The sequence below is a fragment of the Eleutherodactylus coqui genome, chromosome 2 (genome assembly GCF_035609145.1).
Source record: "Eleutherodactylus coqui strain aEleCoq1 chromosome 2, aEleCoq1.hap1, whole genome shotgun sequence".
NCBI classification, from domain to species: Eukaryota; Metazoa; Chordata; class Amphibia; order Anura; family Eleutherodactylidae; genus Eleutherodactylus; species Eleutherodactylus coqui.
Window position 1 is genome coordinate 263,815,574 of NC_089838.1, and position 144,179 is coordinate 263,959,752.

At 44.9% G+C, this 144,179-nt stretch overlaps 1 protein-coding gene across 1 annotated transcript; it reads left to right on the forward strand.

Annotated features, from left to right (window-relative positions):
- The first annotated feature begins 17,862 nt into the window (after positions 1-17,862).
- SMAD6 (SMAD family member 6) lies at positions 17,863-73,695 on the forward strand. The gene is made up of 4 exons (XM_066592926.1): positions 17,863-18,713; positions 40,990-41,046; positions 57,639-57,707; positions 72,305-73,695. The coding sequence occupies exons 1-4, from the start codon at positions 18,320-18,322 to the stop codon at positions 72,844-72,846; spliced, it is 1,062 nt and encodes a 353-aa protein (XP_066449023.1). The 5' UTR covers positions 17,863-18,319; the 3' UTR covers positions 72,847-73,695.
- Positions 73,696-144,179: the final 70,484 nt, after the last annotated feature.

Genomic DNA, 144,179 nt, shown 5'->3' on the forward strand with positions numbered 1-144,179 from the left:
TATGCATCTAATGTTGTTTCTCTGTGATTTGTTTGTAATGTTAGTGTAAGGACTCGCAAGACAACGGGGTCCCTTGACGTGGGTTGTGAGCAGTTATTGGTATTCATCCTATTTTTGCAGTAAGCAGTGTGGCTTTAACCCTTTGCAATCCAATTTTGGATTCAGGGTTTCCTAGGGGGTTTTCTCTTTCTGCCATTATACAATGGCTCCACCTGCTGGCTAGAGCCAGTACTGCAGTATTGAACATGCTGGATAGGCCCCCGACAACAGAGTAGCCAGTAGTATACAGTAAGAATACCCTGCCGGACGTCTTTCGAAATCGGAAGCTGAACAGCCTTTTAATCAGAATGTCTTTAGACACCAGACAGTGGATTGGAAAGGGTTAAAATGCTGGGGGGGCTGGGGTGGCAGTACTGGTGTGGTTCACCTTTGAGGTGCACCTTAGTCTGTAGGACTGGCACCCTTTCGATGCCTTATCTATGTGTCAGTAGAAGGCCAACTTCACATACAGCAGAAATGCTGCAGAATTTCTTGTTGCCAGAGACGCAGCAGAAACTCCACAACATTCAAAAACCGCTGCTAAGGCCAGCTTTACAAAAGCGCATGCGGATTTGCATGTGCATGAGCGTAACGTTTTTGCGGAATGAATAATGCTTTCGTGTACACGCATTGGCGTGTTTTACTGTACTTCTTGCGTCCATAAGGCATGTTGATTGGCGTGCGGCAAAAAAGATGCCCCTTTTGAAATGTCTAATTAGTCTTAATGTATTCTTTTTCCTGCACAATTATGCCGTGTTTCACGCAGGACCTTGCGTATTGCGCACACATTTGTGCACCACCCATTGACTTCTATGGGTGGTTGTTTATCAGTATTTTGCAATGCTGCTCCATATGGTAATTTTCCAGTCTGCATGCTGTTGGGAAGCGGGGTATACCTAGTACTTTGTATCAGTCAGCATGGTCGCTGGCAGTGATTTTTTGGTAAAGACTCCAGGTAAGGATGCTGCAGTAACACTGAGCTGCTTCTGCACGACCTTTACATTGCATCCACATTGCACTGTCCTCCACTTATAGCAGCTGCTAAGTTGGTTGGCAGTCCCCTATATCATTATACAAAAACTATATACAAAGTTCACTTTATTAAGGTGCTATAAAGTGCTCAGATCTGCCGCCCCCGCTCCTCCGGCTGCAGCATGTACTACTCCAGTGTTCTGCACATCGCAGACACATGTCTCTCTTTGACTGACAACTGCCCTTTTCTTCAGCAGCAGACCCAATCACAGGAGGGGCGTGGCCAGGATCACATCCACCCAATGATAGGTTTGGAAGTCTGAACTTTTGCCACCATGGACAAGTAAACACAGCGAGGAGGCGGGGCCAGTCATTCTGACTCCAGAGCTACCAGGGAGTTAACTCCTTCAGCCCTGCAAGGCAGCATGCACTGCCAAAGAAAGGCAACCTTCCTCTTCTGCATGAGCCTGCTCACGTTACATGGGAACGAACGAATATGGGGCAAATTCTTTTATTAATAAGCCGGACGCTATTAAGTGACAATCTCGTCTCATAAGGTGCTTTTATATGGAACGACTTTCTTTAAAAAAAAAAACGTTCAAATGAGCGAAAAGTTAATAATAACCGTTCGGTCTAAATGGGAACCAGAGCGGTAATCTTTACTACCTACATGGTATCTATTATATACACAAAATGTAGTGTTGCTCTCAGTAAGGGCTCACTCACATGGGTGTATGGGAGCTGCAAATTACACATGTTTTTTTTATGCATGTAATGCACAATAAACAGTTAAATACGAATGTCACATTTGTATTTACTGCATATTTTAGACCCCCATAGCCTATAATGGCCATATTACACACATATTATACACCAAAATAGGACATTCTTCATTTCTTTTCACAGTGTCATATGCGCAAGAAAAAACGCACATCTGAATGGCCCAAAATAAAGCAATGCGTATTATGCATGCGAAAAATAACAGCATACGCACATGTGAGTGAGCCCCAAGAGAAACAGAATAATCTTGTAGATATGATAACTTTAAGGGGGGGTTCACACAGGGCGGCCGCTAATCTCGGAATCAGCCAGCCATGTGGACGAGATTTCTCAGAAATCTCGTCCACACGGGACGGCGAATCCGCTGCGGTTAATCCGACCGAAACCGCGGCTGTGGCGCGGCTTTGCCGACCGCAGCATGTCCATTCTTTTTTCTTTCCGTTGCGGCCGCGCTCTCCTCTATGGGAGCGCTGGCCACAGCGGAAGAGCGAGCGGCCGGGCCGCTTCAAAGCCGCCGCGGGTTTTTCCGCGGCGCTTCTCCCGGCGGAAATGTCGCGGTTTTTGCTGCGGCCAAACCACAAGATTTTCGGCGGGAATCCGCCCAGTGGGAACCCAGCCTTATAGCTACCAAACAGAAACAATGTTGCAGCAAGTTTTCAAAGCTACTTTGACTTCTTCATCAGGCATTACACAAACACTTGCTAGCAGAGCGGAGTTTGTCATTTGGTACAATGGGCTGTGATATCACTATCCGTAGGGCCCCTGCTCAGGGGCGGATATTTGCTGCAGAATGCGTGGTTGGCGTCTGCACCTGGAATCTGCAGCGAATACCGCCCATTACTTATTATGGAGGTCCGCTGCTTCCTCCACATGAGCAGAAATTGTCATTTCCGCTTGTGGGGGAAAAAACCGCAGCATGCTCCATTTTTGTGCGAATTCCATACAGATGGTTTCCGAACATTGCGGACAGATTGCAGATTCCGCATCGTCGCCTAGCGACGGCACGGGAAGAGAAAAATTAGAAAAAAAAATCTGTACTGCGCATGTGCGATAGAGCAGGTACGTGCGGGCGCCACTGCTGCCAGAGCCGGATTCCACCGCGGGGTTATGCATGCAGAATCCGGCTCTGCAGTGTGCAGGAGGCCCTAATCAATGGGTTTACATAAGTGAGTTATCACAATGCACAAAAGAAGCAGGGAGATTAGAAATGTAGCTCTACCATATCTATAGGTAAAATATGATTTAGGGCCATATTATGAGTCCATACAGCTTCCTCTTTGTATTAATACATAGTATAAGTGTATTGGCCCCTACTGTAATATTGTATGCTTTAAAGGAGTTGTGCTAACAAGCAATGCAGGGCCAGGTAAACAGCTGATCGCCCGGAGTCCCATTCTCCGCACACCCAGTAAACAGCTGATTCTGCCAGGGAAGCCACGGCCAACTAAGCATTTCACAGGGAAAATATAGTATTAAAGTGTAAGGGACTCACCCCAATGTGTAATGTGGCCATAGAAATATAATGGAAGAAATGCACCAAAATTGTAGCATGTGCCAACATTTGCACCAAAATTTGCTACAAAGGAACTGAGCATGCTCACTGGACGCCAACTTATTTGGTTGATGCACTGATATGAAAAAGGGACAACTTCTACTGTGTAGTTAGATAAGTTGGCAAGTGCTGGACAAGCTGTAGACTGTGCTGCCTGAAACAGGGAAAGAGCATCGCTGTGGGCCTGGACTGGTGATGCCCAATGTTGATAGCAGGACACAGAAAGAGTGATTGAGGAATGGTCTTCCTACTCCTGGATAATACTGTGGACTAAAGGCCCATTTAGACGCAAGGATTATCGTTCAAAATTCGCTCAAAAGCCATCTTTTAAACGATAGTCATTGTCTCTAAATTTGCCCATCTTTCACTGTTTGGCCGAATGACAATTTTCAGTTCTGCTTAAAAACTGTTGCTCACCAAAACAGCTGATAAGCAAAGCCGCACGCTGTGTTTTGCCCGTGGAGAGCTGATTACAGCTGATGATATTGTTACAGCTGTTCTCAGTTCTCTGCCCCCTTGGCAGAACAGCTGATAAGCAGGACCGCATGCTGTGTCTGCTGTCCATAGTGCTGAATTCTCCACGGGGAGCTAGTGGCTGAACAATGGAGCTAATTACAGAGCTCCTCTGCTCCCAGAAGCTCATTTGCATGCACATGAAACTAATAAAATGCTAATAGCAATTAGTGCCTATTATTATTTTATGCAAAACGATCACTGATCTTTTAATCTTTTAAAAGATAGCTGTGTGTGTAAATGGAATCTAAAGGCCCATTTATACAGGATGAATGTCGGACAAACGATGCCTGACACTCGTCCTTGTGTTTCCTCGCTCCCGTGCTGTTATGCGAGAGGGGCGGGGGGAGCAAGAGGAGAGAAGTCTCCTGCACTGCCCCGCCATCCTGCTGGCCGCTCCGTGAACCAGCCTGCTCTGCTAGCTCCCGTGTAACAGCACTGGAGCGAGCAAACACAAGGACAAGTGTTAGGCATCGTTTGCCCGACATTCGTCCCGTGTAAATGTACTGTAACTCAGATCAACATCTGCTTGGACATGCAGTGCAACAAACTTTAAGTGAGGCCGGCCTCTGCGCATACTATAGGTGTGCACACCAATATGGATAGGTAATAATTACCCAGCAGGCCTGCTATATTGGTCACTAATTGCATTTGGAGAGGGACTGAATTGTAAGGGACACTTGGTGTTGATCGAGCTACTGAGAGTAGTTTGCACGTGTGGGGAGCATAGAAAACTTCCTATTTCAGGACTGAGATATTTCGCAGAGGGAAATAAAAAAAACTTCAGAAGTGAAAGAGCGTTAACCTCCAAAGAGGAACTGTGTGTTAGTGTCATGTCTGTCTTCTGAGATCTGTGGTACTATAGGTTCTCTGGAGCTTTCCTGCTCAGGTGTGGGGGTTGTGCTGGCTGGGTGTGTGTTGTGTCTCCAGTCAGCCAATCACTGTAGGTCAGTACACATAAAAGCTGTCTTCCCAGGTGTGGGTGTGATCAGCTTTCTCTGTTCTCATTTCTGTGTGTGGTGTAAGCAGGTTCTATGTATTGTGGCTGCAAGAAAGGTTTTAGTCTTGTGTTTTTGTTTGGTTGTGTCGCTGGACTCCTAGTTAGTGTAGGGACTAGCGGTATAGCCAGGAGCCCTGACGTGTCCCGCTAGCTTCCATATTTTGCCAAAATATCAACAAATACCTTGCACTTATAGCATTAACATCTTCTACTAGTGTTCGCGTATTGGCTGCTGTATGGTGTGATTATGGCTTTATGTGTCTTCTTATCCTGTCCAGTTGTCCCTGTCGGTGCTGGCATGTGTATGTGTCCTAGCCTGGGTGCGTGGGTTGATAGGGGCAGCAAGGGCCCAGATCTGAAGACCACTGGGCCGCCCCCCTATTAGGGCGATGTCCCCGCTTAGGTAGGTCTTTGGTCATCTTCCTTTGTAGAAGGTAGGGAGAGGTGTTAATCAGCAGTTGTTTCACCTAGTGTTCCCTATCCATGGTAACATTTGTGTGAGCCCAGTACACACTAGCCCACACGAATGTAACAGTTATGTTCCGTAATCTGTATTTTTGTAAGAGTCCTTTTAGAAGAGCCAATTTCTCATTTGACTGAGCGATTGACATCTCAGTTTGCTAGCTCGCTCATGCCGTGTGTTTATACAGGCAGATACATTGTTGGCTTGTTCAAACAAGAAATCATTCACTTATTCTCCTTCATTGTATTAGTGAATGAGAACGACTGAACAATTACTACCTAAACTGAATGATAAGTGAATGAGCCAACAATTATTTTTTTGCCCAGCATAAAATGAATGACGAACAAAAAGTGAATGATATCATTTGGTTGTTTGCTGTGTTTAGACTGAATCGTAGTAATATTAGTAACATATTACCATTACTCCAGAGAAATCAGTAGGGTATAGTTAGTATAATCCAATTGCTCACTAATGATTCTTTTACACGGGCGGAGAACCTCACAATTTTCGTTTGCCCGGCTGAACGAGCTGGTGACATGATCACCAGCTTGTTTGCCCTCGGGTAGCTCATTTAGACTGCATAACTTATACTCTTCGGACACTTATTGTTCAGACTTTCACATTGCTATGTAAAAAACCCTGAACGATCAGTGTTTAAACAGCACGATAAGTGCCCGAGCTGGCGCCGATGAACCTCCGATCGCAGAGGAAAAATCGCAGCATGCTCTATTTCAGTGCGGATTCCACATGGACAGCTTCCATTGAAGTCAATGGAAGCCGTCCAACCGGCGGCGGTCCCACCATGACATTGCGGAAAGGTGGCGGGTACCCACATCATCGCCTAGTGATGACGTGGGAAAAGCAGGGATTTGAAAAAGAAAACTGTAGTGCGCATGTCAGATGGCTCGCCGTGCGGAACATCCGCAGTACAGAAAAAGAAGAAGAAAGTCAGGTACACACAGACGCCGGCTGTGCACAGGGCCGGATTCTGCTGCGGGCTCCTGCATGCAGAATTCGACCCAGTCATGTGCAGCTGTCCTAAATGGGGCATAACATTCAATTGTTTACTTTTACTTCTGTGTTCTTAAATACATACTTCACATTTCGGTTACTCCATCTGCTGCATCGTATCCTGAACCTTATGACAACATACCTTGACTCGTGACAAAAGTACGGCCATTCCAGTCAATGGCTGTCCCATAATACCAGGATGGCACAAGGTGCTCTAGAACAGGAGGCACTTTTATTTTATAGCTCTCTGTTCTTGGTCATTGAGGAGAGTCCTAAGCGTGCAACCGTACTTTATGCCATTCATATGCCCTAATACGACATATGAACAGTGGTTGTGCTCTTGGCGCAACCTCTTTAATATGGAGATTTTCTGTTGGATTACTTATATATGGAGGTGTTGAATATGTCTGTATATGCAGAACCTGATGCAGCCTACACTGCAGCACATGGAGACGGTATAAATCTGTGTACTTCTATACAGGCTCAGTGCCATGTACATGGGCCCTAAGGCTTATATACAGACATATAGAAGAAGAGTTAACAAACTTTTTATTGACCCACAGTTTTAGCAGTTTAGCAGTTTTTCATTGAACCACAAGGGAAAGCGTCTTATAAATTATACATTTTCATAAAAGAATAGATTTGTATTGTTGTTTCCATTCTGTCTACTCATACATATGCAGAAGACAGAGAATGAGTATTAGTCCCAGGTATTGAACTATCTCAAAGTTTTTGGCAGAAGGGAAGGTAAAGCTGGCTACAGACATAGCAATTATTAATGTAAAAGACATTCTTTATTGAAAACTCTTATGTCTCCAACCAAATTAAATTTGTAGAGGATTTGTTTCAAGACAATAGGGCACAGGAATGTACAGAACAATATCTGCATCAGTGGGGATGAGTTTACCCTTAGAAAATCATTACATATACTGCAAATAGCTTTCAGCTTAATCTCCTTTACTAACTAGCATCCCCCAAAAAGTCGCCACTTACATTCTCTTGTATTATACTGTCTGTCTGTTTGTCTATCCACACACACGTAAGATGGCTTTACACAGAATAACTATCGTCCCAATAATCGTTCAGTCGAGCGAATGTGATAGTTGTAAACACGGCCAACACTGTGACAAGTAACATTTCATTCCCTAGTCGCTTTGTTTCAGCTCACCTAGAAATAGTCTCTAGTTGATTAATTATCATCTGGCGTAAACAGGCAATCATTTATCTTTCAATGACTAGCCAACAACTTTAGCTTTTGGTTTAAGGGCCCCTTCACACGGCCAGATAAATTGTAACGAGCACGCAACGAGTGGTGAAGTAGCGATCATATATCGTTCGCTTGGCATGCATTTACAATGAACAAAAATTGAGTAGTTTCGATCGTTCATCAGACAATGAGGGTAATCAATGAGACAGTGAGAGTGATCAATGAGTGGAACAGGTTACCACAGGAGATGGTGAGTTCTCCTTCAATGGAAGTCTTCAAACAAAGGCTGGACAAATATCTGTCTGGGATGATTTAGTGATCCTGCACTGAGCAGGGGGTTGGACCCGATGACCCTGGAAGCCCCTTCCAACTCTACCATTCTAGGATTCTATGATCATGGAAGTTAAGACATAAACAAGCATTGCAAAACCTTCTCAATTTACGGTAAACCACCTGCTGATGCCAATTTTTGGGATTCACAGTTGCACTGTTTGGCCTTAACCTTAGGGCTCTTTTACACAGGGACCTACGCACGTAAAAAAATCGCAAGCGTAAAAAGCTTGTGGCTACTAGAACCAATGGTTTCCTATGGGAACGTTCAGATGAAGGAATTTTAGACACAAAAAAAACATCTGAGCGGGTCCAAAACACAGAAGAAATGCAAATCTTTCTGTTACACTTTGTTTCTGTACGTACCACATCTGGTTTTGGCTTACAGAATACTGATGAAAAATACTGAGGTGTGAATAGCCCCTTAGGGCTCTTACCCGAGCATTGTTTTAATGCTCAGATAGCCGCGCTAAAACAGTTACCCGTTAAATTGGGTGAACGAATAGTAGCTGTGAGTCAAGTAGCCTATGGAAGCCGTCAACGCAGTGCTGTCAAAATATAGGACATGTTCTACCTTTTGGCAGAGAGGAATCTCGACGTCAAAAAACTGCACCTATTGCGTTATCTTTTGACGCAGGTTTTTTTCTGCGCGTCAAAAAATCTGTCATCTGAAAGAACCCATAGGAAACCATGGATTCTTTCAGATGCAATTTTTTGACGCACCTACTCAGCGTCAAAACGACGCTTGTGTGAAAGAGGCCTTAGGCTTTATTTACACAAACGTATATTGGCCGCCGTTTTTATGAACGGACGTTATACGCTCCCATCTGATGCATTAGATTCCAATGCATCAGATCACACTGGCATATTTCCTCGGCGTAAAAGCTCCCGGCCGCCCAATATAGCGCCAGGTGCTTTTTACGCCAGGCAGCAAAGATAGTCCTGGAACTATCTTTCTGCCCGCAATATGTCGGCCGCTGCATGGGCTGCTATGGGAGCCAATGACAGCGTCCGGAGAAGGTAGGTGGGAGGGAGTTTAGCAGCGTAACTGCTAAACTCACTCCCTCTTCTCTCTTCACCTCTGGCTGTTTGCAATGGGAGTGAGCGGATGCTTGGCTCAGCCCCTGTCCACTACCATTGGAAAGAGCCGAAGGGATGGAGAGAGGAGGTGAGCCGGCAAAGGGGAGGCAACGGCATTGCGGTCTCGGCGTAAATGTGCCGGGACCCGTGCCATCGGAACGGGCGCACAAACATTAGATTTGTGCACCTTTTCATGCTTTTTTACAGCCCCGGCAGTCACACACAAAAACGCCTACGCTCGTGGGGAAAAGCCCTTACACTGTGGCCCATTGAAATCAATTCAATAGATGATCCTGCTACACTTTAAGGCTTAACACATGGGCGTGTTTTTGTCCTGTTATGATAATCACGGCCGCATAACTGGTCAAAACTGATTTTGTTTTCAGTATTGGGATTCTCGCCCGTTAGTTGTATGGGTGGAAAAGATAGGACTTGCCCTATCTCCCCTGCATGTAGTGAATACTACTGAGGTATGGGGCCAAGAAATGGGAAAAAAAACTGTTCATGCGCAACTACGCTGTACAGCAGCGAGCATAGTCGCACATATTGCCGTCTGAAACCTCCCTAACTTCCCTACTTGAACTTGGAGTAAGATGGCCAATACGTTTCTTGGAAGTTGGTTTATAAGTTTCTTAAAATAGAGACTTTCCTAGAATTTAGGCAAAGTCCCTCCAAACTCAAAGTGTACTTTTAAAGGCCCGTTTATGTACAGCTGCTTCTGACCACACATCTGCATTAAACAATTGAGATATATTCACTCGCACGCGCCGTAAATTTGCATGGATGGGCGATTTTCCGCAATCAAGTTCCAGGCTTAATTTGCATTTTCCCGTTCATTCACATGGCCGGGTGCGAAAAAATAAGACGCAGCCCAGAAATCCCTCGCTTTGCATAAATCCTAGGAATGACTTCAAATGCCTAAATAGAGGCACCTGTAAGCTTTTTCCTTTGTTAGACGCTGCTAAACTGCCTCCCCCTCCATTTTTTCCAGCTTCCATAGGAGTCTGTGGGGCCGCTAGTATACATCGGTAAAAAGATGGAACCAGAAGTATCTTTTCATCCAGCGTATAATAGCAGGCGCGGATTACGGTCACATATGTTCGAAATAGATGACTAAAAAACAGACAATCCTTTTGATGCAGGATACGTGTGTGACACACAAGGCCTGCTTGTCGAATGTGGCCCACCGCCTCATTTTAGGTGGCCCATGGGCAATGCAGCATTCTACTAACCAGGTCTGGTCCAGCGGTGGCAGGTCTGGTCCAGCGGCGGCAGTGCAGTATGCCTGCTGACCTCTATCCCCCCCTCCATGTAATGTGCGCTAACCTGTATTCAGCGCAGGCGCTGTGGCGAGGGGTCAGCGGTCACAGGCGGCACTGCCATCACCAGACCAGACCTGCAGGCTGGGTAAGTAGAATGCCTGTAGGAATGCACCTAGCCCAATAGGCAAGCTGCTATTACTACTATCGGGCATATACCCTGCATATTTGCATGACCGAAAATTGCTTACACCCACCATGCTTCGGCATGTTTTTGTGTGCCCAAATTGTGCATGTAACACGCTGCGCAAATCTGCTTGCTTTATGTGCCCTTACTATATAGTCTTACAATCGGCAGTTTGAAAGCAGCTATAAGGCTGATGTGTCCCTCGCTGAAAATGGGTTTGATACCCCTTATGTAGGAGGAAAAAAATGCACATTTCCTTTTTCCAAATCATGTTTGAGGCATAATCTATAAATTCTGTATGTCTTCGCTTTTACAACCTTCGGGGGGAGAACAGACACTGATATTGGTCAGGGACATTGTCAGGGACATAAAATTCCAGAAGTAGGGACTGACCATGAAAGCAGACATAAGTCATAAACTAAAGTGGATGTCTCATGCTGTCACTAGATGAAAGCCAACACTCCCTCATTATCACAGCTGATCAGATAGCCGTATATTAGTGATTTGGGACATGTCATTTTTAGTCAGTTTGGTTAAATTGTGACTATGAATAAAAGTGGCATTCATGGCAATGACAAAACACAAATCTATGCATAAGGCATACGATCAGTTGGAACTTGGAGGCAGTGAATGTTGGTGAGATAATTGTAATAATGGCGCAGGCATATCAACCCCAATCTGTCATGAGATATAGCCGGTTTAGGAAATGTGACAATGACTACATTCCAGAAGCAACACATATGTGCCTGAAGGTGCATTTACATGCACAAAACTGAAATAGACCCTATTGTTTTTAATGGGTCTATTTAAATGTGCGATTTTTCTCTTGCTCCGAAATGCTGCAAAATACAAAGTTTGCAGAATGTTTTATTTTTTTTCTGTGAATCTGCAAAAATCTCACCCATTGTTTCCAATGGATGAGAAAAAATATCGCACTCACACCACCCTCGCATGTATATGTGAGTTTCATGTGAATATGCAAATAAGGGAGATGTAAAAATACCTCTTCAGTGCTACCTATTGGAATGCAGCATTCCTGCAAGTCAATATTAGACTCTTTATACAAGCATTGTAACAATGACTGGGAATTGTTACAAGGCTTGTATAAAGAGTCTAACATTGACTTGCAGGATGCTGCCTTCCAATAGGTAGCACTGAAGAGGTATTGTTACATCTCCCTTATTTGCATATTACCCAGAGGAGCATGAATGGCCTTATTAGTCTCCTCACTCACCTTCTAGGTGCTCTCCCTAAGGAGAAAAGATAGCGTTCCTGTTTCATTGTGGGTGATACGATTTTCAATTTTTCCTGTTGAAAATACGTGAGATTTTCATGATGTTCAGCAATGCGATTTTCTTACAAATCGCAACATAATTGCAGTGAACATCACAATTTTACAAGCACCATCGGTCCAAGAGTCTCAGGCATATAATGCGCTCACCCGTATGGATACACTCTTCGGTCGGTTCTCATACAATCTTTTGTATTACAAAAAGGGGCCAACCGTTGACAAAAGCTGGTCTATATGTGTCAAAAAAGCTGTTCTAGATGGGGAGGTTTGAGACATGGCATCTGATAGGTGACGTGACCCAGCCTGAAGGCCTGGGGACATCCCGTAAACCTGTCATATGGCTTTTCAATGTCGAAACGCCTAGGCAGGTTTACAGAACTTCAAGGATGACATCCCTGCTGGCATCCCATTGGCTGCAGCGGTCACATGGGTAAACAACCCACATGATTGCTGCCGCCAATGTAAACAGAGGACCCAAGCGGCGGGAGGTAAGTAGGTATGTTTCTTACTTTATTACATATTCTGTCCCTCAGTCCCACCAATTACATGCTGTTATGCTTGCAAGCTAGAATATCAATAAGGACTGATAGTATTGGTTACTTCTTAAGGAAATCAGCAACAAGTAATGTCTAAGTAGGTTTGTCCTCTGATGTTCCTCATGGGTCCTTTCATGGCTGCAGCCCATGCTTGTGTTAGAACCTGTGCTCTACACAAGATCCTCCGATGAGTCAACCCAAACTTGCCTATCCTCAAAGTTAGGCCATGTTCACATTGGCTTTGGACGTCACGTTTTGAGCAAATCTCTCTGTATTTGGCAATCATAAAGCTGTATACAATTCTTAAATAGCATTCCTTTCAGTAACTAAAAAGGTCTTCTGACATAGACATGGCCAGCAAATGCCGAAAGGACATTCTGCCGGGCCCAATAGGCTTCTATGGACCCAATCAGCAGGGGTATCAAAGTGAATACCCTGAACATGCACAGTGTAAATATAACCCCAGATCGGGTGTATTGAATATTTTTACACTATATATGTGCAGTGGAACCTTAGATTGTCAGCAGCAACGTCAACGAATAGAAATAGAGCAATATTGCACCACTATTACACAAAGCTGGAGTCACTTTTACAGTTTTCATCCAGAATCACCAAGTCTTTGGTTTGACAGCTGACAATAAATGACCAGCCATGTATATGAGCATGTGCAATGGTTTTCCTAGGACCAGAATGTCATCGCTGGCCAATGCGTTTCTTCTATAAGTTTACCCATCTGTAGTTGACTTTAGTGGCCAGTAACAGTGTGGTTGGATGCTCGGAGTTGTTGGCTCAACAACTGGATGTCCATGAAGGAGTCCAGAAAATTCTTGTATGGCTGGCATGAGGCCTGCAGTGTGATGGAAGATGGACGCATGCTGCCGATAAATGTTTCTCCACAATCAGCACTGTTTGCATGTCTCCATTACCACTAATAGATGCCAATAAAGGCAGGTTAGAAACAGCCCCCCCCATAATCGAAAAGCCTTTTATGCCCATTTACACCAGGGCTTACCTCTAATAATGTTCACTTTTAGTGGGATTGTAGTAAAAAGTTGTAGTTTGTAACTTTCCACTTGGTTCAATCTTAGATAAAATGGATTTTATATGTTCCTCTAAAACCACAGGAATGTTATTGAAGCACCATAGACTTCCAGTGACCTTAAAAGGGGTTTCTGAGATGTAAAAAAGAAATTGGAGTAAATGCAGGAAATGTGCTAAAATAACTCTCACATTCCGCTCTAGCCCTCCCCAGCGGGTGTTGTTTATATGTATATACAGTATTGATGCGCCCCTACACCCATGTGATCTCTGCAGCCAATTGCTGGCCTCAGTGGTATACAGCCATAAGACTGCTGAGGCCAGTGATTGGCTGCAGCGATCACTTAGAAGGGCACGTTACTGCTACAACCATGTAAGCAGCGGCAGAAAGGAAGGCCTGCGGCTGTCATCTATAATTAGGCTCTTTATACGTCACAGTAACGCCAGCTTCAAACAGACATATGTGCAATTGCGCACACCTTAGCGCAACGTTTTATGCTATGAACAAGACTATTTTTGTGCATGTAACGGTACACTGTATCATACTTTTTCTGGCGGCAGGGCATGCTTTTTTGTATGCAGGACACAAAGATGCAGCGTTTGAAATGGCTAATTAGTCTTAATGAGTTACAGATGAGTCCTTTTTCCAGCGGAACTACACAGTGTTTCACGCATTTCCTTGTGTATTGGGCGTGCATTCGTGCATCCACCCATTGATTTCTATGGGGACCTTTGGTGCACTAATAAGCAAAAAAATAGAAGTTTTTTTTTTGTGCTCGGCTGAAATGTGCACGCAAAATATGGAAATGTGTAGAACCCATTTAAATCAATACACGCACAAATATGCTCCTGTGAAGCCAGACTAAGGGTGCATTCAGACGAATGTATATCGGCTCAGTTTTCACACCGAGCCGATATACGTTGTCCTCGTGTGCAGGGGGGGAGGATGGAAGAGCCAGGAGCAGGAACTGAGCTCCCGCCCCCTCTCTGCTTCCTCTCCGCCCCTCTGCACTATTTGCAATGAAAGGAGCCGGGATGGGGGCGGGGCTATGGTCTGATAATTAGCTCCGCCTCTCAGCATTGCAAATAGTGCAGAGGGGCGGAGAGGAGGCAGAGAGGGGGCGTGAGCTCAGTTCCTGCTCCTGGCTCTTCCACCCCCCCCCTGCAGATGAGGACGATGTATATCGGCTCGGCGTGAAAACCGAGCCGATAAACATTCGTGTGAATGCAGCCTTAGAGATCTTTTTGCATAAATTACTAATGGGCACTAATGCCCATTAGCACTTTATCAGTTTTATTTGCATGCAAATGAGCCTCCTGTAGCTGCTTGCAGAACTCAGTAGGTGGTCTGAGCTCTGCAATCAGCTCCTTTGTTCTCGCATGGGCTGTCAGGGGCTGCCCGAATGAATACAATGTAATCAGCCACTCCCGTGCAGTCTGCATTGTGCGGTCTGTGTTATTTACTCTCCGGCTGAATGATGGATTGTAAACTCACCTTAAAATCATTGATCAGCTGAAGAGTAAACGATGGGAGCATTTACACGCAACGTGTATCTCTAATATGCCATCGTTTTAATGAATTTTGAGGAATAATCATTGCATGTAAATGGGCATTTACTTGCAGCTGTTCTTATCTGTTACCTGCGGGTTCTAGACTCCGTATTTAGCCAATGCAATCTTAAGACTACCTAATCCCCACAGTGCATTGATAAAATTAGGGCCCATTCATAGGGGCATATTTTCTGTCCATGTGCTGGTCATATATTTTACTGACGGAATACAGACAGCACAGGGACCCATTAAATTTGTGGATTCAGGTGTATATTTATGCGAACCAATGCTGTTTGTATCGCAGCATGTCCTATTTTAGTCTGTATTTATGAACCAAAAGTGCCCATGAAAATCTATGGGAGTATAAAAAGGCCTTTTTTCCGCACGTGTAAGGCTGCCTGTCCACGGGCGTTGTGGTATCCCTGGTTGAGCCACCGCCCGGGAGCAGGAGCTTGCAGGCGGATCTCCGTGGTCAGCCGCAGAGAATCGCTATGATTCTCCGCTCGTGGACAGGGGGGCTGCGCTTTCCATAACAACGCTATGAAAAGCATGCATTGCGTTCCCCGGATTATCGCCGCAGGGAACGCAATTCAATAACGCCTACTGGACAGGAGCTCTAAAACTAATGACACACGAATGTAAAGACATTCCATGCAACACGTGAAATTGGTCTGTTTCTCAAGGACTGAAATTTCTTATGCCTGTGTGAAGGAGCCCTTAGACTACCAATACACTATACCTGCTCTGTGATTGGCCAGAGCTGTTCACATGATCAACACTGGCCAATCAGAGAGCAGTGCACAATGTGCAATAAGTAGTTGGAAAATTGCTGAGGCCATTTTGGACAGCTGAAAACAGGGACAAGAATTGGCAGAGTGGCAACAGAGAACAACTGCAAAAACTCTTCGGTGGTATAACTAGTTTGTATTAGGAGGTACAGGTGCAACCAACCTAGTAAGTCCCTTTTAGATGGCACAATTACCATGCAAATTGCTTGTTAAATCGAGCGATTTGCATGCTAATTATGCGGTGTGAACGCATGCAGTGAAGAAACGATGAGCGGTAAATCACTGATTGGATCTTTCATGCAGACCCTAAGATCATCGCTGGTCTGCCGCCGCATCGTTCCCTGTAAACAGACCGTTGTGTATCTATGAATGATGGCCTGTTTACTGTGAATGGGGGCAGGAGGGCCGAAACAATCTCCAGCCGTCTCTGCCTCCAGTCACTGAATGATGGTTGCTCCATTGTAGGAGCACAGGGGCATCATCACTGGAACGGCTGTCGGGCACTGCCGTGCCCAACAGTTGTCCTGTGTATTACGGGCAATAAAAGCTGCTTCTATAGAGGTAGGCATATTAGCAATAGATCCATCGGAATGGAAAAGTACTGGGAATAACATTTACCCTAATTTTGTGCGGTTACAAAAACACAAATTCACAGGATAATCAGCCCGACGTCTCCATTTATTGGAAGTACCAGGATAACAGACGCGTTTCGAGGCAATAACGCCTCTTCCTCAGTATAACTGGGAACATACTACGTATAGTATAGAGATGAGCGAGCGTACTCGGAAAAGCACTGCTCGCTCGAGTAATTTGCTTTATCCGAGTATCGCTGTGCTCGTCCCTGAAGATTCGGGTGCCGGCACGGAGCGGGGAGCTGCAGGGGAGAGCGGGGAGGAACGGAGGGGAGATCTTTCTCTCCCTCTCTCCCGCCCGCTCTCCCCTGCTCCCCGCTGCGACTCACCTGTCAGCCGCAGCGGCACCCGAATCTTCAGGGACGAGCACAGCGATACTCGGATAAAGCAAATTACTCGAGCGAGTAGTGCTTTTCCGAGTACGCTCGCTCATCTCTAGTATAGTACAAATAATGGTTAAAAAAATGGAGGCATTGTACATGGAATCAAATGCCTAGATTTTTTACACTTATGTAGGCTGCCTGTCCACGGGCGTTGCGGCATCTTGCGGCGGGATACCGCTGCCTGGGAGCAGGTGCCAGCAGACGGATCTCCGCTGCCAGCCTATCTGACAGATAGGATGACTGCAGAGAATCGCAGTAAATACGCAGCATGCAGCGAAATGCCGCCCGCGAACGGAGAATCGCAATGATTCTCCACTCGTGGACTGGGGGGAAGCGCTCTCCATAGCAACGCTATGGAGAGCTTTCACTGCGTTCCCCGCGGCCGGATTATCGCTGCGGGGAACGCAATTCAAACCCGCCTGTGGACAGGCAGCCTTAGGCTTGTGAAAAGTTCATAAATAGAGAGGAGCGAGCGTACTCGCTAAGGCTAACTACTCGAGCGAGTAGTGCCTTATGCAAGTACCTGCCCGCTCGTCTCTAAAGATTCGGGTGGCGGCGGGGGAGAGTGGTGAGTTGCGGGAGTGAGCAGGGGGGAGGTGGGGGGGGGGGGAGAATGAGAGAGAGATCCCCCCCCTGTTCCTCCCCACTCTTCCCCGCCAGTACCCGAATCTTTAGAGACGAGCGGGCAGGTACTCGCATAAGGCACTACTCGCTTGAGTAGTTTGCCTTAGCGAGTACGCTCGCTCATCTCTTTTCATTAACCCTACAATCTCTGTTCCTATGTTGGAATCACACTAAACTAAGGGTCCTTTTGCACTGAATGATTTTTATTCAAATAACCGTTAAATCGTGCGAAAATGAACAGTAACCGTTTGGTGTAAAGACAGCCAACCAGCAAACAATGAATGATAATTCATTCATCGATCATCGTTCATCCCTGCAGTGATGCAAGACTGTTTTCACATGAAACTACCCCGCATCCATGGGGCTTCCATAGATGCCGAAAGACTGCATGAAAAATGTTCTGGACCAAAAAATGCCATATTGAATAGAAATAATTGTGAAAAAAACTCGTGAGAAGGCAGCTGCTTGCAGGATGTACAGCATGTGGCAGGCTACAGTAGCTCGGGCACTGGGCAGTCACTGCTGACGACTTGGGCTGCGGCTCCTTTAAGAGTTAAGAAACTTGAGATTTGTTTGCGCAACAGTCAGTGCAGCGGAGCCGCCAAAGTGTCTAGACTGTCACGTGACGGGGGGCAGCCAATAGCGGCGGCCGCTGCTGGGCCCGAGTGTGTGTGCGAGAGCTGGAACACAAAGAGCAGCGAGCACCGGAGCCGGAGGGACTTGTGCGGGCGGCGGAGCGCCGGGCGCGGCGAGGACTGGAAGCTGCACCACGTGACTGAGAAGCACCGAGCACGCCGGCAGGCGGACAGCACTGGCCGCCGGTGTGCTCTGCAGCATCCCTGTCAGTGCGGTCCCCAGGCAGGATGCTGCTTGTGCGCTGCCCGGAGCCGCATCCCCTGCCGCCAGCCATGTGACCTGCGGGGACTAGGAGATGTGAGCGGCCGTGCGTGGAGCCCATTCATAGAGGGTTACATTGTGCATCGCCCGGGCTGTGCCTCCTCCTCCGCGCAGCCCGGCACATGCCGCCTCGGCCGGCGCTGAGGCTCCAGTAAGACCCGGGCGCATCCCCGCCGGGGGCGTCGCATGTTCAAGTCCAGACGCACCGGGCTGGTTCGGCGCCTGTGGCGGAGCCGGGCGGGCGGTGATGGGGGAGTGTCTTGCTGCGGTCTGTCCGAGCCGCCCGGCGGCTCCCCGGAGCTGCGCTCTGCAGCATCAGCCGTACTGAAGCGACTGAAGGAGCCGGCGCTGTGCGCGCTGCTGGAGGCGGTGGAGTCGCGGGGCGCCGCGCCCGGAGCCTGTGTGCTGGTGACCCGGGCCGGGCCCCCTCCTCACCTGCTGCTCTGCAGACTGTTCCGCTGGCCCGAGCTGCAGCATCCCGGACAACTGAAGGCGCTGAGCGGGTGTCAGGGGGCCGGAGCAGCGGACAGCAACGGCGTGTGCTGCAACCCCTACCACTACAGCCGCCTATGTGGACCCGGTGAGTGCGGGATGCCTTGGTGCATTTACTAATCTGCATGATTTAATTAACCCTTTTTTGCATTTTCTAATGTGCTTCACTTCATTTACGATCTTGCATTAAACTTAATTTATAATGGCACCGCTTGCTGTCAGTGAATCGACTGCCAAGCCTGATGTCTCTTTTGATACAGTTATTAGGGTGCCTTCACATCTGCGGTGGGGGTTCCGTCCCAGAAGCAGGAAAGGGGAATCCCCTGGTGAACCGGGTCTGTCTTATGACGGAACGGCGCCGACCGGACACCAATGTCCGTTCGGTTTCCGCCTGGCATGCGTCGCCTTTTTTTTTTCTTCCGGTACTCTGTGCCGGGTCAGCGCAGATGTGAAGGTTACCAGTTAGGGCTCCGCGCTGATACATTGTAGCTCTTCTCATACAATATGTTACAAGAGAGTTGCTGCTGTTTATAGATGGTTGACAGCAATGTTCAATAAAAACTGATACATTGCGATCTGTCTTGGTTCTGTTTTTTTCCTTAAACTGGACATAAGTGCAGCTGTTTTTTTTTTTTTTTGTTCCAGTTTAAGAAAAAAATGGCAACAAGAATATTGCAAAACTGGTTGAAAATATAGGCGTTCAGTTTCAATGCATGTGTACGCGCGCAAACTGAAGCGTCTTCTTTCCATTTAACTGTTCCCGCAATGCAACTTGACAGAAACCCCCCAAAATACGCCAGTGTGGAAACCTGGCCTTAAAAAGTTTTACAAGTTTTCCTGAAACAATTACTTTTTTTTTTTATTTCCGCAAAATAACAAACCAACTCCTATTAGACCAATCCACACAAGCGTCATATAATCAATCCATAATCCGGATCCCTCATAGATGTCACTGCGGCCGTCTCTTATGGTTTCATCTATTTGCTGACATTGGTATCATTTTGTACTCAATAGAAAAGACTACCAATGAAGGCAGAAGTAGCGCACGCTGCATTGTTAAAGCACGACTGAGTAACCCGGCCATGTGAAGATACATCAGCTCCATATGACAGTCCACAAAACGCCAATCAAATGCAGCGTATCAATACGGTTATCTAGAAGTGGCCTTATTGGGGTGTCACAATCAGTCTGCTGAGAAGGTGCAGATCACACATGTTGGGTGTCACAAAACTGGTGTGGGCTATTTGGATGATGCGTATCATAGGGCATCAGAAGGTATGGTGGACCTTGGGTTTGACTGGTACATGCGACTTCTGTTGAATTTTAGGCATGACTCAAAGGGTTTGTTTGGTTGCTGGATGACTTTTTTTTTAGTATAGGCTCAAATGTGTTTAAAAAAAACAAAACGGGGGTACTTGCCCTTCCTGTGCTGCAGCCCGCCGTCCTCCTGGTCTTTATTGTGGAACCTATACCACCTGACTGCAGTCTAGTGTCGTTCTCTTAGAAGCATCATATAGATTCTTGGAGCCATGGTGCTAGAAGAATGGCACCTGACTGCTGCAGCGCCAGGTGGTATCTGTTCCACAACAAAGGCTGGGAGGAATGTGGGGCTGTAGAGTTGGATCTCCAGGGCAGAGGATGGGTTTTTGTTCTTTTAACACTTTGAAGCCTATATATTAAAAGAAATTGAAATATATATCTCATCCAGTAACTGGACAACCCCTTTAAGGAATGCAACAGTCACGTGCCATCAGGTTTCTGGTACCTTTCACTGTAGGTTCTGGTGGAGGTGCTTGTGATGCTGATATTCATGGCTGGCTGTCAGTGGTTTAGGATGGGTCTTACCCTGACTTGGATAAGGATCTGTTGTGCTCACCTTGTGATCCAGTAGGTCATGCTTGCTTCTCGCTGATTAGTTGGAGGGAGCACTTACCTGCTGTAAATCGCTATCGTGATCTTCTCCACCAATCGTCATGAGATGTCCTGTCCGTCGTTCAGCCCACAATCCTCCCATTCTTGCAAATGGCCTTGTAGAAAGTGGTCCTTCTGGTTACAGATCCTTCTTCTATTTGGTAGACTTGCTCATAAAAAGAATGTTTTGCCTGGTAATTAAAATTATGGACTTGTATCTAAGAAAAATATCCATAGCTGTCTTATCTGAAGCCCAATTTTTGGGAAGTCCAGATCTTTGTAAAGACATGGGAAGAATTGTTGCACCTGACTGTATTTAAAGGTCACTCTGCTCAGAAAGCCTATGAGGTGCATCTACATTTATCTGGAGAGAACATAAGGCGGACAATGTGTGTACCCTAGGGGTGTCAGACTCACAGCCCACGGGTCTAATATCACTTCTCTTCCACCTGTTCATGATATGACTGCTCCTTGAGTCATGGACAAAGGATATTATAGCCTCTATAATGTAGCAATAACCTCTTGCCATGTACAGGTGGAAGAAAAGACATACTCTGAGTTTGACACTTTCTGCTGATGAGACAAACTTCCATGAATTTGGTGTTGAAGGACTTATCTGACAAGGTAATGGTTTCCTGTGAACGTAGTCGTCATCCTTGTTGCATTAATGTATTGGCCTACATGGGGAATTTGTGGTCAGGCTTTTGTGTAATCCCGACCATTGAATGGAAAGCTATTGACTGATGATTTTTGCTCTAAAACTAGCATTTTAGGTTGAGCAATTTATCTTAGACGTTGTCAAGGATCAAAAAAAACCCAGGCTAACGGCAGTAAAATAGCTATAAAAGCAGAAAAAAAGCAAAGTGTTTAATCTAAGTGGTTCCTGCCAATATTTGCTCACTTCCCTGCAGCAATAACATGCTTTACATCTATGTGACCACTGCAGCCAATAACATGCTACACTGGTCTCGTGCCATGCATGGTAGCACCACCGCTGATGGCAATGATTGGCTGCAGTTGCCACATATATGTATGAATCGGCATAACTGCAGGAAAGTTAACCCCTTAACCGCCCATACACTTGTTTACGGCAGCCATTAAAGGACCTTATCCTGATGCATATGCATTTTTACAGAACTGCATCAGAAACATGGCACAGATTTCCCATGCCAAGGGCAGCGGGTGCTCTGCTGTCTGACATCCTTGCTTAAACAGCAGGGAACAGAGAAACCGCCAATCCCTGCTGTTTAACTGATTATATGCTGTGGTCAATGCGACCGTGGCATGTAAAGGCCTGATGAAGGGGGCTCCCTCTATCACCCACCGGATATCTTGACGTGCAATCACTGGGTCCTGATGGATTTCCATGGCACTCAGAGGCTTAGATTGCTTCTGGGTCTGCCATGTATGGTGGCTTATGAGGCTCAGCCTTTGGCTGAGCTTCACAGGTGGTATAATAGACTGATACACTGAAGTAAAGCACTGTGACACTAAAAAAAAAAAAATGTTGGGGGTCTCTGGCCAGCACTGGTCAACCCAAGCCGGTGTAGTGTCTTGGACTAATAATGCACAGTGTGCACTGGGTAGCTGGAGACGCCGTGCAGCCATCTTTGTAAATGTATAAATCCCAGACAAACCCTTTTAAATATTTTGCAGTCATATCTTGGTAACTAAGATGACCGTTAATAATTGACTAATGATGATTCCAAATTGTGATCAGTCATGACTATTAACCCCTGAATGACACTCCCATTTATGCCCTAATGACCAGCCGATCTTTCTTTTTTTTTTTTTTTTACATTGTTGCATTTCAAGAGCCATAATTTTTTAATTTTTCTCTTGACATAGCTGTTTGAGGGCTTGTTTTTTGCGGGACAGCTTGTATTTTTTTAATCACATCATTTTGGGGTGCATATAATGTATTTTTTATTTTTATTTTTTGCTAAGACATGCAGAATAAATAATGCGATAATATCATTCTGTAAATTTCAAGGTTTTTTTTCTATCTTTTTTGTACGCTAAAAACGTAAGAAAAAAAAAATGCGCCTTCGTGTCTGCATTCCAAGTGCCATAGCATTTTTATTTTTCTGTGGACATAGCCTGTGAGGGCTTGTTGTTTTGAGAGACTAGCTTTTTTTTTTTCCATAAATTTTATATATTTTTTTTTTCTTTCCATAAATTTTATATTTTTTTTTTTTTTTTTTTTTGAGGGATGATAAACAAAATCTGCATTTCTGACAGGATTTTTTTTTTGTAAATTGTGCAGTATAAGGCTGCCTGTCCACGGGCAAATTTTCGTTGCGTTGCTGTGGAAAGTGCAGCCCCCCCTGTCCACAAACTGTGAATCATAGCGATTTGCCACCATTCTCCGCGGTGAGCCTATCTGTCAAATTGGCTCAGTGCGGAGAACCGTCGGCTGTCTCCTGCTCCCCGGCAGCGGCAATGCGTCACGGGATATCATTGGCAATGGGGAGGGGAGGAGAATGTGAAAAAAAAATTGTACTGCGCATGTCTGACGGCGAGCTATGTGGACCATCCGCAGTACAGATGAAGACAAGAGGTACGCACGGTCGCCATTGCTGTCAGGCAACCTAGGTGTGCAGGTGGCCCAAGGGGGAAAAAGTGGGGTTTTGACCTTTTATTTTTACTTTATTTTGCATATGTTTTTGTGTAAAATGTATTTATTTCCTGGGCAGTAAGTTCTGAGAAGCGCAATAGTAAAAATCATGCTGCAATCACATGCAGATCAATGGAAGCATACAGAAAGCAATGTAGTGATCTGCAGAACAGTATGATAGATTGCCTTTAAATAACCATAAGATGAAGCGGAACCTATTTGTAGGACTGATTAGTACTGAAGCACCTATGCATCTAGAAGGACGTAGTGAAAGTCAGAGCTGGCCGAATCCCACGTATCCAATGTGCCGAGAAGTTTGCCAAACATGATTTTTTTTTTTTTCCTGTATTTTGTCTTGCTGTTTATGATGTTGGTTTGAGTCCCGGGGTAATGCTGGTCTACATGGTTAGGTCCTTCTCTGGTAAAAATTAGCGATTTATTGTGTAGTATCTAAAGTAGAGGGGCTTGTTGTGTAATAACTCTGTATGAGACCCATGGGCATTGGACACTGTATGTCCTATTCTCCGTGATATGGACAAAAATAGGACATTCTGCAATTTTTTTGCACAGACCGCAGGTCCGTGTGGAGGGATGGCATGTCTGAAAAATCCTATTAAAGTCAGTGGGTCTGTGTTTGGAGGCTGTTGCAAATGGGCTGCGCATGAACAAAATACAGATGTGTGAATAAGCCCTTGGTTTGAATGTCCATACTACTGATCAACATATGATGCAGCATAACTGAATTATCATGTCCTCTTAATCGGACTTGAAGCCCGTCCAACAGCACTGATTGTTAAGGTACCCTTTCCATGGTGATAATCGCCCCTTGTAAATCACCGGAAACAGCGGTGTTTTGTTTTTTTTGGGGTGGGGGGTGGGGTGGGGGGTTATTAGTCTGCCCGTATACACACAACCACCGGCAAAGGACTGAGCAAGAAATCCCCTTGGCTCCCCTAAAAACCAAGCGACTACTGGCTTATGTAAACAGGTAGTCGTTCATCTATGGATGACTGCCTGTTCACAGTGAATGGAGTCGGGTGGCCAGAAGAGATCTCCGGTGCACTCTACTTCCATTCACTCAACGAGTATTGCTCTTGCGTGAAAGCGTAGGAGGGATGGTCCCAGGGACGGCTGTTGGGTGTTCATGCGTCCGACAGTTGTCCAGTGGGTATTGTTGTATTATGTCGCCACTGGAAGATAGGGGTGGAGATGTAATACAGCAGTGTTGACATTTGTACACGCCCCTAGGTAGTGATTGCCTGTGGGCGCTGCCGTGTAATCTGAGTGTATCACCTCTCAAGTGCCGTCCGGACACTGCTGATGTCGGATCTCTGGCCAAGGTGATGTAGTCTCCTCTTCCGCCCAGGTCACACAGCAAGAAAGCCGCAGCAGTGTGTTCTCACGTGGCAGCACCCTTCCCTCCCTGCAGTCGTAGATGCTAGGACTGTCGGCGCTATGCTCCCCGGCGGACTGCTGGTTTAGTAGCTGCTGCTGTCCGCAGCGCTTTGCACCCCGCTGTTTCCGTCGCTGCTGCGCAGTTTTCCCTGACGGCGCTGTGCTGACGGCGCTGTGCTGCCCGCACTGCTTTGCTCCCCCTCGACGAAGTAGGTGGCTGCTGGGGACACAGTCTCCGGCCCTGGGGGGGTGACAGTGTTGGAGCACTAATGGCATATCGGTGCTGGCCGTCGGGAGGATGGGAACACAGACTTTGGGGCTGGGAGCGACAGTAAAGGGCCACTCGCCAGGGGGTCGGGGGCACAGACTCCAGGGCTGGGGGTGACCTTAAAGGACCGAGAAGGCAGAGGAGGAGACACTGGAGCAGGCAACGGAGATTGTGGAGAGCTGGCTGGCCAATCACACAGTCTCTGCAGCTGGGATTTGCACAATACTGGCTGACAATCAGAAGCTAGGGGCTTGACAGGGGGCGTTAACTCCTGCTAACTCAGGTCAGCTCCTAGCTTCTGGTGGCATCAAGCTACAATAGTGCCTGTCCAGTGTACAGGTACCGGTATTCGGACCGCCTTGGGGCTGTAGGTAGGGTTGCTAGCTGGGGTAGGTGGTGGATGCCAACCAGCCCCTCTGCCTTGGCCAAGGTGTATATATAAACACTGGTAGGGCAACAGACAGGCTTTCACTTACCCACAGCTAAAATCCAATCTCTAACTCAACCAAATTATGTCTTTACCTCATTTCTAATAGTAGTAACTGTTACTAGACCTGTGACAAGAAATATTGTTCACACGAGTAGTTTATACATTACGAGGATACTTCCAGTATTTGAAGAAAGCTCAAGCCATGGAGCTCACAGCTAATATGTAAGTAGTAAAGCTCCACTGGTCATTCAGATGCAAATTGGACACGTGGGGAAAGCAATCAGCATTTGGAAACGCGTGTGTCCTGGGGATGGCCTCAGCCCGCAGAAAACCCTGGTGATTTCATCAGTGTTTCATGAATGAAAGTGGTGATGTTGGTCTAGTAGCCTCCTTTATGATCTCTTCTACATTGTTGCATTACTGGTTAATAGACCTGAATGCCATCTAACGTTATACATACTAAACCTCTTTCTTACCTACATTTGCTGTTTGATTTAATACAGTCTATTGCTATCTGGAAGCACTTATTACAAGCTTTTGACAGGCTGACTGTAGTATTTGGCAGTAGGATTGCTGACAGAAGTAGCAAAAGTTCTCTCATCATCATTACTGTAATTCTCATATCTCCATTTCTGAGAATGTTTATAGACGTTCACTGAATGGCCACTTTATTAGAGACACTCATCGTCTAATAGGTGTTGAATAGTGGCCCATGTGGACAGGATATCTTTCACAGTTGCCCCAAATTAGATGGAGGCATTAACATGCTGTGAACAGCTGACAGGAAGGGTTCATCAATTCGTACTGCTGGCGCCAAATTCTGATCTTCCCATCAGCATGGTGCAAGAGAAATCTGGATTTATTTGACCAGGCGATGTTCACCGCTCAGTGATCCAATTTTTGCACTTTCTTGCACATCGGAGTCTTACATTTCTGTTTCTTATAGACTGCAATGGGGCTGGAACTAGTCATCTGCTGTTAGAGGATCAACAAATGTTTCCCATTGTTTTCAGTGGGAAACCCCGCATCGCACTCGCGTAAACATCACATGCCGTGTGATGCGTCTTACTGTCCCATTGAAAACAATGGGCAATGCATTCCAAGGAACGCGAAAATATTAAACATGCAGCGCTTTTTCTTCCGTCCAAAAGCTGGCCAGCTGAAAGGAAAGTGGAGGGTACCTCATTATAGTCAGTGGGGTCTGCCCGGCGCTATTCGGTTTAGTGCAGAGACGGAATCTTCGGCCGCGGGGATTCCCCTTTCTTGCTCCTTGAATGGAGCAGGAAAGCTGAATCCCCAGTGCTGATGTAAAAGCACTCCTACTGTGTTAGCCAATTTATATATACTGTGGTGCTAGCTACACCATGAATTAAAAGTAACATTCATCAGAGTGACCCTTTAAGGACCAAGCACGGTAAATTTACGGCACTTGGTCCTAGACCTAAATCCCAGCCAATAGCAGATGTACGGTGCGGGATTAAAGCTTCTACAATTAAGCAGAAGCTGGTATGGTCCTCGGCTGTTGGTCACAACTGAGGATCCAGAGGAGAAGGTAGAAGTGGTTTTTAACTGCTTCTGCATTCTCCTTTACAGGCTACATAGTGCTCAATGAGAGCTATGTACTAAAGAGAGAATCCCGGCGATCACGTGACCTCAGAGTGCTCCCTGGCACAGCAGAGCTCCAGAGTCCTTGGAGACCATGGTCAGCTTGGTTATTGACTACTGTCACTACACATTCCCCTGTAAGTAGGGCTCCTATCAATGCTACAGTGGAAGTGTGTGAAATTAAAGCAAAAACAAAATACAATGTGAATAACCTCACCCCCCCCCCCCCCCCGCCCAGAGGTGGTATGTGATGTCATAGGGGACATGGATGGTAAAAAAAAGTTACAAAATTGAGTTTAAAAAAGTATACATAAAAAAAATGCCCACTGCCGATACCAATGAAAACCGTCACCATGTGCGCCCTGTAATCCAAAACTATACAAATTATATATCAAAATGTGCAAAACTAAACGAGGTACCCATTTTTGTATTTTTAGTGTAAATATGCCAATTTTTAAAATAAACTAATACATTTAAAAAACTGGGGAAAAAGTCAGTGAAAAAAGATATAAAAAAATAGCCATAGAGGCTGAAAAAAAAGTCAGTGAAAAAAATGCAGCAAAAATAATTTTGGCAGCTGAAGAAAAAAACAAAATAGGGCAGTAAAATTCCTAAAAAGTATCTGGTCCTGTAGGATAAATACACCCTGGTGCGGCGTGTGACTTCTTTAAATGACTTGTAGTTGTCCTTTGAGGCTACTGATGGGCACAGACTACAGATTTCCATAAAAATAATTTCCCCAACATCTTTCCAATGCCAACTTGCATCATGATTCTGTAAATTCTAGCAGTTAGTATACTAGATATATAAATGCAGATATTTTGGTTTGTTGCAGTTTTTAGGGGTCTCCCTGGCTTTCAGTCCTTGATCTCCAGGGTACTGTTTGTTTTTTTTTTTGGTTTTTTTAAATTTCACTATTAATTTTGGGGTTTTAATGGCAAGGTCAAATCTGGATAAGTTGATGAACATGTAGATGGGCTAACTACTAATGACATTGCAGGTTTTTCATAGTATTTATGCCAATGGGGAAACCTGTTCTTCAACATCTGTTAATATAATTCTCCTGTTCAACAGCCTCCTTTCTTAAAAGGTCTCGTGCACATGCCGGAGCTATATACACAGCCGGTATGGCGGTACATGAAATCCCTATGGCTCCATATAAAGCCATCCAGTGGAGCGTTTCATGATTTTTATCTCAGCCGCTGTAGTTCAGATGCATACAGACTTGGAGTATTAACTCCTAGAATGGTACAATTGCGGTAAAATGTATGGAGGTAATGGGCCCTTAGGCTGGGATCACACGTGCAGTGGATCCAAAAAGTGGGCAAAATATAACGGGGAGACTTATTCTTCTCTTGTTTGTATTCACGTGTGTGTTTGGCTCACAAAACTGCCTTAGAAACTGTTATTGCAGCCTTGGGTCAGTGAGTTACAACGCTCAGCATCATCATGGGGCATCTGACATCCACACCAAGTTTCTTTCTATGTCCCAAATAAAGTAAACTTTTATGGCACTTTATAGGAGCCTGATTTAAGAAAATAAACATTGCCTTGAGTTTTCTCTGTGAAGAGTTGGCCTGGAATATTTATGTAAGGGTGGTGGCACATGGGCACATTCTCAGCTAATTATTTTTTCGGCTCAGCAAATGTTTCTTTAACTTTTAATCACTGGTCATTAATAGTGTTTAGGGCACGGCGGGTTTTTGTTTTTAGTTCATTTGAGTTCAGCTTAAAAAAAAAAAATGGCAAAAGTGTAAGATATGAAATCGCCTACAGAATGTCTTGGGATGCTTTTTACTTTTGTTTATGAAAACAGGCAAATACTCGTCTATTGAGCTTTATCGTTCTTCCTTTTTATTTCTTAGCGTTATCCTTATTTTAGCCCTTTTTTGATCTTTTGGTGTAAGATTCAGTGTTTTGTGAACCGCATATACACTTGGTTACTGGGGGGGGGGGGGGTCTAAAGGGCTTCTTAGGTAGATGATTGAGGACAACCGTTTGTCTACCCAATATACCTGTGTAAAGGTGTCACCGATCACCCAACATAAATAAGTAAATGTTAGTGTGTTGGGTGTTTGCATCTTTTTTGCGGCACCAGAAATCATTGGTTGTCAGTGCAGGCATTAAATCTTCATCCTAGACAGATGTCTGTCCAGCCTCTGTTTGAACACTTCCATTGAAGGAGAATTTGCCACTTTCTGTGGCAACCTGTTCCTCCCATTGATCACTCTCACTGTCAGGGAGGAGATAGATTAAATATTAGAAGAAAAAAAAACTCTTTTCAGTTTCATCCCATTGCTTCTAGTCTTTCCTTGTACAAATGAGAATAGGGCTGATCCGCCTGCACTGTGACAACCCTTCAGATATTTGTAGACCGCTATTAAGTCTCCTCTCGGCTGCCCTTTTTTTTTTTTTTTTTTTTTGCAAGCTAAACATCCCAGATCCTTTAACCGTTTCTCATAGGACATGAATTGCAGACCACTTACCATCTTGGTTACTCTTCTCTGAACTTGCTCCAGTTAAACATTTTTAAATTGAGGTGCCCAGAACTGGACACAGTATTCCAGATGAGGTCTGACTAAAGAAGAGTAGAGGGTAATAATTACCTCACATGATCTAGACTCTATGCTTCTCTTAATACATCCTAGAATTGTTTGCCTTTTTAGCTGCAGCGTCGCACTGTTGACTCATGTTCAGTCTGTGATCTATTAGTATACCCAAGTCTTTTTCACATGTGCTGCTGCTTAGCTCAATTCCTCCCATTCTGTATGTGCTTTTTTTCATTTTTCTTGCCCAGATGTAGGACAAGTATTTCTCCTTGTTAAATACCATTCTGTTAGTTCTGGCCTACTGTTCAAGCTTGTCCACATCTTTTTGAATCCTCTCTTCCCCAGTGTTGACTAATCCTTCTGGCTTTGCATCGTTGGCAAACTTGATCAGTTTCCCCTCAATTCTCTCCTCGAGATCCTTTATAAAAATGTGCTCCGAGTAGCTAGACTGGCTAAACCCAGCAATCATCTCACTCACAGCGATTCTTCACTCTCCCCAGAATGCAAATGCAATCTCTGGTCGTTGTTGTTGTGTTTTTTGTTTTTTTTTAATGTACTTTTAGGTGGAACTATCACAGTAAGCATTGTGACTATTGTCAGAATTTTAGCTTAGTTTAGTTGCTTGGTTGATAGATATCTCTCCCAACTCCCATCATAAATACAGATATCTCTCCCAACTCCCATCATAAATACAGTCTTTCAGTGGAGAGAGAAAATAAGGTGTCGCCAGGCATTTTGGATTTCATTAATGATTTTTTTTATTTTTTTTTACCCCTAGCGGGAACTTTCAGGTTGCCTCAATAAGCATCAGATGGTCAACTGGTTCAGTCAGTGTTTAACTAATATGCATGGCCAGAAAATAGACCCTTAATGACTGCTGCGAAAAGGGATATCTGCAACCATTAAAAGGTTAAAACCCCCAAATTTTGGATAATGGGGTCTGTTCGCGTTACGCTCAGCTGCCTGGGTTTTAGACAGAAGAAAAAGTGCTGCATGCTGCGTCTTATTTCTGATATTTTGTGCTGGATCCACAATGGAACCTTCTACTGGAGGTCCCAACGCAGATGTAAAACCGGCCTTTGTGTGATTAATCTCTCTAGTTCTGTTGAGGTAAGGTACATTTCTAAATGATACCTAAAGATATGCAAAATCGTTTCTAAGCTGCTAGCAAATTTCAGTTTTTGCAGCACTTGTAGGTACAGATGATAGGAATGTGGTGTTTGTCAAGGTGCTTTGTCATGGTCTGTCTTTAAACCGTCACAAAGATCAGAGGTGATTTACACCTCTGACATAAATCGGCAGTTGAAAGGTGTCCAGTTTAATATTACAGGGTAGACTTGCAAACACTGAAAGGCTGACGGCATAACTCCATTTACTAACTTTTCTCCTTTCTGGAGAGGCACCACTTGCATCAACACTTGTATTTCAGAACAATGATGGGCAACAGTTCAACTCCAGAGGCCACAAAGTCCATTATGGGCCTATGGAAGGAATGGTATGTGAGTGTTTAGTATGGCAGTTCCAGGCTTTTATATAGTTGCCACACAGTCTAAATTCCTGGGAAAGGGAACTGGGTCAATCGGGGCCACTGCAGTCCTTGTATGGAACATACATACATACATACATACATACATACATACATACATACATACATACATACATACATACATACATACATACATACATTGGCATCTAGGTATCCTAGGTACAAATGAGAAATTCTAAGAGTATCGTCAAGTTGGAATAACTCTAGCAGTAGCCCTAGGTTCCTATGAATTACAGTCTCTTATGTGACGGGACCTGATTTGGCTCGATTTCTCTTGCCCTAAGGCTGGGTTCACACAGGGCGGATTTGCCGCGGAAATTCCGTCTGTAATTTCACCGCTGCTAATCCCGGCATTGGCCAGCCATGTGTATGAGATTTTTCAGAAATCTCATCCACACGGGACGGCGAATCCGTTGCGGCAAGACCGCAGCATGTCCATTCTTTTTTGGGGGGGAGGGGAGGGGGTCTTTACTGTGCTTGTGCCCCCAACCCTATATGTAGTAACCCTAGATTTGCCCCCTCATAGGCTGCTATAGCCTCCTGTTCTTGCCAGCCCACCTGCACCTTCCATGTGGCTGCTATCACAATTGTGAGAAACCCAAACACTTTATTGCATCTAAGGACCCTACCAGTAGTCGCTGCAGCATGTGTTATCGCTTCTCAACACCTCCCTTCTATCAATGCAGCTTTCCTGAATGGTACTATGTGCAACTCTTACCCCTGTAGTATGGCAAATGCAAGCAGTCCTCCAGGCATTATTGCTCTTATCCTATTACTAAAAGCAGGAGGCAGCATACTAAACACTAGTCTGGCCACTTCTCTATTTCTTTGGTACAAACGCCACATTCGCCACCAAAAGCAATAAGGTCTGTTTCATATCTGCGCTGTAACTTCCGGTCGGAGGTTCCATCACAGATCCGACTCAAAATACCGGAAGAAAAAGTGCTACATGCGGAAAGCAGGCAACCCCTATTACTCAGGGTGGTTGGGTTCTGTCCAGAAACGGGACCGTTCAGTTGCAGGGATTCTCCTTTCCTCCTACCAGAACAGAGCGGGAAAGCAGAATCCCCAACGCAGATGTGAAACCACGCTAAGGCTCCCTGCACACGGGCGGATTTGAATTGCGGAATCTGCAATCTGCACTGAGCAGACGATCCGCTGTAAAGTCGACCATAGAAAAGCATGAGCTTCCGCAGCTCTGTGCACATGGGCAAGTTGGAATGGTGGATTACGTGAGGGGGAAATAAATCCCACCTTGTTCCATTTTGGGAGCAGATTCTGTGTGGACGGGCTCCATTGATCTCTATAGAAGTGTTTGATCCGCAATTACATTGCGGATTTGTAGGCAGCTACTTCTCAGGTTGCTTGGAGACCCAGGCAGGGAGGTGAGGGAAGGCACCACTGGGCATGCAGGTCCCCCCTCCATCCCCGCGGATGATCCGCTATACATCCGCGTGGTAAACTTTCTTGAATCCGTGAACGTACGCAAGCATTTTACATTAATTTCTGCAATGAATTGCAGGTCTTCTACGGCGGAAATCCTAAGACAATAAAAACAGTTCAACATACACACTACAAAGTAAAATATATAAACGTAAATGTCCTTTAACCTGCTTGCACTTCTTTACGCATACATCAGCAAGTTTTGCCAATAGTAAGCCTAACTTTTCCCATCAGTGGCAGAGATCATCAAAAGCGCTCTTCATAATGCTGCTACTTTCTTGACTGATCCTCAACTCTGTTGTCACATTAGGCTGTGCATGGTCATCTGAGCAAAGTCTGATAACTTGGAATTGCAGCTGTACTTACCTGAATGCTTGCAGATCACGGTCTTTTACCCACAATAGTTTTTTTTTTTTTTTTTTTTAATCAAAGATGAGTGGAAAAGCAAAATAAGAACTAAAGAAAAAATGCAGGTTCCCTGTTGACACAAGAAGGGGTTACTTGTTACCGGATTCCTTATCTTAGCAGTACTAGCTTTGCATTCCCTGCCTGGGGCCACTAGTGTAATTACACATAGAAACAGGTCTTTAGTGGAAAACATCACAGGCCTGTCATGAGTAAACAGTATGATAACCCTTTTTTTTTTTTTTTTTTGCTTGACGCTTTCCAGGCATGCGGGGACACATAATAGTACTTTTATGGTTTGGGCTTGCACTTCCCGCCTCCCCCCTCCACGACTTGTCCGGTTACTGCCACGAGGCTTTCATCCCATCCTTGTATAAAGGATATGACTAGGTTGGCCCCCTACTACATGGTGGGCACAAGTCTCACATCTACTTGTAATATAGTTTATGCAGGTTAACATCCCCTTCTGTCACGCCACAGTAATATGCAGGGCTACATGATCCAAAGTCGTCACACAGGCATGTTCACATTAAAGCTGTTTTCTGCAAGGATTGGCATTGGTTGCCCAGTTTTCTGTAGGAAATGTACATAGCCAGTTTGATGTGTAGAGGTGCCCATACGCCCTCCATGACTGTTGGCCAGCTATTGACTCTCTCATACACATGCACACTGGGCTTAGTGAGTGCACATGTGTTTTAAATGGGGAGAGGGGAATAAACCACTGCCAGAAACTTGTTAATAGTTTACCTCCTGTGGTTAACATCCGAAATGCTCGATATTACTTTCAACTGACATCTGCCATTTGGGGAGAGTCAGGACACTGCATACGCATGAAATAGTCAGCTGATCCCACCAAAATCTGAGGGGGGGGGGGGGTAAGGTGACTTTCTTCTTAGGTCTATGGGTAACTTTAAAGGAGTTGCCCGGTTGTAAACTACCAATTGCTTATTCTTAGGATAGGATATCAAGAGTAGATTGACTTGGGTTTTCTGGCTGGTGCCCCACTGATCAGCTGTTTCTTGGGCTGGTGCGCTCTGCTTAGAGACCTTTTCTGCAGGAAGCAGACCGCTCCGTTCCCACTGCAGTGGCCAGACTTGGCATTGCAAGCCATTCATTTCAATGAGAACTTTGCCTGTAATACCAAGGCTTGCTACTGCAGTAAGAACGGAGCTGCCTGCTTCCTGCAGAAAACTGCTCATTAAAGCAGGTCCTGAGCTGCGGGCCACTGCTGATCTGATTACATGTCCTATGGATAGGCCATCAATAGTTTACAAGAGGACAACCTTTCAAGAGCTACTTCCATAATGCACCGTGAAATGGAAAGTTCCACAATTTAGTGTGTGTGTGTGTGTGTGTGTACAGTTGGGGTCTGTAGCAGGATAAAGGTGCCATTAGTCCATGGGGAAAGAGACCACCTTCATTATATAGTCATGTGCTTGAGCCATAAGGCGAGGGCTATACCAGGACTTTAGCTCCACGGCTTCTGTGAAATAAATTAAAGGTACTTTTACACAGAGTGATTATTTCCCAAATTATCGCTTTAAACTGTGGATTCAGAAATGGTCATCCCATGTAGAAGCTTGCCTAAAAACCAAGCGACGGTCAGGCTGTGTAAACAGGAGTGTCTCAATCTGTTTAATGTGAATGGAGGTGGTTGGCTGGAGCCATCTCCAACTGCTTTGCCTTCATTCACTGAACTATCTCTCATGTGTAAAAGCACAGGAGCGATGGTCACTGGGATGGCTGTCGGGTGCTAATGTGCCTGACCATCTCATATAGGGACCCCAAGTAGCACTATTTGTGCAACTCAATGCTTCTGCAACAGGAGGATGTGCAGTAGCTGCATCTTGATGCAGTGTTGGTCCAAGCCCAGCTGTGCAACTATTGCACTTTATCTTCTATATATTTGTCAATGTCTGTTTGTTGGAGCCTCACTCACACGCAATATACGACTGATTGACACGACATTTTGCACGTAGTATAATCTCAACCCAGAGAAGCTTATAGGCTAAAGAAAATTCAGAAATTTTGTTGTCTTGGCAACCTTATTTGTAACCCTCAAACTTGCTTTCACCTATGGATTCTACGGACTTTATTTTGGTATTCCTGGTTATTTCCAACAATTCCTACTAGTCAGACTGAGCGTTGAAAATTTGTTTCAGGACTGCTTTTTAGCCCCAGTCTAACCCTGGTGGAGCCAATCATTGGCCTGTTTTTGTCCTTTTGTGTGGATAGCAGTTTGCAAAAATATATCCCCAGACAGGACTACATGGAGCAAATGTATGAACATCGGCCCTCATTTATCAAAGCTGTCTAACAGTAAATTAACAAACAGTAAAAAAAACAACTGTTTTTGGTGACCATAGCAACCAATCGCAGAGCAGCTTTTGTTTTACCTCAGCACTAAGAGATTAAATACTGTTGCCCATAGCAACCAATCAGAGCAGCTTTCATTTTATCTCCGCACTGAGGATTGAAAACTGTTGCCCATAGCAACCAATCACAGCACAGTTTCATTTTACCTCAGCAGAATAACAAAAGCTGAACTATGATTGGTTGCTATTGGCATCAAAAAATGCAAAATTTTACTCAAATTGGACCAGAAATGGGGATTTGTATACGACACGAACAAACAGATTTTGTGTTTTAGCTATAAGATGCCAAGCAAGCGAAGAACCTGTTTGGGCAGAAGGACAATAGCTGCACATAAAGTAGCAGCCGCTCAAGTAGCTGCAGCGCTGGAGCAAACTTAACGGCCGACTCGAGAATCAACGCACTCTACAAGCCACCGCTCGACTAGCCGAGATGCCATAGCAAACTAACGGCTGACTCGAGAATCAACTCGAGCAACAAGCAGCCGCTCGAATTGTAGAAACTGACGAAGCGAAGCATGCCCGACATTCTTAAGACCGATAGACACAATTTTGAGAAGAACAGCTTGGAAATTCTTGGAGGGGGAAGCTTTTAGATACAATACAAACAATAACTACAAGTGTCATCCCCAGCTTTCTATTGGCCGAATGAACACACAATGTTTATATTGCAATGCTCTAAAGTGGCCCCAGGAGACCCCTGGACTATGTTGCTATGGCGAGAAGGTTTTACTATCAACTAGAGATGAGCGAGTATACTCGCTAAGGCACATTACTTGAGTGAGTAGTGCCTTAGCTGAGTATCTCCCCGCTCGTCTCTAAAGATTCGGGAGCCGGCGGCGGGGGAGAGCTCACCGCTGCAACTCACCTGTCACCCGCGCCGGCAGCCGAATCTTTACAGACAAATGGGAGGATACTCTGCTAAGGCACTACTCGCTCGAGTAGTTAGCCTTAGCGAGTATACTCGCTTATCTCTACTATCAACGCTTAGAACTCCTAAACCACTATAGACTCTGACGTCAGGGGCATCTTCTGGATCTAAACACTTCCTGGAAAATATGAGAAAGAACAACTCCATGTTTTCAAATGACATCCTAAAATGCCACGTTTTGCATTGCACACGTTCTGCATCGGGTACCGGGCTAGTAGAAGTATATGGGAAAACTGCAATCGGGTAACTGTTGGGCATCTTTTCCTTATTTGCTTCACTTGTAGAAAGAGTAGGAAAATTAAGCATCACCCTCCAAACTGTCAAGAATCGTTCCTGCCACTGCTGTTGGTGTGAGTAAAGCCGTAGTGTAGCCCTAAAATTTGAAAGATTGCAATCTAGATCTGTATGAAAGGAAAAAAAAAGTGATAAAATTTAAAGACCCAATCTCCGTTCTTTTTTTATCTTCTGATTCTATTTCTGGGCTATCGGCATGCCACGGTGAGCGCACCGCAGCCGTTCGGGATTCTTTGTGCTCGTTACATCCAGCGCTAGCTCTGTTTCTTGCCTGAGCTGCACGGAAACTTCCATACAATTTCTAGACTCCTGGGATTCGGCGATGTAATTTTTGCCTTGTGGTGGTTGCTGAGGTTTTTGTAGCATTTTTAAGTCTGAGACAAACACAATAGAAACATTTGTCTTTCAGAATGCCAGTGTTCCTTTCAAATGCAATTATTTGTGTGTTCCTTCTAAAGAGGTCCACAAATGTCTTTTTGTCTGCTTTAACCCCACCAGTTGTGTAGTTTCAACTCTAGAAGTGGTAACCTTCGTTTTGGAGAACTCTCATGTAACAAACCTAGCAGTGGAATTTTATGTGAGTGCTGTGATGTTGTCCAGTAAAAGGCATTACCCCCTGTAAACTGCTGATGAAGTGTGATTTGGCAGGGGGAGGGTAGACGCTCAAAGTTATGAAGAATCGGAGTCTACAAAATATTTGGTTCTTTTCTGGGGGGGATCTTCGGGTCCTGAGAGCGGCATTTGTTGAATAGCAGGCGACCAACGATGCGTGTGGTGTGGGGGGGCGGTATGCTGGCAGGAGAAGGGGCATGATGATGCCTGTATCACTATTTGCTTAGTAACATAGCAGCATCAAGCTATCTGATCGCTCCATCCTTTTTGCGTAGTCCTCTAGCCTATAGAAGGCTTTTTAAAGTCAGCAAGAGTGTTAGTTGGCACTCTTCCCATATCCTACTTCCCGACTGCAGGACATTCTAAAGGGTGACGGGTACATGCACACAGCTGCAATCAGTGCCAGCATTACAATATATTATACGTACTCTATTTACTTGACTGTTCAGCACTCTTTTCCAGTGGCCGTGAAAATCGCGCAAGATTTGTGCGTTGCCAGTTGCACAAATCTTGCATTAATATGTAACGCAAAAATTGTGGGATGTCTCTAACTTTAGGCTCTCCCTCGAACGCATTGTCCATTGTTTTCAATGAGGCCAGAAAAAGAAACCTTGCATACCGTGCTATGTGCATGTGAGTGTGATGCGAGGTTTGCCACTGAAAACAATGGGAAGCACTTGCTGATCCTCAGTTCAGCTCAGTCGCAGCGGAGGATTGCAACTGTACTAAAGTGATGGGAGGCTTTTTTTTTCTTTTTTTTTTGCGAGGACATCGCACAGGGGTGATATGGGCCCAATATCGCACAGGGGTGATATGGGCCCAATATCGCACTCGTCCGTGTGTAGGAAGCTCTGTCAGAAAACTGTTAACAAGATATCAGGTGGAAGTTGGCATACGGTGCTCAAAATGTCTGGATCATTGCATGCCATATGGATCTGTACATCCCATCACAGTATATGGACGATAGTTGATCGACTTTCTCCTAAGCATTAATGGTTGTGATTCATTAGCTTTTTCTCTGCAAAATTTGAATATCAGGTCTTTGACTTTATGTTCAATGTAGCTTTCTTTCTGGAAAATAATTCTCTTTTGCAGTTCTCTTGCAGACTGCAGCATGCTTTCTCCTTTGCTTTTCACTGCATTCGTTTTGTCACCTATCTTCAGGAATCTTCCTTTTGCAGAGAATAGTCCACACCTAATGATACTATCCCTGTTTTCTTTTCATCAGCTGTTTAGTTTTCAATAACCAAGTGACTCCCAACAAGTGATTCTCACTCGCCTCTGTTGTGCCCCGTGTGTATATGGGACACCAGTTGCCCATGATTACTTTTAGCTTAAATGGGTGTAGAAGTAGCTGAAAGAAGGTCCTTTTCATGGGATGATGCTTGGGTGCGTAAAGGCCCAACAGTCTCCTGATGGCTATCACCTCTGTGTTTTCACATAGTCGTTCAGTGAATGGAGGTGACTAGTGACTAATGAGCAATTTCTTACTGAGTGCTTAGTTGTTGGGACCCAGCAATCACTTTTTTTTTTGGGGGGGGGGGGGCTGCTGCGCGAAAGTACCCTTACATAGGAACTTATGGGAAAAATAAGAATTTTCAGTGTAAAGAAAGTTTGTTTCAATGTTAAAAGGGTAACTTTAAACATTGGCATTTCCTCTTCTCTCTAATGTTTTCTGCACTTCTGAACTCTGCAGTGTATGCAAGTCCCTGGACAAATGCCCCTTTTATCGATGAAGCACATGTTAATCTATTTTGATGCTGTTGCAAATATTGATGCAGACAGAAAGGAATGAGGGGGGAATGACTCTCGGCTCTGTCTGTAGTAAGTAGAATTAGCTGCTCTGTGTTAGTTGTTGAATGCAGACAGTGAGATAAAGCCATTCTTCCCTGTAATGGTTTTATGAGGTCGAGTCCTCTCTAATGGGGAGTAGAAGAGTCCAGGAATCAGGGAGTTTGAAGTTTGTTATTTGGTCTGGCCTGCTTTCTCTTTGAAATCAGATCACTCTCAGCGCTGCTTTCCTGAGGAGGTCCCTCTGCTGTTGAGGAGTAGGAGTGGTGATAATACAGAGTTTGCTTTTTTGCTGGCGCCAGAATGACTGTTTATCTGGAGATCTCGCCAATTACAGCTGCTTTCTTAAAGCTGCAGTCACCACTACCCCCTTCCCCTCCCCTCCTGCTCTCATTCAGCCACTCTGTCCTAGGAAATGGCATCTCGTCTCTTTTAGAGAGAAAAAAAAAAGTATTCTGTAATGAGCTGGAGGAGACAGACCAAACCCTACCCCAACCTTCTCGCTCTTGTTTTTTTCCGTTTCTTCATACAGTGCATTCTGTCTCTTGTACATTTTGTAGAGCCCTCATTTTGCAATTTAAAAAGAATAATTATCCTGCAAATTCTGCCTTGTCTGGGATTTCCATTGACTTTTATAAGTCTGTGTAACAGTTGTGCAGTGGTACTTTTAGCACTAAAGTGCAATCTGCATTGTTACATTGGGACATACATATATGGTGAGTGACTGACTTAAAGATTAAAGATGAGCGAGCGTATTCGTTAAGGGAAATTACTCGAGCGAGTACGGGCATTTTTGAGTACATACCTGCTTGCCCGAAAAGATTCGGGGGCCTGTGGGGCCCCTGCTGGCCCCCCAATCTTTTCGGAGGAGCAGGCATGTACTCTAAAAAGAAGTTCTGGGTTCAAATCTGACCAAAGACCATATTTCTGTTTTAGTCTTCATACTGTGAACTTGGCCTGGATCTTGTCTGATTGGGCCACCTAGGAATAATGGTTCTTTTTACGTGATCACTGTTCCAAACATGTTTTAATAATCATAGGGCTTGCATGTATGTGATATAGCAACGATGAAGTGAATTATTGCTGATCATTCACTTGCTGCACAGTGATTGGGAAAGTTTAGCATCTAATGATTGGATAATTATCTTGGTCCTTTAGCCTTAGTTAGGTTACTTTAACACGGGCCAATGATCTGCTGAAAAGTCGCACAAACAAGTGAATTGGGACTGATGGTTGTCCGGTGTAAATACAGGACCTGACAGGATACTAAGTGAGAAATCGCCCATTGGTTGCTTTGTTTCCGCTCAGTATACACTCAGTTGATCTTTGAATGACTGCCTGTTCAGTGACTGGAGGCGGGTGGCCAGAAGAGATCTCCACCATGCTTTGCCTCCATTCACTGAACTACTACTGCCCCTGTGTGAAGGCACAGGAACAGTCGTTGAGATTGCTGTCGGGCGCTAATGTTCTGGGCAGTTTGTCTTGTCTGGAAAACCTTGTTCTTTTTGGTTTGCACTGTAGGTTCACTCAATACGTGGCCAGCTCAATCAGTCTAGGTCTGCACTACACCTGAGAGTTGAGTGTTAAAGAAAACCTGTCATCACCTATAAGCGCTAAGTTTATGGGTTTTGAAGACAGGGGGTCGAAAGAGTGCGGGGGTGCGGTTCGCTTTCTATACTTACCTGGCTCCCTGTTCCCTCACTATCAGTCGTGAAAACTGGTGCTCAGTTCATGCATCACACTTATTTCTGGGGTGTGTGGTTTGTGTGTGTTTTTTGTATATGTGTGTGCGTGTGGACTGCATAGAGGAGTCCGATGCACAGACCGAATGGCGGTTTCTAGGGCTGTCAACGAGGGAAGGGGGAGCCAGATAAGTATAAAAGGCACATTTCTGGACTCTTCGGCCCCCAGCTTAAAAACTCATAAAATTAATTTGTGCTTATAGGACAGGTTCCCTTTAAGAAAAAAAGATCTTCATTGTGCCAAGTAAGTGGCTATATCACTACAGGGTTTGCTATGTTTCCATTAAAAAGGCTGTTGGTGGCCACCTTCAGGCCACAGGTTGCTGCCTGCCAAAACCATTCTTAAGAAACTAGCCCATATCTGCTGCCAGAATGTACTGAATTGCAGAATTTTTATTGTGTAGGAACCTCTTTTTCTGTTTGATTGACAATTTGTTTCTCTCTTTTTTGTAGAATCTCCTCCACCTCCATATTCTCGTCTGTCTCCAAAATTTGAGCAAAAACCTCTGGGTGAGTGCATACAATTTAATTGTGGTTCTTTTATGTCATCGTACTTACGTCTTCAGCTTTGTGTTGCACCTTAGGACTACATTCACACGTAGCAGATTTTCCACCCTTGTTTGAAGAAGTGAGAGATGCTCTGAAAATCTGCCACATAAATTGACAGATTTAAAATCCTCACGACGAGTCAATTTACGCTGCAGATTCTGAAACTTCCCATTCACTTTGTTGCTATTGTAATACACTAAGGCTTCGTGCAGCCATTTCTGCAACAGAAAATCTATAGCATAACATTCATTTTTCTAGAAGAGTGGCGGCTTGTCTAGGACGCTACTGTGGCTAACTTGTCACTGGATAGAAAACGAGGGCTTTATACATTTTAACCTCAGTTGAAGGTTGTAGTTTTTCTATTTGTGTGAGGGTGGAAATGATTGGCCTTGTCCAGCAACCAAGGCTGTGAGATAATATAGGCTTGTGTGATGAGCAGTGCCGACCATTGTGTCACCATTGCTATCTTCTGTAACCTGCACCATTGCATGTACTGACATACTGGCCATACTTGTTTGATACATTTCAGCCACTTGCACCAATAAATTTAAGGTGTACGGGAGTTGCCCAACTAGCCCTCTAGTCCTTTGTTCCCCATTGGAAATTAACATTTCAATTGTCTTTTTGCACTGGGTTATGCCCTCTTTAAAACATGCATGCATGGCTAATTGAATAGTTTACATTGTATTCTGCTAATAAGAAGTATTGTGTATGGCTATGGATGTAGACGGGCCAAATGTTGGGCAAACAATGCCCGATAATCATCCCTGCATACACTTGCTCCCTTGCTATTGCACGGGAGCTAGTAGCGCTGGCTTGCTCACAGAGCGGCCAGCAAGGGGGCGGGAAGGCTGCAGGAGATTTCTCTCCTCGCGCTCCCCCGCCCCTCTCCATTGACTTAACTTAGCGGCCGTTTAACCCCTTCACGACCAATGACGTACATTTACGTCATGGAGCCGCGGGGTATGTATGAAGAGAGGTTGCGTGGCAACCTCTCTTCATACAGTGCGGGTGTCAGCTGTTTATAACAGCTGACACCCGCGGGCAATAGCCGCGAGCGGCCGCGCGGCTGATCGCAGATATTAACCATTTAAATGCAGCGGCATTTAAATCCCCCGAACATCACACGGCTTCTCCCCCCCCCCCCCCTCGCGGTGAGATCGGGGGAGCCGTGCAGGTGTCATGGCAGCCGGGGGCTTAATGAAAGGCCCCAGGGCTGCCTTAACAGACTGCCTATGAAGCCATCCCCGTGGGGTGGCTTGATAGACTGCCTGTCAAAAAGCAGTATGACGTAATGCTATAGCATTACGTCATACTGCAGGAGCGATCAAAGCATCGCATCTTAAAGTCCCCCAGGGGGGCTTCAAAGTAATGTAAAAATAAAGTTTTTTTTAATTGAAAAAAAAAAAACTTGTAAAAGTTTAAATCACCCCCCCTTTTGCCATATCTATTAAAAAATCTAAATAATAAAATAAAAATACATATTTGATATCGTCGCGTCCGTAAAAGTCCGAACTATCAAAGTAACGCATTATTTTTCCCGCACGGTGAACGTCGTCCAAAAAATAAAATAAAGAACGCCAGAAATGCATTTTTTTAGTTACCCTGTCTCCCAGAAAAAACGCAGTAAAAAGCGATCAAAAAGTCGTATACATTCCAAATTGATACTATAAGAAACTACAGGACATTACGCAAAAAATGAGACCTTGCTCAACTACGTCAACGGAAAAATAAAAAAGTTAACGCGCGCACAACATGACGGCAGAAAATAATTTAAAAAAATTTAATGTCTTTGAAAAAAAGAGTATAGTTAAAAAAAAAACAAACAAAGTTTGGTATCGTAGTAATCGTACCGACCCATAGAATAAAGTTATCATGTCGTTTTTGTTGCCATCCGTGCACTGTAGAAACAAGACGCACTAAAAGATGGTGAAATGTCATTTTTTTTTTTTTTCATTTTACTCCACTTAGAATTTTCTAAAAGTTTTTCAGTACATTATATGGTACTTTAAATAGCACCATTGAAAAATACAACTCGTCCCGCAAAAAACAAGCCCTCATACAGCGACGTCGATGAATAAATAAAGGAGTTACGATTTTTTTTAAAGGGGGGAGGAAAAAACGAAAATGGAAAAAGAAAAAGGGCCGCGTCATTAAGGGGTTAATACTGAACAGCTGCTATTTACAATGAACAATGATTCATTGCTGCATAAACGTTGGCCGAGGAGCTGAACGATGAGCGCTCAGTGTAAATGTAAATGGCAGCCGTTCAGTATTGAACAGCCGCTAAGTTAAGTCAATGGAGAGCGAGGAGAGAAATCTCCTCAAGCCTCCCCGCTGTGAGCCAGCGATAGTCGCTCCCATGCAGCAGCACAAGTGCTAGTAGATGCGGGGACGAGCGCCGGGCATCGTTTACCCAACATTTGTCCTGTGTAAATGGGCCTTAAATCCTGTTTAAGAAGAAATATTTTATTACAGATCTAGTTTTTATTTGGTGAGCAATGCAAAATACACTAATCTACTAGTGGCATTTCTATGGAGGTTTGTTTTTCCTTTTTGAAGAAGAATTTGGCTGTTATGCGGTTGTCCATCTTATGCTTGCTGACCCAGGGAATTGTACCTCCTGGTTTATGAAGCCCGCCAGGTTTTATGTTGGCTAACACCATTGTCATGATCTCTATACACACGGTGAATGATGCGTTGGCTAAGGCTCTTTTCACACTGTTCTTATAATCCAGTGCTGGTTCCATCCTGGTTTCAGTCTTCTCTGCAGAAACTGGCAGGACAGAAGCGGGACCCAACCATAGTGATCAGTGTGTGAGACATGGAGACAAAACAAGTCTGTCTCATAGTGTCTGTCCCTGTCAGTCTTTTATGGCTAGTAGCAAACAAGTGTGTTCAGTCTGTGTGCTGTCCGAGTAAAAGAAACAAATAGCACACAGACCCTTAATAGTCATTGTGGCAAGACTCGCCCTTTTTTTTTTTTTTTTTTTTTTTTTTTACCCGAACGCATGGCATGTAGTATTCTGATCTGATTTGTGAATGATACCAGTTTTTTCATGTCAATTTGGATGCAAAAAATAGAAGGCGATCAGATGCTTTGTTTTCATTACTCAATTAATACGAAGTGCATAAAAAAGAACTGGGCAAATTTTCTGTTTTTTTTTTTTTTTTTATTTTATATGTTTTTGTGGACGTGAAAAAGGATGATATACTGAAATAAAATCTAAAAAAAAAATGGACATGCAGACTGCATATAAAACTTAACACATGGGGGGAAAAAAAGAATCCAGCCTTAACAAGGATGAGGTTTTGTTCTCGTGCCTCTGGTCTAAACTGGATAGAAATGTGCCGTACTTTCTGTTTATTGAAGGTGACAGCCAGGTTTCTCTGTTAGAAATTCCAGCCTTGTGTCTTCTAGAGCCCATTAGCACGAATATATATTCCTTAAGTACATGGACACAGACCCATTATAGCCTATCAAGTGATTCAAGCAAGTGATCTTTCGCATGCAGCAATTATCCTTGCTAAAGAAATGGCAGCATGTCCTATTCTTGTCCCGTTGTCCATTTTCACAGACGAGAATGACCCATGCCATACCGGGCAGCTTGGACAGCACGTGGGCGGTGGTTGTGTGCTATCCGAAATGCCCGAGAATCTTTGGTACAACTCGCGCAGTCATCTGAATGCTGCCTCCTAAGGAATCGTATGCATGTAGTGCAAGTCTTTAGCATGCCAAGTTATTGAGTAGTGAACTGTTTTGGACCAAAATTGGATATAATTTCTAAAAGATGTGATCACCTGACAAATAGCTGTTTGTAGGCTGATTGCTGCCCCCTTCACACAGGGCAATAATCGGGTGAACGAACATTTTCACAAGCCTTCGTATCCGATTATGAGCCCATGTAAAGGGGCCTACACAACTATGATAAGTAATCTTCCCATCGTGTCACTAGGTAAAATGAGGTGACACTTCTCAGTTGCTGGTCACCTCGTTAGGAATGGCGGTCACTAATTTTTAGCTTCCTTTATGGAAATGCAAGAGGTTTGCCTATTCTCTTGTCATGGACATGTGTTAATGCTTTGCGCTGTTATGATAGCGTTTACCCATATGAATTTTCTTGCAGAATAGTTGACTTTGTTGTAAATGAGCCACGGATGTGGTCCTTCTGTATTTATGTCAGTAGAGATGGCTTCCAGCAGATGCACCTGCTGACATGTTTTAACTGGACCCTTTAACTTTAATGGGTCTGTCATTATGACAGATTCTCTTTTAAGAAATGTTTCGACTATACTTGTTGTACCTGCAAGCTGTTAGTGCAGTTAGAATGAGCAGTGAAGCCTACGTTATATCCCCCAAAAAAGGCCATGCCTGTTGGGGGAATACAGTGTACTTGGGGGGAAAATGGCGCAGTCTTGTGAAGAGTATTGATGCATATGGAGCTTGCGATAAATGCCATTGTTTCTAATGCTATTATGAATGTCAAAGTCTTTTACCCCGCTGCATCCCAAAAGGGGTGATACGTCACTTTCTTGTACGGAAAAATGACTGCCACCACCCTGACATCTCTGCGTCGTAGATTTTAGCTGATCCCTTGCTACTGAAGGATACTCCCTCCTAGAAGTCTCATCTAAATTGTGCTCCCAAATTAATGAAGTGGCATTCTTTTCCTAAACAGACCTGTGAGAGCGCACTCTTTTTATTCTCCTTAACAAACGTCTAATGTTCCGTTGTAAACGTTGTCCATTTGACAAAGGTCCAACCTCCCAAAATACCGTATTTACTCCTTGTGTAAATATTATTTCACTGAACTAATTGCGCTGTCTCCATTAGTCAAACAAATCAGCCAGAGGAAGGATGGCTGCTGGACTTGGAAAAGAGAGGTTGGGTGGATCGTCTCCGCTGGAGGTTAAAGTAGGCCTTCCTCTAATTACCCACCACTGAACAACTTTCAAATTGAATTAGTTAGGCCTCCTTCCCACGAACGGATTTCCGCTGCGTAATTCGCGGCGAAAATCCGCTGCGTTGCCCGCTGCTATTAGTTTCTATTGAACCTAACAGCTCAGGGCACATGGTGCGGAATTCCACCGCAGAATTCCGCACCGCGAAATCTCCCGTCCTCACCCGCGGCATGCTCTATTTGCCGCAGTCAATGGAAGCCGTCTGTTCACGCTATCTCCCGCTGTAACACAGCGGAAGATAGCGTGAAAACACTTTCCCGCCTACCGCCGCCGCGTCACATGACGCGGCCGGCCGCGTTGGTGGGTGTGTCATGTGACGCTGCGGCGGTGGGCGGGGAAGCGTCATGCGGGAGCGAAGACGCCGGATACGCTGGAAAGTATAAGGTCTCTGGGGGGCGCCGTGACGGGCTTCGGCCCGGAATATTCCGCGGCGGTGCCCGTCACGCTCGTGTGCAGCCGGCCTTATAAAGGTACTTTTTCTGTGCAACTGTTGTTCAAATGGTCGCTCGGAAAATTGGTTGATGCGTAGAAGCGACAGTCGTTTGTTTGCTTTTACACAGAATGATGATTGTTCACTTGGTTGCAAAGATATTGTTCATAGAGGGGATCTCCATACAAATTCCCTTGCAAGTCTTTCAGATAGGAACAACTATGACTTTACACCAAAGTGACTTTTGGTCAACCACCAACTATTTTATTGGTAAGCTGAAACAAAAGGACTGGTGACTTACCGCTTGTCACCCTGTTGGTGGTCATGTTTACGCTGAGCAAGATCACTTGCATTTGCTTTTTCAAATAATTTTTTTTGTCTGGTGAAGGTTCCCTTTTAGTTGAACTGTGTCATCCCTGGAAATATTTCGGTGTTATGTCAAGACGTCCTTTTACTGTGGCGCTATTTATTATGGCAGTGATTTTTTTTTTTTTTCCATGTTAGTGTTACATAATAATCCAAAAAAAGTTATCACCAACGGTAATATGAAACTTTCAGCCTTTATTAAAGTGTCACAGCTTCTCTTCTCTTGGTCTTGCGACCGAAACGTGTTCCTTTTTGTGACGAGAAGAAGAGTGCCACAGCTTCTCTTGTCACAAAGAGGGAACACGTTTCGGTCGCAAGACCTTGGTCACCCAAGACCAAGAGAAGAAAAGCTGTTAGACATATTACCGTTGGTGATAAGTTTTTTTTTTTTTGATTATTCTGCTGAATCTCGTGGTGGACTACACGAAACATCACTGAGTGAATACCCAGCCGGACTACAGAAGCAGGGCAGAGGATAAGAGGTGGTGAGGACAAACTAGTTTTTCTTTGGCTTAGTGTTACATAGTTTTAATTGATTTTTTTTGTATTTTTTATTGTAATATTTCTAGTGTGATCCTTTTAGGGGTGCTGTTACATAAGCACCACTAACCTTCACTATATGGCTCGAATTTCCTGGCTACGCCTAAACTTGCATGTTCAGCTTGGCAATTACCAGTAAAGCTCATATGATTTGAGCTTGTGTACTAAAGGAATTCTTCATTGGTCAGTCCATTAGTATATGTCCCATGTGTACAAGTGAACGGCTACTATCACTTCTTCAGCTGTGGTCCTGGAGATCAGAACTTGGGGACCATACTTTTATTAGTGATGTGTTATTTGAATGCTAACTCAAGGGCTTGTCTTGAATATTTAAAGGAGCTTCCCCAAACCACTGCATCCTCTGCTGGGAGCGCTCGGCTGTATGACAGTTGGACACTCTCAGCGGGCATCAGCTGGATGCAGAGAACAAGCGGCCCCCCCACTTGTTCTCTGCATCCTCTGGAGGTCAATGTTTGAGCGATCATCTTGCGATGTAAATGACACAACGATTATCGCTCAAAAGACAACTTTTGAGCGATAATCGTTGTGTCTAAATGGGCCTTTAGAAAAGGAGGGTTGATGTTCTGACACCCGCCAATCAACTGTCCATCGTGCACTGTTGCAGTGAACTGAACAAGAAGCAGATACCTTCTGCAGCGCCTATGGAAATACATGAGCACAGTGCATATAACACTACATGGGCCGCTTTACAACATGGAGAGCTGTTTCCTGCTTCATACACCATGACATTGGCTCAACAGACAGCTGACCTGTAGGGGCCTACCAGTCAGCTGTTGATGGCCTATCTGAGGATAGAATATATATATATATATATATATATATATATATATATATATATATATATATATATATATATATATATATATATATATATATATATATATAATAAAATTTTCAGACCTGGAAAACACCTTTAACCCTTTCCAATCCACTGTCTGACGTCTAAAGACATTCTGATTAAAGCCTGTACAGCTCTGATGTCGGAAGACATCCGGCAGGGTATTCTTACTGTATATTACTGGCTGCTATGTTCTTGAGGGCCTCTCCAGCATGTCCAATACCACAGTACTGGCTCTAGCCAGCAGATGGCGCAATTGTATAATGGCAGAAAGAAAAGACCCCCTAGGAAACCCTGAATTCAAAATTGGATTGCAAAGGGTTAAAGAGAATCTGACACCTAATTTTAGCCCTATAAACTTATTGGCTTAAAGTAGGTGACCCGCTGAGTCTGGGGATGTAAGTGTTCTACTTGCCCCCTGGTGTCAGCGCCAAATCCACTGCTCAGCACATTGTGCGGCGAACTTAAGTCTGCTTATTTTAATTTAATAATGGGTGGACTACTGAACAGCACTGCTCAATGCACTGAGCATCGGCTTCCATTGTTGATTCCGGGGAACGATGAGGGAGGCAAGTCTAACCCTTACATCCCCAGACTCTGTGGGTCACCTACTTTTAGCCCATAAGCTTAGCTAAAAGAAGGTGACAGTCTTTTCTTTTTTCTTTTTTGTTTTTTAATTGCTAAAATTTAAAGGGGTTGTCTCGCGGTAGCAAGTGGGGTTATACACTTCTGTATGGCTATATTAATGCACTTTGTAATGTACATCGTGCATTAAATATGAGCCATACAGAAGTTATTCACTTACCTGCTCTGTTGCTAGCGTCCCCGTCTCCATGGCTCCGTCTAATTTCGCTGGCTTCTTGCTTTTTTTAGATGCGCTTGCGCGGTCCGTGCTTCTGGCTGGTGAATGGGGCCGCTCGTGCTGGAGAGCTGGTCCCGCGTCATCGTAGCTCCGCCCCGTCACATGTGCCGATTCCAGCCAATCAGGAGGCTGGAATCGGCAATGGAACGCACAGAGCCCATGGTGCACCATGGGAGAAGACCCGGGGTGCACCATGGGAGAAAACCGCAGTGCATCCCTGGGAAAGGACCGACGGCCATCTTTGGGAGAAGATTTTTTAAACTCCTTATTTCGTCGGATCGGTGAGTAGCAAGCGGTTTAAAAACCGCTTCAATGTGCTATTTTATGCCAGGGGGATGACAGGGGGAATGGGGTAAGGTAAAATTTCAAGGTTTGCCGCGAGACAACCTCTTTAAGAATAAACGGAATTACCAGGACAAATTATATTACAATTCTATGTCTTTCACATGGTACCAGTAGCTGTTATCTGACTGACACCATGCACAATGGGGTTTATTGGCTATAGAAAACAAGTTTTCTGGTGAATTATTCCAAAAAACGTTTAAGCATGCTTTCCACCACATCTACTTTGTACATTAGACACTTACAGACAATCTTCTCTTTTTTTTTTTTTTTTTTTTCCAAAGGGGTGCCCTTTGACAGATTTAAAATCGGTAGACCCGCTGTCATAAATCTGGTGCATTTTAAGACTGTCTAGTCCAAGTTTACACTGTCTAACTAAATTAGGGCTCACTCACATGGACTCCTCTGTTGTTGTAATTAACAGGGCTAAAAGCCCATTAACTAATGGCTCATTTACATGTAACGATTATCACTCAATATTTGGTCAAATGAACAAATTTGAGCGATTAATCGTTGTGTGAATGCAAAAAAAAAAAATCGCTCACTTGCCGTTTGCTGTTTTGTTTAGCTGATTTTTTTTTTTTTTGTCAACTTAAAGAGAAAAATCCCTTGTTGGCTCACTGGCATCTCATTCTGTATAAATGCACTAAAGCAAGAAATGGACAAGAAGCCTGCGAGCTGGAGGCAAGTCTTTCAGTTTAAACACTCTGCATGAGCGCTAATGACCTTAGCATTGAAGTCAGCACTTCTGCAGCCGTTCGAAAAACTGTCGGCCCGTGTAAAGGGGCGATTACATAAAACAGAACGGTCCAGTTAGTCAATAAACCCCAATGTTTATCATTCAAATGTAGTGACGTAATGCCATGCGATCACACCAGCTCACTATGATGTGAGTGAAGCTATTCCACTTCCGGCTCTGACCCTATGCGGACGTCTAGCTCGGCTGCACAGACAGTGGGCCTGAGGATAGCTGATCGGCAGGAATCTCGAGCGCAGACCCTTGCCAATCGGCTATTGATTTCCTCAGGATAGATCAATAGTAAATGTCTGGAAAACCCCTCTTAAAGGGGTTGTCTCACGCCGAAACGTTTTTTTTTTTTTCCCATTCAATAGGCCCCCCATTGGCGCGAGACAAACCCAAGGGATGGGTTAAAAAAAAAAAGTTTATTACTTACCCGAATCCCCGCGCTGCAGCGACTTCTTTCTTTCTTTTACCAAGATGGCCGCCGGGATCTTCACCCACGATGCACCGCGGGTCTTCTCCCATGGTGCACCGTGGGCTCTGTGCGGTCCATTGCCGATTCCAGCCTCCTGATTGGCTGGAATCGGCACACGTGACGGGGAGGAGCTACGAGGACCAGCTCTCCGGCACGAGCGGCCCCATTCACCAGGGAGAAGACCGGACTGCGCAAGCACGTCTAAAAACGCCAGAAGACAGCGAATTTAGACGGATCCATGGCGACAGGGACGCTAGCAACGGAGCAGGTAAGTGAATAACCTCTATATGGCTCATAATTAATGCACGATGTATATTACAAAGTGCATTAATATGGCCATACAGAAGTGCTGAAACCCACTTGATTTCACGAGACAACCCCTTTAAGGGCTGATTCACACCATTGTGATTATGGGTTTTGCAGTAACTTTCCAAAATCATGGCAAAAGCGCAGCATTTTTGCAACCATTTTGGAAAAGCGTGATCTGACCGCAACATGTGAAGTAAGCTCTTACGGCCTGCAGATCCCGCTTGCTCACCTTTTACTAATTGCCATACAGCTGTACAAACTCCTTTTCGCTGACTTATGGTGTGCGTTCATTAAGAATATGATCCCCTAATTAATATTTACTCTGCGATCATCCGGTATTCGCCAGAGCTTCCCTTTACTGAACTTCGCTGGTAGTTTCCATAAGACACGGGAACTAAGAATTGGTAATGATCGTCTCTTAGATTTCCTGCTGACATTCATTTCAGACATTCGTAAGTCGTCTTATGCTCTGATACTCTTCTGAAGCTGAAGGATTTTCCTTTCTCTAATGCAGAAGGAACAATGTGGGTAACTTGTTAAAACAAAGTTTCTTGTGCTTCAGTAGCAGAGGGAGGAAGGAAGGAAACCTGCAGGAATAAACAACTTCAAGAATGTTAATGTGGGTAATTAAGTATGGTAACTATGAAGCATTTAAAGGCTTCGTGTAACCTTATCCTTCCAGCACCATGTTCCAGCCTGCTTTGTGGTCAGGGCAGTTGAAATTTTACATGCTACAGACAAAAGGAGGGGGTGGGTGTAACAGGAGGAGGGGATGTAGACCCTGCAGGCAGTGCCGCGCTCCCAGCAGGGATCCAGTGGGGACTTGGTGACATTGGGCTGAGCCACTGCAGTTACCTGCGTTACACATTCTGTCTTGAGGATTATTCTCCTTGATGCACTGGTTAGATATGTTAGGTTAGCTTGGAGTTTCCTACTTTTTTTTATTAAATGCATGGCAAATTTCACATCTTTCCTTTAAACTAGTATCACAGCTTTATATAGGCATCGTTGTATAACTAACAGTGCTGCAGTCACATACTTTACATGCCTGCAAATTCAAATGCCATTACTTATTTTCTTCACTTGTATAGCGCTGTAGAATATGGATATGCTATATATCACTTGATAGTAGGTTTTGTCCCTATTGGGGCTCACAATCTCTAAATTCATCTTAAGTATGTTTTTGGAGTGTGGGAGGAAACTGGAGTAGCCAGAAGAAACCCATTCAAACACAGGGAGAACGTACAAACTTCATGCAGATGTCAGACTTGAACCAAGGACCCCAGCACTGCAAGGCAGTAGTGCTAACCACTGAGCCACCATGCAGCTCACATTGACCTGTTCTTGGACTCCTGTCTTGTTCTATGGCATAAGACTATTTGGGATCACCCTTCAAAGGGTTTGTGCCATTTAAAGCAACCCCAATCCATATGCTGTGTTAGGGAATATGGACATCATGGTACCCCCTTCACTACTAACTGGAGTGGTCTGCCACTACAAACAGTGGTCATTCAGTGAATGTGTGTATACATGGTCATCCATTCATTTTAGAGTGGTTTTCCAGGGATAAGATATTGATCACCTGTCCACAGGATAGGTCATTAATATTGGATTGGTGGGGGGTCCACTGCTTGGGACCTCTACTGATCAGCTGTTTGAAGAGGCCATGGCACTCGGGTAAGCGTGCGACCACTTCAGACGGTGGGGGTCCTGGGTAGTGGATCCCCACCGATCAGATATTGCTGACCTATCCTAAGGACAGGTAATCAATCTTAGCCCCAGAAAAACCCTTTAATTAGATACCATGTAGAACCACATTTCACCTACAGTGGTGGCTCTTGCCCTTTCTCCTCAAAGTGTGCGTCAGACCAGCTGTATTTGGGGTGCTATAGCTGCAACTCTCCAAGCGATGACTGGCAGATGGAGACAATACAAGCAAGAAAGGTCTTGTTAAAAATGTTCCATACGATCAACTTATTAATCTTGGCCCTCAAAGAAGGTGAAAAGGAAGAGGCTCAGCACTGCTTTCCAGGAACATACAGGAATTAGAAGGTGCAGCGTCTCGGATAGGTGGTGCAAGAACACAATTTAATCCATCATATGGAAGGTTACATCATAGATGCACACAGGTGCAAATAGTGGCAACAAGCTTTTTCACATGAAATCAGCAAGGTGTTCCCTCAAGTTACAACGTTCCTCCCAGAACCAATTAATATTTGTAAGTTGAAAGCATTATAACTGGAGACCAAAACTTTATGGGAATCTAGTACAGGACTTGTTTTGTAATCCCTAAATTTGTCATTGCAAAATAAGGGGGGGGGGGGGGGGGGGGGGGGGAGTGAAGTTTAACAATAACTAATACAAATAGTTTTTACATGGAAGACAGATCTGCTGGAAGATGTAAATCACATCAGGGATCTCATGATTGTCTGCGGCATTTTGCTGCATGTTGAATGTAGCTTCAAATTACAATGGCATAGGAAAGCTCATTGTATGTTGAAAATATTGTAACTTGAGGAATCGCTGCATTGTGCCAGTTAACCCCTTTGTGACTCAGTATATTTAGGACCTAAGGACGTTTTGTGGATTTTCATCTCCACTTTTCGAAAAACCATAACCTTTTAATGTTTTTCTGTCGACACGGACAAATAAAGTTTTGTAAGGGGGGGGGGGGGGTACGTCTTTAATCATACAGCACAAATGGCTTGATACATTTTTTTCTTCTTCTGCAGGTGTGTACAGGTCCGACTATATATATATATATATATATATATATATATATATATATATATATAATTAGTAGTTTCCCACTTTTTGTACAGTAAATACTCGATAAAATTGCGCTGGCATGGACCCGGCTTTAAAAGGAGGAAAGTGTGGAAAAATTTAGTGTTTTTGCCTTTTTCTTTTACATTTGACTGGAACGTGCGATGCTATGATCTTACTGATAATACATTGCATTACTTCTGTACTGCAATGTATTATCACTTCTCATAATGATCACAGGCGACAGCAGACCTGGACGCTATTGTTTTGGCAACCCATCCGCGATTATATGACACCCTTTTTATGTGAAGCCTTTACATGCCACAATTAACATTGATCACAGCGTATAAGGAGTTAACAATAGAGATAGGTGTTCTTACTGTTCCCCAGTGTTGCAGTGGGAGACCGGCTGTCAGTCTCTAACTTTATTTGTATTCTATATAATCTGTATTCCCATGAAGTACAAGGCGACAGAGTGAAAGTAGTAGCTTTTAGGGTGATTTGGATATAGTAAAAGCTGCATGCAAAAAAGTAGATCTAGTGAAGCTGTGTCACAAGCACATACGCCTTTTTCTATGTGGCTCTTGATACAGTTTTTACCGTATCCAAAAAGGTGTCTTGTATGTCCTATAAGTTGTATTTTTAGTTTTGTTTTTTTTTTTCTTTTGATGAATGATTTCGAGTAGTAAGGCCATCAGCTGGGACCCTTAACCAGTACAAATAACAAATAGATCTAGACCTCTATGCAAGAACTTCCACATACATCAATGGGATTTTTGAAAACCTCTTGCTTATTGAAAAACCTCTTTAAGGAGCTATCCTATGAAAACTATTAATTCTAGTAAACCCCAGCTTATAATTAACCCCCCCCCCCACCCCCTTTTTTTGTTGTTTTTGCTCTCACACTTATTAAATTTTTTTTTTTTTTTACTGTCCCCAGTTATTTTAGGACTGATGGTAGAGTAGCTTCACCTGCTCTTTCTATTCTGTGTCCACCTCCAGTAAATGTTCCAGGGTGGTCGCACATGCTCGGTCTTGCGCTTCTCTGGGTATGTGGAGGGATCCCTGGTGTGGTGAGCGGCTGCTTCTGAAGTTGCTGCGTCTTCTCTAATATCAGAAGAGCTGCTAAGCAAGTGATAAGAGTGAGACAAGCAATACCGAAGAGAAGAAAGACTGAGTAGGTGTGAGCACTTTGGAACAATTACTGTAGTGGACTGTACACAAAGGCGCTTTTATAGCAAGTGTCTCTATTTTGATATTTAGTCCTGGAATATCCAGGGATAGAAGCATTTTATTTAATAAGTGTAAACTACGTTTTAACATTGCGGGCTGAATTTAACTATAAAAAAATAAATATTTTAGTGGGACAACGCCTTTAGGCCTCTTTCACACTGGGACCTATCTGTGCAAAAATCACGCATGTAAAAAAAACTTGCGGCTATTAGTGCCAATGGTTTCCTATGGGAACTTTATGATGTTGCGCAGAAACCATTGGTTTTAATAACCAAAGTTTTTTACGTGAGCATAGGTCCCCGTGTGAAAGAGGCCTTAGGATGTTGTAGGTGCACACCTATATGACTGAAATAGTTGGTGCCAGTAATTAGTCATTGATAACAATTTCCTGCTAATGAAATAGATTTGTCAACCTTCGCTATTGGAAATGGATACAAGCCAATCACAGTGATGTCTGACGGATTCCCGATTGGAAGCCTCATAAATTGTAGGGAAGTCCAGTAAGTCTACTTGGATGAGACAGCACTGGGTACTTGGTTTAATGAAATGTACCATTTTATTAGGCTTTAAATATTGTAGACGGGCCCCTGTTTCTCAGATGGTCTTTGAAGCTTTGTTATAATGTAATCTATCATTTTATTGGTCCTGCCTATACACTTTCACCTACTTTAATGATGCTGTATAAAGGCTCTGGCCGCTTCCCTCGCCTGTAAGCGTTCCGACTTGTTCTCTGCATCTGAATATTTTTAATTATGTGCATGTATTCCAAGGTTTGAGGAGATCCGAAATTGAGTTTGCTTGAGAAACGCATTATGGCGATGGTCTCCATGGATCTGTTACTTAGGGTGGCTTTACACAGAACGACTGTCTCCCAAAGCAATCGCTCATTCGAGTGAATGGAACTGATAGTTGTTTCTTGTAGACGTGGTCACCAACAGGGTAATGAGCCATAATCCGTAGTCGCTAGTCTGTCATTTCAGCTCACCTATAAATAGTGGCTGGTTGATTATAGTTTGGTGTAAACCTGCCAATGTTTGTCTTTCATTGACTATCTAATAAACTTTGGGAGGTGTGCTCTTCAGCAACCCAAATGTGAACAAGTGCTGTGTGTAAAAGCACACCAACAACTCTGTCCAATAACTATTTGAACAATACTTGTCCCTCAATACTTGTGCGACCACTGCTCTGTGCAAATGGGGGTACACGGGAGCCCTGTTTTCATGATTGTTGTGGGTTCCAGTGATCAGACCCCCAGCGACTGAACACTTATCTCCAATCTGAAGGTTGGTGGTGAAGATTTTAAACCTGACACAATCCCTCTAAACCTCCCAACTGCTCCATCAGGAGCTCCTCAATTTGACAGTAGAAGCCGGTTCACAGAGGCGCAAGCACATTTTCAGCTGTATTTATGCGACCGAAAATCATTTACACCCACAAATTTTGCTCTTGCGTGTTTGTGTGCGCAGATACACTTCGTAATTGCGTATGCAAAAAAAGGCACACAAAATTGCATGGATTCAGTGTACATACGCAGCGAGTTTGCCCAGTTTCCTGCATGCATTCACGCACACCCATTAATTTCAATGGGCTTTCATGATGCGTCTATGCGCCAAGATCAGACTTGCCATGTATGTTTTCGCACAAGCACATGGGTAAATGAGAATAAACACATTGAAAATAAATGGGTTCTATTCACAGCGTATTACACATGCAAATATTGCTCGGGTAATACACAGTGCAAATACGCTCATGTGAACGAGCCCAAAGACTGCGTTTGCACACTTGAGGTGTGTTGAGGAGGATTCTGAAGCTGCACTGATATGGAGATAGGTGTGATTTTCACATTGGCTGTAAGTTACCGACTTATGTAGCTATAAGGCCTCATGTCCATGGCCGTTACCGATTAAACCGCTGCAAGTGTTCCCGAGGTGGTTAGTAAATTCCTCGCTCTGTTTCATAGCAGGGTGGCATATGAAGTCGCTGCCCATATGCAATGTATTACATATGGACAGCATTTGCATACTCTGCCTATACAAAAGTATATGGCTCGTGCTACGCAGAGAAATGGAGCATGTTATGGTCTATTTCTTGTGTGTATCTACGCACACGTGCATGGCTCAATGAAAGTCAATTGACTCCACTCACCGCATATCACGCAGCCGTGCAACATCGGTGAAATATGCAGTGATGAACACCAGTGGACATGAGCCCTAACAGTGATTTCGCGCACAGCAGAATTTTTTTTTGCACAATTTTGGCTGTGGAATGCGTGCCAAAACTCCACAGCAAAGTACAGTACAATGGAAGTAAATGGGGTCTTAACAAATCCTGTTCACTCACGGCGGAAGAAATTCCTAGTAGAAAATTGTCATGCTTAGCTATTTTCAAATCCTCAGCATCTTCTATCTATTGTGGAGGAGTGACTGATGTCCTCCACGGATGTCATGCATCGCAATGTAATGAGTGAAATTCTCACCAAAATTTGCAACAGTCCTGCAGATTTTGGTGTGGAAAATTTCCACTGCATGCGCTCGTACTTCACGCAGATTGTCCCACTGCAATTAGCAATACAACAACTTTTGTTTTTTATTTATTTTTTTCCAGTCTTCATTTTCTGACCTAGAAATAGTATATAGGTTAATTACATTTTCTGCTTCTCTTTTCCAGATCTCTCGGATTCATACACTGAAATGGATGCTTCAGGGTCACTGTGTATTACTGCTGGGGATGTCTCAGGTATGTACAATATCTGACACTTGTATCACACCCAGAAAGGCTATGGCATGGTTTTTGGTTTGATTGTTCACTGTATGCCAAGAAGCTTAGTCTGACTGTGCAGGTAGGGGGGCAATGTCACAGGTATAATGCCAGGTTCACTCATCACCAGTTATGCTTTACTGCGCTTATTTAAAGTCTATGGACACCTGTAGATAAAAATGTATTTTAATACATGTATTTTAAGCTAAAAATCATCTTTTTGTAATATTTTATTAAAAATGTGGCACTGTTTGACTTTTGTAGTCTACATGTATTCCTAAATTGAGCTTTGATTAGTTTGCAAACTGGCTTAAAAGATAATTCAGTAGAGTCGGGGGGGGGGGGGGGGGGGGGGGCTGGGGACCAAGCCATTAGACAGCCTGCCGGAGATGATAGTAAACTGCATTCTGCGCCTCTTGTGTATTGTGTAGAAGACAAACCGCTAAACCTAAGGGCGGATAGACTTTTTTTTTTTTTTTTGTTGCTCACATACAACCAAATGTGCTGTTTTGGTTGTTTATATTTGAGTGTATTGCTTAGACCTAGGCATGGATATCGGACAACTGAAAGAAGCTGTGCAAAACTGAAAAAACATGGAGGGAGCTCTCCTTTAGGGTTGCCGAAGGTCATGAACGACGAAACTGCTAACAACATTGCTCAGACTAGGTTCACATTGCCATCGCTGGTTTTGTTTGGCTCTGTCTTTGGCGCCAAATAGAAAAACTTGAAGTGCCAGATCCGGCATATGCTGACCCAGACGGCATTGAATTCCCCCTATCATTAAAGGGGTTGTGCAGTTGTAAACTATTGCTGGTCAAGCCTCAGGATAGGTCATCAATAGTAGATTGGGGATCCTTTATCCAGGACCTTCATTAATCAGCTGTTTGCCTGGCTGATGTGCTCATGTGCTGAGCTAATTTCTACTAGAAGCAGACAGCTCCTTTCCCACTGTAGTGGTCACACTTGGTATTAAAGGCAAAGTTACTATTCACTACTGTAACGGTAATACCATGCCTGGCCTCTGCAGTGGGAACGGAGCTGTTTGCTTCCTGCAGAAATTTAGTCAGAGAACAGCTACGGGTAAGCCATCAATAGTTTGCAACTAGACAACCCCTTTAACTATAATGGGGTTTGTCTGGCTACCAACAGGCTGGGAGAAGCTTTTACTGGATAGCACTATTTCCTCTGGAACTTCATGTCAGACCTGTGTCGGAGGCTCCAATGCACATGTGAACCTAGCCGCAGATGTTATATAGTTCCTTTAACAAATTATCACTTTTTTTTTTTTCTTCTCTTTATATTTACATTTTTGGCTCGTGTTCTGAATCCTTTTTCTATCCCTAAACGGACGTCCTATATATGGAAGCGTTGTCCACGACATGTTGTAGTTACTGGTGTATTATATTTTAATAGAAAGTACTGAAAGCCCCATTATCTAGCACATCAGTCATGACATTAATAGAGCTTTTAATAGAATCACAAAGAAATGCCTGAGCCTATCCCTGTTCTTTATGGGGACAGGTCCAGACAGCATGAAGTCATTAGAGGAATGGGAGGAAGACTCTGCGTCTGACAAGGGATGAGGCAGGATCAGAGTTGTGAGTGGCAAGACTCAGCATTTCATTACCCTCTCTGCCTTTAATGCAGAGTTTACTGCAATCCTTTCTGCCAGATGAAATCTTTGGCATGGGTTGCATATTTTTAGTTTTTTTTTTTTTTTTTTTTTTAAATAATGGAGTCCCAATTTGGTTTGTGCAAGGTATTGTCTTCATTAACTGAATTCTACTAAAAGTACATTTACGTGGGGCGATTATTGCCCTAATAATCTCTGGAAACTGCACATTTAGGCGCTGATGATCTCGTGTCCATACGGCCACCGACAGATCGCTCACTAGTCCGATTTGCTTGCTTTTTTTAGCTCCCCTAAGAACCAAGCGACTATCGGCCCATGTAAATAGGCAGTTGTTGATCTATGGAGGACTGCCTGTTTGCAGTGAGTGGCCTTGGGCAGGTGGCAGCGAGACGGAGCGCTTGGCCTCCATTCTCTGAAATATAATTTCTGTGTGAATGCAGAAGTACCTTTTAGGAAGAAATGCGCGATAATCGTTATGTCTAAATGCAAAGCCATCGTTTACTATTTGTTTACCTTTTGTTGGTCGCTCACTTTCAACCAGCATAACAATCCCTGCTGGTTCGCTCATTTTAGCGCTCCCCACTCAGCGGTGATCTGCCTGAACGAGGCATAAGATACAATAGCTTCCTTATAAACACGGATCCCCCTGTCTGCATAACATAATAAACAGTTCGTACTCAGCGCTACCTGCTCGTCCTCTGCCAGCGGCTGTGGGTGACCCTTTTATAAACAGGCTGCTGCAGCCAATGACTGAGCTCAGCAATTGTAACGGGGCATCCTTTTTTTTTTTTATAAAGTCTGTATCTTGGCCTAACCCTTTTGTTTTAGACCTTTTTGGACCAAGTCTACATGGCCATAGGAGGATCATGATGATCTGTCACCGTGGCACAAGCTGTAGGAATACATAAGCTTTTATCTGCAGGACTTGGTATATTCTGCTCCCACTAAGAATACTAGATTCTGTTCATAGCTTTAGGCCACCTGCAGACGGCCGGGTCGGATCCCGCTGCGAGAATTCTTGCAGCGGACCCGACCTGAGCCCCTGCAGAGAGCAGCGCGTCACTCACCTGCTCCCGCGGCCCCCGGATCTTTCATGTGCCGGCTGCCGGGCAGCCGGCACATGCGCAGACCAAAGCCGGCGGACAGAATTAGAGCATGCCGCGATTTTGTTTTCTGCGTGGGATTTCGCGCAGACAAATCGCGGCTGTCTGCATAGGATTGCGTATTGTAATGCAATCCTATGCAGGCGTGTACGGGCGGAAATTCTGCGGGGAATCCCGCCGCAGAATTTCCGCCCGTGTGCAGGGGGCCTTACGTGTGTTTAACATGGTATGTAAGGCCGAAAAAAAGACACACATCCATCCAGTTCAGCCTATTAGTCCCCAATGTTGATCCTGACTTTTTTTGTGCAGTCCATACAAATGGCAGTCCCATTTGCTAAGATATGGGTTTATTGCTAATGATATATATTCCTATTAAGTTGTCCATTTAATTCAATGTGTACGTTGAATCTGTTGAGATGCGCATGAAAAGGGCACATATTGGACACTGACATCACTGATTTATCAACTTTTGCGTTCTGCTGTTTCTGACTTTTTTTGCAGTGTTCAATATGTAAACCAGAGGTACATTAAAAGGGAAATGGGCACACTGGCAGCGCTCGTAAGCAGTAGTTTTCTTGGTGGGTCCCGGTGCTTTTTGTGTGCTCAGGAGTTGTTTATTGCTTTTGCTTGGTAAAGTCAACTACATGCTTTATGTGTGTTAAATGTCATGTCAGGCATTTCTTCACACGGTGTAAATGCTTTTTAAGGACAGGCCCCCTGGTTCTCGTCTATTATTGTCTTGGAAGTTTTGAGCCCTGAGAAACAGGAAGCCCATTGTCCTGCAGAGTGCAGGGAATATCCCCAGTCGCCAGCAATCCTAATAGCCTTTCCTATAGCGTGAATTCTCTCTTGGGGGGAGGAATACTAGAAATAGATCACGTGCGTCCAAATTGACATTGAATCCACTTCTGTCATTCATTAATAAAGTCCTAACATGCTACCTGGTTTCTTCAGCTGTCTTTGAACTGATGTTGTAACCATTTTTTTTCCACCCCCTACCTTCCCAAAAAATGAAGGAGTGGATTACAGTAGAGCTGGCAATGAACTTCCCAGCATCAATAATTAAATTGTAAAGGGAGAGGGAGCTGTTAATAAGAACTGTTGCAGCCAATATTGTAGTTCAAAGAAAGGTGTATGCACATTTCCGTTAGTATGTGCCAAATAAGTCTAGTGCTAGGTGTATATTATAAGGCGGTGTTCACACATGCAATACCTGTTGGAACACTTATTTGTATGTCACAGCTCCTTCTTGTTTTATTGCAGTCATTTATATCCTATACGCAGGGATGTGATGTTTTGCTGTATGTATATTATACATAAAATTAATGAGTGCCTCAAATTTGCATACATCTGTGGGTGATCTCTGTAAACCTCTGCCATGTTCCTAGCACAATGGCACAATGCGAAGTCTGATAAATCAATCTAAGGCTGCGTTCACTTGTAGCAGATTTGGTGCAGAGTTTCCGCAGCAGAAAATTTGCATCAAAATCCGCACAGTTGATGCGGATCTAGAGCAGGATTCACCTCTTCAGCTGAAAGCTAAAATCTTCCGTGGATTCGTGTCAACATCTGCACCAAATCGCTTGCATCCACGCCAAAATCTGCTATGTGTGAAGTATCCTATAGATGCAGTGGGAGAACTTTGCGATCCTGTGCCGCGGCAGGGATTCCCTTCATCCTCAAAGGGAGGTGAAGCTGTTTTCACATGAAAACGGCTTGCGTCCTCTTGGCTTTCACATTGTGAGGAGCACGATATGGAGGTGGGATTCATGGCCCCATATTGCGCTCGCCAGGGTGAAGTTCGCCTAAGGCTACTATTACACAGCAGTGTAATACCGAACCAGAAGTGCATACAATCAATGTTCATTGTCAATAATGTAAAACGCGCACAGCTTTCAGAAACTCGCACGTTGCTACATAGGGTTTTTCTTAAAAACTCACAAAAGAACACCTTGAAAAATACAAGTGCTCCCCTGAAGGCTGTTTTCTCAAGTACGAGAAAATGACGTGAAATTTGTGCATTTGTGAGGCACATGAATATGAACCCCATTCTTTTTTGGGGTCATACACAAGCGATTTCCCCAATCCACACCCCACCCCCTCCGCATCACATCTTACCGGGATATGGGAGCTAAAAGCGCGGCACGTCCTAACTTTAAACGTGCGGTGCGAGGTTTCCCCATTGAAAACAATGAGAGAAACTTCCCCAAAGTAACCCGAGGCGGGTTTGAGATAAACAGCTCACATCTGTGAGTAAATCGCATGTTGGTGAGCGTAATATAGGCCGTGTGATGTTAGCCTTAACGAGAAAAGATCCCCTTCCAGAGCCATGTCTGTAGGCCTCTCGCTAGCCAAGCCAGAAACCTACTGCACACTGATGAGGTTGAAAAAAAACCCAAAAAACTGCTGTGTATGGTTATTCTGTCTTGGTTTTCAATTACCAATTATTGTCTAAAGAGTTTAACATTGACTTGCAGGAATGCTGTCTTCCAATAGGTGGCGCTGCAGAGGTATTGTTCCATCTTCCCTATTTGCATATTTCCCAGAGGTTTCTCCTTAAGGAGAAACCATACCCTTCCCCACCATGTGTTTTTAAACAGACCTACACACTTTCATGTAATAGCAGCAGTTTCTATAAGCAAGCCGCCCATGTTATTGGCCAGATTTTGCATTCATTCACAGCAGCCTATATAAACTGAGAAGGAATGTGTATGGCAGTCAGAATATGGAATCTAATGCTCACTGAGACTTGACCAATGGGAGGCCTTACCATGATAGATCAAAAGAGCAACACTAGACTCCTTTACCAAGTGTTCAGTACGTCCGTTCTTTCTATACCCGAACACGGTTTCTCTGCCCCCCCCTATTTATACTTTTTGCCTACTCTTAGCTTTTCTGACCCACCTTTCAAGCAGTCATTTCTTCCACTCCCCCACCCAACATTCCTCATCCTTGCTCTAGCTAAATTCCTCTTTTTACTTTTCTCCCTTGCTACATTGATGTACTCCTCCCCTCCTATACATTCCTCCGCTTTCCCCCCAGATCTCTCAAGCCCTTGTTTCTCTAGAAGACGTGCCCTGCTCAGCACAGGCAGGATATGGAAGCAATGCAGAATGGAGCCAGCAATTTCACACTGCTCAGCCTGTGCTTGGGATGAGGCTGCTGCGGGATGTTTATTTGAGGGCAGGGTAACCTCAGACAAACATCCTGCTTTTATCCTGCTTTTAAACCAAAACCTCTGCACAGACGAGACCGCAGGATCCTGACCGTGTAAGGAGGGGAGTACGAGCGTATGCCTGTAGGGCTTCTGCCTGTGTGTACAGTACGGCTATGTACGCACCACTATTCATATACCTGCACCTTCATGGACTCTAAAGTTGGCCATACATACAGGGATACTTTGTTGCTCTCACAAAATCGCTTCCTGCTGCTGTACCACTACCTGAACTTCTAAACCTGGCCTGAGTATGTCTGTTAAAACATCTTATTGGCAATTCCTAAAAAGCTCGGTTTTGATGCTATCTGAATGTTAACAAAATATCACGCCAATATTGCCACAGCTGCTCAGCATATTTCAGTGTAGCCAAAGCAGTGGATACAAATTGGGTATAAACAGTGGTGTTCCATACAATGTAGCTATTAAAGAGGCATATTCACTTCTCCTAACATGTTGCTTCCTGGGGACAACTCATTACTGAAACTGTAACAATGCTGGAACACCTTTTCTTAGAGTTCTACATTGTGACGTTCCTTTGTTGTTCCTCCTAGAAATGTATTCGTAAATTTCAGTGACCCCCCCCCCTCCCCTTCCCAGTAATGTTGCTTCTTGGCGACCCCTCCTAGTAATGTTGCCCCCTCCCCCACCCCATCATCACAGTAATAGTGCCTCTCAGTGACTTTCACAGGACTAGCACACCTGTAAATGGTCAGATGCCAGCGGTACGCAGTAATGGCGATTTACAGTGCAGTTACCTCCAGTGAGCAAGGTTGATATCTCCTCTTATTGGTGATGTCTGGGTCCAGACTGCCATGACCAGTCACAGCTCTGCACATTCTTCCCATGCTGCCACTACCACCAGTGAATCTCTCAGTAGCCCACCTATAGTAGTAGTGTCTATTCTGTGGCCCAACAAAGTAATGACCTAGCTGTGACCCCACTTAATTGTTCTTCCTCTATACTGGCCTTACTTAGTAGCCCCAGTTAGTGCCCCTATTCTGTGGCCCCACTGGTACTGGTGCATCTTGTCTCCACTGGAACTAGGGGTGGAGACGTGCATTGGCTGGCTACAGTAGTAGGAAAGGTCCAGGCTGACAGCTGTACACGCCCCTCTGGCATGTATGCTCCTCAACAGACTACAATCTCCACTCCTGGCGCCTGCTGCGTCACTCTTCTCCATGCCGAGGTGCTATCTCCGCATGTGCCCCCCCCCCCCCCCTCCCCCGACTTTCCCTGCTGGTCTCTGTTATTCTCTTGCCGGCTGCAACTCTTCCAGGAGGTCTCCCTTTTTCCCTGTTGCCTCCGTCGCTGTGACTCTCCCCGACGGCCTACCATGTGTGCTGCAATCTGTAATGCCTCGCTAAAGCAGACACCCCCCCCCCCCCCCCCTCATATTGCTATATGGATGAAGGCGCCGGCCGCTGTCACTCCTCCATGCGGCGCTCTGCTGCTGCCTCCTCGCTCAAATGCTGCTGTTCTGGACCCTGCTGTGATGTCTCCTCCATGCAGATAGGTTTTGTAGTGGAGCTGAGATGGCAGCCCGGCGCGCAGCCACAACGACTGCGACGCTAGCAACAGCAGGGCTAGCAGCAGCCAAAGGAGCCCCACGGGCAGCTTACATGGCAGAAGGCTGACAGCACCACTAGCAAGCATGCCACTTGCAGCAGAAAAAGGAGGGGAGCTTTCATGCCAGAACGACAAGAGCGGAAAAAGCGGCGAGCCGAGACATGAGCCCAACCTCTCAGCAGCTGTGGGTGTACCCTATACCTCCCAGGTCACCACCCATTTTTCTGGTGGAGACAAGATGCACCAGTACTGGCCACACTTAGTTATAGTGTTGCCATCCTGTAGCCCCAGTTATAGTAGTGTATGTCTCCCCATCAAACCCCCCACCCCACTCAGTCTGCAGTCCCTCTAGCTTCATTCTTCTCATCGGACTCAGCAGCTCACACAGCAATACATAGGCTTCTCTCATCCCCGCCCTCTCCTGTTCTGAGCACAATGTGCCCAGAGCTGGAGTGAGTAACCTCTGTACGGAGGGATCAAGACAGAAGATGTCTTGGCAGGACAGCCACTGAACTGGATCCGGGATGTTTGGGGGGTATGATATAGATAGCACAGGATGGTCACATCTAACCTCCTTACCCCTACATGCACAGATCATAGAGCATGCCCACAATCAACTCCCATAAGACAGGAGAAGACTCATTGACTTCAATGTCTATGGTCCACGTGACTGCCACCATAATCGTGTACAGAGTATCCTTTTAAAAAAGTTTACAATCTGAAAATAAAACCAGATATGAAAAATGAACTATGCTTTGCATAAAGCCGACGTGATACATTGCCCTAATAGTGTTCTGTGCATTATATTGACAGCACTTTTTGTGTCTGCCAGCATTTTGGTGCAGTTGACTGGGCCAGGTCGGATCATTACAGAGGGCAGCTGGTTTTTAATTGCGGATAAGGCTTGGTATGAAAAGATCAGTGATATCATGGATGTTGATAGGAAGCCACAGACGGAGTAACAGTCTTTGTGGGATGCTATTCCTTTTACGGAGTTAGAGCATTAGTGTTATATCATACAGAGGAAGATAGGTTTTGACTTCACAATCTTCAAGTGACATTGTGGTATTAACTGCGGCTTGTTTCTATCGATGAAGTATGTCTCACATACCTAGTGCTACACGCCGGACCTTTATTCTGCGTCCAGATTAATACTTGTAGTAAAGCGTAGTGTTTTTTTAATAGCGTTGTCAGTAAAGTAGCCGATTCACACTGAGATCTAACCATCCGCTGGTGGTACGTAAGCGGTCTGCCTTCTATTAAGACATCAGCCCCAAAAGCATTTGATACATTCTGGATTACCAGAAGTTGAATCCATACATTTTGCTGTTTGAAAGAATAGAGAATATGAAGAAAGCACAGACTTTAGTCTATTAGCTAGAATAGAGGACCGCTACACGGAGTGGGGCACACTTCCTAATACCGTGTAATACATGTGTCTGGTTTGTCAGTGACTTCTGCTGGGTGGTAAATCCGGCACATCTTTTAGACTGTCTAGGTGGAGTTTACACCAACTACTAGTTGCTGTAAAATCTGTTGCAAAAGCCAAGATTGTAGTGGTAAAATTTAGGCCATGCCCCACTTCCTCAAAGCCACACCCTTTCTTTGGATTTGGCCAAAAATATTTTTTATATATTTACAATTTTTAAAATTTTTTTTTTTTTTTTTAATAGCTGAAATCACATTACAAACCAACATTTCCTCATTTGTTGGGTGTTCTGCAGCACTTTCATTTGGTTCAGTTATCAGGCATCCGATCGTTCGGGCTCTTAAATGGACCTGTGTAAAAGGACCTGAAATGAATGTTGCCAGGTTCCTCCATCGATTATAGCTGCTGGTACTGAGGCCCAGCAGTGGGCTGCCTGTGACCCGCTTATCAGGGCACCCTGCTAATAAAATTGTCCAAAGTAGAAAACCCTTTAAAGGAATACTAAGGCTGGATTGACACAGGGCGGATTTGCGGCCGCTAATCTCGGGATTAGCCAGCCATGTGGACGAGATTTCTCAGAAATGTCGTCCACACGGGACGGCCGATCCGCTGCGGTAAGTCCAGCAGAAACCGCGGCTGCGGCAGCCGCGGTTTCAAAAGAAGCAGCATGTCTATTTATTGTTTACTTTCGTCGCGGCCGCGCTCTCCTCTATGGGAGCGCCGGCCGCAATGGAAAAGCGAGCGGCCGGGCTGCTTCAAAGCCGCCGTGGGTTTTTCTGCGGTGGTTCTCCCGGCGGAAATCTCGCGGTTTTTGCTGCGGCCAAACCGCGGGATTTCCGGCAGGAATCCGCCCTGTGTGAACCCAGCCTAAACATAGAAAATTCCTAAAAAATAGAAATAAAAATGGACATCAGCAATCTCTTAGGCCTCCCTCACACAGGCATTTGCAGAAACGCTGCGTTTTTTTGCAGATTCATCCCGTTTCAGCAGCGCTGGCATGCGTTTACTACACACGGGCGAACGCGATATGGGGCCATGAATCACGGCCCCACTACATGAATTCCCCGTGGATGCGATGCGTTTTATGTCAAAACAGCCCCGCATCACTTCAGGGAAGTAGGAATTGTTTTCAATGGGAGACCCGTATCGCCTGAGCCTAGCACCTGATGTGATGCTGCCGCCGGGCCCTCTTGAGAGCAATGAGGCTGCGATGCAAGAGCACGCAGAAAGATAGAACATGCCACGTTTTGATTCCTGCATTGCATCATATTGCGGTGCCATGCAGGAAAAAAACCGCTCATGTGTATGACCCCATTCAAATAGGGTTCATATTTGTGCGTTTCACACAAATCTTGTGTGATTTTTCTCACTCGTGTGGAGGCAGCCTAAGTGTCACTGCTGATGTCCAGAACTTTAAGGAAAGATGACTTGTCCCGAGGACAGGTCATCAATAGTTGATCAGCGGAGGTCGACCTGACGGGATTCACGCTGATCACCAGGTCCGCTATCAGTGCCAACTTCACTGGAATAAGATAGTGCTGTCAACATTGCAGCAGTCTGGTTTGGTATTTCAGACACCGCTTACATTGAAATCAATTGGAACAATGTCGGCCGTACCAAAGCAGGCCACTGCAATATGGACAGCACTATCTGCTTCCAGCCCTGTTCACACTGACAGCAGGCCTGATGATCGGCCAGGGTCTCGAGTGGTGGATCCCCACCAATCAATGATTGATGACCTGTCCTGAGGATAGTTCATTAATTGGTAATGGTTATTTTAAACAAATTTTTTTGAACAATCGTTCCAATTAGCGACAGTAAACGCAATAGTTTGGTCTAAACGTGAACCAATGACCAAATGACAAACGGTAATCGTTTGATTTTCACTCATCCGTTTTATGCAGGCGTAAAAATGATCGTTGGCTCGTTCACTTGTCATTCGGGTTAAATTGTGCTCATTTTAGCCTCTCTGTCACTTATACAGCGAATGTGAAATACTGAACGGTTCCTCGTTTGAACGAGCCAACAATGAATTTGCCTGTCAAAACAGAGCGAACGAGCTAGCAATGACATCAGTTGCATGTTCAAACGATAAATCTGCTTGTCTAAGAGTCCCAGACAATCCCTTCTAAATGACGTCCTATGAAATAGGTGGCGCTGTGAAAGTATTGTTCCATCTTCCTATTTGCATATTTCCCAGAAGAGAATGCATGATATAGAAGTCCCCTTCACACCTTGTAGGTGCTCTCCTTAAGGAGAAATGATACCCTTCAAAACCAGCGTTGTATCTTTCAGGTTAGGAAGAGGGACAAAAACTGCAAATGGCTAATGCCCTCAACACTTAAAGGGGCAATCCCTTTAGACCATAATGGAAATGAACTACCAAACACCTGATTGAGGCCCGTCTAGGCCTCCCACCTCCTTCCCAGGAGAGCAGCTTTTGACTGTTCGCATTCACCCGACTCAGGTGTGACCTATTAAGGTTGTGTAACGGGCAGTATATTTATGTGACCGAAATACACACACATTTCTGCTTTCCTGCACATGTAGATACAGTGATCACTGCTTTTTTTTTTACATGCGCTAAAAGATGCAGAAAGGTGAAGGAGATTCCTCCTTCATTCCTGCATAAATACACACGTGTCGTGTATTTTTACCCTTCCCATAGACTTCCATGGGCTATTTCAATCCGTAATATAGCCAAAATAAGACATGCTTCAGTTTGTTTTTTTTCACACGTGTTAAAAAAACCGCAGCTCCGAATGCCCCAATTCAAGCCTATGGGGGATTCAGTACTGTGTATAACGCACGTATAAATTATGCACAAAACACGCAGCTGAATGTTAGTACATATAATATGTAAAAAGAAGAAAAATAAGCACTTTGTGTATAAACGCTGAACGTGAGTCACTGGTGCATCACTTAAGATGTACCTCGCTGGGTGAAAATGCCTCTGGTTATTATGGCATTACATAAGTCCCTGGCAGGGGAGGTTATGTCCTGCCCTCCTTGCTGATTTTTGCCAGGAAGACTGAGAAGATTTAGGATGTGCGCACTCTACAGGAGCCGTCTCCTTTCAGACCACAGAGCCCTTTGATGTCCTTTCCAAACTGCTGTCACAGACTTTCCATTTAGGCAGGAACAGCCAGGCCTAAAAGTAAAATCATATGGCTCTCTCCTGAGGGGGGTGTCCCCAAGGGCGGTCTTGAGATCAGAGATGTGAGTGGGTCCGAAGGCACTTGGAAGGAGATCAGGGATTGTCCTGGAGATGCTCAATGAATGAGAACAGTGTCACTTAGTTTTTGAAGGTAATGCCAGGATGCCCTGAGAAGATCGTAGACGCTCCAAGTGATTGCTTCATTGTTTCAGCTAGAACACTACTTCATAGCCAAGCCCTGTTTATTTTAGGGTGACCTCTCCCCTACGTCTAAATGTATGTCTCTTACAAGCTTTGCGTTGATCCCTTCCCCTTGCCCTACTTTTCCACTCAATGGCCGCAGGACGAGGCAGCTTCCTGTGCGAGGGGCCCAGGGCAGGGTATGAGGTCTGGCATGTTGGAGTAACCCTAATCAGGCTCTGCTATCCTTCTCCTGAACATTTTGCTTATGTCTTATCTCCTTCCTCTTCCCTCCCTTGTGCAGCTTATCACTTCAGTTAATTGAAAACTAGCTAGCTGCCTCTACAGAAAGGGGATTGCATATTCTTAAAGGGGCAGTGCACAAGTTTTTAAATCGGGCAAGTTTTTTTTTTTCTTTTGCAACTTTGTCATCTGACTTGCACGGTTACCATAAGGAGTCGCAGAAATGCCAAAATTTTTGTTCTTCAAGAAATGTACATGTAAAATGCTGTGTAGGTTCATGTGTTTTTTTTTTTGTTTTTTTTTTTTTTTTTTTTTAAACTAGCTAGTTGACGTTTTTATACAAGGTAGCAGCACTGGTCAAAAAATCTATCAGTTGTCATAATGATGGTTAATATGATGGGAAATAGCTTGTAGTAGATTGGACTCGACTTGCATAGGTGTATTTTTTATGTTAAAAAAAAAAAAACACAGCTTGCGCTACTTTTTGTCTGGTTTTATATATGCCCATTCGGCCTCATGTCCATGGCCTTTCCGGTAACACGTTGCTGGGTCCCCCCCCCCGCATGGTTTTACCGTTGTTTGTAAATAATGGCTATGCTGGCAGAGACCGCGCTGGGCAACAAGTGTACTGTGCGTGCCTGCGTATCACATGAACGCGGTCATGCACAGTGCAACTCTGAAACAGAGTAAGGAATTTGCTTAAACCTAGTGGGTTGCATATGAAATCACTGCCCATATGCAATGTATTACGCATGGACAGTGTTTGCCTACACTGTCTATACAAAAGTTCACGCTCCGTGGTATGCAGAAAAATGGAGCATGCTGCCATCTATTCTTGGCGCTTATCTACACACACGTGCATGGACCAATGAAAGTGTATGGACTCCATTCACGTGGCAGTGCATCGCACACGTAGTATGTGGTGAAAAAAACACCCGTGGACATAAGCCCTAGTAATCTATGGAAAGCGATTTTTAAACTATAGGGTGCTTCCATTATGCCAACCGTATGTATTTGCCTTCAATGGTGTTCTTTTCAATTGGTCAAATATAAATCTATATTTGCCAAGTAGGAAATAAAAGCAGTGACTGCAAATACAGAGACTGATACTGAAGGCGTATATTGGGAATTTAATGCAGTTGCAAATGAGTGCAATCCATGCTGAAATCCACAGCAAACAATTCACAGGTTGCAGATTTGAAATCCAATGTATGTCGGCTCTGCTGCAGATTCCATGCAGATTTTATCTACAATGTGTAGCTGAGATTTGTTTCAAATCTAATCTACTATGTTTACCTGAAAATAAGACCCTGTCTCTTATAAATTTTTGCCCCAAAAGAGACACGAAGTCTTATTTTCAGGGAATGTCTTATTTTACTTAGCAGGCTCGTTGCAGCTCCCTCCTACTGGTCTTCAGAGGTCCAGCTCACTTCCCGCAGTCCTCAGCCAATCGTACATCATCACTTCCTGGTGACGGGATTCTTCATAAATCCCGCCTCTAGGAAGCGATGGTTGTGATTGGTTCTTCAGCCGTTGCTCAACCAGTCAACGCAGCTCTCAATGAACCAATGCAATGCCTGTGACTGGTTCATCGAGCACCAATCTCAATCATCGCTTCCTGGAGGCAGGATTTATGAATCCCGTAACCAGGAAGTGGTGATGTATGATTGGCTGAGGACTGGGGGAAGCACGTTGGGACCTGGACAGAGTCTGCTAGGTAATGTATTCGTTCCCCCCCCCCCCCCCCCCCCCCCCCCGTATGTAGCGTAATTATGGCTTATTTTCAGAGTAGGGCTGATATTTCAAGTGAAATGATAAAGAAGCGTTTGCTTTCTGTCAGCTGATTGAGCGTTGCCCCATGTAAAAAGAGCCATTCAGCCAATCATATTCCCATGTAAGAGGACCCTAAAGCACAATACAGCTGCAAAGTGTGTGTGTATAATGTGTATATAATGTGTTGATTTTAGCTCAATAACTTTTTTGGTTTGTTTTGTGTCCAATTGGCACAACTTCTCTCTAAAACCAGTGTATTTTCCCTCTTTCCACAGTAGACACCAGCCTGTCTCTCGACTCCAGTAAACAAGGCCATTGGTGCAGCGTAGCGTACTGGGAGCACAGGACCCGCGTGGGCCGTCTTTATGCTGTGTGTCAGCCTTCGGTCAGCATCTTCTATGATCTACCTCAAGGGAGCGGCTTCTGTCTGGGCCAGTTGAATCTGGAAAATCGGAGCGAGGCTGCTTCCAGGACACGAGGGAAGATTGGACTGGGGATTGTGCTGAGCAAGGAGCTGGATGGGGTGTGGGCCTATAACCGCAGCGACCACCCCATTTTCGTTAACTCCCCGACGCTTGATTCACCCACCTGCCGTTCCCTTGTTGTGCGGAAGGTGATGCCTGGTTATTCCCTCAAAGTATTTGACTACAAAAAGTCGTGCATCCTTCAGCATCTCCCTGCACCCCCGGAATATACAGATGGACCGTATGACCCTAACAGTATACGCATCAGTTTTGCTAAGGGCTGGGGACCATGCTACTCCCGCCAGATGATCACTTCTTGCCCGTGCTGGCTGGAGGTCTTGTTAGGACGGTAGCAACCAGTCCACTTTTATTTTTGTTTGTTTTTTCCTCCATTCAATTGGTGCATTAGCAAGGAAGGATCCATGCCACGTCCAGTGGACAGATTACAGGAAGACCTGTGGTTAATCCGTGTTCTGTTGTTGAGGCATGCACTACATTGTTTCTAGTGTGCAGAGCAACACTCACATTAATAACAATGTATATCATGCCTCGTTGCCAGAAAATGGGATTTCCAACATCAATACACTGATGTCAACTATGGAACTGAACAGCCATTTCCTTCTTTGGATTTAACCTTTGATTAGCCTTGTTTCCTCATGCCGTTGGCTGCCGCTGCCACTTTTTATCCTGCATGTTTCAAGAACACGGCTGTGAACACCTTGGTGCTGCACAACTATGCACATGGTTACAAGACGACACCTCTCCGCTCACACAATGGAGCTGCAAAATGTCACATTAACCTTTCAGGTGCCATAAGGATTAACCTTTTCTTGCCGCAAGGGCCTGGACTACCTTGCTTGCCGCCTTTTTATTTTTTTGTAATTTTTTTTGCTTTGCAATGTACTGCAGGCCCCTGGCACTGAAACGGTTAATTCCCTTTTGAATGAGGGATCCACACTACTACACACACTCCTCACACAAAAAAGGACTCTCCCAAATACCATGCCCTAGATTTAATATAAAAATGTTTATATATTATATGGAAATATATATTATACTTGTAAATATGGAGTCATTTTTACAATGTCATTATTTATGTATGGTGCAATGTGTATATGAACCTAAATACAAATAAAATGCACTTTGGCTTTTACAGTTCTTCCAGCACAAAATCAATAAACAGAAAATCAGTATAGTGAAAATGCATGTGAAATGTATGTTATTGGGCTTAGAAGGTGTATACTGCTTGGTTCATGTGATCGGAGAAAAGGAGTTACACGTCATATCCAAAATGTATTCCTTACACACAGACGCATTGCAAACAAAAATTGAGTTTAGGAAAGGGAACACAACTCCACTAGTTGAGGTGGGTCCAACACCACTGCGCAGCAACGTATGCATTGCTTACATTGGTCACAATCCACAATTGTGGTGCATTGCGGAATTGCTGCAGGAGCAGTAAGATGATACATTGTGAATTGGTGGGATTTTAACGAACCCCATTCACTTAGGACGCCTTCGCACACAGCAAAAATGCTGCGGAATTTCTGCTGCTGGAATTGCATTTAGACTTTATTTACGCGGGTGTTGCGATTTTCGTCCGCCCACGTCGTGCCCGAAAATAGCATGGACAAGAGAAAGCGGTGACCAAGTCACAGCTAAATCTAGCGTTTTCTCACTCATTCACGCGGTCTGTTGTGGCGTGTATACGCTGCTGCCCAAAATTCCATCGGCAGGGGAGAGTGTTTACTAATGCTTAGCTGTCTCCACTTTCCTTTGCTGGCTGATGGTGGCAATAGAAGCTCCCATAAAGGCCTATGCGAGCTCCTGGCAAATGGAGGGGGGAGGTAGCAGCTGCTGAAGTCCCTCCCCTTGCCAGCAGCTCCCATTGGCTACTATTAGAAATGCTGGCTGATCTTGGCCAAAAGATAGGGCAAGACCTCTCTTTTCTGGCCACACATAAAAGCGGCCCGGCGTAACCGGCAACATATGCTTTTTTTGGCCACCTAGACTATTTTGCGTTCCGGGAAATTGCCCTTTTGAACAAATGCATTGGAATCCAATGCTTCAGATGGCCGCAATTTTCGGCTGACGTTCTATTTTGGCAAAATAGCCGCGATAAAATGTTTGTGTGAATAAAGCCTAAGGCTGCCTTCACATTGGCCATATCCACTGCTGGCTTTCCACATCTAAAAACCTGCAGGAAAACTGCATCAGATCCGCCTAAAAAAGTGGCCAAATCCATGTATTTCAAGGGTTGAATCTGCAGCAGTTGACAAGCGCTGACCATTACCCCAGCGGTCAGTGTAGCAGCTTCCACTCTATACCCAGTCTATAGTGGCAATGACAGCAGGGTCATGAGCGATGGACCCCAGCCGAACATTAAAGGGGTTGTCCCGCAGCAGCAAGTGGGTCTATACACTTCTGTATGGCCATAATAATGCACTTTGTAATGTACATTGTGCATTAATTATGAGCCATACAGAAGTTATAAAAAGTTTTTCACTTACCTGCTCCGCTGCTGGCGTCCTCGTCTCCATGGAGCCCGCCTAATTTTCGCCGTCTAAAATGGTCGAATGGCCAAATTAGACGCGCTTGCGCAGTCCGGGTATTCTTCTTTCTTCAATGGGGCTCCGTGTAGCGCCGCCCCGTCACGTGCCGATTCCAGCCAATCAGGAGGCTGGAATCGGCAATGGACCGCACAGAAGAGCTGCGGTCCACGGAGGAAGAGGATCCCTGCGGCCATCTTCAGCCGGTAAGTATAGAAGTCACCGGAGCGCGGGGATTAAGGTAAGCGCTGAGCGGGTTTTTTTTTTACGTCCCTGCATCGGGGTTGTCTCGCGCCGAACCGGGGGGGGGGGGGGGGGGGGGGGGTTGAAAAAAAAAAAAAAACCCGTTTCGGTGCGGGACAACCCCTTTAATATTATATTCTTGGAAAACCCCTCCAACACAGACAGCTTTATTGTCATACCCAATTATTAACCCTTTCCAATCCAATTTGTATCCTGGTTTTCCTAGGGGGCTTACTCTTTTTCTGCCGTTATACAATGGCGCTATATGCTGGGTAAAGCCAGTACTGCATGAGGCGACACGTTGGATAGGCTCCGACAGCAGAGAGGCTGGCAATATACAGTAAGAGAACCCTGACGGACGTCTTCCAACATCTGAGCCTTAAATCATAATGTCTTCAGACGTCAAGACAGTGAATTGAAAAGGGTTAAATGTATGGATATTTTACTTACTAAAATAAAGTATACATATTCTGCTATCCCTTACATCAGTCCCTGTTCCCCATTGGAGATCAGTCTAAATTCCAAATTAAATACTTGAAGTTTTTTTGAGTGAGGTAGTAAAGCCACACAGGAGCAACAGGCAATCTTCATGCAAATGTTTTCCTCCAGGCCCCCAGCCCCACAAGGCAATAGTGCTTACTAGACTGCCCAGATCACATCTGTAAGCACAGTGCCTTACCCATACTTGCATTGAGGTCTAGCTGCACCATGTGGCACCCTAATGCAAACCACATTGACAAGCTGTCAGAACTGGGCCGGAGAAGGGGGTTTGTGTAAGTATTTGGCCTGCCTGGGCAATTCCTCTTAAGTAGCCAGTTCCAAAAAAAATGTGTAGTGATTGCATAAATGAGGGGCAACAGTAAGAGGAATACCGCACTTCTGGCATTGAAGCGCAACTCAGGCCCTGGCGCGTTGCAGGCTGTCCAGGTATGTGCAGTACAAATGAAAGAAGCCATGTCCTGACACCTTGTCACCCGGGCACAGAATGCATGTGCACCCCAAGTGCCAACAGCACAACATGTAACCAGGGCTTATCATTACTCATATTGCCTTATAATTGATCCCAGATGTCAAATTACCACGACTCGAATTAACAGTGCTCCATGATGCAATTTTACAAGTTACATGAAGTGACACGTGCAAAGGAAATTATGTTGGTGACTGTACATAGAAAAGTCAGCTAGTTCAATAAACCTAAATGCTAGGAAATTCTGTGTATTAGATAAAAACACCAGTGCATAAGTGATATCAGCTAATTAGTGCATAGTAAGCTGGCTGCACTACATAGGGGCGGTATGGGGGATTGAGAAAAGGTATATGGGTTTCCAATATATTTTCTATAGAAATTCCTCAGGGTCTCTGCTTGCTGTAGCTGAATGCAGACTTTTTGTTCAATTACATTGGATAAAAAAAAATCGGTGCTAGTTATGTACTACACATACAAGTGTAAGGCCCAATGTCCACGTGCAGATTTCAATGATAAAAAAATCTGTGCAGATCTCACGTGCGGGAGATCCAAGATCCAGAAGCCCATAGGGATGCATGCATGCATTAGCATCCGCAGGCAAATAAATGCACGCAGCTGTTTGTGGGGGGGGTTTTTTCTTTCTTTCCTGGCATGCGGGTCAAAATTGCAGCATTCTCCATTTTCCTGCAGATCTACCGCACGGACAGCTCCTACGGCTTCCATTGAAGTCAATGGAAGCCATTTGGATCCACGGCACACCCACAGCTGCTTTTGTGCAGTGCCGTGGGAAAGCAGGAGATAAAATAAAAATGCAGAAAGGAGATCCGGCCATGAAGGAGGGGAGATCCACAGCGTCCGGACAGGTGAGTATGCTGTCATTTTTGGCCTGATGGCTGCGGGCATGGGGCGAAACCGCTGTGGGATTCCACCATGCGTGCCCATGGACTGAACAGGCCAGATTCTATCCTCCCAAGGTAAACAATGAAGGGCTTTAGGGTGCTTTCACACACGAGAATATTGTACAGTGTGACAAAATCTGCAGCTAATGGGCTATGTGGGAACACACCCTTAGGCCTTATTCACACGATTGTATGTATGCAGCTATTTTAGCTGCGTTCAAAAATCGCATATCTGCGACCAAAAGCAGTGATCGATTTTTATATGGCGCATGAAAAGATAGGTGTTGCCCTATCTTTTCCCGAGATGCCCTGGAAGCTCCCATAGACTTATGTGGGAGCTGGGGGGAAAAAAAGGGGGGGGGGGGTAGTTTTCTGGCGTCCAATGCTTGAAACCTTTACAGCTGGCTCTATTTTAACAGAGATTTCTGCAGTGCAGCACATTTTCTCGCTGATGCGCCGCCTGTGTGAATGGACGAGAAACCACTAATTATGATCGAGGCTATTTTTTCTCTCACGATTTTACGATGCGATCTGGTGAACATAAAAACGCATACGGTTGTGTCAAAGAGGCCTTAGGGTCCTTTTACAAGAGTAGCTCATCTGGCAAAGTAATCGAGCACTGACTGACAATGGGCATGTCGGTCAGCACTCGGTAATATCGGTCACACGGACAAAGGATCTGCAGAATGGGTGCAAACAATCAATGACTAGCTAGGCAAACGAACGTTTACTTGTTCATTGACTGACGCTTCTTTTACACAACCCAACGATTGGGCAACACTCAGGCGAACGTTCTTGCCCGATAATTGGGCCATGGTAAAATCCTTTAAGAACCTTCAGAATCTTTTGCGTGTGATCATGGCATACGGAGGATTTGGGGATTAGCATTCCCTTTTAAATGGATCTAATTGGTTCCATGCACTTGTCCTGTTGACCTATAGGGGTTTCGTCACATGTATCACGTAGGGGAAGTGGAGTGCACTGGATGTGTGTGTTGTCCTATCACACGACCAATAACAGGATACATTACTACTTTGACCATCCTGTGGATGTTTAAATTGGACAATTAGACAGTTCAGTAATCTGTTGCATTGGGGGAGTGATCTGTCAACAGACGACCACGCAAACCCGTTCTGACAATAAGAGTTCCAAAAATGATCTCATCTGTTTGGTTGAGTTTAATGTACAAGCCATAAATTTCCTGTTTTTATATTGGATGAGTGTCCTGACTCTTGTTCAATATCACATTGCATATCTGATCAGGACATTCATACTCTGAGGTTTTTCCACAAACTGAATTCGTTTCCAATGAACAACATAATTTTTGCTTTTTCACATATTTATTACTTTTCATATTCATACTTTGCAAAATGCTATGATACAATTATGTGACCGCTGGCCCAGAATTGTTAAGTATGGCTAACTCATTTTTGGATGGATTTCTGTCCACATTGACCACTCCTATGCCTAACATTATAACTGCTCTATACATATACAGCACCCTTACAAGGGGCCGAGAAAAAAGTAAACAGTTGGTAAAGATAGTTCAAAGGGGCTGGACCAGTGCAGTTGATAGATTTATTGATTCTACATACTGTGTTGTAGGCCTGATACCTTCATCAGGTCTACAAACTCATTGACATACAGGGTTTTAAGCACTAAGCATAGTAAATTTACAGTCCTTCGTCCTCAGGTTTAATCCCGGCCAATGGTAAAAATATGGCGCAGGATTTAGGCCGCCTGCAGCCGGGCGGAAATTCCGCGGCGGGATTTCCCATGGAATTTCCGCCCTTGGAAGCTGCCATAAGATTGCATTAGCAAACACAATCCTAGGCAGACGGCCCCTGTTTGTCTGTGCGAAATCTCGTGCGGCAAACAAACCGCGGCATGCCTGGCCGCCGGCTCCGGTCTGCGCATGCGGTGGCTGCAAGGCAAGCTGGCACATCAAACAGCCGGAGCTGCGGGCGAGTCCGCACCGCTCTCTGCAGGCGCTCGGGTCGGGTCCTGCGGCGAGAATCCTCGCAGCCGGATCCGACCCGCCCGTCTGCAGGCGGCCTAAAGCTCCTGCTCCTGCAATGTAGGAGGAGAAGGCAGAAGCAGTTTTTAACCGCTTCTCCTTTACAGGCTACATAGCGCTCAATGAAAACTATGTAGTGCACAGAGAAAGTAGAAATGCTACTTTCGCTGTTCGACCCAGCAATCGCGTGACAGCCGAGTGCCCCCTGCCACAAAGAGCTGCAGGGTCCTAACAGGTCCAGATCACCTCTGGTATGGATATCTTCCCCTGTAACTGGGGCTCCTTTGGATGCCTCAGCTACAATGGAAAGGGGCTTTTTTTTTTTTTAACTTCACAATGTGAATGACCCCATGAGATCTCATATGACATCATGGGGGACATAGATGATAAAAAAAATGATTACAGAACTAAGTAAAAAAGAATTACAAAACAAAATGTATGTAAAAAAAAAAAGGAAATGACCCAACACCAAGCAAAACAGTTGCCATTTGCGCCCTGTAATCTGAGACTGTATAAAGTACATATCAAAACAAAAGGAGGAGCCCATTCCTGTACTTTATTTTAGCCTAAATATACTAATTTTAAAAATAAACAATTATAACTAAAAAAAAAGTGTTGTTTTTTTTTAGCTTTTTACGCCTGTTGCAAATTTCATACGGGCAAGTGCAAAATGGGGTCGTGCAAGTCGGCCCGATAACGCATGTGCGATGTCTCCATAGACTCGAGGTGTTTTTGTGTTGAAAATGATGCGGGGGAAAAAAACGCTCATGTATGTGACCCCCATTCGAAAGAATGTCTCGCAAATTCTCGGACGTGATAAAGCGGCCTAATAAAACGGAGGGGAGTCAGTTAGAAGAAGATATTAAAAGTAGCCCTATAAATCACGGGAAAAAATGCAGCAAAATAATTTTGGTAGCTGAAGAAGAAAAAAAGAGCAGTAAAACCGCCACATGGGTAAAATCCGTAAAATTGTCTGGTCCTTTCTCTCTCATCTAGCACTTAAGCAAGGTACTGTGGCACAGGGAGTATCTTCCTGCTCCATAATCTGGAGTCTCAGGGGGCTCTGGGTGCTTCCATATAGCCTCCTGCACGCAGCTCTGCAGTATGCATTTGCCTTAATGACATGCGATTTATAATGCAAGTTAGTAGTTTACTCTTTCTTAAAAGGATTCTAGGGGCTGCACTATTACCAGAATGGCTCTTGGTCTGTAGGAGAACAATTCGGATTTTACATATATCTGTTTATTCTCCAATAGACAATTGTAAATTCAGTAAAGGTGAATCTCAGACTTGTAAACCTCATGCACAGCAGCATGGCACCTTCAGATCCACAGTGGAAGGTCTACATCATGCACTTCCTATTACTACAGGACCCACACGGGTAGCAAATTCATATTTTGTGGTGGTGTTCATGGTAACCAAACCCATAAATTGCGTAGGCCTGTGGATTTCATTAGCAGTAAATTTAATTTACCCCAAAACACTCTTTTAGAGAACGATCAGCTTGAGAATTCTCCAAGTTATGACAATTAAAGCTTTCTCCTTACATACCTCTCGTTGTATGACTGTGCCATTTAGCTGAAACTCAGTAAATATATTGCACAATAAGCCACAAAGACTTCATGGATCTAATTAAACTGTTTGAGAAAATGATAGCTCTCCTACAAGATCTGTCTCCCTGCCTGCATATGCACGGTCTGGTGTATAACAAATATGGCACTGACACCTAGATGCAGTAAATAGGATTCTTCGGAGATGCTGTAAAATGTATTTTATGGTTTTTTGGCCCTTTTATGTGGTGTTCTTAAATCTTCGAATATGATCTGGAAAGCCTGGCAGGGGGGTTTCTGGATAAAAGATTCTTTAAAAAAACTTTTGCAAAGTTTCAGAAACTTTTTAGATGTGTAAAGGACTCCTGTCTGTAATCCACATTGACCATGATGGTTGTCTTTTTTTCATTACACCATCTAATATAGAATCTTCATAGAGGTGATTTTTGATTAGCTCTCTGCTCTGGCAGACAGAGGGGTCCTTAACAGACGACCCATCTGGCTGTCCACTAAAAATATGTCTGACAATGCCAACGTTCAAGTTTGCACCCCGCTTCCTAGACCCCTTCCAGACCCTGAAGCAAATTAACTCTGCCATCTAAAAAGTTCATCTGCCGTATTCTTGGAGGATCCCAAATTCTTTCCATGTCTCCCTCCGTAAATCACTGATTCTTAACCGCTATTCTTCATCCTCTGTATCTTCAACACCCTCTGTTGAGTCCGAAGGAGAATATGAAGTTAAAGCAATCCTTGATGTCAAGAAGATAAAAGGCAAACTCTTCTTGGTGGATTGGAAAGACTATGGTCTGTAGGAAAGATCGTGATAGCCTCAAGCGAACCTTAACATGTTAGAAATAAGAAGTTCTATTCCCTAAGGAGGGGCCTACGGAAGGGAATGTTTCGGCACCCTCCTATTGTGGTGTGGTGAAGCGCTGCCATGCCTCTCTGCTTACACTCCAGGCTCTGTTCACTCCACACTCTGCGTCCACTCCCTGGTCTCACCCCCTTTCTTAAAGGGCCAGCACATGCTACCTAATTCTGGTTCAAGCCAATCGTAGGGCGTATGTGTGCCAACACCCCTTTCTTAAAGGGTCAGTGCGCACACTCTAATTTTTGTCCCCAACCAATCACATTTCACCTTTGGCTATTCTAGGAATCCTTACCCATGTAGGATGCCTAAACAATCAGACCGCATTAGCCATTGTGACCAAGTCCTGTCTGTACATTCCGGTTTATGACTCCTGCTCTGATTCCTGACTATTCTGACCACTGTGTTTCCTGACCTAGGAGGGCTCAAGGGTAAAAAACAGGGTTCCCCAGGTGCTGCCTCCACTGATCTCCGAAAGCCAAGTTAGCGTATGGCAAGACAGGTTTACATCCGCCTGCCTGGCACCATCCTTATAACATGAATATTCCCTAAGAGGCCATGTGGAAAGCTGTTGTCTTTAAGGCAAAAGTTGGTTGCATCCTTGAAAGAGCAAAGGCCCATTTATACGTAGCGGTTATCGCTCAAAATAAGGTCAAACACCTCGGACTTTACACCTGAATGTAATGCTGTAAGTCTTGATTGATATGTTCTGACCACCACAAAATCAATAAATATATTTTGTTAACCAAAATATATTCAAACGAACGAATTTGAGCAATAATTGTTCAGTGTGAAGCGAAAAAAATCGCTCACTTGTCGTTTGTGGGTGTTTAAGCTGACTTTTCAGTTAGCTTAAAAAACCTTGTTGGCTCGCTTGCTTCTCGTCCTTTGTAAATGCCCCCCGCTCAGCGCTTCCCATAGTAGGTGAAGTGCTGAGCGAGAAGCGGACGAGAATCCCGCGATCCAGTGGCAAGACTTTTAGTTTAAATGCTCTGCACGAGCGGTGATAACCTTAGGGGTAACGGCAGCACTCGTGCAGTTGTTTAAAAAACTGTTGGCCCGTGTGAAAAGGCTTTAAATGAATTATCGAGAATTTGTGGCAAATGATTTAAAACACATATATGTCTTTTAATAATTTGGGGACATTTTGAACTGATAACCAGAAAACAAAACCTAAGCCAGTTATTAGCAAGTGAATGGGACTGAGCTACAGTTCCACGCAAAGTCGCTATACAATGTATGGTGCTGTGCCTAGTATGGGCTAACGTGACAGCAGTGCCCACCCGAGCTCCATTATCAGCTGATAAGCAGGGATCCTAGGTGCCAGATAGGTCATCATCAGCTTAGTGCAGGAAAATGCCTTTGACCTCTTCCCTTCCAATAACGTATGATTATGTCATAGTAAACAGGTAATTCCTGCGAACTCATGAAGTAGAACATCACAGTGATGGCACAACAATCAAGGCGCTCCAACGGCTGGGATTGGAAATGTTGATTTCTGCCACCCTATCAATGCAAACCCTCCAGGTTTAGAAGCAGGTTTGTATCAATGCATATATGATCACGCACGCACGCACGCACGCACGCATGCACACACACACACACACACACACACGAAATTCATGATCATATTTGCATTGATGCAAACCTGCTTCTTTAACCCGCTGCCATGGGGCCAGAGGGTTTCATATTTGAAAGGCGAATAGAACCTGGTGAACCTATTTATTGTAAGAACTCTCATCACCAGGTATTTTTAGGCAACTAGGTGACGAGGCTCCATAAATGTAAAGCATATGAATCGCCAGTTTGTTCTGCCTGTAGAGGCTGCTTGATAATATCTATGGCCATGGGTGAAATGGAGAGAGAGGAGAGATAAAAAAGAAAGGGGAGACATACAGTAAGAGGAAAGAAAGTGAGAGGGGGGAGATGAAGGGACAATCTTCTCCTCACAGAGCGCTGCCTGAAATTCTTTGGGAAACATGACTCAGGCGTCAGACCTCAACATTTTTAACCTCCTCCCTGCTAGCAGTGCTGTAGCTGAAGAATGAGCCTCACAATATTCTGGGATTTCGCTGCAAGATTGAACCAATTGCAACTTTCCATCACTGTGCTATGGATCTATATTGCACAAAAGGGAGAAAGAATGCTCCCAATATGCGGAGATGCATGAAAAATGCACAAGGATATAACCAGGAATCATAGGGTCTTATAGCAAAACTTGCAAATCCCACTCCCCTAACTTGTGCCTAACCTGGGAGTCTTGCACAAGGGGCAGAAATATCACAGTGGTGCCAGCTATAAGCAGTGTTTTTTACATCGTCTTATGTGTAGGTTGCTTTTTAAACAAATAGATAGATATGAAGTGCATTAGGGTGTATGGGGTGTGAGGCATACAGAATTAGATTAAGGAATGTCATAGGCCTCCATAAAAAGATGTCTTTTTAGGGCACGCTTAAGGCTAGGACTACATGACAACTTTGGCCCTGATGGGTGGTTGCGTAACCGGAGGTCACTGTGTAGCACTGCAACATTGCACTGCCATTGAACTCAATGGAGTTGAAAAAAATCCTACTTGATTGGATATTTTGCAATGTTGTGGTCGCAGCAATCTGTGACTTTCACTGCATCAAGTAGCAAATTTTGGTAATTAACCTTATTGTCTAGGGTAGTGCATTCCAGAGAACAGGTGCAGCTTGAGACAAGTCTTAGAGTGGGAGGTTTTGATTATGTAGGAACGTAGTGTAATGTCATAAGCAGAATGGAGAGCACAGGTGGGGTGGTAGACAGAGATATAGGGCGGTGCAGCACTGTGGAGAGCTTTAAGGATGAGAGTGATGAGTTTAAATTGTACAAAGAACAGAATGAAAAACAGCTTCCACTCTGCATATGATTCTGTATAAAGTTTTAATCCACAGATGCGAGGTTTCAAAACCTTTTTGAAGCATGCTATAAATCACAATAATGCAGTCATATACCCTAACATGACAAATGGTGCCACACGGAGACAACCGCAGACCGGTGGGTGTATATAGTGCCTATGGCATAAGACCTTAATGGTAGGCAAGGTATGCTGAACTAACTATATGGAAATTTTAAAAGCATGGCATTGGCTACCAGTTTTTAATTAGGACATACCTGTACAATACGTTTTGGATAGGTTACCTGGATTACTTCAGTAGCTTTAGGGAGCATCGGTAATTCTGCTGTTTTTGTTAAAGCCATGAATTACTGCATAAATACGTGTTTCTCAAATTTTCAGTCACTTCATGCAATCCCACGTCTGGTTTTCAATACGTGGGTGCTGTGTTCTGTCTGCACACAGTGATTTGGGTAATTTGTAGGCCCCTTCATTGCTATAGCCATGGTGACATTTCATGTGGGCACAAGCCCTGCCTAGTTTATTTCTGTGCAAAGTACAGATGGAGAAAGATTGGAAATGGTAAAATTACTGAGAAGCCAAGGCAATTTTTTTTATTTTGCTTTGGAAAACAAAACCAAAGCAGCAAAGGACAGAGACAAAAATCACATAAACACTCAGAGTACCTAGGGGGTTAGGCAATTAAGAAACTTTTAACTCCCCTCTTTAGATCATCAGAGACACAGCAATCTCTAATAACTTTGGTGGGATTAAAAGTAGTCCATGGGATTGGGAGGATGAAATGATAATGGAGCGGTAGAAAAATAAAACATACGGTGGAGGGGTAGGGGAGATTTAAAGGGGTTGTCCCGCGCCGAAACGGGTTGTTTTTTTTTCAACAGCCCCCCCGTTCGGCGCGAGACAAACCCGATGCAGGGACCTAAAAAAAAATCCGCACAGCGCTTACCTGAATCCCCGCGCTCCGGTGACTTCTTACTTACTGGTTGAAGATGGCCGCCGGGATCTTCTCCCTCGGTGGACCGCAGCTCTTCTGTGCGGTCCATTGCCGATTCCAGCCTCCTGATTGGCTGGAATCGGCACGTGACGGGGCGGAGCTACACGGAGCCGCTCTCCGGCACGAGCGGCCCCATTCAGAAAAGAAGAAGACCCGGACTGCGCAAGCGCGTCTAATCTAGCGATTAGACGCTGAAAATTAAACGGCACCATGGAGACGAGGACGCTAGCAACGGAACAGGTAAGTGAATAATTTCTGATAACTTCTGTATGGCTCATAATTAATGCACAATGTACATTACAAAGTGCATTAATATGGCCATACAGAAGTGTATAGACCCACTTGCTTTCGCGGGACAACCCCTTTAAGATTACAGTCCATATGTAGTATGAACTCTACTTGGTCTCCACTAAAATTCCTAGAAATACTTACAAGTAGGCTGGAGGTACCCTTACACAGGACAACTATCGACGAATAATCGTTAGAAAGAGAGAATTCAAGCAATAGTCGTTTAGTGTAAAAATGTCCATTAATAGTGACAAGTAGAGATGAGCGAACGTACTCGTCCGAGCTTGATGCTCGTTCGAGTATTAGCGTGTTCGAGATGCTCGTTACTCGAGACGAGTACCACGCGATGTTCGAGTTACTTTCACTTTCATCTCTGAGACGTTAGCGTGCTTTTCTGGCCAATAGAAAGACTGGGAAGGCATTACAACTTCCCCCTGCAACGTTCAAGCCCTATACCACCCCCCTGCAGTGAGTGGCTGGGGAGATCAGGTGTCACCTGAGTATATAAATCGGCCCCTCCCGCGGCTCGCCACAGATGCATTCTGACATTGTTCAGGGAAAGTGCTGTCTTGCTGGAGTTGCTATAGGGAGAGTGTTAGAAGTTATTTTAGGCTTCAAGAACCCCAACGGTCTTTCTTAGGGCCACATCTAACCGTGTGCAGTAGTGTGGAGGCTGCTTTTTGCAGTGTTGCACTTTTTTTTTTTTGTATATCGGCCGTGCAGAGCATTGCGTCCTGCAGTAATTTTACATTGTCCAGGGCCAGTAGTGGTGAGGCAGGGACAGAAGACATATTTAGTGTATATAGGCAGTGGGCCTTTCCAAAAACATTTGGGAAAAAAAATCTATTTGGGCTGCCTGTGACCGTCCTCAGTGTACTGGGTCTCTGCTGGTGGTAGTTGTCCTAATTCATACACAGCCAGCTAAGTGTTACAGCAGGCTTGCGCAAAATTCTTTCCTGGCTCGATGTTGCCTGTTACATCACCGCTGTATTCCTGTCCACAGTGAAACAGTCTGCAGTAATTTTACATTGTCCAGGGCCAGTAGTGGTGAGGCAGGGACAGAAGACATATTTAGTGTATATAGGCAGTGGGCCTTTCCAAAAACATTTGGGAAAAAAAATCTATTTGGGCTGCCTGTGACCGTCCTCAGTGTACTGGGTCTCTGCTGGGGTAGTTGTCCTAATTCATATGCAGCCAGCTAAGTGTTACAGCAGGCTTGCGCAAAATTCTTTCCTGGCTCTGCTGTGCGTTCCGTAAGCGAAGTCAGCCTCCAACCACAGGCCAATAAGCGGCACATTTAATTACAGCGTTCTGTTTCTGCACTACTGGTAATACACCATGCTGAGGGGTAGGGGTAGGCCTAGAGGACGTGGACGCCGCCGAGGACGCGGAGGCCCAAGTCAGGGTGTGGGCACAGGCCGAGCTCCTGATCCAGGTGTATCGCAGCCGACTGATGCGGGATTAGGAGAGAGGCACATTTCTGGCATCCCCACATTCATCTCACAATTAATGGGTCCACGCGGTAGACCTTTATTAGAAAATGAGCAGTGTGAGCAGGTCCTGTCGTGGATGGCAGAAAGTGCATCCAGCAATCTATCGACCACCCAGAGTTCTGCGCCGTCCACTGCTGCAACTCTGAATCCTCTGGCTGCTGCTCCTCCTTCCTCCCAGCCTCCTCACTCCATTACAATGGCACATTCTGAGGAGCAGGCAGACTCCCAGGAACTGTTCTCGGGCCCCTGCCCAGAATGGGCAGCAATGGTTCCGAATCCTCTCCCACTGGAGGAGTTTGTCGTGACCGATGCCCAACCTTTGGAAAGTTCCCGGGGTCCGGGGGATGAGGCTGGGGACTTCCGGCAACTGTCTCAAGAGCTTTCAGTGGGTGAGGAGGACGATGACGATGAGACACAGTTGTCTATCAGTGAGGTAGTAGTAAGGGCAGTAAGTCCGAGGGCGGAGCGCACAGAGGATTCGGAGGAAGAGCAGCAGGAGGATGAGGTGACTGACCCCACCTGGTTTGCTACGCCTACTGAGGACAGGTCTTCAGAGGGGGAGGCAAGGGCAGCAGCAGGGCAGGTTGGAAGAGGCAGTGCGGTGGCCAGGGGTAGAGGCAGGGCCAGACCGAATAATCCACCAACTGTTTCCCAAAGCGAGCGCCCCCTCGCGCCACGCCACCCTGCAGAGGCCGAGGTGCTCAAAGGTCTGGCAGTTTTTCACTGAGAGTGCAGACGACCGACGAACAGTGGTGTGCAACCTGTGTTGTGCCAAGATCAGCCGGGGAGCCACCACCACCAGCCTCACCACCACCAGCATGCGCAGACATATGATGGCCAAGCACCCCACAAGGTGGGACGAAGGTCGTTCACCGCCTCCGGTTTGCACCGCTGCCTCTCCCCCTGTGCCCCAACCTGCCACTAAGATCCAACCCCCCTCTCAGGACACAGGCACTACCGTCTCCTGGCCTGCACCCACACCCTCACCTTCGCTGTGCTCGGCCCCATCCACCAATGTCTGTCAGCGCACCGTCCAGCCGTCGCTAGCGCAAGTGTTGGAGCGCAAGCGCAAGTACGCCACCACACACCCGCACGCTCAAGCGTTAAACGTGCACATAGCCAAATTTATCAGCCTGGAGATGCTGCCGTATAGGGTTGTGGAAACGGAGGCTTTCAAAGGTATGATGGCGGCGGCGGCCCCGCGCTACTCAGTTCCCAGTCGCCACTACTTTTCCCGATGTGCCGTCCCAGCCCTGCACGACCACGTCTCCCGCAACATTGTACGCGCCCTCACCAACGCGGTTACTGCCAAGGTCCACTTAACAACGGACACGTGGAAAAAGCACAGGCGGGCAGGGCCACTATATCTCCCTGATGGCACATTGGGTGAATTTAGTGGAGGCTGGGACAGAGTCAGAGCCTGGGACCGCTCACGTCCTACCCACCCCCAGAATTGCGGGCCACAGCTCGGTGGTGGTATCTGCGGCGGTGTATGCTTCCTGAGCGCCGCTGACCCTCCAACCGGGCATGGTCGTGTGTGACAACGGCCGTAACCTGGTGGCGGCTCTGCAGCTCGGCAGCCTCACGCACGTGCCATGCCTGGCCCACGTCTTTAATTTGGTGGTTCAGCGCTTTCTGAAAAGCTACCCACGCTTGTCAGACCTGCTCGGAAAGGTGCGCCGGCTCTGCGCACATTTCCGCAAGTCCCACACGGACGCTGCCACCCTGCGCACCCTGCAACATCGGTTTAATCTGCCAGTGTACCGACTGCTGTGCGACGTGCCCACACGGTGGAACTCTACGCTCCACATGTTGGCCAGGCTCTATGAGCAGCGTAGAGCTATAGTGGAATACCAACTCCAACATGGGCGGCGCAGTGGGAGTCAGCCTCCTCAATTCTTTACAGAAGAGTGGGCCTGGTTGGCAGACATCTGCCAGGTCCTTGGAAACTTTGAGGAGTCTACCCAGATGGTGAGCGGTGATGCTGCAATCATTAGCGTCACCATTCCTCTGCTATGCCTCTTGAGAAGTTCCCTGCAAAGCATAAAGGCAGACGCTTTGCGCTCGGAAACAGAGCCGGGGGAAGACAGTATGTCGCTGGATAGTCAGAGCACCCTCCTGTCTATATCTCAGCGCGTTGAGGAGGAAGAGGAGGAGCATGAGGAGGATGAGGAGGAGGGGGAAGAGACAGCTTGGCCCACTGCTGAGGGTACCCATGCTGCTTGCCTGTCATCCTTTCAGCGTGTATGACCGGAGGAGGAGGATCCTGAAAGTGATCTTCCTAGTGAGGACAGCCATGTGTTGCATACAGGTACCCTGGCACACATGGCGGACTTCATGTTAGGATGCCTTTCTCGTGACCCTCCCGTTACACGCATTCTGGCCACTACGGATTACTGGGTGTACACACTGCTCGACCCACGGTATAAGGAGAACCTTTCCACTCTGATACCCAAAGAGGAAAGGGGTTCGAGAGTGATGCTATACCACAGGACCCTGGCGGACAAACTGATGGTAACATTCCCATCCGACAGCGCTAGTGGCAGAAGGTGCAGTTCCGAGGGCCAGGTAGCAGGGGAGGCGCAGAGATCTGGCAGCATGTACAGCGCAGGCAGGGGAACATTCTCCAAGGCCTTTGCCAGCTTTATGGCTCCCCAGCAAGACTGTGTCACCGCTCCCCAGTCAAGGCTGAGTTGGCGGGAGCACTGTAAAAGGATGGTGAGGGAGTACGTAGCCGATCGCACGACCGTCCTCGGTGACGCCTCTGCCCCCTACAACTACTGGGTGTCGAAGATGGACACGTGGCCTGAACTCGCACTGTATGCCCTGGAGGTGCTTGCTTGTCCTGCAGCTAGCGTCTTGTCAGAGAGGGTGTTTAGTGCGGCTGGGGGAATCATCACGGATAAGCGTACCCGCCTGTCAACCGACAGTGCCGACAGGCTTACACTCATCAAGATGAACAAAGCCTGGATTTCCCCAGACTTCTCTTCTCCACCAGCGGACAGCAGCGATACCTAAGCAATACATAGGCTGCACCCGCGGATGGAAGCATCGTTCTCTATCACCACCATCAAAAACGGGGACCTTTTTGCTTCATCAATCTGTGTATTCTATTCATCCTCCTCCTCCTGCTCCTCCTCCTGAAACCTCACGTAATCACGCCGAACGGGCAATTTTTCTTAGGCCCACAAGGCTCAGTCATATAATTTTTGTAAACAGTTTTTATACGTTTCAATGCTCATTAAAGCGTTGAAACTTTCACCTGAACCAATTTTTATTTTAACTGGGCTGCCTCCAGGCCTAGTTACCAATTAAGCCACATTAACCAAAGCGATTAATGGGTTTCACCTGCCCTCTTGGTTGGGCATGGGCAATTTTTCTGAGGTACATTAGTACTGTTGGTACACCAATTTTTTGGGGCCCTCGCCTACAGTGTAATCCAATTAATTTTTTGCCCACCTGCATTAAAGCTGACGTTACATCAGCTGTGATGGGCAATGCAATGGGATATATTTATGTACCGCCAGTGGCTTCCTGGCACCCACCCATGCTGTCGCTCCACACGGAGTTGTAACTCCATGTGTACACTTCTAAAGAACCCCAGTCTGACTGGGGCATGCAGTGTGGGCCGAAGCCCACCTGCATTTAATCGGACGTTACCTCAGCTGTGATGGGCACTGCAATGGGATACATTTATGTACAGCCGGTGGGTTCCAGGGAGCCACCCATGCTGTGGGTCCACAGGGAGTTGTAACTGCATGTGTCCACTTCTAAAGAACCCCAGTCTGACTGGGGCATGCAGTGTGGGCCGAAGCCCACCTGCATTAAACATGACATTACCTCAGCTGTGATGGGCAATGCAATGGGATATATTTATGTACCGCCGGTGGCTTCCTGGCACCCACCCATGCTGTGGGTCCACACGGAGTTGTAACTCCATGTGTCCACTTCTAAAGAACCCCAGTCTGACTGGGGCATGCAGTGTGGGCCGAAGCCCACCTGCATTAAACATGACATTACCTCAGCTGTGATGGGCAATGCAATGGGATATATTTATGTACCGCCGGTGGCTTCCTGGCACCCACCCATGCTGTGGGTCCACACGGAGTTGTAACTCCATGTGTCCACTTCTAAAGAACCCCAGTCTGACTGGGGCATGCAGTGTGGGCCGAAGCCCACCTGCATTTAATCGGACGTTACCTCAGCTGTGATGGGCACTGCAATGGGATACATTTATGTACAGCCGGTGGGTTCCAGGGAGCCACCCATGCTGTGGGTGCACATGGAATTCTCATTGCGGAGTTCTACCTGCCTGTGACTATTTATAAAAAACCGCGGTCTGACTGGGGCATGCAGACACCTTGACAGAATGAATAGTGTGTGGCACATAGGTTCCCCATTGCTATGCCCACGTGTGCAGCTCCTGATGGCGGTGGCACAGGATTATATTTCTCATTGCTTCTGTACAGCATTGTGGGCTATCGCCCCGCCCCTTTTAAAGAGGGTCGCTGCCTAGCCGTGCCAACCCTCTGCAGTGTGTGCCTGCGGTTCCTCCTCATGGCAGACGCACTTATAAATAGACATGAGGGTGGTGTGGCATGAGGGCAGCTGAAGGCTGCGCAGGGACACTTTGGTGTGCGCTGTGGACACTGCGTCGTGCGGGGGTGGGGTGGGGGGGGTGGCAGCATGTAACTCAGGAGAAGAGGCAGCGGAGTGTCATGCAGGCAGTGATTGTGCTTTGTTGGAGGTAGTGTGGTGCTTAGCTAAGCTATGCATTGCTAATGAGGGCTTTTCAGAAGTAAAAGTTGTTGGGGGGGGGCACTCTTGCCGCTATTGTGGCTTAATAGTGGGACCTGGGAACTTGAGATACAGCCCAACATGTAGCCCCTCGCCTGCCCTATCCGTTGCTGTGTCGTTAGCATCACTTTCTTGAATTGCCCAGATTTTCACAAATGGAGACCTTAGCGAGCATCGGCGATATACAAAAATGCTCGAGTCGCCCATGGACTTCAATGGGGTTCGTTACTCGAAACGAACCCTCGAGCATCGCTATAATTTCGTCCCGAGTAACGAGCACCCGAGCATTTTGGTGCTCGCTCATCTCTCGTGACAAGCGATAGGTCGTTACTGCCTTTCATTTCGGCTTAATAAAAAAATAGTCACTGGTTGATCAAAAGTCATCTGGTGTAAAGTCACAATAGTTTGTAGTCCAACCACTTGAGAATGAATTGGCATGGAGATTGCCTCTATGAGCCATATCTGGGCAAACAACTATTGAACGATCATCACTTTATGCAAAAGCAAACAAATGAACATCGTTTGTACGCTTCAGCCGCGACGGAGGATCGTGGTGTTTCTCCCATTATCTTCAATGGGGAACCTCACATCTCACCTAGCACATGGTGTGCTGCTGCCAGCGGCCCCATTGAAATCAATGGGTGATGCCCTGTAAGAGCACGCAGCAAGATAGAACATGCCGCAATTTGGTTTCCACATCTCAGTGCCATGCAGGAAAACATTGCTCATGTGAATGGCCCCATTTAAAGGAATGGAGTTTCTATTTGTGCGTCACTCAATGTACAAATCTTGCACGATTTTCTCACCCGTGTAAAGCCAGCCTTAGGAGGTTAAGACATAAACCATTTTTTCTGCCTTAATACTCATGTTTGTTTATGCTCACCTGCACAGGCAGCACTTCCAAGTTGCTACCTCAAACTCTTTCTCCAGTCGTTATGGCCTCTTCACAATTTTCAGGGCCATAGACATCACTATAAGGTTGCTCCACCTATTTCTGTTTCTGCAATTATCTTAAACTGGCTTTCTTATAGGGAACTTTTACACTTTCGAGTGATTGCCCGAAGGAATGGTTATAGGTGACTGTTGTACCAAGTGAACATGTGACCAGTCAAGTGAGTGAGATTCGTTTGATTTTCAGCTCACCTAAGGACCAAGCAGCTGTCGGCCTGTGTAAACAGGCTTTCGTTCATCTATGATAGTGGTTCTCAACCTTTTTCAGCCCAGCACCCCCTTTAGGTATTGGAATGGTGGTCAGCATCCCCAAGCCTTACTAGTTTAAACCCAGTCAAAGTTTACCTTTTTTACAAAGTTAAAAGTGCAAATTAAAATATTGAATACTTTTTTTGGAAAGTTTGATAGTGTTTTACGGATTAGCATTAATTGTGAAAATATGTCTCTAAAAATTACCAAAGAAGTATTTCAGTCAGCTAAATTTTATAAAATGTAGGTGCAAAATATTAAAAATAGGTTAATTGTGGATACAATAATAAATAGGTTTTATTGCAGAAGATAAGTTTTGGGGGAAGCAAGCAACAATACTATCTTTAATTATCATTCAATAGAAACGTACAACATATAAAGAAAATGCAAGATACACCTTAAAGGGGTTGTCCTGCGCCGAAACGGGTTTTGTTTTTTTTCAATAGCCCCCCCGTTCGGTGCGAGACAAACCCGATGCAGGGATAAAAAAAAAAACGGGTAGTACTTACCCGAATCCCCGCGCTCCGGTGACTTCTTACTTACCTTGTGAAGATGGCCGCCGGGATCTTCACCCTCGGTGGACCGCAGGTCTTCTGTGCGGTCCATTGCCAATTCCAGCCTCCTGATTGGCTGGAATCGGCACACGTGACGGGGCGGAGCTACGAGGAGCCGCTCTCTGGCACGAGCGGCCCCATTCAGAAGACAGAAGACAGGACTGCGCAAGCGCGTCTTATCGGGCGATTAGACGCTGAAATTAGACGGCTCCATGGAGACGAGGACGCCAGCAACGGAACAGGTAAGTGAATAACTTCTGTATGGCTCATAATTAATGCACAAAGTGCATTAATATGGCCATACAGAAGTGTATACCCCCACTTGCTTTCGCGGGACAACCCCTTTAATCCTTAATGGTCAGAAGACTAATTAAAATGCAAGAACAATGAAATTCGACTAATAATAATGTTTGCCACAATCAATCTGTGTCATTAATGGCTGCCTTGGGCCTGACAAGTGGATGCCAATTTTGCGATATCTGGTTCTATCTTCGGCAACTGCAGTCTCAAATCACCCCTTACACATATTTGAAGTTTCTTTCTTTTTTTTTTGTCAGGAGCTGCTGAACTGCGCTGAAGCCCCTCTCCACTAAGTACGTAGATGGAAAAGCTAACACAAGCAACTTAACTTCCTGCCACTGGATAGGATAGGAATTCTTCACTTTCACCCAAAAACATTCATAGCCACATTGTTAGAAAAGGCCTTGGGCTTTGCTATCGTGTTTCAAGTCAATCAACTATTCTTGTAATTTGGGATGAAATTCTCCTGCGTCTGCTGAAAATGGATTGAGTACCCACGTTGGTATTTCAAGAGTACATAGATCATGAAGCCTAGTTTGCATGTCTTCTTTGCCTGGTTTGAGGTGTAAGCAAAAAGCATCTAAGTCTACATCTTGAAGTTTGTCTCCATCTTCGCTTGCAATTTCTTGAAGACTCAGAAACTGACAGAGCTTGCGTCAACTCAGGCTATTGGTATGAAGGTCCAGTATGGCAATGAAGTAGCTTTGTGTTGACCTCATTGAGTTTGTCAAATATGTCTGCTAGATAGGCAACGTCAAGATGTCGAAGCTCAATTGCACCACAAAGGCTTGGGTCAATCGGCCAAAGAAACTCAACTACTGTGTTAAAAGGTTTGTAGTAGCACCGTAAGCACTTTCCTCTTGACAGCCACCTCACTTTGGTGTGTAGGAGTAGACATTCAAATTGTTCATCATGGTCTTGACAGAGCTTAGGGAAAATACATTCGTTTAAAGAGTGCACTTTTATTTTGTTAACAGCATTAATTACATGCAATCTCTTACACAAATGTTTAGCAACAAGGTGCTGCCGATGGATCACACAGTGGATGGCCATTATACCAGGTATAGCAGATTTTAAATGGGCTATAGTTCTGCGATATCGACCAATCATGTATGCAGCTCCGTCGGTTGCACAAGCAAGTACATTATTTGTTTCAAATAGTTTTATTGATTTTTCTCAAATTATTACAATATAGTAACTATAGATATACCCCTCGCAGGGGAAATTTAAGATGAAAATGTTTAGAAAATAAAACATAACATAAACAAGCTCAGTCAAATTTTCAGGCAACACCTTCTGCAGACCGTGTAGTGTGGTTTTGGGGTTAGTTCTTCTGCTATCTATGCTTTCTGCAGGGTTATTTTATAACTCTCTCCCCTCTCCAACTTATCGCTGAAGGGCCTCAGTGAGACCTGGAACTCCTAAGTAGTCGGACCACGGCTGCCATGTTTTCAAGAACAACTCCATCCTGTCTTCTCTGATGGCTGATATCTTCTCGTATGCCATTATCCCGAAATTCTCGCTTTGATCGGGCCTATCTGCAATACGGGCAATAACCATTGTGAGGCTATATATACTCTAGTCGCCCTACAGATGTTTTGGGCTAGTTTAGGCTGTTGGTTGTTGAAGCCTAGTTGTTTATCCGCCAGCAGACACGTCACTGGGGATCGGTCAAAGGGCTTGCCAATCACTGATGATACTAGGCCAAGCAAGTACATTTTTAAAGGGATGTTTTTTCTTGGAAAAACTCTTATACTCTTTTGTATATAGAGGAGCCTTTTGTGTCGGTGGTTAAATTTCTGGTAAACAACAGTTCTTCCACTACATCTTCATTCCAATTAATGAAATGAACGTAAGTTAGCAGCAATGCTTCATTGTCTGTAACCATTGACTCATCAATTCTGTGTTCTTTAACATGTCCAAAAGCGTTTCTTCCACATCAGCAGCCATCTCATCAATTCTTCTTGAAACGGTGTCATTACTCAAAGGAACCAATTTCACCATGGCACACGCGTCAGGCCCCAGCATAGTACTGACAATCTCTTTAACTGCGGGTAACATAAGTGTTTACCCAATAGTATGTGATTTTCCCCATTGCACTATTAATAAAAAGACTCTATAGAAAGCAAGGGGGCCTTTGTCAGCATTGAGTGCAGATTCCCCAAATAGCTTGCCTACAGTGCTGCGGTTCTCACAATTTGACTTTAAACCTTGGGAAAATAAAATGGGCTTACCCACTTCGTCTGAATGTATTTTTGCAAGGTGATCACTTCATAGCTTCATTCAAAAATGCCTTTTCACAAATGAGGCACAAGGGAAGCTGTCTGTTTGTATGAGAAGGGATGAATACGTATTTCAAATATTCATTTGAATATTGACGGCATTTCTTCTTCTCAGCCATTTTTATAAAGTATGCTTCAAGAATGCACTGCTTATGTCGCTTTATCATATAATGATGTATGACTTTTATAACTCCATGACTCCGCTACAGATCAATTACATTGGATAACCTAAAGAACAACCTAGCCCGCTGTATTCCATAATGCCAATGATTGGCTGGAACTTTTATTTGCATGGGTCTCTGGGAGTTGTAGTTTATATCCGTGTTCTGAAAAGACACTTGGGGTCCACTAAGACTAAAACAAAAATCAACAAAGCAAACACAGAACTCCCTTTTTATGTTCCAATGCCCCCCTTCCGCCCCTTTTCGTTCCACCGCCCCCTTGAGAAGTAAAATTGCCCAGCAGGGGGCAATAACGCCCCTTTTGAGAACTACTGATCTATGACTGCTTGTTGACTATGAATAGAGGTGGGCCTGAAGAGATCTCTTGTGCATTCTGTCTCATTCAGTGAGCAATTATCGTTGGGACTTAAGCATCTAATAGATGTCCCATGTAAAAGTACCTTTACGGTGACAGCTCCTTCTTGCCTTCTTGTACTGATGCTAAATATACATGTACTTTGGCATATGGAAAGTAATTGACTTGAGACAACCCCTTTAAACTTTTTGTAGTTCAAGGCTGTGTTTTATGCCCAGCTCGTCATCACATAAGCTGTCTTTCTCTGTTCCTTCTCCCTTTTATAAAGATTAGATTTGGACAGTAATCTTTATTGCTGGTTAATATTAACTTTTTGACCCTGAGCCATACTGTCCAGAAAGCTTGTATTATATTATTTTTCTAGTATGACTTCAGATATGATATGATATTTACACTACATGAGCTTAATACTTATTGATACTGGTGCCACATTTCAAGATCCGCTGGAGTACTAAAGCAGCGTGTGTAGTATTTCCCAACACACAAACCAGCAATGAGTGGCACCAGGTAGTATGGGACTTTGTTTACCATGCCTTATCAGTCCCATGTTATAAAAAAACTACATTAGTACAACAGAGGAGTTCTCTGGGACCGAAGCATCGATGGCCTATCTCTAGCATAGTCCACTGATTTTTGATTCATCGTAATCAGATTTTTGTGACATACAGTACTATGAAGGGGCAGCAGTACTCAAGTGTGCCCCCCTTAGTTGTCTACGTAGGATAAACCCCTAGGGGTTACTCATTTTATATTGTTTTATGCTGTATCGTGTACTGTTTTTTTAATGCTCAGGAAGGTCACGTGAGGAAAGAACAGGAAGTGGCGCATTAGCCATGTAAAGGAACCCAAGAAAAAGAGGACGATGGTGTGGAATGACTTGAACTCCTACGGAGCGGATCTACGTTATGAGGAAATCATGAGTGATAGAAGCTTTTGGCCAGAAAGGAACTGGTATAGAGATAAATGCCAGCAATACCCTAAAGGACTGTACTACTGATTGATCTCCTGCATTTGCTGCCTCCCTGGTGTGACCTTCTTCCCTCGCACGGTGTTGCTGAGCAAGCACTGGAGCAAACTAAGTTGTACCACCGGACATGCCTAGGTTGAGTTTCTGAAGCTTCCAACATACAGGCTCAGTGTGGAATTCATTCCTCCGATGAATACAGTTGTGCTGATGAGTATAGAAAACTAAGGCGTCAGGTAGCCCTCAGTTGTTCCAGACCTCATGTGGCGACCGGTAGGTCCTTGATTAGCTCCCTCCACAACTGTAAGCCCAGGACTCTCGATAATACTGTCCCCACAGGCCCAATGATTACACCCAACTTCAGACCGGGCCTCATGGCTACATAGCACCTCATCAGTATAATCATCATTGCCTGCTATTCCAGGTCCCCTACTGACCATATATATTGATGGCATATAATAACTACAGGCCATCAATGTTATAGTCCTCTAGAAGCCCTTTAAAGCTTTCTTTTTTAGTAGATGTGACTTAGATATTATCTATGGAGACCTCAAAAATAGTCCCTCAAATAAGTACAAAATGATTATGCAAAAGGTTTGGTGAACACTATAGAGGCAATTTCCTCCTAGCTAAAAGCTCACACAATATATGTTTTACGTCGCCTCATAGAATTTGTAGATTGGGCACTATGTAAAATAATCATACCTCATATGTTTTAAATCGCAGTCCTTTTTCAACTTATCATAGTCCTATTTACCCCCATGATATGTTCTGCACCTCTACAGCAATATAATATATACAGAAGGATAGAGAAGTTGTAGTATCCAACTTGCAGGGTATAAACGATGTAGGGGGAAAGTATCGTAATGGGTATTTAAAGACGTAAGTTGCTTTCTGGAACATCTGTGGGCAAAACGGTATAAAACTTTAACATTTAGGAACAGAGGAGACATAAAGGTTCAGGCTGCTTCTATACCACCATCTAATGTTGGAGGTTATTTCCTTCACTGGTCTGCCACATACTGGTGAAAGGAAGGATAACAAGCGTAACACTCCCAACTATATCAAAAGTCGAATAACTTTAATAAAAAGTAATTGTAGCAAAGCAAAAACTACTCTTAAGTCATCCACGTACATCCAAGTTTTCCTTCTTTCTCAAAGTTACTGTGGCTCAGTGGAAACTGTGGACTTCCTTCTGCTTCCAGAAGCAATTAATATGACAATAGTTTCCATACCTCTTGGCAGTTCATATGGCTACAAGGCCAACACTTTTGCATGCCCTAAATATTGGCGGTCATAATATGCTAGAACGTATGCTACTTTAACGAATGCAGCTGCACTGTATATCCCATTAGGTTATGAGGCACTTCCATGGCTAAGTATTTGCATTTTTGCTGCACTTCCCCAACCTCCTGCCTCATGTGATGTTGGGTAGCAGCAGGAGATGCGTGCAGGTCACGGCTGGAATTCACAGCTGCCCTTGCTTTCATGAGGTCACTTTCTTTTCCTCATTAGTGGCTGACACAGCCTGAAGTGCTGGTGACAAGTGTGACTAGCTGCTGGGCTCGGCCCTAACCCCCTGTGCTTGCCATCCTCAGGTTTCCTATTGTGTTGTGTCTTAATTATGGTTATGCCTTGAGCCAGACATCCCCACCTCGTGTCTCTCTGTGGGGTCACCTCAATCAGCTCAGGCTGTTTATGTGGGACACAGTAGTGGGGGTTGGAAAAGGATCAGCAGGTCCCATCAGGTCCTTTCCTCTGCCTCAAATTGGGAGGACGTGGCTGCCCGCCAAATCTCCAATCAAGAATTAACTCTGAAATACTCTGTGTCACATTTCTAGCTCCCCTCAAGGGGAAGGGAGAGGGGGACATTGGGAAAGGCAATGGGGAATAAAGGAAGAGATGAACGGAACTTTGCAAAGGCTTCTGTTCCCATGCTGAGTGATATAATAACCTGCAGAGTAATACAGTGACACTCTGAGTGATACAATAACCTGTAGCGAAATACAGCGGAACACAAGTGATATAACTTTCATATCATAATACAATGTATCTTGGGAATAATGGTCTGCAGAACAGGTGAATGCCTCTATATTATAGAAGTAGTCACCTGATGGAGAGAAACGTGTCCTGTTGATGTATTTATGACATAGATGGTTCATATGGGTTTTTTTCAGTCTCTGGCTACATAGTATCTAAAAAGATCTCAAGGAAAGGTAAAGTGATACGCGGTGAATGGAGTCAATGAAAGTCAATGAACTTTCCTTAATCCATTTACATGTGCATGTAGACACTGCGTGTAGATATGCACGAGAAATAGATCGCAGCTTGCTCCATTTCTCAGCGTACCAGGCAGCGCGAGTCCTATACATTTGTATAGGCAGCGTATGCAATGCTGTCCATGCGCAATACATTGTATATGGGCAGTGTTTTCATACGCAACCCCGCTATGTGACAGAACAGGGAGTTCTTTAAAAAAAAGAAACAGTCACACTGCGCATGACCGTGTGTGTGATACGCGGGAATGCGCAATACGCTTACAGCCATATGTGACAGACCCGCTTTTTACAAATACCGTTAAAATGCTGCGGGGGGACCTGTGTTTTAATAGTATGGCCGTGGATATAAGGCCTTACTGATGCAGAGATAAAAATAAAATGCAGTCATTACATAATAGCCAGATACTAGCTGTACATTGTGATAATGCGGTTACCTCCAGTGATCACAGGTGGCATCCCCCCTGATTGGAGTCACATGTATTCATTTATGTGGGCACAAAAAGAGGCATTAATACTAGGGGGGCTGGTGTAGAGATGAGTCACAGCTGAAAGGACTATTTATGGTGCAACCAGACAGCAACCCAGACCACCATAAATAGTTCTTTAGCTGGGACTCATCTCTGCATTAGCCCCCCTAGTATTAGTGCCTCTTTTTTGTGCCCACATAGTACTATGGCCACTTTTTCTGTCCCACAAAGTAATTGTGCCCCCACACAGTAATAATTCTCCAATAGTGCCCACTACAAGAAATAATGCTTCCTTTGTGCCCCATAGTATTACTATCACCTTATGCCCCCACATATTAATAATTGGGTTTTTTCAACCTCACAAGGTAATTATGCCCCCTTTGTGACCCCCATAATGTAATTGTACCTCTTCTGTGAACCCCTATATATTGTTTCACTTTGCGGCCCCAGCAAAGCATCTGTGCCTCCTCTACAGTTATCCTACAAAGTATCTGGTCCTGCTCTGTGACCCCCTCACAAAGTACCTCCTCTGTGATCCCCCACAAAGTAATTATGGCCCCTCTGTGGCCCTTTCACAATCTAACTGTAGCCCCTCTTTAGCCCTTCTTTGGTCCCACATTAGTACTTGTGGCTCCTCTGTGGCTCTCACAGGTTGGGTATATTAGGCTGGGTCCATATCATGTTTTTAGGATGTGTCAGAAGAGCTTTCAATCTGAATTTTTACATGCATTTGTTTTTATGCCTCTCCCTATTTAAAGGGGTTGTCCCGCGCCGAAACGGGGTTTTTTTTTTTTCAATAGCCCCCCCGTTCGGCGCGAGACAAACCCGATGCAGGGGTTTAAAAAAAAAACCGGATAGTACTTACCCGAATCCCCGCGCTCCGGTGACTTCTTACTTACCTTGCGAAGATGGCCGCCGGGATCTTCACCCACGGTGGACCGCAGGTCTTCTCCCATGGTGCACCGTGGGCTCTGTGCGTTCCATTGCCGATTCCAGCCTCCTGATTGGCTGGAATCGGCACACGTGACGAGGCGGAGCTATGAGGAGCAGCTTTCCGGCACGAGCGGCCCCATTCAGAAGGGAGAAGACCGGACTGCGCAAGCGCGTCTAATCGGGCGATTAGACGCTGAAATTAGACGGCTCCATGGAGACGAGGACGCTAGCAACGGAACAGGTAAGTGAATAACTTCTGTATGGCTCATATTTAATGCACGATGTATATTACAAAGTGCATTAATATGGCCATACAGAAGTGTATACCCCAACTTTGTTTCGCGGGACAACCCCTTTAAGTCAATAGTAAAAATCCCCACTACGGTAAGGGCTCCTGCAAACGGGCGGATTTGATTTGCAGAATCCGCATCCACACTCACTATACGCTGTCTCAGGCTCCCATAGAAAAGAATGAGCTTCTGCAGTTCCGTGGACACCTGCAAATTTGATTTGCGGATTCTGCGATGCATAAATAACATGCAGCAAGCTCCATTTTAGTGTGGATTCTGCACTCACACACTCCATGCATCTATATGGGTGCGTGAGATCCGCAGTGCATCCACAAATACATTTAATACAATACGCAGGTATTCCGCAGCAGAAATACGCTTCCAGAATCCGCGACTGCAGGAGGCCTATGACAGATATGGTATGCTGTAACTAAAAGAGAAAAACAGAATAAGGCCTCATGCCCACGGCAGGGTCGGATTCCGACTGCGGAATCAGACCCAGCGCCCCCCAGAGACCCTATACTCACCTGTCCCGATCCGCCGCAAGTGGCTCGAGCTGGCGCACATGCGCAGAGCAGCGCATGACGCGGCTTCCCACGATACTTCTGCAATGCTCACAGCGGCAGTATCGCAGGACGGACAGCATGTGATTTTTCTGCACAAAATAGATCATGCTGCAATTCTCGCAGTTAATTTCTGCTCGTGGGCATAGGAGAATCGTTTAACACAGCATATCTATGGATGGACATTGCTGCAGAATTCGTGGCGGGTGTCTGACTGCAAATTCTGCAGCGATAATCTGTCTGTGGGCATTTGGCCTGAAGGCTAATGCCCACGAATGGATTTCTGCCGCTTTCCCTGTGGCATGATCTATTTCACCGCGTTTTTCCGCAGTGGAAGTCTCCATTAATGTAGTATTAATGGAGACAGTAGAAAAACACACATTTTTCCGCAATCACCAGCAGGGACTTTTTGTGTACCACCGCAGTACTCCCGCTGTGTAAATCCGTGGGCATGAACCCTTAGGTTTCAATCACAATGTAGCCCATTTTGGTACGGATCCACACCAAAATCTGCTGCATTTGTGTGGATTTTAGAACGGATCTGCAGCAGACTTCACCCCTGCAATTGCGGTGAATGAAGCAGAGCTGCCACACCACACCGATCTGCAGACAAGTGTGGCGCGGTTTTCCTTATTCTGTGCACTCCTTTTATAAATTTTATCAAATATCCTAGTATATTAAATAACCTAATATAACTGATTAAAACACTCGGACTGTAAGTACAGCAAACCATTTGGCTGTAAGCAGATTTAGAAGCAACTACATGGAGGTGCAGATGTTATGTGACAAAGTGAAACTACTAAGCCACGGCCATCCCTTTAATTCTGCTGGCCTCATACCATGTATGGGTATCCAGTGACAAATATGCACCATCCAAAAAACTAATCTATGAACATGTAAGGTTAGATGATAAGCATGCGGCTTCCTTTTCCATTACCTGCTGTGTGATCATGGCACATGCCACCAGCAGCAGCCAATAGAATCGCAGCATTTGGATTCAAACCGCAAAGGAAAACGTCAGTTGGTGCCAGTCAGCGATTTCTCTTAGGCCTCGGTCAGACGACCGTTTTTTGCTGCGATTTGCGGATCGCATGACGGATATAAGCCCTTCCCTGAAAATCATTCTAAAATGTGTAAAAATAAAAAAAATATATATACTCACCTTGTCCCTGCAGCCGAAGTTCAGCCGCGGCCGGCCGGCAGTTCTCCTGAACTGCTCTGTGTAGAATTCAGCAGCCGGGGATTTAAAATCCCCGCATGCTGAATGGGCTGCCTCTGATTGGTCACAGCCCTCACCAATCAGAGGCAGCTCTCACTTACCCAGTCATGAATTCATGAATGGGTGAGTGAGTGCTGCTTCTGATTGGCTCAGCGCAGGGACCAATCAGGGGCAGCTCTCAGCTGTCATTCAATAGCTGAGAGCTGCCCCTGATTGGTCCTTGCGCTGAGCCAATCAGAGGCAGCACTCACTCACCCATTCATGAATTCATGAATGGGTGAGTGAGAGCTGCCTCTGCTTGGTGAGGGCTGTGACCAATCAGAGGCAGCCCATTCAGCAGGCGGGGATTTTAAATCCCCGCCTGCTGAATACTACACAGAGCAGTTCAGGAGAACTGCCGGCCGGCCGCGGCTGAACTCCGGCTGCAGGGACAAGGTGAGTATATTTTTTTTTTACACATTTTAGGATGATTTTCAGGGAAGGGCTTATATTTTTAAGCCCTTCCTGAAAATTCGTCCCGCGCTCGCCGGCAGCCCATTGCTTTCAATGGAGCCGGCTGTATTGCCGGCTCCATTAAATTCAATGGGCGAACATCATTCTTCTCTGCCACAGCTGTTACAGCTGTGGCAGAGGAGAATGATCTTTGTAGTATATGTTCTCAATGGGGTTGGCACTGCTGCCGCCAGCCCCATTGAGCGCATATATAGAACACAAGGAATCGCAGATAGGCGCGATCTGTGATTCCTGGTGTCCTATAACTTATCCGACATCCGCATAAAAAGCGGTCATGTGACCGATCCCATTGCGAAGCAATGGTTCTATATATGTGCAGATCGCATGTGCATGCGCAAATCGCGCGAAGAAACGCCTGTCTGACCGAGGCCTCATAGAGAAAAGACCGGCTCCCCTTTACTCTCACAGCCATTTACAAAACTTCTATTTTCGATTGAGACGCGGATCATCATCAGCAAGAAGGAAGATTTACCGCCAAGCCAAGTAAGGTAAGAAGCCAAAATGGGACAAATGTTATTACTGCTTTATGTATAGTCCTGGAACTATCTTTTGGGCCCGAATACGTCGGCCGTTGCATGGGCTCCTATGGGAGCCCATGTAGTGGCACAGGTGGGAGGGAGTTCAGCAGTGTAGCTGCTAAACTCTCTCCCTCTTCTCTCCTCCCCCTCCCTGGCTGATTGCAAAGGGAAGGGGCGGGAGGTGGTGAAGCTAAGTACCGCCCTGTCCCACCTCCTCCCATTGCTGGCTGCGGACAAGGGCCGCCCTTTGTCCGCACATAGTAATGGGAGGAGGTGGGACAGGGCAGTGCTTAGCTCTGCCCCCATCCCGCCCCCTTACATTGCAATCAGCGGGAGGGGAGGAGAGAGAAGGTGAGTCGTCGAGGGAGAGGAAAGGGGCGATGTTAGATTTGTGCGCCCACTCACGAGTTTAACTGCTCACATCATAGCGTATATCGTCCGGTGGCCTATATACGCTCGTGTGAAAGAGCCAATAGACTAACGTGGGATCCCTTTAATAAATACGTTTTTTAACAAAGTCCCACATGATAGAATAGCATAGTCAGGGCTCCCAGGGGTAGGTTGTATAAGTAGCGCCATCTTATTTTAATAATTTTTTTTTATCAGAAGCTGCCAGCAGCAGTGTACATTTGACTCACATTTCGCCGATTCTTAGTGGAGCGGGGGCAGCTATATTGCGGAGGAACCTCACTGTGTGGAGTCCTGCTCCATGGTGGATGATCCACAATTGGTAGACTATCAGTCCTTGTAGATGAGCCGATTATCGTTTGAACGGGCAAGTGACGTTACCGCTAGTTTGTTCGCTCACGTTTAGCCTGTTTAGACAGAAAAATGCAATGTTGGTTCATTCAAATGAGAATACTTCAGTCTTTCACATTTAAGCAAATGTAAAACACTGGATGAACGCTGTTTGAACTGAATATTAAGTGAACGAATCAAGAATAGTTTTTATGCCAGGAGAAAATGAACAAGCAAAAAGCAAATGATTCTCGTTTGTCGTTGGCTGAATGATTAGCGTTCACTTTCTCTCGTTTGAACGACTTTTTAAACAATAATTTGTTCTGCCTTAAAGCACCTTATTACAGTACACAGTCAGTCAGCGGCTGTGCTCTTCTAATGTGCTATGCTGCCTCCTAGTGGCCTGACTTCATGCACTGTTTACTCTGCCATGAGAAAACAAGTTGCCTTGACCTGCCTTGGCTTCCTGTTCCTCATGCTGCCCCTACTCTCCAATTTTACCACAGAGGTTAAAAAGCCTGTGTTCATGTGCACATTGTAATAGTCACCTTTATTGATATAGTGCATGCATATTCCGCAGCGCTTCATATTGGGTTCTGTCCCCATTGGGGATCACAATCTAAATTCACTCGTATGTTTTTGGAATATAGGAAGAAACCCATACAAACACAGGGAGAACCTATAAACTCCATGCAGATATTGCCCTTGGTGGTATTTGAACCTAAGACGCCAGTTCTAACCATTGAGCTTTATGCACAGTGGAGTTTGCCACCCTGTGGAAAATTTCACAGCGAAATCCGCGTTTCTAACTATGATGCAGAATTGCTGGCAGAATTAAGCCATTGTCAATTCCGCCTCAAAATCCGCGCGTAGGCTGTGCGATGCCAGTCGTGCCCAAGAATGTCAGGCGCAACTCGCTCTTGCGCATGCGCCCTAAGGTATATTCACATGGTGCAGTGGAATTGCAATCATGCATTTTTGCTGTGGTTGCAGCAGTTGCATCAACAGTTTTGCAGCGCTGTTTCAGATATGGTTTTAACCAAACCATGTAAATATACCCTGAAAAGTCCACAATGCTCTAGTCACACAGACTAATAGTACACGAAATACCAGTTTAACAGCTGCCAATTTCTATAGAGGCTGGTCTGCTCAAATGAATTTTACCATAGACTAGCACATATAGAAACTGTTCCATGTGCTGAGCTCTGTGTAATAGAAAATGTTGGAAAATAGGCTCATTAAATTGTACATAGATTATAGAGAATCGGTCACCAGCGTGGAACTGGTGAAACTAATGACATGTATGGGAAACTAAATGATAGAGCATGCCAAAACTTTCTTAGTAGCCAAATATCAGGTTTAATCCTGCTGTATGTAAATCACTACCAAGCGGTCCGGTTAGTGGGACTGGACTGTCTCTGCGGCTCCCAGTGCCATGCAGTCCCTGATCATCTTCTTTATGATTGATTGGTAGGAGTGGAGGATGTAGGAGATGTCAACAGGATGATAGAGATTGGAGGCCACTGCAAGCTACAGAGGTGGTCCAGGACCACTAACCGGACCACTCATTAGTGATTTACATACAGCGTGGGAAGGATTAAACCTGTTTCATACAGAATTCCATCATTTCTTACTAGATCTAAAGTCTATATGATTCTTCCTGATTCTGAAAACTGTTGGAAATTATCATAAAAGGAAGTCATCAAGTAGGGACCAGAATATAATACATTTCAACTCTTCCAATAGGGAGTTTCATCGGGGAGGGGGGGGAGGCTACAAGATACTATAGGAAGGCCAAGTTAACTCAGCTTAGAGATGCCCTTGACCTTATTGACTGGGACAATGTCTTCAGATATAAGAGTACAGACAATAAGTGGGAAATGTTTTAATTAGAGATGAGCGAACGTACTCGTCCGAGCTTGATGCTCGGGCGAATATTAGCGTGTTCGGGATGCTCGTTACTCGTAACGAGTACCACGCGGTGTTCGGGTTACTTTCACTTTCATCTCTGAGACGTTAGCGCGCTTTTCTGGCCAATTGAAAGACAGGGAAGGCATTACAACTTCCCCCTGTGACGTTCAAGCCCTATACCACCCCCCTGCTGTGAGTGGCTGGGGAGATCAGATGTCACCCGAGTATAAAAATCGGCCCCTCCCGCGGCTCGCCTCAGATGCCTTGTGAGTTAGCTGAGGGAAAGTCCAGTTGTATTGGAGTTGCTGTAGGGAGAGTGTTTGTAGTGAGTGTAGGCTTCAAGAACCCCAACGGTCCTTCTTAGGGCCACATCTACCTGTGTGCAGGCTGCTGTTAGCAGTGGATATATTTTTTTTTTCTCAAAATCGGCTGTGCAGAGCATTGCACCCTGCATTAGGGACAGAAGTGGTGGTTAGGCAGGGAGAGTGTTAGGAGTGAGTGTAGGCTTCAAGAACCCCAACGGTCCTTTCTAGGGCCACATTTAACCGTGTGGAGTACTGTGCAGGCTGCTGTTAGCTGTGTTGCATTTTTTTTTCTTTCTCAAAATCGGCTGTGCAGAGCATTGCACCCTGCATTGATACTACAGGGACAGAATTGTGTAGGCAGGGCCACAACACAGTTATTATTCATTGAATAGACGCAGTGGGCCTTTCCTTTAAAAAAAAAGGGAAAAAAGTATATTTGGCCTGCCTCTGACACTCCTAAGGGCTCTGGGTACGTGTGTGCTGCGTGGAGAATGTAAAAAAATCAGACGCAGCCAGCTACGTTTTACAGCAGGCTTGCGCCACTTTCTTTCCTGCCTGTGAATTTCCTTGCTCTGCTCTAGTTAATAACTCTGCAACACTAAAGTTCTGTGACACATTTGCAGGGGCACAACACAGTTATTAAACGTATTATTCATTGAATAGACGCAGTGGGCCTTTCCTTTTAAAAAAAAAGGGAAAAAAGTATATTTGGCCTGCAGGCTTGCGCCAATTTCTTTCCTGCCTGGGAAATACCTGCTCTGCCATAGTTAATAACTCTGCAACACTAAAGTTCTGTGACACATTTGCAGGGGCACAACACAGTTATTATTCATTGAATAGACGCAGTGGGCCTTTCCTTTTAAAAAAAAGGGAAAAAAGTATATTTGGCCTGCCTCTGACACTCCTCAGGGCTCTGGGTACGTGTGTGCTGCGCGGAGAACGTAAAAAAATCAGACGCAGCCAGCTACGTTTTACAGCAGGCTTGCGCCACTTTCTTTCCTGCCTGTGAAATTCCTTGCTCTGCTCTAGTTAATAACTCTGCAACACTAAAGTTCTGTGACACATTTGCAGGGGCACAACACAGTTATTAAACTTATTATTCATTGAATAGACGCAGTGGGCCTTTCCTTTTAAAAAAAAGGGAAAAAAGTATATTTGGCCTGCAGGCTTGCGCCAATTTATTTCCTGCCTGGGAAATCAAATCACTGGTAATACAGCATGCTGAGGGGTAGGGGTAGGCCTAGAGGACGTGGACGCGGCCGAGGACGCGGAGGCCCAAGTCAGGGTGTGGGCACAGGCCAAGCTCCTGATCCAGGTGTATCGCAGCCGACTGCTGCGCGTTTAGGAGAGAGGCACGTTTCTGGCGTCCCCACATTCATCGCACAATTCATGGGTCCACGCGGGAGACCTTTATTAGAAAATGAGCAGTGTGAGCAGGTCCTGTCGTGGATGGCAGAAAGTGCTTCGAGCAACCTATCGTCCACCCACAGTTCTGCGCCGTCCACTGCTGCAAATCCGAATCCTCTGTCTGCTGCTCCTCCTTCCTCCCAGCCTCCTCACTCCACTCCAATGACACATGCTCAGCAGCGGGAAGACTCCCAGGAACTGTTCTCGAGCCCCTGCTCAGATTGGGCAGCAGTGGTTCCTCTCCCACCAGAGGAGTTTATCGTCACTGATGCACAACCATTGCAAAGTTCCCGGGGTCCAGGGGATGAGGCTGGGGACTTCCGCCAACTGTCTCAAGACCTTTCTGTGGGTGAGGAGGACGATGACGATGTGACACAGTTGTCTTGCAGTCAGGTAGTAGTGAGGGCAGTAAGTCCGAGGGAGGAGCGCACAGAGGATTCGGAGGAAGAGCAGCAGGACGATGAGGTGACTGACCCCACCTGGTTTGCAACGCCTACTCAGGACAGGTCTTCAGAGGGGGAGGCAAGGGCAGCAGCAGGGCAGGTTGCAAGACGCAGTGCGGTGGCCAGGGGTAGAGGCAGGGCCAGACCGAATAATCCACCAACTGTTTCCCAAAGCGCACCCTCGCGCCATGCCACCCTGCAGAGGCCAAGGTGCTCTAAGGTCTGGCAGTTTTTCACAGAGACGCCTGACGACCGACGAACAGTGGTGTGCAACCTTTGTCGCGCCAAGATCAGCCGGGGAGCCACCACCAACAGCCTCACCACCACCAGCATGCGCAGACATATGATGGTCAAGCACCCCACAAGGTGGGACGAAGGCCGTTCACCGCCTCCGGTTTGCACCGCTGCCTCTCCCCCTGTGCCCCAACCTGCCACTGAGATACAACCCCCCTCTCAGGACATAGGCACTACCGTCTCATGGCCTGCACCCACACCCTCACCTCCGCTGTCCTCGGCCCCATCCACCAGTGTCTGTCAGCGCACCGTCCAGCCGTCGCTAGCGCAACTGTTGGAGCGCAAGCGCAAGTACGCCGCCATGCACCCGCACGCTCAAGCGTTAACCGTCCACATAGCCAAATTTATCAGCCTTGAGATGCTGCCGTATAGGGTTGTGGAAACGGAGTCCTTCAAAAGTATGATGGAGGCGGCGGCCCCGCGCTACTCAGTTCCCAGTCGCCACTACTTTTCCCGATGTGCCGTCCCAGCCCTGCACGACCACGTCTCCCGCAACATTGTACACGCCCTCACCAACGCGGTTACTGCCAAGGTCCACTTAACAACGGACACGTGGACAAGCACAGGCGGCCAGGGCCACTACATCTCCCTGACGGCACATTGGGTGAATTTAGTGGAGGCTGGGACAGAGTCAGAGCCTGGGACCGCTCACGTCCTACCCACCCCCAGAATTGCGGGCCCCAGCTCGGTGCTGGTATCTGCGGTGGTGTATGCTTCCTCCACTAAAGCACCCTCCTCCTCCTCCTCCGCAACCTCTGTCTCGCAATCAAGATGTGTCAGCAGCAGCACGTCGCCAGCAGTCGGTGTCGCGCGGCGTGGCAGCACAGCGGTGTGCAAGCATCAGCAGGCCGTGCTGAAACTACTCAGCTTAGGAGATAAGAGGCACACGGCCCACGAACTGCTGCAGGGTCTGACAGAGCAGACCGACCGCTGGCTTGCGCCGCTGAGCCTCCAACTGGGCATGGTCGTGTGTGACAACGGCCGTAACCTGGTGGCGGCTCTGCAGCTCGGCAGCCTCACGCACGTGCCATGCCTGGCCCACGTCTTTAATTTGGTGGTTCAGCGCTTTCTGAAAAGCTACCCACGCTTGTCAGACCTGCTCGTAAAGGTGCGCCGGCTCTGCGCACATTTCCGCAAGTCCCACACGGACGCTGCCAGCCTGCGCACCCTGCAACATCGCTTTAATCTGCCAGTGCACCGACTGCTGTGCGACGTGCCCACACGGTGGAACTCTACGCTCCACATGTTGGCCAGGCTCTATGAGCAGCGTAGAGCTATAGTGGAATACCAACTCCAACATGGGCGGCGCAGTGGGAGTCAGCCTCCTCAATTATTTTCTGAAGAGTGGGCCTGGTTGGCAGACATCTGCCAGGTCCTTGGAAACTTTGAGCAGTCTACCCAGGTGGTGAGCGGCGATGCTGCAATCATTAGCGTCACCATTTCTCTGCTATGCATCTTGAGAAGTTCCCTGCAAAGCATAAAGGCAGATGCTTTGCGCTCGGAAACGGAGGCAGGGGAAAACAGTATGTCGCTGGATAGTCAGAGCACCCTCCTGTCTATATCTCAGCGCATTCAGGAGGAGGAGGAGGAGCATGAGGAGGATGAGGAGGAGGGGGAAGAGACAGCTTGGCCCACTGCTGACGGTGCCCCTGCTGCTTGCCTGTCATCCTTTCAGCGTGTATGGCCTGAGGAGGAGGAGGAGGAGGAGGATCCTGAAAGTGATCTTCCTAGTGAAGACAGCCATGTGTTGCGTACAGGTACCCTGGCACACATGGCTGACTTCATGTTAGGATGCCTTTCTCGTGACCCTCGCGTTACACGCATTCTGGCCACTACGGATTACTGGGTGTACACACTGCTCGACCCACGCTATAAGGAGAACCTTCCCACTCTCATTCCCAAAGAGGAAAGGGGTTCGAGAGTGTTGCTATACCACAGGACCCTGGCGGACAAGCTGATGGTAAAATTCCCATCCGACAGCGCTAGTGGCAGAAGGCGCAGTTCCGAGGGCCAGGTAGCAGGGGAGGTGCGGAGATCGAGCAGCATGTACAGCCCAGGCAGTGCAACAGTCTTTAAGGGCCTGGACAGCTTTATGGCTCCCCAGCAAGACTGTGTCACCGCTCCCCAGTCAAGGCTGAGTCGGCGGGAGCACTGTAAAAGGATGGTGAGGGAGTACGTAGCCGATCGCACGACCGTCCTCCGTGACGCCTCTGCCACCTACAACTACTGGGTGTCGAAGCTGGACACGTGGCCTGAACTAGCGCTGTATGCCCTGGAGGTGCTTGCTTGTCCTGCGGCTAGCGTCTTGTCGGAGAGGGTGTTTAGTGCGGCTGGGGGAATCATCACAGATAAGCGTACCCGCCTGTCAACCGACAGTGCCGACAGGCTAACACTCATCAAGATGAACAAAGCCAAGATTTCCCCAGACTTCTCTTCTCCACCAGCGGACAGCAGCGATACCTAAGCAATACGTAGGCTGCACCCGCGGATGGAAGCATCGTTCTCTCTCACCATCCAAAACGGGGACATTTCTGCTTCATCAATCTGTGTATAATATTCCTCCTCCTCCTCCTGCTCCTCCTCCTGAAACCTCACGTAATCACGCTGAACGGGCAATTTTTCTTAGGGCCACAAGGCTCACTCATATCATTTTTCTAAAAATTTTTTATACGTTTCAATGCTCTTAAAAGCGTTGGAACTTTAACTTGAAACAATTTTTCGTTAAACTGGGCTGCCTCCAGGCCTAGTTACCACTTAAGCCACATTAACCAAAGCGATTAATGGGTTTCACCTGCCATCTTGGTTGGGCATGGCCAATTTTTACTGAGGTACATTAGTACTGTTGGTACACCAATTTTTTGGGGCCCTCACCTACAGTGTAATCATAGCAATTTCTATGTTCTTCGCCTGCACTCATGGTACCGAAAGGTGTGTGGGGTTGGCCTACACTTTAGCTACATAAATGTAACTTGGGCCTTGGCTATACTGCAGCTACTGAAATGGAACTAAGACTGCGCTCCCACTATACTGCTGCTTCGGAATTGTTCCTGGGGCCTGTGTAGGCTGCTACTATTACTTAAATGGAACTTAGACTATGCTCCTCCTATACTGCTACTTCGGAATTGTTACTGGGGCCTGTCTTGAGTGCTACTATTACTGAAATGGAACGAAGACTGCGCTCCCACTATACTGCTGCTTCGGAATTGTTACTGGTGCCTGTCTTGAGTGCTACTATTACTGAAATGGAACGAAGACTGCGCTCCCACTATACTGCTGCTTCGGAATTGTTACTGGGGCCTGTCTTGAGTGCTACTATTACTGAAATTGAACTAATACTGTGCTCCCCCTATAATGCTGCTAGTGATATGTTAGTGGGGCCTGTCCTAATGCTACGGCTGAAATGTTACGAATTATGGGCTCTGCCTATACCGCTGCTAATGTTATGTCTCTGGGGTGTGGAAACAGAGGCTTCCCAAAGACATGATGGCGGCGAGGCCATTTCCCATCAACGCGGTTACTGTTAAGGTGCATATAACCACGGACACGTGGAGAGGACACGTAGTGCCTCAAAAACATCCCCCGCCACGGCCCACTTAATCCTGGCCACATTCCGAAAACCAACAAAATAAAACCGCGCTACTAGGTCCGCAGTCACCACCACATTACCACCAACACGCTTACTGTTAAGGTGCATATAACCACGGACACGTGGAGAGGACACATAGTGCCTCAAAAACATCCCCCTCCTCCTCCAACAATGAAAACATTCTTGGCAAATGCCTTTGCATTGGTTCGTCTGGTGGCAGTCCAAGAATTTCACCTTTACCGACACAACAAGAGAGCCCCCCCACCATCCCCCCGCCACGGCCCACTTAATCCTGGCCACATTCCGAAAACCAACAAAATAAAACCGCGCTACTAGGTCCGCAGTCACCACCACATTACCACCAACACGCTTACTGTTAAGGTGCATATAACCACGGACACGTGGAGAGGACACATAGTGCCTCAAAAACATCCCCCTCCTCCTCCAACAATGAAAACATTCTTGGCAAATGCCTTTGCATTGGTTCGTCTGGTGGCAGTCCAAGAATTTCACCTTTACCGACACAACAAGAGAGCCCCCCCACCATCCCCCCGCCACGGCCCACTTAATCCTGGCCACATTCCGAAAACCAACAAAATAAAACCGCGCTACTAGGTCCGCAGTCACCACCACATTACCACCAACGCGGTTACTGTTAAGGTGCATATAACCACGGACACGTGGAGAGGACACGTAGTGCCTCAAAAACATCCCCCGCCACGGCCAACTTAATCCTGGCCACATTCCGAAAACCAACAAAATAAAACCGCGCTACTAGGTCCGCAGTCACCACCACATTACCACCAACGCGGTTACTGTTAAGGTACATATTACCAGTCTGAGTGGGGCATTCAGACACCTTGACAGAATGAATAGTGTGTGGCACATAGGTTCCCCATTGCTATGCCCACGTGTGCAGCTCCTAATGGAGGTGGCACAAGATTATATTTCTCATTGCTTCTGTACAGCATTGTGGGCTATCGCCCCACCACTTTTAAAGAGGGTCGCTGCCTAGCCGTGCCAACCCTCTGCAGTGTGTGCCTGCAGTTCCTCCTCATGGCAGACGCACTTATAAATAGACATGAGGGTGGTGTGGCATGAGGGCAGCTGAAGGCTGCGCAGGGACAGTTTGGTGTGCGCTGTGGACACTGCGTCGTGCAGGGGGGAGGGGGGTTGGGCAGCATGTAACCCAGGAGAAGTGGCAGCAGAGTGTCATGTGATTGTGGTTTGTTGGAGGTAGTGTGGTGCTTAGCTAAGGTATGCATTGCTAATGAGGGCTTTTCAGAAGTAAAAGTTGTTGGGACGGGGGGGGGGGGGGGGGGGGCCCACTCTTGCCGGTATTGTGGCTTAATAGTGGGACCTGTGAACTTGAGATGCAGCCCAACATGTAGCCCCTCGCCTGCCCTATCCGTTGCTGTGTCGTTCCCATCACTTTCTTGAATTGCCAAGATTTTCACACATGGAAACTTTAGCGAGCATCGGCGAAATACAAAAATGCTCGGGTCGCCCATTGACTTCAATGGGGTTCGTTATTCGAAACGAACCCTCGAGCATTGCGAAAATTTCGTCCCGAGTAACGAGCACCCGAGCATTTTGGTGCTCGCTCATCTCTAGTTTTAAAGCATCTTAAATATTCACAGTGAGCAGTTCATACCTTACAAGAATAAAAGGGTTAGGAGGAGGAGAAAACCAATGTGGCTCAATATGTTAAGGGGGCAATAAACAGCAAAAAAAAGCATTGAAACTACTAAAACATAAAGGCAGCGAAGAAGCATTAAAAGCAAATAAAAGCAGCAAAGGTGCAGACAAGAGAGACTCATTGCCAAAGAGAGTTAAACTAATGCTAAACTGTTCTTCAACTATATAAATAGCAAAAAGATTAAAATGGAAAGTGTTGGCCCTTTTAAAAGTAATGAGGGAAAAACTGTAGAGAAAAAATGTGGAGAAGGCAAATGTGTTAAATAGTTTTTCTCCAGTGTATTTACTTAGGAAAATGAAATGTCTATCCATTAAATGTCACCACTCTAACCCAGGAAGAAGTGCAGAGCCACCTTAAAAAGATTAAACTAGATAAAGCGCAGGGTCCCATTGGCATACCCTCCACCCCCGATTCTCAGGGAATAAAGTAATGTGATAGACCCTTGTTTCTTAAATTTAAGGACTCTATAGTGACGGGGTCTGTTCCACTGGATTGGAGCATAGCGAATGTTGTGCCAGTATTCAAAAAGGGGGCAATAAGTGACTGTGGAAACTACAGGAGAGTAAGGGCTCATGTCTACGGGTGGGTTAGAATTACGAGATGCGCATGAGGCACCCGAGCGGATGATCCAGAGTTCAAGCCGCCCATAGACAATCATGGGCACCTGGAGCTTAATTAAAGCATGCTCCGTTTTGACGCAGATCCCACAGGGACGGCTTCCGTTAAAGTCAATGAAAGCCGTCCGATCTGCGGCACACCCGGAACTGTCACTCCTGGTGCGCTGCGGGTCCCGCAGGAAAGCAGGAGATTTAAAAAAAAAGAAAAATCTCAACTGCGCATGTGCGGTGTGCGCGCCAGCCGGCGGGCCAGACCATATGCATGGAGGAGTTGACAGACGACCCACACACATCCAGACTGGTAAGTAATGTCCTCATGCCGCGGGCTGAGTTGGATCCCGCGGTGGGGCTCCCGCCCACGGAACCCGACCCACATATGGACATGAAGCCTAAGTATTACTTCTATTGTGGGTAAAATGTTTAAGGGTTTTCTAACAGATGCCATCCTGGAGTACCTTAAGAAAAATAGCTGTATTAGGCTAGCCACACATGAGCAAGTGCGATATCAGGTCGTGATTCAAGGCCCGATATTGCACTTGCCACCATGTGAAAGCCCCGTGGATGTAAGACGTTTTCATGTGACTGGGTCACTGTTACCGGTGGAGTACCACAGAAGTCGGTACTGGGCCCTATTCATTATTATTTTTAATAGTTAATATTTATTAACGACTTTGTGGAGGGATTGTGCAGTAAAATATCAGTATTTGCAGATAATACAAAACTAAGTAAAGTAAATAACACAAGAGAGTATAGTATATGGTTGCAAATGGATCTGGATAAACTGGGGGCAGAAAAGTGGCAAATGAGGGCTAACACTGATTAATGTAAGATTATGCACATTTTATGCAGGGGAAATACATGTCCCTATTACACACTAAATGGGAAGCTACTAGGTAACACTGACATGGAGAAGGACCTGTGATTTTAGTTAGCTGGAGCAACCAGTGTCAGGCAGCTGCAGCCAAGACAAGTAAGATCATGAGGTGCATCAAAAGAGGTCTGTCTAGGGGCCCATGATGAGAACATTGTTCTTCTTCTTCACAAGTCACTGGTCAGACCTCACATGGAATATTGTGGACAGTTTTGTCCCTGGTACTCAAGTAGAATAGAAACTTCTATAAAAATTTTTCATAGATCTCATTTAGTTCCCCAATGACTTAGTTCCCCTCCTGCTTCCCTCTATGTTTGTGATGATTCCGGATGTGGGCTTTCCACTACATATTTGGTGGACCTGCCCAAGGTACTTTTTTTTGTTGCAATCCATAGATACCTACGTATAGCTTACACGGAATACATGTATCAATGTAGCGTAAAATGATTGACACCAAGTGCATTTGTATACAGATTGACCTATATAGAAGTAGGTATCATGTAAAGGTTTCTATTTGGTCTGGTTTGTGCAGAAATGCACTTATTGTCCATCATATTACATTGCATAGAGGGAAGAAAAAGAAACATAATGGTTTCCTATGCATCATCACAGCAAAACAAAAGAAACATTTTTAATGTCCATTTTTTAAAATAGGACTGCTATGTCATCGCTAATACGCCGGCTCTACACTGCGCATGTGCGTCTGTGCGAAAGCCAGCACATCCCCAGAGCAGAGCGAAGACGCTGGACAGGTAAGCTGGAGGTCAATGCAGGGACATGGGTCGCATCCCACTGGAAGAATCTCATAATTGGGATCCGACACGGCCGTCTGCATTCCGCCTAAGGCTATGAGAGGTCCTATAGGGGCTGCACTGGGATCCACACTTTACCGTTTCCCTGTCTAGAGTAGTTAAACCTAAAGGGTTTGTCCTTCTAGAATAATCCCTTTCCTCTTCCCCTGATAAGGATTAGGGACACCATACAGGAGTCCTCAGCATTTACAATGATAAATAATATTTTGACAAATGTATTGCTTTAAATGGAGAGAAGTCTGAAGGAGACTGAAGTTTCAAAATGTACAAATAAATAGATTATTTTTAATAAGTGAATTCCTGTTTCTTTTGGGTCCCCCTACCTACATTTAGTGTAAGTTACCCGTCAGAGGAATGGGGCTTCAGTATCATATAGTGTCGGCTTTTAGTATGATAGATGTATATAAATCTTCAGGAGGAGCCGCATCCCCATATATTCATGGTAATATTTCCCCCTCTTTAAGCTTCCCAGGAAGAGGAGGAGACAGCGGCCGGATGAGGAAGAAAGAGCGCCGTCCGTACGAGGAACAGACGTAAGTGTAACATTTAGGACACAACCCTGGATTACATGCTCTGCTCCCATTCAACCAAAACACATTTATAATAAATCTCATATTACAACTTATTACAACTTACTATACTTGTCTGACTCTTTTTTTTCTATTTCTGTGTACAAAAGTAAGGTAAAGTTCCCTGGTACAACCACCGAATCATGACTGACTCCTAGGGTGACGTCACATCATAACATTTTCTTTGCAGACTGTTTTTATGGGGTGGTTTGCCATTGCCTTCCCCAGTCATCTTTACCCCCCAGCAAGCTCCGTACTCATTTTACCGACCTCTGAAGGATATTCAAAGGGGTTCTGTCTATTAATCACATATAGCTGAGATGTACCAATAGTTTTGGTTGGTGCTGATTAGAGCTAAGCCAATGGGCCCTTGGGATCATGGGAATCTGAAAGATAATCATTTGTGTAAATGCCTGCATGATCTGAGCAATGAATGATAATTAGTTTGTCCTTCAGAATGTGCCTGTGTAAAACAAGCAATTATTCATCTATGAATCACTACCTTTTTACCATGAGTGGAGGCATACGGCTGGAACAACCATCGGAAACTCCACCTGCATTCACTGAGTAATGATCACTTATGTATAACAGCATAGGAGCAATTATTGCTGGGATCACTATCAATTTGATACCTCTGTTTGGTTCTCAAGCGCCAATTCTCTATGTACTTTATTGATAGCAATGATGTTCCTCTATACAGGAGAGTCCTGCATAGATAATCGCCATCCAATAGCAAAGACGATGGGATCCCTTATCTCCATGAGCCCCACAGAAGCAGCATGGTCGATCTCTGTGGAATCTATGCCCTTCTAATAGGTGAATGGTGGATCCTCAGAATAGTTTCCTAAACCAAGATACCCTAATTTGATATTGATACTCTACAATATATGTCATGATCTCAATACAAAACCATTTTAGAGCAGCACAATGTGTGGGGTAAAGCTTCCCCCTCCCAAAGAAAACCCTATAAACTACCTTGAAGAACATTTTTGGTTTCTGCAAAAATCCACCGAGTCGGTTCTGCACTATAGTTATTTTGGGTGGTATTTATAAGAACATCTGGTGATGTTGTTTGCTCTGAAGTGGATATTTCTGAGGAAGTGGAATATGTTACACCAGAATTACTCATAGTACCAGCGCTGTTGACACAGGCAGCACTTGTCTATGCATTTGATCTAGTGCCTGCCTTAGACATTAATGGAATTCCGTAAAAGTCTCAAACACTCTGGCAAGAAATGCTTTCTTTATTCAGGAACCAGTAGGTTGTTTATATTTTTGAAGAGCTCAGATGTAATATTGTCATACACGGATACAACTATAAGAAGGTCTTTGCAATTTCTTAAAGGCTCCCTGTGTTCTTGCCTGATCATCATTATCATTTATTTTAGGCTCCTCTTCATCTGCATCATTTGTTAAGAGACTTATGCAATATGGACAACCCTTATTCATATGAAATGTCCCCCGCCATGTGCTGCTCTTTAGAGTCCGTGATTTCATTGTGGTCCTATCTATGCAGAATCTGTAAAGCCTTGCGGGTGCGATGACGTCGTCAAGCGGTGCATGCGCAGATGAGCACCTCGATTCTGCCCTCAGAAAGAAAAGGTCATCTGTGCATGCAGCGGTTGACGATGTCAGGAACACGCAAAACTTTGCAGCACTGCATGCATGTCACAGGGGGCAAGAAGGGCAGACTTTTTGGCAACACAAGCATCTATTAGAGACGGTCCGGCCCATCCAGCGTTTATCAACAAGCAAATGAAGCTTATTGTAGGAAATAAGGAAGCATTATTATTGTAGTGATGTCCATCATTTACATTAGTAAAAAGTGCTAAAAAGTTTCCTTTAAGATAAGATAACTTTCTGCGCCTTGCTATCACAATCAAGCTAAAATGTGCTGCCTCTGTAGGGGTAACATCAGTCCTTAACCCCTTCCCGCCATGGGGTGTAACTCTATGTCCTGGTAGCGAGGTACTTAGCGCAACCGTACAGTTATGCCCTGAGGATAGCGCAAGATTAGAAGAGATCTCACGCTATCCAGCAGCGGGAGACAGCTGTCACCGATAGCCAGCCTCCTGCTGCAACAGCGGGGGTGCATTGGGACAGCGACCCTCAAAGTTAACCCCTTTCTTGCTGCGATCTATGTAGATCGCGGCATGTAAAGGGTTCACAAAGGGACCACGCTCCTTCTGTGTGACGTCATCAGATTGTCAAGATATAATCGCACAGAGCCCGACGGGTTACCATGGCAACAGGATGCCAGCTACAGGCGTCCTGCATTGCCATTGCCTATCGTCGCTGTAATAAGCAATAAGGCAAGGCAGAACAGAAGTCCTGCAATGCCTTATCATTGTGATCATAGGTGCTATAGTGCAAGTTTCCCACAGGGACACAAATAGGGGGGAAAAAATGTAAAAATGTGAAAAAAAAGTTAAAAAAACCCTTTTTTTGTGCTTTTTACCATATTAGCATAAACAATTTTTTTTACATTTTTAAAATCCCACATATTTGGTATCGTTATATACGTAACAACGCGCACAATACATTGAATGTGCTTTTTAACCTACACGGCAAAAAGCGTAAATAAAAAATACTAAAAAGCTGGGGCAAAATGCTTATTTTTTTTTATTTTGCCTCCCAAAAAACGCAATAACAGTGATTAAAAAAACGTATGTAACTCAAAATGGTACCAATAAACACTACAGCTCGTCTTGCAAAAAATAAGCCCTCACAGAGCTCCATCTATGGAAAAATAAAAAAGTTATAGGACTTTGAATGCAGCAATTTAGAAAAAAATAATAATTTCCCAAAAAAAAAGGCTTTTTATTGCGGAAAAGTGAAAAAACCTAAAAAAATATATAGGTTTTTTGGTATCTTATCATTTAAGCTGCTTGATTAACGCTGCAAAAACAAACCCTACAAATCTATGGCAGAATTGATGCGTTTTCCCTTCCTGCTATTATATAAAAATTATTACAAATTTTACAATATGGTCCTATACTCAAAAATGGCACCAATAAAAACTACAGTTCACCACGCAAAAAACAAGCTCTTACACAGCCGCGTCGATGGAAAAATTAAAAAATTATGACTCTTGAAAAATGGAGATGAAAATCCGCCAAAAATCTTTGCGTCTTTTTGCCCAAAGTTGGCCATGTCCTTAAGGAGAGCACCTGGAAGGTGAGTGAGGAGATTTATAAGGCAATTCATGCTCCTCTGGGAAATATATGCAAATAAGGAAGGCGGAACAATACCTATACAGTGCTGCCTGGCGCTGCAGAGGTAATGTTCCATCTTCTTTATTTGCTGCTGTATATTGTCACATTGTGAATGGCTATGATTGACAGTAACTCTTCCGTATTAACTACCTTTCAGCATGGCGACCAGTAGTGATCAAGGAGCTCAAACAGGAGGGGCTCCATTTGACTACTGATCATCCATCCGCTTTGGAGGTTTCTATCTGCCAGGGCCAGTGATCATACACTGACAGACAGGAGGTCTTACAAAAGTCCCCAGGTGTATCCAGTAACCCTGGTATGCACTAGCAGATAACGGGCTAACAGTAATATCTTACAATGGTACGGCGGGTAACAAGAAATGTCTACAAGTCTGTTAATGGGGCCATAAAAGTAAATAATTTTTGAATAAAGTTTACAACAAAAAAAGTACAAAGAGACATTTTTTTAAATAAATATGTTTTATTCAATAAAAGCTTCCAAAAGAAATACACATATTCAGTATCACCATATTGATAGCAATCCACACAATAAGGTTATCTCACTTAATTACCGTATCTGTTAAAAAGGTAATAGAAACATAACAATAAGCTGTTTTTTAAAATTCATTTACACCAGTCAACCATAACATTAAGACCATCTGCCCGGTATTGTGTACAGTAGGTCCATCCCTTCATGTCATCAAAACCACTCTGGCTCATGGAGGCACAGGTTCCACAAGACCTCTGGAGGTCGTCTGTAGTTTCTGTCCCCTTACCAGCAGGTCCTTTAGGTCCTGTTAGTTGGGATAGATCTGTCTTGGTTTTTCAACACATCCCACAAATGCTTGATTGGACTGAGATCTGGAGAATTTGGAGGCCAAGTCAACACCATGATGTTTGCAATGTTCCTCAAACCATGCCTGAACAATTTTTGCAGTGTGGCAGGTTACTGTTACTACTGTAGCCACTATGGGGGGTCACTATTACTATGAGGGTCACTATTACTATTGCAGCCACTATTAGGGTCACTATTACTATGGGGGTCACTGTTACTACTGTAGCCACTATGGGGGGTCACTATTACTATACAGTCTTAGGGTGCATTCACACAAACGTATATCGGCTCGGTTTTCACGCCGAGCCGATATACGTCCTCCTCGTGTGCAGGGGGGGGGGGGGGGAGGATGGAAGAGCCCAGGAGCAGGAACTGAGCTCCCGCCCCCTCTCTGCCTCCTCTCCGCCCCTCTGCATTATTTGCAATGGGGAGAGGTGGGGCGGGGCTAATTTGCGGACCTTAGCCCCGCCCCATCCCACCTCCTCTCATTGCACATAGTGCAGAGGGGCGGAGAGGAGGCAGAGAGGGGGCGGGAGCCTCAGTTCCTGCCCCTGGCTCTTCCATCCCCCCCCCTGCACACGAGGAGGACGTATATCGGCTCAGCGTGAAAACCAAGCTGATATACGTTCGTGTGAACGCATCCTCACAATTACAATTGGTCATTTATAGGCAACCAGATGCCCAGATTCACACGACCGTATTTGCGTACACAATATGCAGTGAATAGAATTCATTGATTTCATATGAAACTAATTAGACTAATTAGCTATTTCAATGTACAGGACTGTGGCTGCCTGTATTTTTGGCAAGTGCTCATAAAGTACAGTTAAAAAACAACCTTTGATGCACAAAAATGCAACGCAAATGCATGTGCAAATACGCATATGCTTGTGTGAATCTGCCCTACGGCTGATGTGGCCTTGGTGAAAATGAGTTTGACACACCTGCCATAGTACCTCTTGGTGCCATGTGTTTGCCCCCGGCACACGGGCGGAAATTCCACGTCGGAATTTCCCACAAAATTTTCACCCGTGCCCGCCTGCATAGGATTGCATTAGATAACGCAATTCTAGGCAGACGGCCGAGATTTGTCCGCGTGAAAACACACGAGGAAAAGAAATCACGGCTTGTTCTATTTCTGTGCGGGTCTGTCACTGGTGATGGGCTGGCTCCGCTCTGCGAATGTCAAGATTATATTTGCTACATCTGTAAGTGATGCACATGCACCCAGTTATCCATATGATATTTTAAAAACGTGAGTTATCAGACTAGGCCATCTGCTTCCATTGCTCCATGGTCCAGCTCTGATGTTCACATGTCCATTATACGCTCTGTCAGTAGTAGATGGGTCAGTATAGGCACTCTGAGCAGGCAGTGGCTACACAACCCCAAATCTGAATCCATTGAATTCTATTGGGATAATAGAATCAGCAACCGAGGGTCATGGAATTCACCCAATAACTGAGGGTCCAAGAGGGTCCCACCTATCATACCTATCATTCATACCCTGTGGAAATCATTAGGAATATAATGTTGCTTCAAAATCCATTGATTAGTTTTTCAGTAATGCAGGTCATATTATCATTACTTTACAGCGGACAAGTGTAGAATTCGATTTTTTTGCTTGTTGTACTTGCTGATCACCACTAGAGGGAAATAGTAAACCGCATCATGACAGCTCAGAATGTTCCTTGTATGTAGGCAAGTATCTTAAATAGCTATATACTTCTTCACTAAGTTAAACATGAGTCATATATACATGATATGAAGAAGATAAATGACAAACATAATACGTGAGACCCAAAATAGAAAGCTATAGCCTTACTTAGTCATTGAATACCCATAATCTTAGGAAGAGATATATCTAAATTACAAAATGTATTAAAGAAGCTGCTAATATAATTCACAAACCCATATATATATATACACACACACACACACATATATATATATGGGTTTTTTTTTAAGACAAAGCTTCCTGATCTTTAATTTGATCTAAGACTTTTACAAGATTTTTCATCTTCAATTTTGGTGAATTGGGAAAAAATGTGCATGCAGACGTAGGCACATGTGGCACAAATCATCTCTGCACATCGGGAACATTTATTTTAAGGAGGTGTTGTGTGTCTAAATGCTGAATAATCTTTTACAAAACATTACTCATCATTTAGCGCTTACAGCTGAGTGACATTTTGATAATGTATCAGCTGTCCACTCTTAGTAACTATATCAGTATGGGAGTATAAGACTATTACCTAGTAATTATCAGTAATCATCACCTTGCTCTGCCATTTCATTGCCATGCAAGTTTGCAAAACATAGTTTTTTTTCTAGCAAAAACCGCACAAGAGTTCAAGTATCTAAAACGCTAATTACAGAAAGCTGCCAAAGTTCTCAGTGAATGCTGACCCAAGCAGAATCAAAATTAAAAGACCTTCTAAAAAGTAGATTTGAAGTCCTCACATACCACATGTCTACCTCTATGTGAACATGTCATCACACAATATCAAAATTATAGGAATCGAAAGTTTTGTTTTTAACTTATAAACAGGGATACAAATTTCCAAAAAGTGAATGCAACATCATGAAGCCTTTATATTTATTCAAAGCAGGCAATTTGAAGATTGCCCAGTCAGGACCACCTTCATGCAACTTTGTGGCACAGTAATTTATTTTATTTTTGCAGAAGTTATTTTACTACATGTGGAAACAAAATGATCACTTTCTTAGAAAACATCATTTTCAGTTAAAGTTCAGGGTGCATGGAATTCATAAACGCCATACATATCTACAAGTGATAATAATAACAAAGTTCCCAAAATTATACAGGCACAAGATCTTTGAGGCATAAATGTGAAAAAGTTACCGACAGCAATCCATAAAACGAATGTACCCACAATGCCTGTAGATTCCAAAGAATACCACTGAAAGATTATAAAAGTTGTACAGGGTAGTTTACAATATTAGACACCTTCATGCAGCTTTGTGAAAATCAAAAATTTTTGCAAGAACTTTTTGACTAAATCTTACAGAGGTTTACACACAAAATACATACATGAGGGAATTACCATTTTAAAAGTGATGTAAAAATATCAAAATTTTGGCACCAGCCTTACTTGTGCAACAATATAGCATCTTTTTAAAATTTACACAGCTCATATCATTTTTTTTAAATGGGTGTGGCTTGTTGGGAGGAGGCGTGGTCACCCAGGCCAGATAGATTTATGTGTATTTTACTCTACTAACTGTGGTAAATCATACTAGAAATCTATTTCAGTTTCCAGCTGGTGTAGATGTGATATTAGGTGATTGGATGGCTCGAAATGCGCCTAATGTATGAAGAGATGTGCATCTTTTCATACATTAGGCATATCTTGTGCCTGCAGAAAATATATTAAAGGAGTTGTCCAAGTTATGTAAAGGACTGTCACCTGGTCCCCATGCCATAAAGTAACAAATCAGCTGATAATCATTTCCCTCCGCTCGCCGCTCCAGGTCACCCTGCTGACGTCATCGTTACAGGCAGTAGTCAGCCTAAGCTGCGTATAGACAAACTGCTGCAGCCAATGCTAGAGCTCAGCGATGATCAGTGAACACTGTCATTGGCTGCAGCAGCATTATGAGACATCACAGGCAGCCTGTAAACAAATACAGCCGGTGGTGGGGGACGAGTGGGGAGCGGAGAGAGGTGAGTTTCAGCTGATCTGTTACTGTACGACTGGGGTGGTCTTAATAAATTGCCCCAATGGTGTACAAAGTTCCAATATTCTGCAAATTTTCATCTACCAAATAGGTCAGAACAAAACATGCAGCAGATAAAAATTGGAACTCAGTGCTGTACGCTTATAATTGTCTTATGCAACTGCATCAAAAAGCCTTAAGGTGATGTGATACGCTGAGATCACCAGCTCCGCCCACAAGATGGTGTCACCCATGAATCAAAAGTTTTACTCTGTTTTACTCTCTTTTATAAATGTGAGTACATTTTCTATATTTTTATGTCGGCTTGATAAAGGTGTTGTTGTTGTAACACCGAAACGCGTTGCCGCCTGTTGATCATACTGTCTGTGGATCGTAATAAATCTTGGTTTGTATCCCAGTACACTGGTATGTACTTCTGTGATTGGAGTCAGCACTTCAAGGAGGGGGCTTCTGAACACCGCACACCGCCCTCCTGTCCAGGAAGTGTTTTTCTTTTACCAATATTCTATGTCCTGAGGACAAAGACTGTATTTACAATATAGCACAATATCACGAAGCGCAGTGACATCTTTTTCTAATAGAATATTATCTATATCTTCTTGCGGGGGTCTCCTTCTTGGAAGGGAAACCCTCTTTATGTCCTGCAGCTCTCCCGACATTGTGGGGATTGGATATTTGTGAACGGGACTTTTTGAAGACCTTGTGGCGCATACTGTTATCCAAGAGCGCAATGGCCTCCATAATTCATGAATGGAAGAAGTTTAGAACGACCAGGAGTCTTCCTAGAGCTGGCCAATTCACCAAACTAAGTAATCGGGGATGAAGGCCCCTGGTAAGAGAGTTGACCAAGAACTGAATGGTCACTTTGGTGGAGCTCCAAACATCCTGTATGCAGATGTGAGGAACTTCCAGAAGGTCAACCATCCCTGTAGCATTCCACCAGTCTGGGCTTTATGGCAGAGTGGTCAGAAAGAAGCCTCTACTCAGTAAAAAAAAACACATGAAAGACTGCCTGTAGTTTGCCGAGAAGTACCCAAAGGACTCTCAGACTGCGAGAAACAAGAATCTCTGGTCTGATTAAACCAATATTGAACTTTTTTGGTCTTAATTCTAAGTGTTATGTCTAGAGCAGAGGCATAACTTGAAGCTTATGGGCCCCAATGCAAAATCGGTAAGAGGGCCTCCAACTATAATGCTTTATTCATAGCACTCAGCTCCCTATATAGAGAAGAGAGGCCTTATGGGCCTCCTAAGGATCCTGGGCCTGGGTGCAACTGCTTCCCCCAAAATGACACCCCTGGTCTAGAGGAAAACAGGCTCTGCTCATCAACTGTCCAATACTATAGCTACTGTGAAGCAAAGTGATGGCAGACCATGATGGTGGCGGACAGGGAGACTGGTCAGTGTTGATGGAAAGCTGAATGGAGCAAAGCACAGAGATATTCTTCATGAAAACCTGATCCAGAGCACAAGGGGCCTCAGACTGGGCAGAAGGGTCACCTTCCAACAAGACAATGACCATAAGCACACAGCCAACACAACACAGAAGTGGCTTAGGGACAACTCTGTGAATGTCCTTGAATGGCCCAGGAAGAGCCCTGATTTAAACCCAATCAAACATCTCTGGAGAGACCTAAAAATGGCTGTCCACTGATGGCCCTCATCCAAGCTGACAGAGCTTTGAGAGGATCTGCAAAGAAAAATGTCAGAAAATCCGTAAATTCAGATGTGCAAACTTTGTGGCATCATACTTAAGAAGACTGGAGGCTGTAATCGCTGCTAAAGGTGTTTCAAGCAAGTACTGAGTACAGGGTGTGAATACTTATGTCAATGCAAAATGGTAGTTTTTTATTTAAAAAAAAATTAACTGGTTTCTAACATTCTGCTTTCACTTTGTCATTATGGGGTACTAAGGGCAGAACGACAAGGGAAAACTTGATTTTTTTACATATGCAGAAGGCCACAACATAACAAAATGTAAAAAAAAAAGTGAAAGGGTCTGAAGACTTTCCGAATGCATTCTAAATGTTTGTTTACTTTTCTTTATACACCATAGTTTACACTTGATCTCCTTCATGCAGCCTAGCTTCTGCGTTTAACTGTGAATTATAGCCAGACATGCATGAATGTGACTTTACAACTGAAAGCCTTGTGATCAAACTATATTTTTTAAGAAAGAAGAAAGCTTGAACATATTAGAAATGCACAATATTTAAAATCTGCGCCCACAATCTCAACCATCTTTGTTGTATTGATACAAAATATCATTCTATTTCAAGTTTATTACCACTGAAATAAAGAGAATTTGTCACGTAGGGTACCAGTGTTGTTCAACATTTTTATACATGATCTAGAGGAGGGAATTGAGGGAAAACTGATCAAATTTGTCGACGACACAAAGCTAGGAGGTATAGCTAACACTAGAGAAGAGAGAGCGAGTATTCAAAGAGATCTAGAAAATCTTGAACAGTGGGCAGCGACTAAGAGAATGGTATTTAACAACGAGAAATGCAAAGTCCTACATCTGGGCAAGAAAAATGAAAAAACGTATACAGAATTGGAGGAATTGGGCTAAGCAGCACATGTGAAAAAGACTTGGGTATAGTAATAGATCCCAGACTGAACATGAGTCAACAATGTGATGCAGCAGCAAAAAAGGCAAACACAATTCTGGCATGTATTAAGAGAAGCATAGAGTCTAGATCACGTGAGGTCATTATCCCCCTCTACTCTTCCTTAGTCAGACCTCATCTGGAATACTGTGTCCAGTTCTGGGCATCCCACTTTAAAAAAGACATAGACAAACTAGAGCAAATTCATAGAAGAGTTATCAAGATGGTGAGCGTTCTGCAAATCATGTCTTATGAGGAACGGTTAAAGGATGTGGGAATGTTTAGCTTGCAAAAAGGAAGGCCGAGAGGAGACTTAATAGCTGCCTACAAATATCTGAAGGGCTGTCACAGTGCATAGGGATCAGCCCTATTCTCATTTATACAAGGAAAGACTAGAAGCAATAGGATGAAACTGAAAGGGAGGAGACACAGATTATATATTAGAAAAAACTTTCTGACAGTGAGGGGGATCAATGAGTGGAGCAGGTTACCACAGGAGGTGGTTAGTTCTCCTTCAATGGAAGTGTTCAAACAAAGGTTGGGCAAATATCTGTCTGGGATGATTTAGTGAATCCTGCATTGAGCAGGGGTTTGGACCAGATGATCCTGGAGGTCCCTTCCAACTCTACCATTCTATGATTCTGTAAGATTACTGAGGAGGGATTTATTATTCTGACACTTAGGCCTCATGTCCATGGGCAAAAGAAGAATTAAAATCCGCAGCGGATTTTAACTCTTCTCCTGCACGCGGATCCGCACCCCATAGGGATGCATTGACCACCCGCGGGTAGATAAATACCCGCGGATGGTCAATAAAAGTGATTTTAAAAAAAATGGAGCATGAAAAAATCTGGACCATGCTCCATTTTCGTGCGGGTCTCCCGCGGGGACAGCTCCTGTGGGCTTCTATTGAAGCCTATGGAAGCTGTCCGGATCCGCGGGAGACAAAAATCAGATTTTACTCACCCGCTCCGTTTCTTCTCTTCGCCGCGGCGCCATCTTCTCTCAGTCGCGGCCGGATTATTTTGCTTCGGGCCGGCGCATGTGCGGGGCACGTCACCGACGTCATCCTGCGCATCCGCCGGGCCGAAGAAAGAAGATCCGGCCGCGACGCAGAGAAGATGACGCGGCAGCGAAGAAAGGATCCGGAGCGTGCAAGAGGTGAGTTTATTCTGATTTATTCTTATTCAGCGCTCATGTCCGCGGGGCAGGAGGGACCCGCTGCAGATTCTCCATGGAGAATCCGTAGCAGGCCTGATTTTCCCCGTGGACATGAGGCCTTAGGGCGGTTTCACACGGGCGTATTTACACTGCACATTGCATGTTCGGAATTAGTGTGCACAGTACGCAGAGAATAGATATCAACGGTTCATTCTCATTACCAATTTGTTAGCACACATTTTGGTCGCGCACTAAAAATAGCTCGTGCTTAGAGATGAGCGAGCGTACTCGGAAAAGCACTACTCGCTCGAGTAATTTGCTTTATCCGAGTATCGCTGTGCTTGTCCCTGAAGATTCGGGTGCCGGCACGGAGCGGGGAGCTGCAGGGGAGAGCGGGGAGGAACGGAGGGGAGATCTTTCTCTCCCTCTCTCCCACCCGCTCTCCCCTGCTCCCCGCTGCGACTCACCTGTCAGCAGCAGCGGCACCCGAATCTTCAGGGACGAGCACAGCGATACTCGGATAAAGCACATTACTCGAGCGAGTAGTGCTTTTCCGAGTACGCTCGCTCATCTCTACTCGTGCTCTATCTTTCTGCATAATTGCTGATCAAAGGGCCCCATAGAAGTCTATGGGAGGTGCACAAATGCGTATTATGCTGCGCAATTCCATGAAAAATAGAGCACATCTGGAGCTCATTAGGTTAAACTAATACCAGTGTTTCTGTCACTTAGTAATATAATATAGTGAAAAGGTTTGGAGTTGGTAAAAATATTTATGTGGAAATAGTAAGCTATTGCCATTATTTGCAGTTTTGCTGAAGAGTTCAAACACCTATGAATAAGAAAACGTCAGTAAATGTACAAAATGGCAATATTAAAATAGCCAATACATGTTGGCTTGTTACTTTCGCATATGAGCTGTACGTGATTTCTGAACTTCAGCTGCTGAGGAGACATGTTTGCTTTTGCATATCAGCTGTATAAGATTTACAAATCTCAGCTGCTTGCTGAGGTGAAATTGTGGCTTGTCGCTGTGTCATGTAAGCTGCATTAGCTTCACAGTGGCGTGGCGACATATTTGCACAACAGCGATGGTTTAATTCAACACTGGACAACAGTTCACCATTAGATGAAGGCTGGACTGGTGTTGGCAGTATTAGCACTTGAGATGACATAATATCATGTTCAGGAGATGTTGAGATAGCGGAGAAGGACTATGCTTCAATGTTGTTGGACAATATGCACCACCAACTATGTATGTGGACATTTGTGAGGTGTCATTTATTGGAGTCTCCACACAGGTGTGCAGCTGCCTTACAGCCAGCTACAAACTGCCAGACTGAGTACTGCTGTATCCATAGCAACTGAGGGTTTGTAGGGGATCACAGGGATAAAGCATGATCAGGGATGAGTTACATGGTCAACCCCTGATCACATGACGGTGACATCATCACAGATCCTTCATCCCCAGTGAGTGAGTTACGTGCTCCGCCCCTGATCACATGACAGGGATGTCATCACAGGCCCTTTATCCCTGTGCAGATTACAAGCGGACTACATTCCCTACAAACCCCCTGTGGCCTTAGTTGCTATGGAATACTAATGAATACCTAGCCGGAAAGCAGCCATGTGCTTACAGGACCTGTGATGACATCACCCTTATGTGATCAGGGACGGAACATGTAACTCACTTGAGCTGAAGAAATTGTGATGACATCACCATCAAGTGATCAGGGGCGGAATATGTAACTCACTTACTTATGGACGGACAGTTAGGCCTCCCTCACACAGGGCGTTTTGTACAGCGTTTAGCGCTGCCTTTTCAGCCCAGCGCTAAACGCTGTACAACACTCCCATTCATTTCAATGGGGCTGCTCACACAGGGCTGAAAATGCAGCGCCTTCCAACGCTGCGCTTTGACAGCGATGCAAGTTCTATTTTGGGGCATTTTCAGCCCTGTGTCGCCCATTAAAATGAATGGGCAGCGGTTTCAGCACTGCTGAAAATGCGGCAACACTTGGTGCCGCGTTTTTGGCAGCGGTAACCGCTCGCCGATTTTCGGGGTGAGGGCTTGCCCTACCCCGAAAATCAGCCCCAGCTAGGTAGAGAAAAAAAAGAAAGTAATACTCACCTAGCCGCTGCAGTCCGGGTCGTGGCTGCTGGTTTCTGCCGCTGATCCGGGCGTCCTCTGCACTCACAAGTCTATTGCTGTAGGCCAGGTTTGAGAACCCAGCCTCCAGCAATAGAGTGCTGTGATTGGTTATCGGCGCGCTCGATGTCCAATCACAGCCCTTCATTGACTGTCTCAGCCAATCAGCGCCGGCAAGCTCTGATTGGCTGAGACAGTCAATGAAAAGCTGTGATTGGGCATCGAGCAAGCGTCGACAACCAATCACTGCATTGAGACCAGCAGCAGCAACCCGGACTGCAGCGGCTAGGTGAGTATTACTTTTTTTTTCTTTTCAGCATCCTTGGCTGCGTTTTCAGCCGAGCTGAAAACGCAGCCAAAACGCTGGCAAAAAGTATGCCAGCGCTGCTGAAACTGGGCAGAATCTGCAGTAAACGCAGCGTTGAAAAACACTGCGTTTCTGCAAATGCCCTGTGTGAGGGAGGCCTTAGTCGTTAGTATTTTGATAGACTTTTAAATCAGAGTGGGGTGGTGTCACATGTGCATTTGCCCTGTGTGTGCAAAAAAGTACAGCACAATGCACTGATACTGCGCAAATCAACCTTGTTCACTGTGCAAACACGTTGCGCTGGTGTGAGTGCCTTTGTGGTCATAAAAAAGGTCATCCATTATTCAACAAGACTTTGTGATATAATAATAATCTTTATTCATATAGCGCCAACATATTCTGCAGCGACACAAAACAGGGGGAATAGAAACAAAATCATAGTTACATGTAGTAATCAATTGATGGCAACAGTAGGGGTGAGAATCCTGCTCCAATGACCGTACTTACTACAGATAATGGGGTGATACAAAAGGTAATGGACTAGAGATGTGCCCGGTATGGCGAGGTGGAGAGTGAGGGGTACTATACACATAGACAATGGTAAAAATGAGCCGTATAGTGGCCAAATCGGGCGGTTGATTGCGACTAGCAGGAGCTGCAGTCAGTAGGACAGGGAGCATCTTATCAGGCAGAGTACAGAGGGGTTTGGTTTAAGGGATGTGGTATGCCTCCCTGAAGAGGTGCGTTTTTTGGTAACCAGCTTCAGATTTCCACATTGTTATTTAAAACGGCCATCGGGCAATGCAAAAACTACATCTCCCACAATGCCCCACCACCAGTTCCTGACAAATGTGCATTCATTACTGTACAAACTGTGTCGCCATTATAGAATTTGAAGGCATTAAACAGTGGAGCATACAGGACGTGACCATTGAATATCAAAAGAAACTTAAAGGGGTTGTCTCGCGCCGAAACGGGGTTTTTTTTTTCCATAGGCCCCCCGTTCGGCGCAGGACAACCCCAAAGGATGTGTTAAAAAATTTTTTTTTAATTACTTATTACCCGCTCTGCGACGTCTTCCTTCTTCTTTCCTTCACCAAGATGGCCGCCGGGATCTTCACCCATGATGCACCGCGGGTCTTCTCCCATGGTGCACCGTGGGCTCTGTGCGGTCCATTGCCGATTCCAGCCTCCTGATTGGCTGGAATCGGCACACGTGACAGGGCAGAGCTAAGAGGACCAGCTCTCCGGCACGAGCGGCCCCATTCACCAGGAAGAAGACCGCACAGCGCAAGCGCGTCTAAAGAAGCAAGAAGACATCAGAATTAGACGGATCCATGGCGACGTGGACGCTAGCAACGGAGCAGGTATGTGAATATCTTCTGTATGGCTCATATTTAATGCACGATGTATATTACAAAGTGCATTAATATGGCCATACAGAAGTGTATAACCCCACTTGCTGCCGCGAGACAACCCCTTTAAGCAGGGTGGGGGGGGGGGGACCATAGGTAAGGCAATATCTCTGCAGCTTTGTAAAACAAATTATAACATATTGAAAAATTACACATTATCGCCTCATAAAGCATATAGCTTTCACTTTGAATCACAGGAATACCCCTTTAAATGGTAATGCACTTAAGGTGGAGTAGCGGCTTCCATGAATTCAGCCAGGTTTGAACAGTAGTTTACTTTGGTTAAGGCAACGATGATATGGTTACATTCTCTCAAAGAGGGCACATACTTGTTGGTTATACACAGTATTGTAACATAGAGATTGGTGCATACCAGTAGCAATGGAACACCTTCTTAGCAGGCTGACTGGGCTTTGGCGTACGCATGTTACAGTTTCTAAGCCACATGTAGCCTGGAACAACTTGTGATATACAGGGTGGTCTCTATTCTTGTAGTGCCCTCAGTACAGTCAGAACCAGAATAAAGAATGGGTGGAAGGATGGTGCCTGAAGTCAAAGGCGTAAGGTGGAGATAGAAAGGAGGTGCTGCCAACCTGGTCGATACACTGTGATGTTGGATAGAAAGCCTAGTATACGGTGTGATCTCCACAGAAGAGTACTTGCAGGAAATTGATGGAGTTGAAAAGGTTTTATTTATTATAGGACTAGCAATAAACCACTTTTCAAGGCAAAGGGCTTCTTCATCAGTGAAGCTGGGGAAAGACTACAGGTAGTTGAGAAGAGAGAAGGAAGGTGGCAAATGTTGATAGAAGCGGATTGGTAACACAAAGCGCTTGAACAGGAATACATTTTTGCACAATACAATACACCGAAGGCATAATAAAAGTATGCAAAAATACATAGGAGAGCTATACAAACATATATATCACAATATGTAAGAGTTTGGTATGGGAAAAGGGGGAGTTTGAAATTTAAAAAATGCTAAACATTTGTACAAAACATTGTAGGACATGAGACATAACAGCAATGTAGCTCAGTACAGTCCGCCTAGGTTGCATTCTGAGAGTGGCCCGTCACTATTCGGAGTATTCTGGGCTGCTTTTCTATTTGGATCACTTACTGCAGCAAACCCAATCAGCAACAGCAGTCCAAAAGCGGTCTAGGCTTGGGCAGCAGACCCAACTGCCCAGTCAGATTACATGGCCAGTTCTCCTCTCAGCAGGCCCAACTTCAACTATGGATTCTTCTAACTTCCAACTCACTGCAGGTGCACTATAACTCAGCAACACTTTGCCCTTGCACCCTCTAATTGACTAACCACAAGGCACTCTGAACTCCTCCTATTTATACCCTATCCCCTTCTAGGGTGCAACACATGCAGTGCAATGCTATAGTGTCTGCGTGTTTTGTGCACCCTGACCTGAGCCAACCTGAATGCCCACTGCTACGCTGTATGATCACCTTAAAAGCACGGTGCATATTTATTGAGCAATTCACATATGTACATTCCTATATCCAGCATAACATCAGACAGCATAGCATAGTACAAATTGGCACAACATAGTGACATTAATCTGCAGTTGTAGGATACGGTCTGTTGGAAGGGGCTGATTATATACTCTGACAGTCCTTGCCAGGGCATTCCCTTACAGAGTCTTACTGCACTTGTCTTCAGATCTCTGACGTCTAAAGACATTCTGATTGAAGGCTGTACAGCTTCGATGTCAGACGACGTCCGGCAGGGTATTCTTACTGTAGATTACTGGCCACTCTGTTGTCAGGGGCCTCTCCAGAATGTCCCATACCGCAGTACTGGCTCTAGCCAGCAGATGGCGCCATTGTATAATGGCAGAAAGAGAAAGCCCCCTAGGAAACCCTGAATCCAAAATTAGATTGCAAAGGGTCAAGTGATGAAGTATTTGCAATAATCTAAATGGTGGTCCAAAACTCATATTCACTTGTATTGAAGTATTTAATCAAGCTAAATGCTAGTGAAAAAAAGTTACAAAAAGGAATCAACTTTTCCAGGGTTACATTAAATTACAGCAAATTATAAAATAGATATAGTTATATACCTAAAACACTTATAGTTCCCGTATCATCCAAATGGGCGATTATTTCTCTGCTCACGGAATAGACAAGACGTGGATTGATGCCCTTCAGATTTCCAGGGTCTAATAGCTCCATCTACTTAGCTGGTCAAGATTTGTTTTGCAGGAATCTTGGGTCAAGCATAGCATTATACAGTTAATAAAAACCTTTTATGCAATTTGAGCTAAATCTAATGTGATATAATAAGCTCCCCATAAGGACATAAAGCAGAGTAATGAGGACAGCAAGGGACGCACTGCAAATGAGATAAAACAGTTTGCCTTAAATTAAAGATTATAAAAATAGCCGACTGTCAGACACAATGTGAAAACTATTAAATAGACATTTGACTTGCGAGAGCAGCTGAGCTGAGCATTTAATATCAGTCGCTCATTCATATAGCGTAGTGTAGAGGAGGCACATGAATACAGAGCACTTTTTTCTAATTTCGACCATAGTAAAAAATTTTTAGACCTAAAGGAGTCCGTTACATCGCACCCGGAGCCAACTTGGCATTTTTAGTGGCCAGCAAGAACTAGCCAGGAATTCAAAAAGTTATTGGCCATTTGGCTTCGGGCACATATGCAGACCAAGTTTTACTGCCCATCTATCATGTATGTGTCCTTGCCAGATCCAGACTAAAGGAAATAGGAAAATGGATGTTCATGTGACCATGCTACCTTGCTATACTCTGTATCACGAAGAGAATGCCGCTGATAGTGGTGGAATTGAGCACATCACTCCAGCATTTGTGGTTGGGGATTGGCCACCTGTGCCAAACATGGTGCCGATCATGCGACCATCTCCATTGACTGGAGGAGAGGTAAGGTGGTCAAATGGTGGAGTGATAAACTCAATGCCGCCAATATTGGCTACAGTCTCTGGCTGAGACAGACTATACAAAAGTGCTTGCATTAACGCGTGGAGAGCAATGAGGTCTATTAAGCTGGTCTTCATGTAGAAGTGGCAGTAAGATTAAAACAGAAAGACCTTAGGGTGCCCAAGGCTACATATTACTTTTTAGGAACACTACATAAAGGTTTTATCCATGAGGATTCTGTCATTATGACAGACAACATTAAATAAAAGTATATTTCAGACATCTTTTTAGAGTAGGACAGTAAAATTGAATTTTTTTTAATACCCCACACAAAATGATAGACAGAGACAGATTAAAGGGATTTCCAGGACTTGGTCAAAAACATTCTAACTTTTTTTCTTTCTTTCTCTTTCTCTCTGCTTGAGGGATGGGTGTGGGTAGAGTTATAAAATTGAAAATGTTTATTTTTCTCTATTATTTTACAACTGTAATCTTGATCTAATAAAAATAATTAAGATTTTAAAAAGGTAGGGTTAATCAATTGATGGTGACACAGATACAAGAAGGTGGAATAATTCCATGATTTATGGAAAGATACATACATATACACATACTACATAGATGCATTCTATGACAGGGATGTCATGCAGAGTTATCTTCAGGCCATGCCATAGGACCTTGATAAGGTTCAGGTCAGGACTCTGACTTCATAGAATCATAGAATTGTAGAATTGGAAGAGACCTCCAAGGTCATCGAGTCCAACCCCCTGCTCAGTGCAGAATCACTAAATCATCCCAGACAGATATTTGTCCAGCCTTGGATCAAACACTTCCTATGAAGGAGAACTCATTACCCCCTATGGTAACCTGTTCCACTCATTGATCACCCTCACTGTCAGAAAGTTTTTTCTACTATCTAATCTGTGTCTCCTCCCTTTCAGTTTCATCCCATTGCTTCTAGTCTTTCCTTGTGCAAATGGGAATAGGGCTGATCCCTATGCACTGTGACAGCTCTTCAGATATTTGTAGACCGCTATTAAGTCTCCTCTCAGCCTTCTTTTTTGCAACCTAAACATTGCCAGATCCTTTAACCGTTCCTCATAGGACATGATTTGCAGACCGCTCACCATCTTGGTAACTCTTCTCTGAACTTGCTCCAGTTTGTCAATGTCTTTTTTAAAGTGGGGTGCCCAGAACTGGACACAGTATTCCAGATGAGGTCTGACTAAGGAAGAGTAAAGGGGGATAATTACCCCACGTGATCTAGACTCTATGCTTCTCTTAATACATCCCAGAATTGTGTTAGCCTGTGCTGCATCACATTGTTGACTCATGTTCAGTCTATGATCTATTAGTAATCCCAAGTCTTTTTATTACATGTGATGATGCTTAGCCCAGTTCCTCCCATTCGGTATGTGCTTTTTTCATTTTTACTGGCCAGACGTAGGACTTTGCATTTCTCCTTGTTAAATACCATTCTGTTAGTCGCCGACCACTGTTCAAACTTTTCTAGATCTTTTTGAATACTCTCTCTCTTCCCTAGTGTTAGCTACTTGGCCATTCCATTATTTTTCAACCATTCTTTAGTTGCTTTGCTTGTGGTTTGGGGAATTGTCTTGTTGCATCACACCAAATGTCATCAGCTTAAAAGGTATTTCCATGCTAAACTATTGATGATCTATCCTTAGTGGGAGTACGCTTCTCTGGAACCTCGACGATCAGCTATTTGCTAGGTCATTGGCACAGTGTATGAAACAGAAAGCAGATAGCTTCGTATATTGTGCAGTGGCCTGATCAACTGATGAGAAGCTGCTGTGGATGACTAGAATGCTCAGAACTCCGTCCATAGAACAGTGACTCAGTTTGGTATTGCAGCACTCACCTGAACATTGGACCCTCATCGATCTGCTACTGATGAACTATCATAAGTAGAGGTTATCAATAGTTTTAGCCTGGAAATCCTCTTTATGGTCATGGACTGCTACCCTTACATTTTCCTGTAATGATGCACCTTATACTGCATGAATGATAGCAACAAAGCAGGTGTAATATGTATGATTACCATTCATAATGTGACTAAAGTATACCCCTTTACAGTGGTACTGCCATATCGGTGGTCTGCAGACTAGACAAATCAAAACAGTATTGATGAAGATCAGTGAAAGACACAAGAAACAACATCTTCTCTGATTTCAGTCATTCCTTTTCCCTTTTTCCTTGATCTACCCAGACCATAATAAAAGTTAATGTTCACCATAATTTCATATTGCATCTCTATACAGGTTGCATTTTGTACACATAGAGCTCCAAATGTCCTACTTCCTTCTACACAGTCATATTTCTAAATGCTAAAAAATGCGGCTACAACCATAAAGATGGCTGTAAACAGATTTATACCGCCACTATGAAACTCAAAGGGAGCTGTAAAACTTGGAATTTTCCAGGATGGAATTGCATTTGACCATTGATTTACACATTCCATTACAGTACACTTTGTAATTTACTTACCTACCTGAAACTCTCCTATTGCAGTATTGTGATCCCGTCTTGTGCAGAATTAAGGACTTCTGCTGATGTCCCATCATTCCTTCACTGGAGCATTCTCTCCCGGCCTCTGCAATGTACAGCAAGTCATTAGTGATGTCACTTACATAGGTTTACAAGTGCCAAGATTATACTAGGAATTTAATATGCATGGACAGCCCCTTGGGTGTGCATGTAGCTTAACAAAAAAAGTGTATCACAATGATGTTTTTGGGTGGCACGGGTGGGATAACACAGTTGGAAAAGATATGCTGGGCGGTTCTTGTGCTCGCTGGAAAATAAAGTGTAGAAGATATGGGCAGTAACATGGATGGATCTAAACAAATTGGCTGCATGGTGGTTAGATTTTGATCGACATGGTCGTTATAAAAATAAAATAAGTATTTAGGTGGGTTTGTGCTTTGATTTTGCATACTGGGAGAGCTTTTTTTAAAACTAAAATTGATGTCAGAAAGGCTCCCTTAGTGTTGCTTGTGGCTAAATGCTATGACTGTAACTGAAAACATGCAAAGCAGTTCAGTGCTATCTCCTTCCCTCTCTCATTGGGGTCTTGTAACAGTTTGGTGTCCTGCTTTTGTTGCAGGAGGTGGTGGTGCAACACAGGATTCAGGATACGATGCAGCAGAAGGAGTCACAAAGGCCTCATGTCCACAGGCGGGTCGGATTCTGTGCGGGAATCTAGCCCTGCGTACCTGTCCGCATAGATCTCTCCACTTCCAGGTTCGCTGTACTGTACATGGTCCTCACGGCTCGCCATCAGACATGCACAGTACAAGTTTTTTTTTCTTTAAATCTCCTGCTTTCCCGCGGGATCCACACACAGTGTCAGCTGCGGGTGTGCTGTGGATCATATGGCTTCCATTGACTTCAATGGAAGCCGTCAGTGTGGGATCCGCACAAAAATGGAGCATGCTGCGATTTGTTTTCCGGACCAAAAGGTCCACAAAACAAATCCGCATGCCTAAATTAATTTGCGGATGCTCATGTTTCCCTATGGGCGGCTTGATTTGCTGATCTCCCATGCCGTTTCCGCAAATCAAACCTTCCCGTGGACATGAGGCATAAAAGATGCAATATTTATTTTAGCAAACAGAAATACCAATAAACAAAAGAATAATGATAGTTGTGCAATTGAACTTGTACTTTCGGGTCCCTAGGACTAACTAGCTAAAATGTAAGAATAACAACACTCTATGCACAGCATGTAAGAACAGTGCTACTTTGTGGACAATGTCAGTAATACTCGATAATTAAGAAATATGGATGGTGGAATGCAATGCACAACCTCACTTTTTGTGATCAACACCCCAACTCAGTCTTTTAGGAAAGCCATTTCTCGTACTTGTGTAATGTCCCTTTACATAATACAATCTGTAAATCGGATTTTGAGCATCTGAAACCTGCACAAGCTTCAGTGTCCGTAATATTAACTATATCTCCTATAGAAGGCCTGCTAACAACTGTCCCTACTGGTGTGCACACCCAGCACTTTTACTGAGGCCGGCCTCACTTACAATTGAGCGTGCAGGGGGTCACACTTCTATTGACCCAGTGATCCAACAGCACTATCTGGCACTGGGAGTGCTCCTCTCTGTCCCTTGGCTGGCACTATTCAGTCAGACTCCAACAGCTTCAGTCCAGTGTTGGCTCCGCTCTCCCTCACTGTGTCTCTCAGTCTCTGGGCAGCCTCTCTCCTCTGTACGGCAGCTGCTCAGCTTATTCTTGTGTGCTCCTCCACACCCCTCCGTGGTGCAGTTTCTTGTAGACCGCCTAGAATGTTCAGTCAGGGGGCGGAGCTTACACTACTAGCGCTTGCAGCACCCAGAGTCCTCTCTGTATCCTTGACAGGGGCGGGGATTTAATGTAGCCTCTTTCAGAGTGTCTCAGTGAGGTATGGAGGAATGGGCGTCCTGCTACACCTCCTTACACTTCTATAGTAGGTACGCCACATGGATCCGTCACATAAACCGTAAAAACAAAATTACCGTATGACACTTAGATCAGTTTCAAAGCAAAATAATGAAAGCGTTAATCTATCCACACATTGTTAATTAAAACAAGCAAGAGCTAATAATGTGAAATTGTATTAAGGTGCACTCATACTTTATATAATGTGCGCACCTATGACCATCCGCCCAAGGTGCTACCTGAAGGGTATAAATAAGAAGAAGGCAGAGGAGTGAATAGATATAAGATTTTGTGTAAGCAGTAATTATATAGCAACGATTCAAAGCAATGGAATCTATAATGCTGTAAAAGAGACTTTCTCCTCCTTCCAGACATATTTTACAGTAAGATGGAGCCCAAGTAGACCTGCAATTATACACGACAGTCAATATATTCCATCTTACAAAAGTATTGGCGGTACAGAACAATCTTCCTTTGTGTTCTGCTTTTCCTTTTTTCACTGTATCTGATGCTGGTAATACTCTCTCCCTTCCTTCAGAATTATTCTTTCTACCCCCCTCCCCCTCAGGGCCTCATCATGAAACTTAAGTTCTGCTCTCTGCCCCCCTGCAGTGAGTTGGCAGCCCAAGCTCTGCTGACAGATGAGCCTCGCTGCTGTCTGCAGATAGGACCTGTGTGATGGATACTTTTCCTGTGAATATTATGGTTGCAAATTAGCATGTTTATGGAGGTAGAAGTGTCTGTTTGTATTCTGATAGTCAATGTCTGCAAGGACTGAACTCCATCTGCTAGCGAGAACCTGGTGGGAGAAGAACCATCTTAGCGAGTCTGATTGGTCCACCCATCTGCTGTTTTGCTGATGACTGGACTTGTGTAGCTAAACATTATTATAATGCATAAGTAATGTTTATACTGTGATAATCTCTGTAAATTATAGGTTATTAACACACAGCTGTGACATCATCGCTTTGATATTTAGTATTTTCTGTGCGGTTACAATTTTTGCATTACATGGAAAGTCTTAATCTACACAATCCTACAACCTGGGGTATGGGAAACAGAAGATTGTTCAGATTTAAAGAGTAATTTCAGTAGAATTCACAAATATTAAGTATAAAATATATATTTTTAAATAGTTATTGAATAAATGGATGACTGAAAATAATTGGGGAAAATGTATCATCAGGGCAGATTTTGACACTACTTTTCTGGCACATTTTTTTTCCTGTTTAAAATGCAACAAATGTATCAAATGATGATTGATGTTGATACATTTGTCACATCCTTGAATATGTCTAGAGCTGTGACGTCACTTTGTACATCACCCAGCTACTGGAGGGAGATTGCGACAAATTTTGCAACTTTTTAAAAAAGTTGCATGCAATAAATGTCTCTAAATCCCATCCAAGCAGTAAGTCACAGCCCTTTTCTAGACACTTTTAAAAAGTGGAGTGAGAGATGTAACATCTGTTCTTTTTGGCACAAATCAATATTAAATCTGTCTAAATTGATTTGCACCAAAAAAGTGCAACTTACATCAGAATTCTGCCCCAACACTAGTGATAAATGTGCCCAGTGAATTCACTCATGTAAGAGGAGACTTAGTTTATATGAAGAGGGGTTCTAAGTAAGTGTAGAGAATGACTCCTTGAAGAGATTCCGTCACCTACTTTTAGTCCTATAAACTAAGGTTATGGGCTAAAAGTAGGCGACCCACTGAGTCCGGAGATGCAATTGTTATACTTACCTCCCCTGTCGTTCCCCAGGTGTGAGCGTTGAAAGCTGCCGCTCACTGCATTGAGTGGTTCTGCTAAGTACTCTCCCCATGATAAAATTAGAACAAGAGGACTACTTAAGGCCCCTTTACACACAAAGATAATCACTTAAATGGCTGAACAAGTGAACGAACTTATGACATTTTTGCATAAAATTACACATACAGATAATGGCTCTATTTCCCTCACTAGCTAAAGTAAACTTCGTAGAAGGAGAACTAGTTGTTTGCTCAGGTGGGTGTGTGTTTATGCGAGGGATTATATGGCCCGCAGGATTCCATTGTCTTCTTCAGGCAGAGTGAAGAATGTACTCATTGTGTATGCAAGGCATACACAATGAGTACATTATTTAGTCGTCAAGCTTCTCAAAATACTGAACGATTTCCATTGAAGTAGAGCAAATTTTGAACAGTCTGGCTACTATTTTTATGCGGGCTAAAAACCAGCAGTATATGACAAGTGGACGAATAGTGCATGGCTGCATGCATTTACATGTAACAATTATTGCTCACTGTCGTCCGCTTGAACGTATTTTGAGTGATAATTGCTGCATGTAAAAAGGCCTTTAGCGTGCCGCTCAATGCATTGAATAGTGACATTGAGAGAATGACAGTGGAAGTATGTATAACACTTACATCCCCGGATTCAGCATGTCACCCAGTTTCAGCCCACAAATTTAGCTTATGGGGCTAAAAGTAGGTAACAGATTCCCTTTAAATAGATAATAACTTTTCACACAACATGTGCTCATTCAACAGACTGTGTTTGTATGATCAACCTTGTAATATAGATCAACCTTGTAATATATTTGTATTAACTTTTTTTTGAGTTTACTACTGAAAATCAAGTTTGAAGTGCTGCCACTAGGGATCTCCCTTCCAGCCCTTTTGCAATGCACTGTTTTTCATTAGGCATTTGGTTCTCTAGTGCTAGAGTAATCACTTAATTTAGGTGATACTCAACAGATATTGTAGTATTATTAATCAGGTATACCTGATTACTATTATGATTAAAGATGAGCGAGTATACTCGCTAAGGCACATTACTCGAGCGAGTAGTGCCTTAGCCGAGTATCCTCCCGCTCATCTGTAAAGATTCGGGGGCCGGCGGGGGTGGGGAGCGGCAGTGGAGAGCGGGGAGGATCGGAGGGGAGATCTCTCTCTCCCTCTCTTCCCCCCGCTCCCCGCCGCAACTCACCTGTCACCGGTGCCGGCCCCCGAATCTTTAGAGACGAGTGGGGAGATACTCGGCTAAGGCACTACTCACTCGAGTAATGTGCCTTAGCGAGTATACTCGGTCATCTCTAATTATGATGCATCGGGGAAGGAAACGCATGACACTGTATAATGTATCAGGCTTGTCTTCTGAAGCACGTTTAGTGAATACATCTTATTATAGTACATGTGACGTATGCCGATAACATGCTCGTCTCGCCTCCTCAGCATCCAATCATATTACAATAAGCATTTTACAGCAATTGTGTGTAATAGTAAGCATTTCATAAAGAATCTTACCAGTAGTGTAACAATTCAAGTTACTTTCATGTAACTTTGAGAAAACATTTTATTCTGTATCTAAGAACACTGTCTGAGAATAGTGCCAGGACATCTGGGATATACAGTATGTACTGCCCTTTCTCTAAAGACAAAGGACAACTCATCACACCTTGTGCCTATTGATAAGGCACAAATGCAAGGACATCTAGACCCAAAGAATACTATTAGAAATTATATTTAACT

What these genes read in the sequence shown, in the direction of transcription:
- SMAD6 (XM_066592926.1), top strand. Translation starts at nt 18,320, where the DNA reads ATGTTCAAGTCCAGACGCACCGGGCTGGTTCGGCGCCTGTGGCGGAGC. An exon ending in CAGCCGCCTATGTGGACCCG is followed by an intron (nt 18,714 to 40,989) that starts GTGAGTGCGGGA and finishes TCTTTTTTGTAG; the next exon opens with AATCTCCTCCACCTCCATAT. An exon ending in ATTTGAGCAAAAACCTCTGG is followed by an intron (nt 41,047 to 57,638) that starts GTGAGTGCATAC and finishes TCTCTTTTCCAG; the next exon opens with ATCTCTCGGATTCATACACT.